This window comes from Podarcis liolepis (genome assembly GCF_965112155.1).
Source record: "Podarcis liolepis genome assembly, chromosome: 15".
Taxonomy (NCBI): Eukaryota; Metazoa; Chordata; class Lepidosauria; order Squamata; family Lacertidae; genus Podarcis; species Podarcis liolepis.
In genome coordinates this window covers 16,929,542-17,062,444 of record NC_139566.1, presented here as the reverse complement: position 1 = coordinate 17,062,444, position 132,903 = coordinate 16,929,542, and the positions used below count along the sequence as shown (strand labels likewise).

The window sequence follows — 132,903 nt, the reverse complement described above, 5'->3', positions numbered from 1 at the left end:
CCCCAGAGAAGGAAGCGTTTTAGAGGCTCAAACTGGCTGCATGCCCCTTGGGAAGGCGAGAGCATTCCTACTAGTTTTGATTTGTTAGTCAGCAGCATATACTGTAATTCTAGAGCTGTTTCCTCCTGTTTTTCTCTCTCCTGGTTGTCAGACTCAGCAATTTCATCTGGTGCCTCTGATCGTCATTTTACCCGGTTTGCTAATCAGATTGATAGCTGGATGTAATTGTTGTAAACAAAATCTGCTCTTTTCCCCCCTTATGCGGTATCCAAGAGCCTGTACAGAGTCCTAAAGTGGGTTCCCTATTGGTAGGAGAAAATAACAGAGGCCAACCAGAGAATATTGAGAAGCAAAGCAGCTAGTAAGCCTGATCTTTATTAAACTGTTGCAACAGGGTCCTCACTCAACACATGCAGGAGGGAGAAGGAACACAGAACAATGGTGTGCAAGCCCTTTTAGACTCTTTGAAATTGCCACCCTGTAAGCTTAAGGCCACCCCCCCAATGCATCATACATACATCACAGAAGGGGCAGTCTACAGCAGAATCCTAAGGCCAGAATACCTGATAATGGTCAATGATTGCTTGATTGCATTACCTGGGCAGTCTGACTACTCTTTTGTGATGGTTGATACTTTAGTTCCTGAATCCAGGTCACAGGCTCACTCTATTCACACACAGATACAGGATTTATGAGCAAAGAGACAATGGGGAGGCTTTCCCCATTTGCCTCCTTTACTGCAGAGGAATACTTGAAGTCATTGGGAAAGTCAAAACGGCTTCAGGACTGCTTTCCTGTACTGTTTCAGACATGTGGTATGTATGTGTTTGCCTTGTAAATTTATGAACATTTAATTTATATATTTGAGACTTTAAATTCTTACAACATAACCAGGTCAAAACATTGCCCTCCTGGACAGCTGCAGGACACAGCAAGGTAAACTCAGTGGGAGATGGAATATCTGCTGCTGTTTTCTCTACATTTTGCAAAATGATCAGCACAGTAGCCTCAGAAACCAGAGGCAGTAGGTGATCTAGGAGTAACTGAAGCTGCAACACTGATAAAGCTAAGGAGGATGCAGTATTAGGTTGTTAAATGCAGAGTTAAAAAAGAAAAAAGGAGGAGAGTGTTGAAGAGGACACTCTGTGCATGATCAGGGATACTGTACCCAAGATTTGGAAGAACCATTATGGATTTGCTGAGCAAAATGAAGCTGATGACAGGACTCCACATGGCACGTAGGCCAGAGACCTAAACCTATCTTGAGCTTCTAATCCATGCACGTTGCATTTTTTCTGGATTAACATGGATCAGGGAAGCCGTGCTGGAGACTAGGTCTGGAAGCTGTTATCTTGTTTAAATATACATAAGATATAGTTTGGTTTAAGCCTGCTTTGGTGGGTTTTCCTAAGTCAGGGGTGAATCGTAAGATGGCATGTAGCTCACATGCTCTTCCAAAGTCACTGTGGATTTCAGTCGGCTTTAAATGTCAAGCTTGCAGTCCTCATTGCAACAATTAAGCTGAAAAAGAGACACAGATCAGAAATAAGATGCTCCAGCCAAAACCCTGCACAACAGGGGATAAAAACCTGTGAGATGCAGTGGAATTTATGTCCAAGGAATCGAGCGTTAATGAAAGGAAACCTTGGAGACAGAACTGCATTTGAGCTCAGCTTTTTATAAGTCTGGACTCAGCCATGGAATGTATGAAGTAAGAAGAGTGGGTGGTCTCTAGCTAAGTTCTACTTAGAGTAGATCCCCTGAAATAAATGGACTGAAGTTAATCATAGGCATTAATTTAAATGGGTCTGCTCTAAATATGACTAACATTGGATACAACCCTGGCTTTCTTGGTGGCTGTAGAATACATTTTCCTCTTCTTCCAAGTAATCAGGTGAGAAGGACTTGTGGAAGACAACACTTACAGGCAAATGCCAACCCTGGAAACGCTTTTTAGGAACTTTCACAGGAAAGTTCCATTCATTGGGCCAGAACGGTTAGACCTTGTACTTTGACTGGCAGCTGCTCCCCAGGATTTTGGGCATATGTCCTGCTAGCTGAGCCTTTCACTAAAGATGCTGGGACCTTCTACATGCAAAGCATCTTATCTGCGACTGGTACATCAGTCTTCCTCATATTTCCGGGCTCCTTCTGTACTTTGTTGGAGGCAAGTAGATTCCAGCCTCTCCTGAACACAATCCCATTTTTATAGAAGCAGAACTGGAAAATGGCTGAGGTGTTAAACTTGGATGCCTAGCTTCAACGATTGTGGCATGTAGCTGCAACAGAGAAATTGACTTTTAATAGAAGTTGAGCCAAGGGGAAATGAGCTGGTGGACTTTCTAGCAACTTGGTATATGTCTGTGATGTATATGAAGGAAACTCAACCTGCTATAAAGATATCAGCTGTATTCCTTAAGCTCTGGGAGAGAACATAATATGGCCTTACCTATGAGAAGAGAGATGTGGAGAGGCGGAAGGCACAATGTTACATATGTGGTGGAAGTGTAGAAAAGTAAAGGAATTTTGGGAGATAATACATAATGAATTTAAAAAGATATTTAAGATCTCATTTGCAAAAAAAACCCCTGGAAGCCTTCCTATTGGGGATAATGGGCAGAGACATCCCAAAAAATGTGAGGAAAATATTTTTATATGCCACAGTTGCAGCAAGAATGCTAGTAGCCAGAAACTGGAAGGAAGACTCAATCCCAACCAAACTGGAGTGGCAAGCAAAACTGCTGAATATGCAGAGTTGGCACAAATGACAGGGAAACTTAGAGACCACACAGAACAAACATTTAGGAGAGAATGGGACACGTATAGAAAATATCTCAGTGAGCATTGTAAAAATATGAATTCATTGGCATGTCTGGAGTGACTTCTGCAGAAATGTAGAAAATCCTAGGAAAATAAGATAATGGAGGTTGATTTGGACTGATAAAGAAAAGTGTGACATGTTAAAAGTATTTAGGACTCAAGATGGGGTGACGGGAAGTCGTTATAGAAACTATTTATGACGAAAAGAAGCTAATTTTGTGGAAATGCGTATTATTATTTTCTTGACTACTTTTCTTTGGAATTCAATAAAGCATTAAAAAAAAGAAAAGATAGATGTACATGATCAGATCCCAGCTGGAGGACTGTATCCAGTTTTGGGCAGGTCACCACAGTTTAGAAAGTATATTGACCAAACTGGGAGATGGGCAGAAGTGGGCGACCAGGATGAAAAAGGGCCTGGAAACCAAACCGGATGAGGAACAGTTGAAGGAGCTGGGGGTGTTTACCCTGGGGAAGAGGAGAATGAGAGGGCATCCTCAGATTTCTTGCATTAGTGCCTAGCAGAGCAGCTGAGCTCTTGCAAAGTGCTCCACTTTTTGTTCAGCAGCTCAGCTCTTGCAAAGCTCATCTTGCTCCCCCTCCCTTGAAAACTCAATGGAAGGAATGGAAGACTCTTCTCTCTCCTGGAAAGGTAGAATCCGGAACAGTAACTGAAAATCATGTTCATGTTTTTGGACTGCCTGTTTTCATTGCTTATTATTTTTGCAAGTGCTTGAGTGTGTGTCTGTGTGTGAAACTCGGCAAGTGCTGGGAAACTTGGCTCAGCTTCTGTTTTCCTTCTGCCCGCCTGTGCCTCTGATTCCATCACAACCAGCCAGTCGCCTCTGTTTCTCCTGCCAGGAAGTTTGACTTCCTTCCACCAGCAGCTGTTGACTTGCCAGCTCTGCCCATTTCACTGCGGTTTGCTAAGAGGAGGGCCCTGCCTATGTATCTCTCGTTCGGGCATTTCCTCAAATCCTTCCACAAACATTATCCGAGGGAACAGGCCGTGGTTCTTAACTACTTGTTGCATGCTATCTTCATTTTCTCCTGCTAATGGCAAACTTGCATTGCACGGTCTCTTAGGCTTGCATCTTACAATTGCTACTTCTTTACGTGTGTGTGTGCGCGCGTGCGTGCGTGTCTGCTAGCACACACCAAGTGAGGATGGGGTGAGCTGTCGTCATGTGGCTCAATAAATCCTTATTGTAGTGCAAGATCCAACTTGTATTTGTAACCGTGAACCTGGTTAAGGCCAGCTCCAGGGGCTGGCATCGCTGGACCACTGCCAAGGTCCAGGCCTCGTCAAGGGGCCTACCACTGATCCTCAGAGACCCCCCTGGACCTGCTCCTCTTCCACCTGCTTTCGCTGTTGCTGTAAGCTCACCTGCTCTGCCCCTGTGGAGAGGACCAGCAAGGAACAAGGCTGTCAGAAGAAAAAAATATCTACAACTGTTTCCAGAAAGTGCAGATAGCAGGTGCCTAATAAAAGTGCACTGGTCCTCAGCTGGCTGAAATGCATTCTTTGGCATTCCATTACAGATGCAAACCAGCATGCAATGAAGTGTGAGCACTGAAATGGCCTCATTCTGACTTCCTTTGCACTGATCTGTAACAAGCAACAGTCAGACTTTGAAAGCCTCATTATCACCTCACTCCCTTGCCTGAACAAGGAAGATCAGTTAAATATACAGTACAATGGTACCTCAGGTTACATACGCTTCAGGTTACATACGCTTCAGGTTACAGACTCCAATAACCCAGAAATAGTACCTCGGGTTAAGAACTTTGCTTCAGGATGAGAACAGAAATCATGCAGCGGCGGCACAGCAGCTTCAGGTTAAGAACAGTTTCAGGTTAAGAACAGACCTCCAGAACGAATTAAGTTCTTAACCCGAGGTACCACTGTACTGGCACTAATTATGTCATCAGTGCAGCCTGAAAAAAGTAAAAGTCCCAGGGCTCTTGTTCCCCACCCTGATCTAATGCTCCACCCTTTGGCACCAGCTAAATAGCATTTTTTAAAGACTTAAGGGGGGGGAGGAGCAGACTTTAAAGCACTGCTGATGTTATCCTTTCGTTTCACACAAAGTTGCACACTCACTATTTCCCATAAGAAAATAGCTACATGCTTGTAACACCTCTCATACAACGCAAGCCACCAATTGCACTTTATTTGGTGGATTTTCAGCTGCATCCATTCACTTTGCAACAGCCAGTCCTCCAGTGATTGACAGCACAACCCAATGCATGTTTACCCTAGAAGTAAGTTTTGCTGCAGAGCTACAAAGCCTGTAAACTCTCACCATCCGTGACCATTGACCGTGCCAGCTGGGGCTGATGGGAATTGGAGTTTAACAACCCCCAGAGGCTCCCAGCTTTCCCACCCTTGCTATATAATGCATCTGGCTTTCCAGGGGTTGGCTAGGCTGGTCCCTGCCGAGAGAGCAGTTCCAAAGATGGGTGCAAAAAATGCACCTCTCCGCTCTGGCTCAGCTCCTCTGGCAAGGGGGCAAGGGACAGGGGGAAGCCAATACGTCTCCCTGCCAAGGGGACAAGGGAGCCTAGGTATGCCTCTGCTGGCCTCCCTTCAAAAAGCAGATTGCAAAGGTTCAGGAAAAGAGCAACCAAAATGACTCCAGCATAAGGGGCGTTTTAATCTAGAGGAAAGGCAAGTAAGAGAGGCAACATGATAGACACGCATGCAGCCTGAAGACAGTGGATAGAGAGATGTTGCTCTCCCTCTCTCCTAACACGAGAACTTGTGGACATGCTAGGAAGCTGAATATTAGAAGATTCAGGACGAAAGAAAGTCCTTCTTCATGCAGTGTATAGCTAAGCTGAATGCTGGAAGATTCAGGATGGGAGGGAGTCATTCCTGCTGCAGCACCTCGTTAAACTGTGGAACTCCCTCCCACGGGAGGTAGAGATGACCACAAACCCATCTGGCTTTAAAAGAGACATTAGAGAAATTCATTGAGAAGAGGCTACTAGCCACGGTGGCTGTGCTCTGCCTGCAGAGTTGAAGGCAGCAGAGCTTCTGAATACCAGTTGCCGGAAGCCACAAGAGGGGAGTGGGCTCTTGAGCTCAAATCCTGCTGGTGAGTTTCCCAAAGGGGGTGTCTGGTTACCCACTGTGAGAACAGGATTCTGGACTAGATGAGCCCTTCGCCTCATCCAGCAGGCTCGTATTATGTTGGAGAGGGCTCCAGAGACAGCCAACCAAATAAAACAGTCATCCTTGAGTGATCGTCTCCACCCATAAAAGAAAGATCATGTGCTCAGGCCGCAGGATAAGTGGTTTCCCCCCACACCTCTCTCTCTCTCTCTCTCTCTCATCTTGGCCTGGTATCATGCATTTCCGCTTCCTCGCCCTCTTCACGAGGTGCCCCCATCCCTCCCGCCTCCTGGTACGGTCTCTTATTCTGCTGCTACCTACACTGTGCAGAGAGTGTCGGGGATTTGACGGGGCCCTGCCCCACCTTCTAATCATAGTCTCCTAGAAAACCCTACATTGTTTCCCAAACGTCTGACAGATGGCACTATTTAAAAAGAATAAATTGGGAGGTTTTTCTCCACTCCTAGGGCAAAACCACACCACGTATAGAAGTGCATTCAACATACATTTAAAAAGAATGTAGTTTCCCCCTAACAGACCTACAATTCCCAGCACCAGTCGCAAACTACAATTGCCAGATTTCTTTGATGAAAATCATGTGCTTTAAATGAGCACTGGATGGGCTTCAAATGTACTACCCTTTGGCTGTGTATACATTACTGGCTGCAAATGCAGCTGGCTCATTTTCCCTCCATTTGAATCAAAGCTGATTTGAGGGAAAATGCATCAGACCGCTGTCTTCAATTAAAAACAAACAACAAGAAATATGTGGTTTGGGAATAATGTATTTGTAAAAACATTTGCAAGAACTTGATTTTTTAATTGATGGTTCTCCATCCCTCCTCACTTAATTCCCACAGTATCCCTGTGAGGTAGGTTAGGCTTAGAGGCAATGACTGAGCTCAAGGTTAGACCCAGGGAGCTTCATGGTCAAGTGGGGATTTGAACCCTTCTCTCCCAGGTGCTAGTCCAGCAACCTAACCACTACACTACATGGGCTTCTCAGTTTTACTGATGTGAAGTTTGACAAACACTGCTAGGAAGAAGAAGCAGTCCTGATATGATTGTACGCAACAATCTGTTGTGTGGTGTTTTACTGTTGTTGTGAAAGTGAGCCCTGGAGAAACACGCCGCAAGCAAGAGAGCCTTGATGCAATCTTAGGCACTATCTCCCTGTGGTTGCCTTTGGTTGGGGTGGGGGGGAGCTATAAATGTATACTGATCCAACAGTCACGCAGTGGTTGGAGAGATGACACAAAGGAACTGACGGTGATGGCAAACTGCTCACTTTGTACAGCACTCTGCATGAAGCTGGGATTTCTTTGTTTTTTTAAATTTATTATTAAACAGGAACAGTGTGTAATCCCAGTGCATCAGTCCCGTTTGGGAATACAAGATTCAGAACTCCCAAAATCCAGCAAGGACTTTGGAGCATCCATAGCTCAGGGCACGCATCATGATTTTTAAACAAGGGACAGGCTGTGACTCAGTGGTAGAACCAGTGGTGGCTGATGCCCATTGGGAGTTGGTAGGACAGGAGGCAGAAAAACCCACAATGGGCAGAGGCAGAGTCAATGACAGGTGGAGCCAACTCATTCTGAAGGAGGAGGAAGCTGATAGACCGCCTCCAGGTTTACCTGGCCATCTCCAGGTGTCAGGGGGAGGGCTTGAGTACCTTTAAAACTAAATATTAAGAAGGCTGTGTATGCAGCTTAAAAGCTTCAGCCCAGCAGGTTATGGGTGCAAATGATTTCATCGATTCTTCAGTGGGGCTGGGGGTCTAGCCCTCTCCCCCTTTCCCAATAACCCCCCCCCCCTCTGCAAATCATTGCATAGACTGTCTGGGGGTGGGGGATATCTGCCTGCCTCCCCTCCCTATCCCAATTAGCCTCCATCTCTGCAAATTATTGCATAGGCTCTTGGTGTGTGGGGGATGCCAGCCCTCCTTCTCTCCCTCTTTCCCTCTCCCAATTAACCCCTCTCTCAGCAAATTATTGTAAAACTCTCCAGGCCCACCCCCTACAACATCACCAAGGGCTACTCTTAGATCTCAGGTTTGGGCCCTGAAATCTAGAGTCTGGGATGCTCCTGGCCCAGCAACCCTAAAAAAAGGAGGCAGATTGGAAGGAGACATGCCCCAGGCTAGAGCAGAGCTATGACTCCTGCAGAGACGCAGTCAGGAGCCTTGTAACAAAGCCACGGTTTATTTCTTGAGCGCATTCCAACTCAGGGCTTGGAGATGGCCGATCTCCCTGTGCATACCAGACACTGCTAAGACCCCATGCTCTGCTCTCCAAATTCTGCACAGATTCAGAGGCAACACAGGCAGTCAGAAAGCCAGAATAGCACCCTCTCGGCCAGCTACTAGAGCAGGAGGGTGCTAAGCTGAGGAAGTGGCGGGGGGTGAGATTTGGTGTGGGTGGGTGCGCCTGCGCTCTTGATGTTGGCACAGAATTGCTAAAGCTTTCATAAGGCATGGTTCGAGTACCATGACTCACACCAGCATATGCTAATTTCAAAAAAAATGTGCATAATTCCATCACACCAACTAGTCCTCATTGTTTTAGACACCCACACCGTACTTCTTTTAGTCATTCATTTGCGGCTTGGAAAATACAGAACAGTGGAGCAGTTTTTAGATTTATCTCCAACCAAAACAGTTACACCCCTGTTCTAAAGGTGGCACAGCAGGCTGTGCTTCATTTTTTCTTACAGCTTGGAACCCGCACCCCCAAATCCCTCATGCTGGCTGGGGCTGATGGGAATTGTAGTCCAAAACATGAGGTTGGGAAAGGCTGCCCAGCAGCCCCCCCCCCCCTCTCTCCTCTGCTTGCTCTGGCATTTTTTGGCCTCAGTCATACTAAAGCCTGCTCTGAGCTGGCATATGAAACAAGTGGCCATTAAGAAATGGAACAATTTCATTTAAAACACCAAATACAATTTTTTAAAAAATGTCTGTCTGTGTGGATGGTACTGTTTTGGCTACAGTCAGATGGGCATTCAGAAAAAAATCCTCTTCATATACATGATGCTTGCAGTCTGTTCAGACATGTCTGTGCAGGATGAAAATGTGTGCATGATAGCAACCTGAGGTCAAGGAGAAGGAGTTGCGTTGTATCCCTTCACTTAGGAATAAGTTGCATGCTTACTCTGGAGTAAGCCCCACCAAGGATGGCGGCTGTCCTTCTCCAAATATGCAAATCTGGGGAAGACATACAGCAGTGACTGTCCCTAGTAAAATAGGAGCTGCTGGAGCGATGCAGAAGCTGATTCCCTTAACAAGAGGGGGGAAGAAATCCCTCTGCACATGTTCAGAGGCTTCCCAACCAGGATTTCTTAAAAGCAGGGCATTTTTCCCCCAGCAGGAACTCACTGGAACTCAATTCCGGCACCTCTCAGGTGGGTGCCATTATCAGAGAACAAGGGAGGTGTTCATGGTGAGTTTGTAGCACCTATTTTTCTAGAAAAAATAGCGCTGCTTAGTAGTACAGAACACGTTGATGCAACATTAATTCAAGCTGTGGAATCTGGAAGCTCTGGGTTGCTTTTAAAAAACAACCCTGTGCACACAGGGTGTGTGTGATCCGCTCAAATAATGGCTGGCCTTTGTGTGCGATGTTTTCTCTCTTTTTATTTCTTTCCTGTGAGATATTAACAGTGGCAGGGCAGAGGGGAAGGGCCTGGCCTCTCCTCCTGCTCTCCACCTCTTGATCAGACAAAAACCTGTTCTACAATCTTTTCCCCCTCCCCTGTCTACTCTGTGCAGGCTCCGTCTTGCCTTCTCCCTCCTCTCCCCTGAAGATCTACCTGGATTTGTTGGGTGTGGATGAGAGAATGGGGAGGAGAAGGAGGCTGATAGTTATAATTATAGGGCAACCAGGGGCAATGTATACACAGCCCCTGCTCTGAATTATGGGGCCTCCGAATGCCGGCAACTGGACTGGAAGAGGTGGGTGAGATTGAGGATGATAGCCACCCACTCTTGACCTCACTTTTAAATAAATACAAATAAATACTAAGCAATGATCACAGAGTAAGCTCCTGCGTTTTGGTACATTTCACCCTCTTTCCTAAACAAAGCCAAACAGATAAAAGAAAGGACTTTTTCATGCAGCACCTAGTTAATCTATGGAACTCACTTCCACAGGAGGCAGTGATGGGCACTGCTTGCAAGTTTAACCATCTGAGCATCTGGTTGTCCACTGTGAGGATGCTGACCATTGCTTAATCCAGCAGGGCATTTTGTATGTTCTTGTGCTATGTTCTAAAACCTTGGGACACAAACCTGTCATCACAAGATCAGATGGAATGACTGGACACAGAAATTAAAAATCAGCCAAGGACTGGTACAAAAAAGGTGTTTAAATTAATAAATGGTTATTCTCTGTCTCCTTAGGAACATAGGGGAATCTGCCTTACACCAGGGCCGGTCTGATATATTTTGATGGATGAGATGATGGCTTTGCAGACACACTCATCCAAGATATAGAATCTACTGGACCACAATTGACACTGATAATGGGACAGCAGCCTCCACAGTACCTGAGGGCACCAGGCTAGTTTAGGTAATGGTAGTAATGGGGGGGGGGCTGCTGCTGCCACCTTAGGCAGCTGATTCCCTCTGTCTAATGGTTCCCTGCCTTATCAGGCACTTTGGGTCTTCTTGGAGCTTTTGGGGTCTTTTGGGTATCTGCTTTTCCCTGAGTGTTGCTCTCTGCCCCCAAAACTAATCAGGAATCCTCTCATTATTACATTTATACCCCGTCTTTCTTCCAAGGAGCTCAGGGTGAAATACATAGTTCTTTTCCCTATACTGTACTGTAGTTCTTTACAGTATATCTTTTTCACATATGTAGGATAAGTTGAGAGAGAGAGAATGAGAGAGAAAGAGTTGCTCCAGTTGGCCAGTGAGATTTGTGGCTGAGTGGGATTTGAACCTGGATCTCCCCAGTTCTAGTCGAGTGCTCTAACCACTGCACCAGATGACCATTGCATGCCTAGGCCAGGGAAATCTGGCGGCGGCGGGGAGATACACACATCAAACATACCATTAACTCTGAAGTCTGCAAAGCAACCTGTATTAAGGAAACAAGGGCACCTGAAACTGATTTCCTGTGCCAGATAAAAATCTGCAGCATCAATACAGCAGGAGAGAGGAGTACCATGTGAATTTACAATGCCCTATTATTCAACAGGTTAAGTTGGAAGAGCGCTGTGAACCAGCCCTGAACCAAATGACCCCACCCTGCATGGCTGATTTTAACACAAACAATAAGGCATTTGGTGATCCAGGGGATCGCCTACTTCAAGTCTGAACCTGAGAGAAGGGGGGGCTGGATTTCTGAGGAAGACTTACGTTGCAGAGATTTTGAAAATCGATAGAATTGTGGAGTTGTTGGAAGAGACCCAGAGGATCATCAGCTCCAACGTCCTGCAACGCAGTCTTGTTCTCTACTACCACCACATTCTACCTTGTACATAATGAGATAATTATAGAAATACCTGAAGTTTTTCTTCCTGGTATGTCAGATATCCCTAGAAAGGCTGCCCAACCTTTTCCATCACACTTCATGAGAAAATAGAAACACTGTGTTTGACCTTCTGACTATCAAATTCTGCTATTTAAAGAGGTACAGTGGAAGCAGACCCTTAAGGACATTTTTTGGGACAGCGGGGATTCTATAGACGGCATTACCTTCTGCTCACAAGTTGTGGCAAGACTGCAGCTTTGGAAGGGGTGGGGCCCTTTTGATGAGCTTGCATTCATGCTCTTCAGATCACTTGATTCACATGTCTCTGACAAAGAGCCCTCTCCTGTCTTTTAAAAGGATGCATCATTCTTCTGTTCTCCTCTCCTTGCCCTTTAAATGTCACTGCATCCTCGAACCTGCTGAGGTTCTCCGAGTGAGTCTGCAGCTCCATCTGAAGACACAGGTGTTGAACAGAGGTTGACCTTTAGGCTCAATAATATCCAGCATGGAACCGTAGAATTGTCTACGATTGTCGGGAGGGATTCTGGGGGGTCATCTAGTCCAACCCCTTGCAATGCAGAAATATGCAGCTGTTCCATATGGGGATTGAACCCGCAACCTTGTTGTTATCAGCACCACGCTCTAACCAACTGAGTTATACCAGACTGAGTTAATATTCACCACTGTAAACTTTTTTTTAAAAAATGCCAATGGGACAAACTTTGCTTAATGCAGGGCTGCTCTTCACTACACAGAATGGTACCTCTTTCAAGGGGGTCCTGGGCAAGGTGTGCTGGGGGGCAGAATATACAGTGGACGCTTGGGTTGCGAACGTGATCTATGCACGACCACTGAAACCAGGAAGTAACCCGTTCCGGTACTTCCGGGTTTCAGCAGTCCATAACCCCCCCAAAAAACGCAACCTGAAGCATCTGTAACCTGAGGTATGACTGTAATATTTATCACATACCAACAGCATAGATATGGAACATAGAATGTCATGTATACTCAGCTTCAAGCACCAGTGATGGGAGCACACTGGGGCCAGAGAAAACAGAAATGTGTACATAACCCTAGCCATAGTTTGTTTAAGCTATGGTTTGTAGCAAACCATGAGTGAACTACAGGTTGTCCCACAGTCGAGGAAACCATGGCTTGTTTCTCCAAAAGTTTAGTTTGTTTTCTAGCTGTCCTTTCCTTTGTAGCTTGGCAAGCATCCGGGGTGGGGTGGTCAAAGCAGCCATGAAATTCCAAGCCTTAGTTAAAAACAAACCACAGTCCACAAGGCAAGAAGAAGACAGTGGCTACAACTTGTGGTTTCTTAGCAGTAGCTACACTACTGGGCTGCGTTCACACATAACACTAAGTCAGGGGTTGCTAACTGTTTTGTCCAGTGGGAAGCATCTGGAATTTTTAGGAAACACTGTGGGTAACAATCACAAGATGGCTGCTGTTGGGGGACATGGCATGGCACAAAATGGCTGTCACATCTAAAAGTGCAAAGAGGAAGGGCCACAGCTGCATAATTAGACAGGCCTATGCAGTTGTTTAAGATTTTCTTGAGCAATCAGTCCTTTTAATGTTTGTTCTGTACTGCTTTTAATGTTTTTATATTGCTGTTCACTGCCCTTATGTTTTATGAGAGAGTGGTATATAAACACGTTTATACTGTGGTTTTTTCCCTTTTAAAAAATGAGGTGCCAGTACTCAAACCATGATGAAAGTGCTGTAGGTGCAAGAACAAAATGGCTGCCATGGGCAAGAAACAAACAAACAAATAAAAACAATACTTCACACCAGCGATTGCCATAACTAAAAAGTACCACTTTTATAAATAAAGAAAATCCCATTAGCCATCTCATCTGTAAGGGGGAAAGAGCCCTACAGCAGCCACTGACATACTCAATGAGAGAAACTCTTTGCCCCTCTCCCTGTTCCAGGGCCAGCCCACAACATTTCAGCACCTGAGGTGAACCACAAAGGTGGCTCCCTCACCTTTCCTCATGAATGCAACAGTCCTGCCCTGTTCAGAACAGGAGGGCATCTAGTCTCGGCTCCCAATAAAATGTGGGTGTGTTTAAAGGCACATATTCAATAGAGGGGTGGTAAAAACAGAAGCAGTCTCTCCTGTTTTGTGAATTTTTGAGGGGGTATTTACTGAGACCTCTCACCTGTGCTTTAGCAGGTACCGACTGGCACACTGCCACCAATGGGTGTCATGTCACCTGAAATAAGCTGTAGTGCAATAAACCATAGCTTACCATTTTGTGTGAACCATGCTGAGTATTTCATGAGCGGTAAAGTTTAAATAGGCAAGATTCCATGCAACTTTTCATTTTAGCTGTATTTTAGTTGTCAATTAATTGCACTTCCTGATGATTGAGCTTAAGTTACGGGCTGCCCAGAGAACATGATGGGGTCGGATAGTATATAAATGCCCAAAATAAACAAATCAACCTCTCCCCACCGAGTACAAACATTGGTATCGGATGCAGAACTCAGCCTCTCATCTTATTTAAAAGAAAGAACGAGTTCCTAGTCCTTCGTGCTGCAAAGATAGCCTTCAAAATGTGTGAGATGTCTAGTGTGACTCTTCCCCTGTGACTAGCAGGTCGTTGCAAAAATAAAATAAAATGCAACTACTCTTAATTTATATTATGTTGTAGCATCCAGCTGTTCTGTGCATAGAAAAGAGAACAGGGCTGTGGAAATGGGGCTGAGTTGTGGTTTGTGGTTCCTTGCCGGGGAGCTGGGTTGGTTGAGTCAAAAGGGGAAGTCGGTGACTCGGTATAGCCGAGAATGAAGACTGGGGTGTGGGGGGCAGAAAATGCCTCATGCCAACTTAAGCCCACCCTCCTGATATAAACACATCCTTGGAGTGGTGGGTGGGCAAAGCGAAGCAAGAGAAGAGGAGGCTCAGCTGTGGCTTAGTGGTGCCTGAAATGAGTCCCCTCCCTGAGTGACTCAGCCTGCTTCTTATCAAACTCCTCCTCTCGCCTGCCACGAAATTGCGAGTGGGAATGTGGCGCGCCCTCTTTCAGTCCCAGATTCACCAAGGCGGTGGAGGAGACTTGCTGTAGGGGGGAGAGCCCCTGAGAAATGTTGGCCTGCAAGAAAGGAGGCCTGGGTCAGGGGACTCTCCCTGAGGGATAGAAACTGCATCTTTTTGGTTTTATTGCTCCAAGGCAAAAGGGGATCCCCTCCTCCTCCTCCTCCTCCTCCTCCTCTTCCTCCTCCTCCTGCCAGCAGCACACGGTTGCTGCGGCGACTGGTGTACAATAAAGGCAAATATTACAATGACTGGGCTGGGTTGCCAAGGGACTCAGCCAAATGACATCACAAGGCCCACAGCGGGCAGCAAGGGAATCCCCATCTCCATCATTGCCTTGTGGCAATGACTGTGGGCACGTTGGCCACGGAGACTGGCTATCACATGGCAGCCAGAAGCCATTATTGAGACAGTTTCAGCATGACTCGGCCCTGGGCAGCCACAGATGGTTGAAATGTCCTTCGGCAGTACTGTTACTTCAGAGGCTGTTACCTCAGTACTGTTCCTTCATAATAATAAGGAAGGCACAACCCGAGTAAAATTCTGTTGTCAGAAGTGGGATTCGAACCCACGCCATCCTGACAGCTGTTAACCCAAATAAAATTAAGAATAAAACATCAGCCACTAAGTGAAGGTCGCTTGGCAGTTGGTTAAAAGAAACCTGCTGGTTTTAACAGGCAGCAAAGGTCTCTTGAGTCTGGCCGTGACTCAATGGTAGAGCATCTGCTTTGCATGCAGAAGGTTCCAGGTTCGATCCCTGTTAAGCAGCACATAATTTTTTGGGATTTTTGTCTATTATACAATAAATACATACAAATTTCACTGTGTGAAATTTTGTTTTCCTTTTGGTCTTACCAAACCTAGTGTTAAGTCTCTCCCAGATATACTGCACTGCTTTTTTGTACTTCTATTATTTTTACTGTATTGATTTGTTTGATTTACTTCAATAAATTTTATTCTTTTACTCCCCAGTGGCATTGCCAGGTAGGATTGGGCAAAGATGCCTGGCTGAGACCCTGGAGAGCATCTGCTAGTCAGTGTAGGCAATAATGAACTGGGTTGACCAATGGTGTAAGACAGCTTCCAATGCCTTCTAGAGCAAATATGTTTTTAGGAAGCAAATTGCATTAATGTAGTATTAATTCAGAGGGGCGGTTGATTCCACAGAAAGGATACTACTACTGAAAAGGTCCTTCCTCTGCTTGCTGATTAGCAACATGGCTTGGAGGCCGCATCCAGCAGTCTTAATGACTGGTTAGGTTGATATAGGGGGAAAGCAGCACTTCGGGTTGGTGGGTTGCCCCAGCAACATATTGGCGGCCAGCACAGTTCTTTTTAAAAGTGGTGTCACCCTGTAGGGTTGCCATATTTCAAAAAGCAAAAATCCGGACACAAAACCTGAGCATGGTAGGATGCCCCACTCAACATCTTAACCACTGGGTTTTTCAGTTCCCAAGCCAGCCGTACACAGAGGACACTGAAATTGTTCAACCTTAAGCTTATCAATGAATGAGTCAGACTATTGAGGCTATCCCAGGAATGGTCATCACTGGGGTACCATCTGAAGCTGGCAAAAGTTACTCCTGACCCCTACAGCCACCAGGGCCTCCAGTAACAGAAGCTAGGGATGTCAATTTGGCTCATTCATGTTGGGGGGGAAAATAGCAAATTGCAAGTGTAATTTGCTTCCCAAGGTATTTACAAAGCAAATTTTGCAGTGCCCAAACATCCGTGATTTTTTTGGTGAGATCGTTCCACCAGCTGTGAAGGTGGAACAAAGAAACGGGCATAAGAATCATTGTTTACATTGTGCTCCAGCTAATGAATGCCTGTGGGCAAACCCACAAGGAGGACTCCAGCACAAGAGCACTCTCCCATTCTGCAGTTCCCAGCAACTGGTTTTCAGAGGTTTATCTGTGGTGCATGATCTGCAATGGCCTGTGGGTAGAAGTCATCCCCAGGTTTGTTTACTTATTTTAATAACTTATATCCCACTTTTACTTACCAAATAAACCCAAAGCGCCTTACACTTTACAACAGGCATCCCCAAACTTGGCCCTCCAGATGTTTTGGGACTACAACTCCCATCATCCCTAGCTAACAGGACCAGTGGTCAGGGATGATGGGAATTGTAGTTCCAAAACATCTGGGTTTGGGATTGCCTGCTTTACAGTCATGCAGGTTTCAGCCAGCCTTCAAGTGCATGCTATTTTTACATGCACTGGTATTTAGTGCAGGGAAGGAGGAGAGACTGTAGCTCACTGGTGATAGTGCAGGTGATAATAGTGCAGGTAATAATGCAGAAGAATGTGGGTTTAATCCCCATCGACTCAGGTGAAAAGGATAGTGGGAAAGACCTTGGAGAACTGCTGCCAGTCCGAGTAGGCATTACAGAGCTGGTTAGGCAAAGTGCCTGACCTGGTATAAGGTACAGCCAGCCCTACCACGAGGCAGCTGCTTCAAGTGGCAGATGTCAGGGGCAGAAGCAGCAGCAGCCTACCCACCCTGTCCCTCCTGTCTTAGACCCTGGAGAGCTTCTGCCAGTCAGAGCTGACAATGCAGGACTGGAGGAACAAAATAGTCCGACTTGGTATGGGACCGTTTCCTATGTTCCATGGGGGGGAAAATATAGCTCAGCTGGTAGGTATGAGCACCTGCCTTTCATACAGAAAGTCCCAGAATTTACTGTTATTTTGTTTAACCAGATTTATATACTGCTTGATTGTAAGAAAACCACTAATAAAGCATTAATATTCTCAGTTTAAAAAATAGTTAAACACGAGTATATTAAAATACTCAAGCGGCAATTGAAATCAACAGCAGCAGCTAAAAATGAATAAAACAAGTTGCTAATATTTCATGTCTTTAACAAAATTTAGTTAGAACGATCGGGCAGTAGGGAGGTGATGGAAAAACATTTCTGTGTCCAAGATCCCGCGAAGCCACTGCTAGTCAGAGCAGGAGTTTGGGCAAGCGGGACTAAAGGCCCAGCCTTTAAAATCAGTTTCCTGATCGTGGTTCCTCTGCCCCTGCCTGGAGTTCCCCTCGGTTGTGTGTGTAATACAGGCTGCAGCTGGGCCATTTGGCTTAGTTCCAAGATTATGGGTGGGGAACACCCATTTCAAAAAAGCAGCTTGATGGCTGATGCTCTTCCTTCCTTCATGCCTCCATGGAACTCTGGTTTTAAAGATTCCTCTCCTTTCTTTTACTCTGATCTTAAATTATTTATTCACACATGGAGCCTTCTCAGCCACCTCACAGACTTCAAGGGGCTGTGCCGGTGATGCTTGCTAATTAAGCCTACCTGTGAGCCAGGTAATAATTAAAAGAACAAGTTCCACTTTCTGGCGCCTCTCTTCTGGGATCCTGAAGTGTTTTGCAAACAGTAATTAATTGTGCTTCACAGTCACGTGCTGGCAGGACTATTTGCAAGGAAGCCTGGGCAAAGAGGCATTTATCTTATTGATTGCATTTAGCATATCTTGCCCTTTTTCTCCAAGGAGCTCATTGTGGGACATACATGGTTCTCCCCCCTCTTAATTTAACCCCCGCAACAACCCTGTGAAGTAAGTTGGGCTGGGAAGCAGCAGCTGGCTTCTAAGGTCACCTAGTGAGCTTCACGATGGCCGTATGGAGATTTGAACCCTGGTCTCTCTCCCAGGTCCTAGTAGTCTGACACTCTAACCCAGGCTTCCTCAACCTTGGCCCTCCAGATGTTTTTGGACTACAACTCCCATGATCCCTAGCTAGCAGGACCAGTGGTCAGGGATGATGGGAATTGTAGTCTCAAAAAACATCTGGAGGGCTGAGGTGGAGGAAGCCTGCTCTAACCCAGTGTTCCCCAACCTTGGGCCTCCAGCTGTTTTTGGACTACAATTCCCATCATCCTTGACCACTGGACTTGCTAGCGAGGGATGATGGGAGTTGTAGTCCAAAAACAGCTGGAGGACCAAGGTTGGGAAACACTGCTCTAACCACTGTACCATACTGGTAAAACCGGGGGGGGCATGTGGGGTCAGGGGAGCTGGCTGCTTGCATCCCCATGACGTTGAAAAAAAGGAGTGGAGCTGTGGAGAGCAAAACCCACCCCCCAAATTGGGAACGTTGGTTATACTGCAACTCCTCTGCAGCTGCAAGATTCAATAGAAGGGGGAAAGCAAGGGCATCATTTGTTCTGAATTATCATCAGCTCCATAGTATAGTCATGGCACTTGCTGGGGGGATCATAGCCAGGAGGGTGGCTGCTTCCACTCCCAACTCTCGTGGCTTGTGGGTCCATCAATCCTGAGGATGGATGCTGTTTCCACCAGTACAAGGGTGCCAACTTGAATAAAATACTGTGGGGCGAGGCAGGGGGGGAGCAGGTAAGCCCTGCCCTGCATAATCAATCACAAAACATGGTGCACATACACCATTTGAATGGCAATGCCCATAAACTTTGGGCAGGCCATTCCCCTCAAATATTTTATGTTGGCTGCAATGCATCAGTAGCTAACCAGATGTTTCTAGGAAGCTCACAAACGAGGCACAAAGGCCCTAGCACTCCTTCGATATTTGTCCCTCCAGCATCTCCTATTCAGAGGTAAATATACTCCCTTTGCACACAGGGCTGTCCAATCCTAGTAAATATTTCTAAATTTGCATATATTAGCACATGCAGACATTACGCATGTCTGGATTATTTTTTGACTTTGTGTATGTGTGTGATGTATATCTCACCTGTTGCTGAGGTACGCAAGGCCACACCCTACACAGAAGCTGCTTTAAGTTATCGTGGTGACTAATAATAGGCCTCTCCCCTCCTCCGCGAATTTGTCTGAGGCCCCACCCGCAGTATACATATCACAATTCTCAGCACCTTTAACAATCTACGGTTCCTAGCAGTCTCGGGGGTAAGCCATGGTTGTTTAAAGTGTACGATGCTGTGTTAAATGCATAGTGCAGATGGAGTTCGGTTCTTTTTTAGTTGGAGGCCATAAGCAGCACATCTTGTGGCAGGGAGTTCCACAAGTTAATTAAACACTTGGGGCGGTCCTTTCGGCCTCCAGCTACCTCCACTGCTCCTTGCAAATCAGTTTCTCTGAATTCTCAGCCCTGCATGTGGCTTCAGTTTGCCTCTTTGTAACTTAGGAGAAGGAATCCCTTCCGCAAACATAATGATTAACATTATCTCCTCGACAGCTATTTTCTTCCTCCTCAGGCCATAGTCTGCTTGCCTTAGCTATGTGTGAGGTGATGTCTGCCCGGCATTCCCACTCAGCATAAGCCTGGACTTTAATCCGCCTTTCTGTTATGACTACAGAGCAAGGTCCCGGCTGTAATTAGAGACTCTGTCAGTGATGCTTCCCAGGCAGCTTGGGAAGAGAAAAGTGATTACTGGGTGCATGGAGGGCAAGAGACAGAGAGATGTTTCTTCTCCTCCCATAATTCTAGGACCTCCCCCCCCCCCATTGATAAAATATGGGTCAGGTGGGCAGCACACCGGTGGTGGGCAGGGTTGGAAACAGCTGTGGATGAGAGCCAAGCCAGAAGTAGATGGGGCTAGAGTAAGGTTAGCAGATTTCTTTCAATGAATCCAGGGACACTTTTCAACTTCAATGGATTTTGTCAGGGGTCTGGTTTGAAATCTGGGGACTGTCCCCAGGAAATGGGGACGTCTGGTAACCTTAGGCTAGAGGCAACAGTTTTCTCTTTCCCTCTCCCCCCCACTCCTTTTTCCTCTTCCTCTCTCTATCCCTGCCACCCCTTCTCTCTCTTGTCTATTCCCACTACCCCCTTTTCTCTCTCTCTCTGCTACCTCTTCCTTCCCTCTCTTCAAACAGCTCAGTTGGTTAGAGCACGGTGCTGATAAAAACAAAGTCGCAGGTTTGATCCCTATAAGCTGCGTATTCCTGCATTTCAAGGGGGTCGGACTAGATGATCATCAGGGTCCTTTCCAGCTCTGATCTATATGGTACTTCTATTATTCCCTCTCCCCGTTTTCCCCAGGCTACCCAAATGAAATTAGGTTGAGGGCAGCATTTTGCCCACCCTGTCCTAGGGGTGTTAGTGTCTGTGTTGTCCAGTAAAGTCCTTTGTTGGAAGCATTGGTCAAAATATATTTTAACTTGCAGTGCAAAATAAACTTGTGGCACTCATTGCCACAAGGTGCAATCATGTGTGTTTGTGTTTAAAGTGTCGGACGGATTTGCAGATAAACTTTTCAATTAGTCTCCATCAGTCATGAAAGTTGAACTGGGTGGAAGGTTACTGTGCATAAGAAGCAGCTCTTCTGAACAAGGGTGGGTGGATGATGTGTCCCTGATTGACAGCTGTAAGGAGTCCAGTGTTCAATTGGAGACGTTTTCATGGTATCTATAACATATAAACAAGCTGCACTCTATATGGTGTATTTATAGCCTGTAAACAGAGCAGGTGTCGGGGGGAAGGAGGGCTTGTTGCTCTGGGCCACAGGAGGTGGTGAGTTTCCGTCATACATGGGCAACCAACAGGAAGTTTGTGGCCCAGCCACCACCCCCATCTCCCTCAAGATCTACACTTCTGACTATTTAGTTTTGCCCCTAATCTCCTCTCTACAGCAGTGGCAGTGCCTTCTCTCATCCAGGTGAGTAGTGGACCCTTTCCATAGGAGTTGGGGCAGATGTGGAGGGTCACTTCAACTCTTCAATAAGTTTCTTTTCATACTAACTTCCTGGCTTCATTCTGCCCCCCCCCCCAAATGTTTAAACTAGTAGTCATCACACATCTTCGGGCAGTGAGTTCCACCAGTTAATTTGGGCAATGTACAGTGGTACCTTGGGTTACAGATGCTTCAGGTTACAGATGCTTCAGATTACAGACTCCACTAACCCAGAAATAGTACTTCAGGTTAAGAACTTTGCTTCAGGATGAGAAAAGAAATCGTGCTCTGGCGCGCAGCAGCAGTTGTAGGCCCCATTAGCTAAAGTGGTACCTCAGGTTAAGAACAGTTTCAGGTTAAGAACAGACCTCCAGAACGAATTAAGTTCTTAACCCGAGGTACCACTGTATGAGGAATGTTTACAGCAGGGGTCAGCAAACTTTTTCAGCAGGGGGGCGGTCCACTGTTCCTCAGACCTTGTGGGGGGCTGGACTATATTTTGAAAGGGAAAAAATGAATGAATTCCTATGCCCCACAAATAACCCAGAGATGCATTTTAAATAAAAACACACATTCTACTCATGTAAAAACACGCTGATTCCCGGACCGTCTGTGGGCCGGATTTAGAAGGCGACTGGACCGGATCCGGCCCCCAGGCCTTAGTTTGCCTACCCATGGTTTACAGCTTTTCAAGCAGGAAAACTGCCCCAAAATGTTGAAGTGCTGAGTGCTCCTTTTTCCTGGTTCCAGTCAGTCAGTCAGTCAGGATGGCCCTCTCTTTCAGCACCCTCCATTCCATATCACACATACAGAGACTGTCTTCTCATTGGGCTGGTCTGGGGCATTTTTTAAAGTGTTGTTTTTGTGTGTGTTCCTGCAAACGTTGTGGTTTATTAGTCAGCCCCGTTTTGACCTTCTTTCCACTGTTGTTTAATATGTTTCAGTCTGTCTGAATGTCTCATTTGTATTTTACCTAGGTATTTGCCTAAATCGGAAATATAAAATGTTGTTATAGTAGTTTTGCTTGCTTGCCTAATGGTAGAATTCCAAAGTTGTTGCTTATGGGACCTGTGAGCTTCCAGTTATACTTGCTTGCCACAATGGCTATGCTCTTTGCATACCAGATGCTGGGAAACATTGCAGGTAGGGAGAGTGCTGTTGCTTGTGCTCTCCTCCCAAGAAGCATATGGTTAGTCATTTAGGAGCAGGGGGCTCCCAGACTGTGGTCCCTGGACCACCAGCGGTCTGTGAGCTTAATTCAGGTGGTCTGCGGCATGTCTGCAGATTTGTGGTGGAAGATGGGAGTTGGCGCATCCTTCGCATGAAATATACCCGTAATGATTTTCAATCACTTCTCTCTTACTTACTACAGTGGTACCTCGGGTTACATGCGCTTCAGGTTACATACGCTTCAGGTTACAGACTCCACTAACCCAGAAATAGTGCTTCAGGTTAAGAACTTTGCTTCATGATAAGAACAGAAATCGTGCTCTGGCAGCGCGGCGGCAGCAGGAGGCCCCATTAGCTAAAGTGGTGCTTCAGGTTAAGAACAGTTTCAGGTTAAGAACGGACCTCCGGAATGAATTAAGTACTTAACCCGAGGTACCACTGTACATTGTATTTTATTGCCTTACCATTTGAATTCCTTGGTATAAAATATATAAGAAATAGAAGAAGAGGCAAAAACACACAGCATCTAGCACAGCACATTGTAGTTGCTACAAAAGGCAGACCAAATAATCAAGTGGTACGGATTGGGTCCAAGTTATCTGAAAGACCGTATTCCCTAGTACAAACATGCCCTGCTTTTGAGATATTGGGGTGCCCCCCTGCTCTTGGTCTCGCCACCCTTGCAGACAAACTTGGTAGGGCTGTGTGTGGGAAGGGCCTTCTTGGGGGCTGCTCCCAGACTTCCCTAGAGAAGTTGGACTGGCTCCCTGCTTGTTGTCCTTCTACTGGCAGGTGAAAATTTTCTGGTTCCAACAGGCTTTTCGGAACTGACTACATTCAATGAAAGGGCTGGTGCTCTGATGTTTTTATTGTAATTATCTTTGTGTTTTTAATTGAATGATAGATACAGTTTTAACTCTATCAATGTTTAATTTTTTAATGATTTCACCCGTTTTAAGCTGTTATTTTTATCTGCAAGCTGCATTGAGTCGCTGTCAGGGGAAAAGGCAGTGTGTTAATTAATAATAAGCACCCATAGTAATATTCCAGAGGTCTATGGAGGGGTGTCTGGGAACTGCTGTCCTAGGGAACAGGATGCTGGACTAGATGGGTCTATGGCCTGATCTAGCAGGCTCTTGTGTTCTTATGGGGTGCTGAGGGTTTGCAATGCCCCCCCCCCCGCTGGGTTTGGGGCTTGGAGCGCAAAGCTGCTCACCATGTCTGGTGCCAGCCTGGTCTGGAATTTGCCCCCTACCCCAGTGTGAAAAGCATTGCTGTATGAACCCATTCTTTTGAAAAGCTCATCTGGATGGAGGGAAAGGTGGGGAGTTGGCTCCTTACAGTATTTTATATATCAATTATATTATATTATATTATATTATATTATAGGGATGCAGGTAGCTCTGTGATCTAAACCACTGAGCCTAGGGCTTGCTGATTGGAAGGTCGACAGTTTGAATCCCCGCGACAGGGTAAGCTCCCGCTGCTCGGTCCCAGCTCCTGCCAACCTAGCAGTTTGAAAGCACGAAGTGCAAGTAGATAAATAGGTACCGCTCTGGCGGGAAGGTAAACAGTGTTTCAGTGTGCTGCTCTGGTTTCGCCTGAAGCGGCTTAGTCATGCTGGCCACATGACCCGGAAGCTGTACACCGGCTCTCTCAGCCAATAAAGCGAGATGAGCACCGCAACCCAGAGTTGGCCATGACTGGACTTAACGGTCAGGGGTCCTTTACCTATATATTATAATAATAAATATTATATATAATAGTAATACACACACACACACACTTTACAGAATTTAGGAAGAGGCAACCTGAATATGGCAAGGTGGTCAGAGACAAATTTATGGAATAGGTGGAGGAGAAGAGCCACCAACGCTGGCTGCTAGTTGTCATATAGCTAAATGGAGCTTCCAGATTCAGAAGCAGTCTACCTTTGAACACCAGTTGCTGAGGGACATGAAGGGGGGATCTACTGCTTTGGGAGGTATCTGACTAACCTCTCTGGGAGGATGTGGGAGGCTGGCCTCGGTGCCTTTTTGTCCTCCTGATCCAGTAGGGCTCCCTTTTACAGAGGGGTTGGGGGTTGTTGCCTTTGCCACTCCCTTCATCCCTGACCATTTGGCATGCTGGTTGCTGGAAGTCCATCAAGACCTGGAGGCTGCCCCCACAGGTTGCCCCCACCTCCTGTCCTGGCACTGTCCTTTTGGAGAAGAATTGGACAGTGGCGTAGCGTGGGGGTGCAGGGGGGCCAGCCGCACCGGGCGCAACATCGGGGGGGGGGCGCACTCGCACTGCTAAAATCAGTGCTAAAATCCACGGGTTAGGGGGTGCAAATTACTTGCCTTGCCCCGGGTGCTGACAACCCATGCTACGCCACTGGAATTGGATACTGCATCATTGCAAAAGTTTGAGAAAAGGGCAACCGAAATGATCTAGGGGTGGAGTGTCCCCCCATGAAGAAAGGTTGCAGCGCTGGGGACTTTTTAGTAAAGAGGCGACATGATAGAAGTTTTCAAAATCTTGCATGGCAGGAAGAAAGCGGATAGAGGAGAAAAAAATTCTCCCTCTCTCTAACACCAAAATTTGTGGATATCCCATGAAAGATGAATGCTGGAAGAATCAGGACGGAGGGGGCAGGGGAAGTAATTCATGCAGCACATAGTTAAACTATGGAACTCACTGCCACAGGAAGGCCACCAACTGGGATTGCTTTAAAAGAAGACTGGACAAATTCATGGAGGTGAGGGCTATCCATGGCTGCTAGCTGGGAACAACTGGGGCTCTTGCGCTCGGATCCTGCTCGGTTTCCCCCAGGCAGAGCTGGCTGGCCACTGTGAGAACAGGATGCTGGACTAAATGGGCCACTGGTCTGATCCAGCAGGCTCCTCTTCTGAGAGTGAGTGGGGTGGGGGGCAGAGTTTGCTCCGCTGCCTCTCTCTCTCTCTCTCCTCTGAGCCTGGCTTGGTCCCTCCCTCCCCAGCTCCGGGAAGGGGAGCGAGCGAGCGGAGAGAGAGAGTCACACCCATCCCGGGCTGAGAGTTACAAGAGCCCAGCCCTAGACTGGGTGCTGCCCACTCGGTGCGCTCCTGCGGCAGGGATACAACACGAGAGAGCCTGCTCGCCGGGGCTCAGCTACCGCCTCCAGGAATCCAGGACAGGATCGGGGTCTGGGCAGAAGCAGCGACCGGGACGACGCCGGGCATGGCAGTGCCGGGCAGCTGAAGGCCACGGACCCGCAGGTACCATCCGGGCGGGCTGGCAGGCAGTGGGGGGAGGTGGTCAGCTTGGGCCGGGAAAGGGGGGGGAGGTCTGGTAGTCCCATCGCACGGTCACAGCCTCACCAGGGCTGACGGGACTCTATTTAATCCCCCCCCCCCAAATCCTCCTGCATACTTGAAAATAAACTTGGGCACATTTTTGCAGAGCACAAGTTAGTCTCCTTCAAGCGTCCCCTTCAAAAAGTTTGAATGTTTTAAAAGCTGTGCCTTGTCGAAAAGGGTTCCCCTCTCTGTTTGCTTAGCCCCCCCGTCCAGTCTTGGCACCTCTGGGCAACGCCCTTGGCACACGAGGCGGGAGGGTGGCGGAGCTTCCGCAGCCCTTTTTTTGCAGAGAAGTTGATGGGAAAGTTTGGAAGTTTTGGTGCGCGTGGAAACCGGATCGGTTTCGGGTGCGGAGAGGTGACCAAGCGAGGGGGAGATTCCGGGATCTGTGCCGATTCGTATTTATTGGAAACCGAAGTTATGGAAATGACTCTGAATTAGAGCCACCCACTCACTCCCTCTCACTTCGAGAAAGTCCAGGGCTTTCCGCTGGGTGTGACCCCGCCCTATCGTACTTTCAGGGGAGGGGTGCCCATTGAGAAGTGGGGGTAGCAAGACCTGGTGTAGGAGCGGGGCTGGATCCACAACTGGGAGGCTATCCGCGTGTGGATAGGCGGTGTGTGTGTGTGTGTGTGTGTGTGTGTGTGTGTGTGAAAACCATCGGCTTGTTTACACGACGTTAGTTGGGCTAGTTGGCTGGGGGGGGGGGCTTGAGGGGCGATGCGAGGGGGTGGTGCTTTTGGAAGTAGGGTTTTGTCCGGAGGCGAGTCTGATGGAGGGGAGCTCGGATGTCCCCCCAGGGTTGCTGCACAAGACGCTGGTGCGCATGCCCGTCAAGGCGTTGGCTTACTCCGGAGTGACTTCTTTTTGTGGCATCCAGTTTGCAGATCGGAAGGCGTGCAATCCTCAGGAGATCGGGCGGTTGCAAACAACGTGTGTGTGTGTGTGTGTTAGAGATCCCCTCCCAACCTCTTCGGACTTTTTGAATTTTGGGGGACTGACGCCTTTTTTGCGTTCTTTCGGATTACGGGGGAGTAAGGTCTGCACAGTCTTTTGCAAAACTCATCTCTGCCCCCCCCCCCCGTCCCAAGGGTGTGTTTGTTTCTAGGGGCTGGATGGGCTTCGAAATTCCACTTCCCTCCCCAGAGTATTTTTTCTCTTGGCTTAATTCGGAGTGGCTCCCTTTCGCATAGCTTGTCGAGAAAAGTCTGGCGTTCTGTAGAATGGGGAATGTGCTGCACTTACGAATCCGCGTGCAAAAAAAAATGGGGGGGGGGAGGCTTTGCGTCTTGCGCTGGATGTCACTTCGGATCCAGCCTGCAACAGGCGCGGCGACTCCTCCTGGGCTCAAACTTTTGCGCGTCTTTTCGCCGGAGAGGGAGCGGCCGTCCGTCGCCGCGGCCGCCTCGCCTGGCTCAGTCCGGGGCTGGCCCTCTAGTAGGTGGGGAAGCTCCTCCCTGCCGCTCCCCCCCCTCACTTGGCCCCCCTCCAGCTGCCTCTGGAATGCGGTGGTTGGAAAGACTGACTAATGCGAAGCAGGCTTTTTAGCTGGCAGAGGGAGGGAGGGGCTGAGCCCCACTCCAAAACTTGGGATTGGGGGGGGGGGCGGGTGAGTCCAGGAAGGGATCTCTCTCAAGCAGGAGAGAGGGGCAAAAGAGCCAACACGTTGCATGCAAAGTAGGGGGGGGGTCTCGTCTGAGGAGGCGCCTTGAAGGAGGGGTAGTGAAGTTCCACAGAAACTGGCTGTGTGCATGCTTTTCTGTGGGGTGAGGCTGGGGGAATCTGGAAGCTCTATGAGTCTGAGGGAAAGCATTTTGCACGTGGCTTGTCAGCTGGAGCTGTGTAGGTGTGGAGCAGGGCGAGATTTGGGGAGGTTTTCAATAAAGAAGACTATTTTCTGTCGGTGTATGGGGCATTCTGGGGGAGCAAGGGGCCTTTTGCACAGCAATTGGTAAGCTATTCCATGGGGCTTTGAAGAAGTGTCTACAAATCCATGGGACAAACTTGAAGACATGTGTTTCTTCTGTAGGGTAGAGTTACGAAAGTTTCTCTTCCCTCTGCAGCCAAACTCTCCTCTTTAGGAACACAGATATTTTAATGGGACCATGTGGGGTGTCTGATCTAGGGGGCTGCAAATAATTCTGTGGGAGTTTATGTAGCTGAGGGGAGTGCTTGTTCCATAACACTGGTGAGTTTAATTTTTAGGGGCCCACTGGGGAGATTTATAGAAATGTGCATTTCTGAGGCTGTGCCCCCTGGGCTATGCGGTTGAGCAGCTCTGTGCCCCACCCTATAGGAATCCACAGTGGCAATAAGTCCCCCACCTTTGTACTGTGTACCCCACATCCTTGTCCTGTAGCAGACATGGTTCCCCTAGCAGATTGTAGGGGCCAGTTTCGAGCTCCGTCTTATTATAGAGTCCACTCTTGTTGGGGAGTTCCTCCACTTCTTCTCATCCAGGATTGTTGTTTTCCTCCTGGCTGGCTCTCCAGAGCCACAGATGGGTCCACAATGACACCCAGCTTTGCTCTCAGTTCTGCTCTGTATCTCTGGGCAAGGCCGAGATTTGGTTAGGTGGAAAGGGTGTTGGCCTCTGCCCTGGCAGGTAGGGCAGGCCGGAGCATACTGGTTCTGTCGCTTCTTCCTCCTCCACCACCGTGGTTGCTGGATCATGGGTTTCCTTTGGGCGTGGCACCTCTGCAGCAAGCAACCTCTGGCCTGGTGCAGCACTAACCCCCCAGACACTTTCTGGAGCAGCTCCTGGCCCCATGGCAGCTCGCTTGGAGCTCCCACGACAACTACAAAAGTTTATTTGAATTTAGTTGACACTGAACATTAACTCTCACCCCCTTTTTTTGTCCTGCGTGGCAGGCGTCCCAAAAGCTTTCCTAGCACAAAAGTTGCTGGGTTTCCCCTATAAGTCTCCACTGGAATGGACAGCTCTGAAAAGGGGTTTTGATGGGTCGGGAGTGGAGACACTTTCTCCCCCAACCCCACTTTTCAAAGTGTCTTCGAGGAGAGGCCAAACGTCCCAAGTGAACCAAGTTGGGGGGGGAGTGACCCATACACAAAGCAAGGCCAAGGGGTGTCTTGGCCAGGCTAGCAGGCCGGACAAAGTTTTGTGTGTGTTGTCTCTTTTAAAGTGGTAAGATTCATGGTTGGCGCCAGAGGCACAGTTGGTCAGCTAGGGCTTTGGCCTGAGGACTTTGGGGGCTGTGGAGGGGGTGGCTCGCTTGGTTGGTAAGGGAGGGAGAGAACTTCAAGTTCAAAAACTCCCAACTCCTGACATGACGCTTTGTTGGCGTGGGCAGCCAGTGGGAGCCCTCCAGATATTGCTGGCATCTAACTCCCATCTGAACATTGGTCATCCTCGTTGGGAGTCCAGCTGCATCAGGAGTGCCCCATGTTCCCCACTCTTGCCCTATTCTGAGGCCTAGTAGTCCTCAAGTAGCCAACCCTGTGCCTTTATTACTAGACTGCAGGTGGGGACTCAGCTGACTGAATGCTCCCTGATCACTGGGTTTTATTTGTTGGCATGGGCGCATATTCAGTCACATAAATTGCAACCTGTAGCTGTATAGCCCTGACCTCAGGGCTCAGTTTACCACCTCAGTGAGAAGCAGGACCTTGAAGAGCCCATTGAAAGACAGCAGATTTAAGAGATGGCTAGGACAGGACAAGAAGGCTTACAAAGCAACCTGAAGACAGCCCTGGCTGAGTCCCCCGCAAACGTTTCCTTTCCCCCTCACTGGCATTTTCTTCCCCTCAGCTCTTGAAAGGGACTCTGTGTTTTCCAGCTTCCCTGCCTTGTCCACCTTGCACCTTCCTGGCTGGTAAGGCCTGTGTTGCATTCCTTCTTCCAGTTTGTTCATGAGGTGGTTCCTGGCCTGGTCTTCAAGGCACAGTGTGTTAATTTGCCTTTCACCATGTGTCCCTTTGCTGCAAGGGTTTGTTGAGGGCACAATTAAGCAATGGGAGGAGAGAGAGAGAGAGAGAGAAACCGCTTTGAAGGTTAACATTACTTTAGGGTCCGAAAGAAGGTCTTTCCCACTGGAGTCTTTCTTAAAAAAAAAAGGGGGGGTGATTGCAATTATTTCAGGTTGCTAGTGTACGTTTTGGGACGTGGTCTTCCCAATACCAAATTTCGCTGTTCAGGGACAAATCGACAACCAGAGGGAGGATGGTTTTCGACCACCTGAAGAGAAGCTTTGCATTTTGAGGATCGCATGCCTGCCAGCTGCTAGGTAATACAGTGATACCTCGGGTTACAAACACTTTGGGTTACAGACTCCGCTAACCCGGAAGTAGTACCTCGTGTTAAGAACTTTACCTCAGGATGAGAACAGAAATCGCGCAGCGGCATCAGCGGGAGGCCCCATTAGCTGAAGTGGTACCTCAGGTTAAGAATGGTTTCGGGTTAAGAAAGGACCTCCAGAAAGAATTAAGTTTGTAACCAGTGGTACCATTGTACTACATAACTTGGCTTTGGTCGACTCTTTTAGCTAGTGCACCACCCAAAATTAATCTCTGGCTTTCCTAATGTAAAGGCTATAATGTTGCTCTCTTTTTCTACTTCTGCCTAACCAGGAACTTGGGCATTTCGTATATGGTGTGAGGCAGATCTGGGTAATAGCCTGGCTTTGCCTTTTTGAAACAAAGAGAATCCTAGGTGTGTAACCTGATCCCTGCAAGCACCTAACAGAAGGCTAAATCAGTCTGCAATCTCCATCTTCAGGCTGAGTTCAAATGCAGATCTCAAAGTTTAACCCTCATCTGGACAAATAAAAAATGTGCACACTGTTTTGTAACAGTTTGGCTGATTTTAATAGAGATGTGTTGCCCAGCTGTGGATTTTGGAGTGGGGTGCCTTCTCAGTTCTGGGAGAGAGTTGTGGGTGACTTTAAAAAGCAAAGAAACGCAACCAAAAACCTTTTTTTTGGGGGGGGGGAGAGAATTGAGTTCCTTTGGACATCCCTGCTCTGCAAGGGCGGCGGCAGCGTTTGTGCTCACGAGGTTGGCGCACGTGAGACGTGGAGTTAATTCATATGTTCCTAAAGGAAACGTAGCTCAGAATGTGCTGCAAAGGCCTGGTCCTTCCAGGATTCCTGTCCAAGATTTTTTGCGGATGCTGCTTTGGAGAAAAACTGTTTCCTTGCCAGTTTGGTATTGTCTTTGAAAAGGGTGGAATAATCCTGTACGAGAAGGACACATGGAAAGCAAAAGGCGCCTGGGATTTCAGCTCCAGAAATGGAGGAGAACATTGCCTTGGTGGGGCTAAGATATGAGGTGTGGAAGAGAGAAAGAGAGAGAGAGGAAAGTGGGAGGTTGTATGTCGCTCTTGGGAAATCCAGAAAGCACAGGCTGGTCCCTGTTAGTAATTTCAGAAGCATGGTGGAGCCTTCAGCCGAGGCGGTGAGTAACCCATTAAAAATCATCTGAATTCAATCCATTTTCATAATTGCTTTGCATAACTTCAACTCTTGCATCATTCTGGTTTTGCTGGTACTAGGTGAGCGGGCAAGGGCACTGGCATTTCAGAAAAAGTTTCAGTTAGCAGCTCCTCCGGCTTCTTGAGATTTCATCAGCTCACACGCTTTCAAGCATACATTTCACAACTATAAGGACTAGAAACTCGATTTTTTAAAAAAGAAAAAGCCAGGACTGTCAGGTAGTTGAATCCTGTCCCCCATCCGTCGTGCCCCTGTCGTTCTCCAAAATCTCAGCATTCACACAAAGTCCTGCCTTTGAAAATAGCTCTGTACAATTTAGCCTCCCATACACCCATCCCTTCGTCCTCTTAATCAAAGGCAGTAACCTGTTTTTTGCAGTTCTGGGAGACTTCACATGTTTGTTGAGGGTGTGTAAGAGACCTGTGACCCTCATGTCCTTGCTCCTCTTTTGGTACATGAGAACGAAGGTGAAAAGGGGAGGGGAGGAAGCTTCCCTTGCCTAGTTAGAAAACCAACAGCTGCAAGACCAATTTGGCTTTTCGTTGACAGTGTGATAATTGACAAAGGGACGGGCAAACTTAAGCCTAGTTCTTACTGAGGCGGTCCGCTTCTTCCAATTGCAAGTTGCAGCTGTATGGGGACGGGGTTGAGTCCTATGGTTCAAGGTGATCTCTCTCCCCCCACCCCAAGTCTGGAGCGATAACTGCCCAGACACATGTCATCCACCTTAATGGGAATTAAATTTTGACCTATCCATGAGGGCTGTTGTGGCTTTGCTCCACACTTTTGAGAGCAGCAAAATTAAGCCAGAGTGTGTTCGGCCACAATTCCATGAAATATTAGAGGAGGAAATCCCCAAAAGTATTGGGTGCGGAATTAAGTTCCCAAAGAATCTTAGCTTTCCTTTTAAAAAAAGAAAAGAAAAAGAAACTCACCTATTCCTAGCTCTAATGGTTGTGCATATATATATGCTTGAAGATATCTGGGCTATGCCCACTGAAATATCAGAGGGGTTTTTGGGTAAAGATTTTGTGCGGTTAGGGCATCCACATTACATGCATCCATAAGTATTCATGGAAAAGGAAAGAGCATGCAAAATCCTGCATGTTGCAAAATCCTGCTTCTCTCAGTACAGAGTACAGAGCGCAGACGGCCCTGGGCGTAACTGGCTGGCAGAGCAAGAGCCTCCACCATGTTCTTTGAAGACTTGTGAGGTTCCAAGCTTCCTGACTGACAGCTGCCAACTCTCCTTTGTTCTAGCTCCAAGCGTCCCAGCTTCCCATAGAAAGATCTCCCCCCGCCGCCCCTGGCTCTTGTGCTTTTCTATGCTATCAATTAAAACTTCCCCTTTCCTGGTTATTGGTACCCATATCTTTTCTGCTACTGCTCTAATAGCTTGCGGGGCAGGGGGCAGAATGGAAATTAGAACTGGGAACTGGTGTAGGTGAAAGAATAAAACCGCCTCTCCCCATTGCTGCTCTGCTCCAGTAACTTTTGGAGTCCCTGCCTCATCCAGCTACTTTTAGGTAAATATGATACATGCGCATGCTGGTCTTCCAAGCTTCATCCGTTTAGGCCTTGAGTAGGCTCTTTTAAAATGCGAACCTTGTGGATGAGTCTCTGGTGTGTTGTGTGTGAGCATCATATACAGAAGAAATTGACGCACTGGACTCGCGCATTCAGCCTCCTTCAGTTTCATTAAAACAGTAGCAACCAACTTTGAAGCCCTTATGGTTACAAAGAGGAAAAGTGCAAGGAGAGTTTTCAGAGGGTCAAGTGCTGGACCCAGTTCCATGGCTTTCTGTGAGAACACAAATTCTGTCCAATATATGTGGTTTTAAATTCCAGCAGATTGTAATTTTGGATTTGTTCAGTATCCGCCTAAGCAGCCTCATGTTCAGAAGGGGATCATGCTCTTTATGCATTCTGGATTGGACCAGGGCGCTATTGGGACAAAAAAAGAGATAAACCAAAAGTGTGCCGTTGTTTCCCACAGCTGTGAGTCATGCAGAGATGCAACGGGAAGCCTTGGCTGGGGTTGGGTAATTCGGCTAAATCTCTGGGTTGGAAGTGATTGTGTGAGATTTAATTATCTGGTTGCGCCTGATGTGGAAATGCGTCTGCCGCTGGCAGAAGCCGATTGGATGGAGGCAAAGGCCCTGATCAGGGAGAGAAGCAGTGGGCAACCTCCTTTGTGGCTGGGTGGGTGTCATTTTTTATGTGAGCATGCTCACAGCCCTCTCCTGGCATACGGTGTGGGGGTTACTGATTCTGTCAGGGCTTCTTTAGCCGTGATTCCTGCACTGCAGGGGGTTAGACAAGATGACCCCTGGGAGTCCCTTCCAACTCTACCATTCTGTGATTCTGCTGCTCTGTGCAACTTCACCCCTTCTGCCTTCTGGAGTGGGAGAATGTCTTCTCATCTGCCTGAGGATGGGCAGACTTTGGGGCTGTTTCACTGGCGTCTCTATCGTCATCCTGTTCTTCTTTCCCTCCTCTGCACCCCATTTCTCCTGGGCTCCTTTGGAAGGAAGGGTGAGGTTTAAATCTAACATAAATAAATAAAAATCCATGGGCAGGAGATAGCATTTAAACAGGAAGGTAGACAGTAAAGATCCTCTTCCCTGAACGTAGGTGATTGAGGGGCAGTTTGACTTTGGCAGAGGAAAGGCAAACACCACCACCCTCCTCCTCCGCCTCTTGAGATAAAAGATCTGCGCTTGTTTGCCCTAACCGGTGACTCTGGAATGAGAGGCAGGACCAGCCCATGCAGTGTGGGAGCCTTGTGGGTGTGTTGCTCAGTCCTGCAAAGGCATCTTTCTCTTTGACATGTGGCAGGCTGGGTCGGAGGAACCTGCTGGAGTTTGATTGAACTTGGGAGGATAAAGGCAGCTAGCTGCTTGATTCCTGCTGCAAGTGCGTATTGTTGAGAGCCGGACTGAAGACTCTGACTTGGGCAGAAGATAATGGCATTGTTATCAGCCTACATGGTCCTGAACAGAAGGATACTGGCAATCTGTAAGAAGAGCCTTGCTAAATGTGGCCAAAGGGCCATATATCCCAGCGATCTGTTTCAGGCAGTGGGAAGCTTTCAAAGGGGGTGGGGGTCCAGAGGCACCCACCCACCTACTCCGCTTTGAGCAGTTGTTGACTCCCAGCAACTGGCATTCAGCAGCTTTGCTGGAGCTTACAATAAAATAATGCAAAGTCGAAACAACAAATTGTTTTTGAAAGCAAAATCACAATAAAACAAGGCACCGAAGTGATCTATAATAAGATAAATTGGAGGAACGAAAACGTTTTTGTGTGGACCTTTCGGGGAAGGGACTTCTCCCTCCAAGATGGAGTGCCACAAGCTAAAAGCCCCCATCTCTCTTTACCCATCTCTCCTGATCGAAGCAACTAGGTTAGGCAGGAACAGTTAAGCACTGCAAAGCAGTTCTTCCTCTTATCTGTCCTGAATCTTAAGCCCGTCAGTTTTGTTGGATGACCTGGAATTTAGCTTTGCACGTGGGAAACACCCCCCCACACACACACAATACTTTCTCTGCACTGTACAAAAAGAAGAAAACTATGGAACTCGCTTCCACAGGAGGCAGCGATAACCACCGGTCTAGATGGCTTTAAAAGAGGATTAGACAAATTCACGGAGGAGGAAAGAGTTTATTGATGGCTACTAGCCATGGTGGCTATGCCATGCAGCCAGAGGTGGTAATGCAGGAGGAGAGAGGGCTGTTGTGCTTAGGTCCTGCTTGGGGTGTCCCCCCCCCCCCGGCATCTGGTTGGCCACTGTGAAAACAGGATGCTGGACTAGATGGGCCATGGGCCTGATCCTGCGGAGCTCTTCTTAGGTTCATAAAGAGATGTCCCTGCTTTACAATTAAATTTCAACACAGGACACAGGAGTCATTTGCTGTTCTTTGGGAAGCTTCCTTTGCCCAAATGAGCTTAGGGAGGGTCTGGAGTCTGGAGGCCAGTCTGACCCAATTTCACAAAGACTGGAGCACACAGCGCCATGTTTGCTTCATGTGAAGGTGATGCAAGGAGGAGACACAGCCACAGGAATTCTAGGATTGGAGTGTCACAGGGTTGGGGCACAGGCAGAATGCCAGATCCCAGCCTGCTGCAGCCCCCGGGGGCAACAGGAGTGGCAAAAGCTGCTCACTTCCCTTGCTCTGGCCTCCCCCCCCTCTCTTGTTTTTTAAATATCATTATCAGCCTGATCTCCCTTGCTTCTTTGGGGCTTGCCCCAACACAGTAGGTGTGAAGAGCTGGGTGGCGAGGAAGGTGCCAGCGGTTGGGCTTGTTCCCCCAGTACCTGAAAACAAGACAAAGGGGAACCAGCAAAAGGGCCTGTTCATGCCCTGGAGATCGCTCATCAGCTTCAATAGACAAGCCAGGGCAAGTCGGTGGAACCAAGGAGCCTGGGATGTGTCTGGCCAGGTTATTGTACAGTCAGCTATCACAGAGGAGCATGTGCGCACAGAAGGGCTGGGTATGTGTTCTTGGTCTCCACGATACCAATGGGATGTGTGGGTGTGTGAATTGATTGCGGGGCGTGTGTCTGTGTACTCTAGGCCTGCCAAGGTGGAACCCATGAGTGCAGCAGAGGATTCCGGGGGACACCTCTTTAAGGCGCACACTCAAATCTCAAACAGGTTGTTGGCCAGGGTCTTCATAGCTTGCTGTTCTTGTGCCCCCCCCCCCAGGTAATCCCACTTTGCTGCTTCCCACACAATCCACATGTAGGCAGGGTTTTGTTTCTCATTTCTTAAAGCCTGGCTAAATAGGTCTTGCAGGGCTGGTTTTTTCTGCATTGCGTCCAAAACCTACTGAACCTGTTTGACTGCAGCGACTGAAGGAGGTGTACCTGCACCAGGAGAAGTGAAAGCCTTTCTCAGACCCCTTTCAGTTTCCCTGAAAAATAATCCCCTGCCCACATAGGTCTTGCAGTTGTAAGGTAGTTTAGGTTTTCAGGACTTGTTGTTTAGTCGTTTAGTCGTGTCCGACTCTTCATGACCCCTTGGACCAGAGCACGCCAGGCACTCCTGTCTTCCACTGCCTCCCGCAGTTTGGTCAAACGCATGCTGATACCTTCGAGAACACTATCCAACCATCTCGTCCTCTGTCGTCCCCTTCTCCTTGTGCCCTCCATCTTTCCCAACATCAGGGTCTTTTCCAGGAGGTCTTCTCTTCTCATGAGGTAGCCAGAGTATTGGAGCCTCAGCTTCAGGATCTGTCCTTCCAGTGAGCACTCAGGGCTGATTTCCTTCAGAATGGAGAGGTTTGATCTTCTTGCAGCCCATGGGACTCTCAAGAGTCTCCTCCAGCATCATAATTCAAAAGCATCAATTCTTCGGCGATCACTAGTCGTTTGCTAGTGACATGCATTTTATGTTTGGGAAGCTGCTACACCCAAGTGCAAAAATGGCAGCACAAGCAAGAGCCCCAAGAGTATGGCAGGAAACATGGGCTTCTGAACACACTGTGCCTCCACCTCCCCGCTTTGAACAATATTTCTGCTTTCCTTTCCCGTCCATGCCCGTGTCCCAGCTTTGTGCAACTAGGACGGTCAGTGAGCCTTTCCTTTGTGCTGCAAATGCTTTCTCTCTCCCATGCATGCACACCCACTCCCTTTTGTCTCCTTTCTGGGTGCTCGTGCCCCCAAGCCAATGTATCTGGCAAGTTCTTTGCCTTCCTAATTGAATTTTCAATGCCGCTCATATGACTTTATGGTTTGGTGTTGCTCTGGATCACCAGTGGAACAAAGACAGGATTTTCTTCCTCTTCTGCACAATCCAACCCTTTCAATCCCTGCGCTGATTGGAGCAGAAGGGGCATGAAATTGAAAGGGGAAGAGAACAGGATCCTGCTTGTTCCGGGGAAGGTGCCCCCCCCCCCAGTACAAGAGATTGTCCTTGCTTCAGAAGCAGCCCCCCCCCCCGCCTGGCATTCTTGGAGCACTCCTAATACACCAGTGCAGATGCATGGAAAGCTTAAGTCTATGTGACCTTTGTTTGCAGTGCTGGAGAACAGAGAAACTCTGATCTTGTGCAGTTTTCTGGAATCTAGAGAATCTAATCAGAACAGCCCTTGCATGAGACCAAAGATCCATCTAGTCTTGATGGTGTGTGTCCCTTCCTTCCTTCCTTCCTTCCTTCCTTCCTTCCTTCCTTCCTTCCTTCTTTCCAGAATGACTGACCCCCAGCAAAACTATCCACTGAGCTTCATAGGTGAGTGAAATCTGAAAATAGATGAGGGATGGGGAGTCCATGGTCCTTCACATGGTGTTGGGATTCTCAGTTTACCAACAAGGCCTGTGGTCAGGGACAACGGGAGTTCTAGATTAGCAACAACTTGAGAGCCAAAGGTTCTCCATCCCTGCTCAGGTAGAAGCAGATGATGTACCTAAGCAACTCAATATACATTCATTAACTGAATTGTGCCTAATTTCGCTGGCAGAACTGGCCAGGTGTGCAGGTTCTCTCCCTCTCATCACTGCGTACAAAACTCTACCTGTGGAGTTCATACTTTACCTCAGCCCAGCAAAGACCAATGTCCTGGGTCAGGTTGTCACCAGCCCTCCACACATCAAGCATTGATGACCACATGTTTTGGGTGGTAGATGGTTTTGCCTACCTGGGCTCCATTGTAACCAGCAATCTCTCCATTGATGCTGAGCTGGACAAGCATATTGGCAAGACAGCTACAGCAATGGCTTTCCTCTCTGAAAGGGTATGGAAGAATGTGATGCTAATGACCAACGCAAAGATGAAAAACCAGCTCTGTGTTACAAAGATGTCTGCAATTGCAACATGAAGGCTGGCGAGGATAACTCAGCTTGTGTGGGAATCCCTTGCAAATAAACCACAGTGCCTGGAGGCAGTCATTTGGGTCATACATCCACAGCAGTGACCAGAGGAGGAATGACTGCTGGGAGGACCACATGGTCCACCTGCATGAGCAGAACTGGATGCCTTCATCTGCCCCAGCTGCAAAACATGTCTCTACAGTGACAGCAGGTGCTGTAACTCTCCAGTGGTTGACTTCACCCCCGAAGGCACACTCCTCCATTGTCTCCCGAGACAGACAGATGCCAATCAGCCTCTGATTACAGTGTTTGACCTTTTGGTCCTAGGTCAGAAGAGTCCGTCCTTGCTGACTGATTCTTCCCCCCCTCCCACTCATCTGTTTTATATGTCAAATAGCCATCACAAGATATACATAAAACTCGTAAAACAGGCGTTATGCAACTTATTAAATCTCAGCAGCGAATAATAGTGAGACAAGAAGATTGCAGAGAAAACATGCCAGGGCATAGTCACACCCTCTTAATGTCTGACATGTGAAAATTGGGACATGCCTATGTAAGCCTCCTGTTCTCAGTCCCGTGACCAGCACCTGACTCTTTCTCGTCCTCCGCTTGTTACTCAGGGCTGATGTGCCTTCTCTGCCTCTTCTGTTCTTCTTGCAGTAGTTTAAAAGCAAAAGGGGCTTTATTGTCATGTTCCAGTATACACTGGAAATACATGATTGCCCTATAATATTGTTAGTGGCAGCTGGTTTTATTAGGCAGTTTGCTAGTGAATCATGCATGCTTTCACCAGTGAGAGCTAAGGGTTAGGAAATGGTCTCTTGACAGCTAGGAATCTCCCTGTGCTTTGGAATATGACACCGATCAGAGCTTGGAGATGGCCACATCCCTCCTGCTAAGGGTTTGTGTGGGTGTGTATCTGGAATTAGCAGCTGGGAAGACTGGTTGGAGGGAAAGACAGGACGTAAATCCTCAGTGAAAGCCAAGCAGTTCAGAAGAAGAGGGGTGGGGAGAAGACTTAAGCCTTCCAGAAGTTGTTGGACTACAACTCCCATCATCCCTGACCACTGGCCATGCTGGCTTCTGGAACCAATGGGATTTGGAGTCCAACAACATATGGAGGGTCTCAGGCTTCTCACCACTGCACTGGAGGCAAGGTGAACGCACCCATCCTTCCCTCCCTCAGGGGTGGAATTTGTGTGGAGCCAGGGGGATGGGGGCTGATGTTTCTCAGAGGTATCCTCCAGAGGTGAACTGGAGACAACTGTGATGTATCAGAAAATAAAGAGCTGTCCCTGATACACAGGGATCATTGGGCTGCAGGCATATCGGTCCCAGCCACCAACCCTTCTGCCCCAGATAGGCAGCTAGAAGCCAACGGTTTCTCTTTGCTCCTAGTAGGTTTCAGATCAGGAGGTCAGTTTAGCGAGGGGCCAGCATGACCACCAAAGGATGTAGCCCATTTGATGGTTTCCTTTGGGGGACACTAAGGGCCAAGGCAGGAATTTCTGAATAATGCACCTCAAGTTAAGTTGCATATGGATTTTAAGCTGCACTCGCTTAGTCCTATTCCTAACCCCAAGTGCTTCTGAAAAGGGATGTTGATTACGTTTGGGGGGAGCGTTTAACAACCAGACAGGATGGAGGCGGGTGTGTGTGTGTGTGTGGTGGCTTCCTGCAGACTCTGCTTTATGTCTGCAACCCAGAGAAGGGTACCTCTCTCTCCCCTCCAGCAATAGTAACATTTGGTCTTTGTTGCTGCCACTTACAATTAGTCCAACACAAAACAGCAGGGGTTGACATACCATACAGACCGGCACCCACTGCACCCAGAAGGTCAGGTCAGATTGTGCCCTGGAGAAAATGCTTTGAAAGGAACACTGTGTGTGTTGGGGATGCAAAATCTTGTTTACATGCAGATGAAAGGAGGATAGTCACCCTAACCATTGAGAAACCACACCCAAGCATTGTCTGATTTGGGGGCAGGTGGGAGGGAAACGGGCAGAACTTATTGACTGTAAAGATACCATGCCTGCCTTTCATCCACAGACATAAGGGACTAGATGCTTGTTTGTGTTTCAGCTAAGGATTCTCTGCGCATTCTCTTCAACCTCCTGATTTTGCAAATCTGTACAGATAAGTGCGGCGGCAGTTCCGAGTTCAGAATTCAGTTCCTGCTGCAAATCTGGCTTGGTGGTTTGTCCTAGACGTTGTTGTAGGAATTTTAAGGTGTTGCTCTCAGCCTCCGTTATGCAATATCGATATTGATACTGATCTCCTTCGCAGGATTGGTGCAAAGGTTGCAACAAGGAGAAATATGTGCGAACCTCTTTGAACACTTGGCTTTATAAATATGTTAATATTAGGCTGGGAGATTTCCTGCAGTGACTGGAGCTGGGATTGTTGTTACGTTTCTAGCATGAGAGTGACCCTGGAGTAGAAGACATGTGAATGTAAGAAGGGTCTGCTGGATGAGACCAGTGGCCCATCTTGTCCACCATCCTGTTCTCACAGTGGCCAAACAGATGCCCATTATGGGAAATCCCAAACACAAGAGCAGTTTCCAGCAAACTGATCCTCAGAAACATATCTGTCTCCAACTTTGGAGCTAGAGAACAGCTATCCTGGCTAGTAGCCACCAATAGTCTTCTCCTGTTCCCTGAATTTGTCCAGTCCTCTAAAGCCATTGCTGCCTCTCCTGATGAAAGGTAGGGTCTGCAACGCAGTGGTAGCTTCCAGGTTCAGTCCCTGGCATTTCCAGCTAAAGGATATCAGGCAGCAGTGGGCGGGAAAAGCACCTCGCTTTCTGCCAGAGACCTGCCTCCAGCCAGACTTAACAATACTCTGATACGCCCCGAATAAGTTAACTTCACATGAACCAGGCCTGTGAAACCTCACTCTCAGCACCCTCTTATCTCTTCCATCTCCCGGTCCCGAGGAGTTGCAAGGGCTGGGACTGAGGAGAAGGAATCTGCCTCTGCAAGTTTTGCAGCCTCAATTTGGAAGGCAGAAAGGGGCAGGCAGAACTTCGCCCATGCCCAGAAGTCTGTGTGGAGTGGATCCAGAGTGTTGAGACGCAGCATAAAGGACTCCTTGTACAATGCCAAGGCGAGCTGTGGGGTGGCAGGACTGAGGGTTGAATGCAAGCGTATCTCAGCCCGAGGCTTTTTGCGACATGAATTGGGTCAAAGGGAAGAATTTGGGGCAATCAGGAGGAGGCCGTGAGATAGCGAAGCTTTGAAGAATTTGATGCAATTAGGGGGAGGCTGTGAGATAGCAAAGCTTTTGTGCCTGGAATTAAGCAGATAACCAGAGGGTCACCATTCTCCTTCAAAAGGGAAGGTGTGCATTAGAGAAGGCACCTCCAACTCCCAAGAGATTGTGATCTACCAGTGGCGTAGCGTGGGGGGTGCAGGGGGGGCTGGCCGCACCGGGCGCAACATCTGGGGGTTAGGGGGCGCAAATCCACGGGTTAGGGGGCGCAAATTACTTGCCTTGCCCCGGGTGCTGACAACCCACGCTACGCCACTGCGATCTACTCACAGTATAAAACAACTGGCAGTGATCTACCCAGAGTTGTTGAGCTCTTTTTAGGGAGCCAGAGTTCTTGAGCATTTAACAGGGGGTCCAGGATCAGCCAGGACCATCACTCGTTCCATGTCTCTGATACACAAAATAGGAGTATGCTTGGCTGACGAAGCCTGGCAGGGTGAAACAACGTATTATTCCAGGAATCCTTGTCACATTTAAGTTCTTTCGCCTGACACTGGCATGCAACAACTATATTTTGCAAAGACACACGTTAAGATCTTTCGTATCCTTCATCTGATACCTGCACACAGCAGCTGCATACAACAACCATGCTTTGCAAAGGCAGGTGTGGAACATTACAAAGAAAAGTTCATCTTTTTGCAAGTACTGCTCCTTAAAGTTGTTACGTTTGGCACTTATATTTGCTAAGACATACGTGGAACACAAAAAGCTTTTATTTGGACATTACGTTTAAAAAACCTGATTCATCTGTACATATGTGGAACACAAAAGCTTCTATTTGGACATTACGTATATAAGAACTGATCTATTTGTATTCCCTGTTCTAAATGTTGGTCCTTAATTGCTTCTACTCAATTAGATAATGTGAAAAGAGTTACCTGTTTATATGATGTATAAAGAATTTATATAGTTAAACACAGCCAGGTACGTTGTGGGTATATTTGCATTAGAGCAACAGCTGGAAAGTTTTGCCTGGGTTTGCTAGAGCAGCGATGAGGCACCTTTTCCTCCCAAGTCTGGGCTGTGAATCGGGTGGACTCACCAAGGCAAAGGAGGCCCTACGATAAGACCCAGACTTGTCGTAGGGTCCCATTTTCTGAGGTCTGCCCCGATTCTGGGCAGGCCACCTCCCGTAAATTTCGGTCATTACTTGGCTTGGATTCCTGGTTTTCCATGTTTTGTTTCTTTTCAAAAGCACCAAGCTGGCCACTAGTCCTTATAGAGCCAGAGATGCAAAAGCAGATGTGCAGGTATTCCTCCTCCTAGCCATTTGGCCTTCCTAGATTTTAACCGCATTCTAAAACCTAATGGCTTTGGAGAAAAAGTTAATTGGGGTGTAGAAGCCACGCTTGCAGAAATGCCCTCTTTCGCCCAGAGCAGCCATTGTTTTTCATCTGGGCACCCTCTGTTTAACTTCCCCACCCACTTCATTTGCATAATTAGCAAATAATTTGCAGGTCCGCCTTGCTGAGCTCCCAGGCTGCACTGTGGAGGGAGAGGCCATGGTGAGCAGAAGCTGTCCCTCTTCCTCTCCTTTCTCTCTTTCATCTCCTCACTAGTTTAGAGGCAGGAATGGCAAGGAGGGCTAGCAGAGGCCAGAGGCTGGGATGTGACTCTAGGCAGGTGCCCTGTGATGCTGGCACCAGGCAGAGCTGGGTGTCCCATGACAAGTTACGTACCCTTCCTCCCTCACCCGCCCTTGCCGAAAATGTGGACGTTTCCTTAAGCTCCCGGTGCTGCAATTAAAATAAACACAGCCCTGTTGATACCTTCCTTGCATCCTTCTCCAGGCAGAAATTGGATAGAAATATAACATAACACCTTAGCTGTTATTGAAATGCATAGCCAGTTGCATTTTAGCAGATGAGGTTCTCTTTTGTTTTGAAAGGAAGGGAGTTAAGAGCTGGGGGGTGGGGTGTCATCAGAAAGGCCTTGTTAGACCAGGTGAAAAGGCCCTTATTTTCCAGAGTGGCTTGTGAGATGTCTCTGGGGGAAGCCCTTAGCTAGGACATGGAGAGGGAAGCTGTCTCCCCACTGTTACCCTCTCAGCCTCATTGGGAACACTCTGTCCCAGGAATGGGGAACCTCTGGGGGCCCTCCAGATGTTCCCATCAGCCCCAGTAGCCAGCCTGGCCAGTGGTTAAGGACAGTTAAGAGCCAGCAGCATCTGGAAGGTGTCAGGTTCTCCACCCCCAGTTTGGGACGAGATGGGCGCATTCTTGAGGAGCGCCATCTTGGTGACTCCCAACCCAATCCTCTCAGGCTAACCTGCAGGGGCAGAGAAGCAATATTTGAAGCCTAGGGAGTCACAAGGACAGAGAGGCCTATCCCCGGGGCACGATCTGGGGACTGCGTCCGCCAGTTGCCCTCCCTCTGCTCTTGTGTGGCCCCTGAAAGCAGGAGATTTTCCCACTGCTTTTTCACCACCGTTAATTATTTTTGCTGCCTTCACTCTCAGAAACAACCCTGCGTCTCTCCATGGGACTCTTTGAGCACATGGCAACCACGGAAGAAGCAGGGGGAACCCAAATTGTCTTGTAAAGGGACTCTTGCCTAACTGGGAAGGAGAAATCCCCTCCAAATGAACAGACACTATGAAGGGTATCCCCCCCCCCCCGTCCAGGAGAAGCAAAAAGCGTATGTACGACCTGCAGTGCTAGTGGTATCTCCCCCCCCCCTCCATGTGGTTCACTTGCTGACCCATAGTATGATCTTTGCTGCTGGTGCTTTTGAGTGTGTTGCTTCGCCTGGTGGTGGCGGCAGTAGTGTGGGGATTAGCTGGAGGGGGACGGGACACAGCAGCCTTCATTTTGCTCATCTCATCTCCCCTTTTCATGTTCTGGAGCGTCAAGTCAGCCATTGCATCAGTCTGCCATCCCGGCAAACACAACAGCAACAATTTAAAAAATGCCCAGCCAGGATAAAGGGATTAGTGCTTCTGCCTAGAATGGTACCCACAGAGTGCAGCATGGACAATGTGCACACACACAAATACACACTTTGACATCCCAAATGGGAGGCTTTTTTACTCCTCCCAGGGAGTTTTGTAGGATCATGCACTAAATCGCCTTTTAAGCTTAATAGAATTATATTTAGGGGTTTTTTTCTATTGCACTGACCTGCACAAGACTTCATCTTATATTACATTGACTTTTGTTCCATTGCATCTCCCCACCCCCACTCCATAACATCTCAGTCTCCACCCACGTAGCATTCCAGAGTCTGGGTGTGTTTATCAGTCCGGCCTCTCTCTTTTTGGAATAATCCTGTTGTGTGATATTGAGGGACACTTATGACCAAAAGGCAACAAAAGATTGATTGGGGGCCGGAAGCAGCATGCAGATGTGGTGGAGTGGGGCAGGCAAAGAAAGTGGGGACCCCATTTGGGATCCTCCTGTGCCACCCGAAAGAGAATCAGGAAACTCTTGAAAGGGCATCTGTGTTGACCAGTTGCAACAAAAGCAGCATAGAGACAGAAGCACATTTGGAATCTGGAGTTAATGGTCTTGTTAGGGGAGGGGGAGCTTTTCAGATTGCAGTTATATGTATTATTATTTCACTTAATTACCACAGCTCATTCTGCTGTGTTGGGGGCCCTAGACTTAACCACGACGGACAGTCTTGTAGCAGCTGCCTGGTATGCTGTTGCATGTTGATTTCTTGGACCTAGAGTCCATGACAGCTTGTGCCATTGTAAATAAGGTGGTCTTTTAAGGTAGCAGGAGCAGGTTATCGTTTTGCACACCAGGGCGTTCGCCTGAGTGCAGAATCTTGGGGCGGAATCTGAAATCTGAGAGTGCTCCACGTGCTTCTGCTGGGCAGATAGCTGCTTTCTTGGCTCTGCTTCTTCCCCCGTGTTGAGAGGCACACCCTTCCCCTCTCCTTTCATCCGTCTCAGAAAAGAATGAAAGCTGAAAATTCAGGGACCTGAAATGCCACTGAGGGATGTGTGAGTGTCCCCCACCAACTGCTCTGCAGCTATCACCTTATTAAAGGGTTAGGGTTATCTCCATAGACTGATGAACAGTGAGCTGCTAGCCTGAGTGGAAAAGCCGCCTCCCTGGGGTCCGAAGACATGCCTTTGTAAAGAATTGTTGAACTATGCGATATTGCAAAACACCCAGATCCTGCCAAGCTGTGGCCTTGGGAATCATTTTCATGGCCAAGGCTCAGCTTCTGCTGCGCGTGAAGTGAGGATAAAGAATCAAGGGCTGCCGAGCATGTGCAGAGTGCTTTTTGTAAAAGCTTGGTCTTTTAGTGTGGCAGCACCTGCACTTCAGAACTCCCTGCCTAATCTGTTCTTAGTCTATTGTTCTTTTTTGTTTCTCAAAAGTCTTAAATTATTGCTGATTCTTCTTATTGATAATTTTACTCTTTTATCTTTTTTCTAATCCCCCTTTTGATAGTACCCCCACCCCCCAGCCAAGCAATGTTTAAATAAGCCTGGCAAATCTGGAACTATACTTGATAATCTGATCACGTTGATAGACTTTACTTGGATGTTGTTATTTTAAGCCATGTGTGCAGTTGCACTTCTTCTGCGTGACTGTTTTATAATTTTGTTTTTCATCTTTTAATTTTCATCTGTTTTAATTGCTCTCTCTGTTTTATATACATTATAAAACGGGGGGGGTAAGGGGGAGTGTATACATTTTAATACATAAACCATTTCAATGAGGTTTCTCGTACCGGTCAGATCCATTCATCTCCTCCCTTGCCACCCTTAAAATCTAAGGCATTGGGTATTTGGGGCGAGCAGATGCATTTATTTCGTACATCTTCAGCCCCACCTTTCTTTGAAGTTGCTCAGGGGGCGGCAGCATGCGATATTTCTCGCCTTGCCTTATCCTCACACAACAACCCTGTGAGGTAGGTCAGGCTGAGTGTCATATGGTGAGTTTTGTAGGATTTGAACCCAGTCCTGGCCCGACATTCTAACCACTGCCCATACCTCAGAGGTGCTAGGGGCTCTGGGGTGCTTCCTTTGTACTGAAACGGAGCCCCTGGGTACGAGGGCACGGCTGACTTCTTGAAGACCACCACTCTCGGATTACCAAAGTGTCTCCCTTGCCTCCTGGGAGGGCTGCCTCTGGGCTTTCCCCACAGAAACGCGGCCCCTGTTTTGACGACTTCCTATCTCGAGCCCAGTGAGATATTCTGCCGCAGAATACCCTCTCCCGTGACATTGTGGGAATGTCGTGCTGTGTTTTGCAACCTCCCCTTTTCCAGTAATAACCCCGGCGATCCCAAGAAAGCCTGACCGGCTCATAGCTCTTGAGGCCAAGCAGTTGGTTCTAAAAATACGGAGAATTCAAGCACATGGCCCCCCTCCGAATAGAAGCAACTGGCGGGGCCCTCGTGGTTGGCATAGCTCCCTCGCGATGGTTGGTTTCTTCTTTCAAAGCTGGGGACAGGCAGGCATGATGAGCCAGGATCCTGCCTCACTCAATGGTCCTCCCTGCTGCCAAGGGAGCAGCCACGGAGCAGCTGGCACTGAACTCTGAGGGGGGGGGCAATAGAAGAGGGGAGGGCGGGGGCATTCCTTGGGGCGTTATGGGGGTAGGACCCCTTGGCTTGCATAGCCAGTAGTTGTGTTTGGTGAGAGTTTCAGACGTAAAATGTACGAGCCCATCTAGAAGGGCCATTTATTGTACTCCTGAAAAGGTGCGCAGTACATTTTCGTCTGAAAACGTGTGCGGTACTATTTAAATCTGAAAATGTGTGCCTTAATATTTCTATCTGAAAACGTGTCTGTTGCATTTTTATCTTGTTCTCCACTCAAGTGCAACATGTAGCCCTCTTAGGGATGTGTGGGTTTGTTTTGTTTTGTTTTTTTTACAGTCAAGCAGTTATATAAATTTTATTACATGAAAGTAAGTGTTTCATCTCAATTCGGTCACTCAAGTGATCTCCCCCCTGCCTCCCGGCCTGATTTTATCTGCAGAACAACCCTGTGAGGTCGGCTAGGCTGAGAGAGTGATTTTGCCCAGCGTCACCCAATGAGCTTCATGGCCCAGATCTCTGTGATCCGAATCTTTTTTAACATCCTACACCATACTGATTATTAACAGTGTGCATTATCTAGATGCACGTACAAAGGAGCTGGGCCTGGATGCAGCCAGCCAGCAGGTGTGTGAAGCTAGGAGTGGTTCACAGTGATGTGGCAGTTTCAAGACTGGGGTCTGGTGGACGAGGTGTCTGTGGGCGCGCCCTGGATCAGTAGACACAGGAACCCCGCCCCCCCAATGCCAGATGAAACTCTTTGTGCTTCCAGCCCATTTTTTTCTGCTCTGGGCTTGCTCATGAGGGTGGTCTGGAAGCTGTTGCAAAATGTGGCGACTCAACTGCTCACCGGTGCAGGATATCACCGAAACGTTACCCCACTGTTGGAAGAATGGCACTGGCTCTCAATTAGCATCTAGGATAAGTTCAAGGTGCTGGTTTTGGTTTTGGGACTACAACACCTACAAGATCATCTTACCCCTTATATATCCAGTTGATCACTGCTTTCTGCAGCTGATGGCCTCCTGCTGTCTTATCAGGAGATCCGTTCCATACTGTGTAGGAATTGGGCCTTTCGTTTGGTGGCACCCTTGCCCTCGGGAATCCCTTCCCCTGGAATATTAGACATGTGCTGTCTCTGCTTCTTTCCGATGCCGACCAAAGACTTTCCACTTCCGACAAGCCTTTTCACTGGAGAGCTTCAAACCAGTCTTGCACCTGCATTCAGATTTGTTTTTGAGATGCTGAGGAATACTTTGTCTGGGACTTCTCAGCAGAAAAAAAGGCTTCTTTATCGTTGCTGCATACCTGAACGTTCGACCGCACACATCAACAGCAGCGATGGAACTTTTGCACACAGCGCGTGCTGTCCCACAAAGCTAGGGTCCTCAGAGCCAAAAAACCCCACGCAAGTATAAAGTCACCCACACCCTGAGATTTGCTCAGTTTTTCATGAGCATGCTGTACGTTTGCTAGCATCTTGTTCTAATGTCTCTGGTTCTTGCATTAGTTTGGCTGCTTTGTTCTAATGATTATAAATTATTGCAGTTTATTGGTGTGTGTTTCCATATTACAAACCACGAAGCTAGTCGGTGTATAAATACCATGCAGCTCGGATTGCATTAGATATGTGGAAAACCCAGACTGCTAGAAGGAAATGAATAGTGGCTTAGCTTCTGAGAGTCTTGTAATTATTTCTGATAATATCGGATGTGAAACATTCCACGAGCCACCTTCTGAGCCGCAAGAAATATCTCCCAGTGTCGGACACAGATGGTTTATTTTAAAAAAGAAGGTGTTTGTTATGCCTGTTAGCTGAAACTAACACTCTAGGCATTGCTATATTACAAGTGTGTTTGTTTATTGATAAAAAAATACTTGCATACCGCTGTATTATAAAATATATCGAGTGGTTTACAGCACTAAAAAACAAGAAACCATACAGCAGAATCATTAAAAAGTTTTTTTAATTGGAAAATCACACGTTAATTCATCACTAGGAATCTTGGCCACGGTGGGTTGGCTGAAGGATGCTGTGACTCCTCTACTGAAATCCCTTACCCACTTTACAGAATTACAGTTCCCAGGATTCTGTTGGGAAAAGGAATAGCTCTTAGAGCAGGCAGTTGTGGGCATTGTACCCAAAGACGCCACCTGAACTTTTGCAGGGTAAATTTGTGAAGCCGTTTTGCTGACGTTCCTTGGGCAGTGAAAACCACTACCGTGTTTGGGGGAAGGCAATATACCGTATTTTTCGCCCCATAGGACACACTTTTTCCCCTCCAAAAATGAAGGGGAAATGTGTGTGCGTCCTATGGGGCGAATGCAGGCTTTCGCTGAAGCCTGGAGAGCGAGAGGCATCGGTGCGCACCGACCCCTCTCGCTCTCCAGGCTTCAGGAAGCTATCCGCAAGCCTTGCAAGCCCGGTGGGAGTTCCCGCGGGCCTACAAGGCTTGCGGGCAGCAGCCTGCAGCCCCGGCGAGTGTCCGCAAGCCTTTCGCGCCCGGCTTGGGGCGGCAGCCTGCAGCCCGAAGCACGCGGAGCCCTCCGGAGGGTGCCCCGTGCTTCGGGCAGGTGTGTGCAAGGCTTGGGGCGGCAGCCGCGGCGGGGGGGGGGAATAAATTTTTTTTATTCATTCCCCCCCCCCCAAAAAAACGAGGTGCGTCCTATGGGCCGGTGCGCCCTATAGGACGAAAAATACGGTACTTTGACCAGGACTGATGGCTCATCTTCTTCTTACTTTATTTTGCTGCTGTCTGTGGTAATGACTTCTGGCCATTGTTTTCATGACCTCAAAATGCCGCACGCATAGCATTTTTTCTGAAAAGTGGTAGGTGCAAAAAACATGGTGCCTTCTGCCCAGATTTTATCCTCCACTCATTTCGGAGCAAGATTTCATTCCCCCACCCCCACCCCACCCTGTGAAAAACAGCAACATTTCAAATTTTGACTATCCTCATCCCTGCCTAGTAGAGGCCGTGTGCCAGACTTGCAGAATGCCTGTTTCTGTTGAAATTTTATGTGTGAATTCTTCTTCTCAGAAATCTATCCGGACGGATACTTTCCCCAAGCACTGTTGGGTGTAATCTAAACACATATAACAAAACGCTGTGAAAATGCTTTTTAAAAAAACGTTTTGAAAGAATACATTGAATTGCCATAGCTCACTATCGCCATCTAGTGTTGCATTTGCATATCAAACTTTACAACACACTTAAAATGTTTTATTTGCAGCTGTATAGCTGAGTCCCTGGTCTCAGGAACATAAACTATGAGACCAAAAACAACACCAGATGCGTGAAATATACTATTATTTATTTATTGTGACTGTAGGTTGATACGGAACTGTCTCGTTTTCCGTGTGATACCAAAGTTTGTTGGCAGCCCTTGTTTTCCTTAATGCAATTCAATGATTGCTGCTTGTTTAAAATTTTCTATGTGTGCTTTGCAGGAAAATACAGATTTTTTAAAAAAATTAAAAGAAAAGAATTCTATGTGTGAGAGAAAAGATATTGGCAGCAAGAAGCCCACAGCCTTGTGTGGGTGAGTTAAAACTGCAACAGACTCCGGACATCCTTCACCTGTTCATTAGTCACTTACCGACTGACATGGCTAAGGGTTGTGTCACTTGGCTTCGCAAGGTGTGGTTTGTTGACCATGGGCCGTGCAATTGGCAGGTGGGAGGCAAAACTTGAGTTTCTGCTCTTTAGATTTTTAACAGATATAAAACTGGAAACGCAGTAACTTTTGTTCGCCCAAAGATCTGTTGCCACCCAGGAGGCAGGTAATTTTGCTCCTACACCAATATAAATTACCTGCTCTTAAAGGAGGGTGCCCTGTTGCATCTCTGGACGAGTCCAGTCAGGAAGCACACCCAGAAAGAGTGACTTATGCAGCAACAAGGTTCGAGGTGCAAGTTGGGGGTGCAAGTTGTGCTATCGGAAATCCAGAAAGGGCTTCTTTTACCGTATGGGTCAAAAGGCAGCGAGTTGTAATGGTTCAGAATGCTGGACCAGGACTTGGAGAGACCCTGGTCTGAATCTTCATTCAGCCAGAAAGCTAACTTGGTGCAGATTTTTGTGAGGATAACGCTGAGGGCTTGGTACTCCTTGCACTTCACAAAGTGGAATATGCATGTAAGGTAAAGGGGCCCCTGGCCATTAGGTCCAGTCGTGCCCGACTCTGGGGTTGCGGCGCTCATCTCGCTTTATTGGCCGAGGGAGCCGGCGTACAGCTTCTGGGTCATGTGGCCAGCATGACTAAGCCGCTTCTGGCGAACCAGAGCAGCACACAGAAACGCCGTTTACCTTCCCGCCGGAGCGGTACCTATTTATCTACTTGCACTTTGACGTGCTTTCGAACTGCTAGGTTGGGAGGAGCTGGGACTGAGCAGTGGGAGCTCACCCTGTCACGGGGATTCGAACCGCCGACCTTCTGATCGGCAAGTCCTAGGCTCTGTGGTTTAACCCACAGCGCCACCTGCGTCCCTAGAATATGCATGTAGAAGCTTTAAAAAAAACGAGTTCCATTTTCAGTCGTTGGTTCTCTTAACTCCAGGCCTGCGCGTCGCTAAAATGTCTGGGCTGGCTGGCTTGGCTGCAAGACTCCGCAAAGGTTGCCGAAGCCTCTCCCTTTGCTCTGATCCAGCCTGTTTGTGTGCATGAGTGTGCTGTGAGTCATCTCTGTGAGGCAATCACACCCAGCCTGCAGGCTTATGTCCAGAGGAACAAAGCTGGGTGTGGTCCTTTTGTCTCTGCTTTCCCCAAGAGATCAGTAACTGAACAATCTTGGTTCAGGGGGTTCTGCGTCTACACCCCCCAAAAAAACCCAGGGTTGTCGGTCAGTTGCAGGGCGATGTGTGCCACTGGGTGAAAAGTGGCGGGGCGAAACCACTTTCTCAGCTGTGCCGCAAAGTCCTTGCCTGTGGAAAAGCAGACGTACCTGCTTGCCTGCATTTGTTAGGAGCGTAGAAAGCTGTCGGGCTCTCCAGCTCAGCATTTTCTTCTCTGGTGGCTGCAGGTCTCCAGGGTTTCTGGGTCTGGAAATGTGCTCTTTCTGCATCCAAAGCAGATCCTCTCCCATGAGTTGTTTCCTGTCCCTGAGAAAAGGATGCTGTGTCTGATGCTGTAAAGGACTAACGGGAAAAGATATTGGCAGCTGTAACGTGAGGATGGGGCAGGGAAAGTTGTCAGAAGGTCTGTGCCAGAGGGTGCCCTTGCCAGGGCATTTCTGGTGTCTTGTGCCGTAGAAGGCAGTGCAAAATAGCAGAGAAAGCTGAATTATAACTTGTGTTTTTGGAGGCCCCACTGCTGAGTAGCAGAGCAGAAGGTTGCAGCATCTACCCCCGTTTGGGAAAGGGATAGGGCTCACATCTGCCTTGCATGCAGAAGGTCCCGGGTTCAGTCCCTGACAACTCCAGATAGGGCTTGGAGAGACTTGTGCCTGAAACTCTGGAGAGCCACTGCTTCCAATTGGCGTACTGAGGCTAGATAGTCCAATGGACTGATTCAGTGAAAAAAGACAGCTTGCTGCTCCTCTGCTCCACATCCATCTCTTATTACTGTTGTTTCCTCTTCCCCTCCCTCTGGCGTCTTCTTCATTCTCTTTCTCTCTCTTTACTGAAAAGCAACAAAGAGTCCTGCCACACCTTTAAAGTCCAGCAGATTTTATTGCGACAGAAGCCTCTGTAGATTAAAGCCACGATCATCAGAGCCATAGATGGATAGCTTTGCACTTCATATTGGAAAAAGCTGGGCTCGGTTTATTGTAGCTTCTTGCCCATGAAAGTTTGTGCCGCAATAAATCTTAGATGCACACACACACTTTTTTTTTTTTTAAGAAGGAAGCAGAAAGAGTCTGGGACAGAGGCTTTTCAGGAATGTAGGGAGAGCTGAGATTCCCACACAGGGAAACAGGATCCCAAGCTCGCTGGTACTAAACGAGTGTTAAGCAGATTCCAGCGTCCCAGCGGGGTTGCACATGCATAATAAAAGTTGAGATAAATTTTACTCCATAATAGGGAAGTAGCACTGTTTCAAGTTCTGTACCTCCCTGAAAAGGAAGTTTGCTCCCCCCCCCCAGTTAAATGTGCTTAAAAAGTTTTTCCTGCACCCAAAGGTGAAAGGCTTCCTTTTTTTCCATTTACCCTTCCTAATTCGCAACAACATAATTAAAAATAATAGTTTAAGAGCACCCTAGTTTTGCCAGAAATATCTAAATGCTTACTGATGCCACGTGTCACTTTGCAAACTTCCCTGTAGGTGGTCCTTTTGGTTGTGCATCCAGCGTTGCCTGGCATGCATGGAGTAAATTCCCCGAGAATCTGCTTTCATTGCAAAGGAAGTTTCTAGACCTCATGATTGTGGGGATATGTTTGAAAGCATGCAGATAGAAGCAGTGTCTGCTGCAGAGAGATTGTGATTCATGGAGGAGGTGCTAGTTACAAACCATGAGATTTAAATGGCACTTCACTATTCAGAGGAAGTCTGCTTCTGAATACTAGATGTTGGGAGACCTATAAATAGAGAGCTCTGTTGCCTTCATACCCAATCCAGCAGAGGTATCTAGCCAACCACTGCTGGCAGCAGGAGGCCAGACCTAGCAGTTTCCTTTTTATGGAATGTAAATTTCAATATATTTTAAATAAATTGGGAATTTTCAATAAAAGAATTTGCTAGCCGGCTCAATTTCAAAAAACTCAACCACCCCTGGATTCAACACAGCCTCTGGGTTCACTAACCCTTCTGTAGGGAACATCTTCCTGCCTGCCTGCCTCACAAAGCTATCTCTGCCCCTAAGGCTAATGTGATCCTTTGCTCCCAGCCAGATTGCCAGTTCCCCTACCCTCCACAAAAGCAGAATTGCAGGCATTCCAACACCTATGTTCTCTAAGCAGTTGGAATGTCAGTGAACATTCTGTGCCATCTCAGTAGCCCAGTAGCGTCACTGCCACAAAAGGTGAGCACAGATAGCCTTAGCTGAGTCACAGAAATGCAGGAATGGTTGATTGCAAAATATTTCTGCAACCTTTGCCCTGGGGTCATCTTGGGGATAGATTAGCCAGCTGCTATTTTCCAGGGTGGGAATTAGCTGGAAATGATGAATCGGTTAAATCTGGGAGAAGCGAGAGGCGAGCGAGCAAGAGATACATTTCAAAAAGGAAACGCTTTCTATTAAAACCAGTGAGCTTTTCTTGTCTAAACAAGCCTCTTAAATTAATTGTGTTTGCAAGTGGGAACCACAAGGAACTGGCAGTAGGGGAATACAAATGCTTTCTCGACTGCCAGCATTACCTTTTGTGGTTTGCTGAGTGAGGCAGTGTGTGTGTGTGTGTGTGTGTGTGTGTGTGTGTGTGTATAAGATAGCTGATTATGAGAGGCGAGAATTCATTGCAGGTGATGGGAAAACCGAACAACCAGTGTGTTCTCTCCTTGGGATTTTAGGTTCTAGCTTTTGCAAAGAAGGTACCGTTTCGTGTGCATCTGGCTCCTCACCCTAGGAAGCCCCAAGGACAGCTGCTACAGCAGCTGTTTCCCCTGTGAGGGAAGCATGCTGGAAGCATGGTATTTTCCCTCTATAGTATTGTGATATCTGCACCAGAGCAGCCAAAACACCTGAACAAAGCTTCAACAGCCCCCCCCCCGTCCCCCAAGCTAAGAGTAAACAGCACTTGAAACTCCTCCAGGCACCTCGAAAGAGTCTGGAATCTTTGATAAAAGCATTGGCACTTCACCTATCTGTTAGGTGGGATTGTTTTAAATAATCCCACCTAAAAATTGTCGAGGTCTAAGATGGCACCCTGAGAACTCATTTCATAAGTTAGCGAACACAGATATAAATAAAAGAAGGAACAAGATGTTGTGGAATCACTATTGATACAGAGAATTGGATGCCCAGATGTAGCAGAGGAACCGAGACTAACAGCCCACTCACCTCACTGAAATTGAAAGGATTTACACTGTAGCAAGAGTGCCCGCAAACATGCATTAATTTGAGCAGGTGAGCCTCTCTAGAAATGTGCTCACTTCACTGTGGACAGGGTTAAATTGCAAGATTACGGATCCTGACACTGGGGTGGGGAAGCATTTGTTAAATAATCTCTGCCCTGCCTTTCAGGGAAAGTGTGAAGGCAGTCTTAGAAACATATACAGCCAACAGTTTAAAATCTGCCTCATGTCCTTTTAAAAACAAGCAGCAAAACAGGGTTAAAACACAGCAGTTAATTAAAAAAGCAGAGGGAAATCTGTCTCAAGAGCTCTTTTAAAACTCTCCAGTGAAGGTGCGCTATGAACCTCATGAGGAAGTGTATTCCAGAAATATGAGGCAGTCACTGACAGGGCCCAGTCAGCCTGACCTCTCTTATCTTTGGGGCCTCCAAAGACGGTCTTAGACTTTGGGCAGGGTCATATCACGTGTGCAGGCTGTCCTTTGGATAACCTGCTCCCAAAACTGTTTAGGGCTTGAAAAACCAAAGGCAGAAGCGTGCTTGTGGGATGATATTTCCATCCCTGACATGTGGGGTGGGGATTTTTGGCAAGTTTGCTTTCCTTGGTCTGCAGCTGGAACGTTTTCTAGAAAAACAGCACTTCTGGGGTCATCGTAATTATTTGGGAATTTCCGGATCTGAAAGGCGCACCAGCGAAGTGCATTCCTGAAAACATGACCATCCCCTAGTGCCTTTAGAGATGGAGGTGAAATATCTTAAGTAGCAGCTCTGCCCCACCTCTGGCCGGCTTCTGTAGTCTGGAATCCTGCGGCGTTTCCTCCTCCATCTTGCCTGACTTCAGAGGTTGCACTCGCTGAAGCTCAGCCTTCAACAACCTGATGCCCTTCAGATTTTTTGGGCCATGCTGGCTGGGACTATGGGGAGCTGCAGTCCCAAAAATCTGGAGGGCAACATTGACTGCTGGAGATCATCACTGCATCGAATGGATAAATACATAAAGACATCCTATCTTATCTATCAGTGGTGTTGCAAAAGCATGGCAAAGAAGACCTAAATGGCTACGAAATAGCATTGATTCTGGGATGGCCTAAATTGTGATGCAGGTTACCGTGACCCATTGTCCATAATTTGATACCCCACCCCCCCGGTTGATTGCCTTAAAAAAAATAATCTTATAATGGGATATGGATTTTAAATTTTTTTTTACTTTGCCTTATGAAGGAACCCAACCCATAAAAGGCAAAGAGGAAAGAGCCCTCTGTACTTAGGAAACCAAGCAAGCTTGGTGTTTGACCAACCACGGACAGCCCATTTCCACAACTTGATTGCAGTGTCTGTGCTTTTACAGAATTCCCTATGTTTTGTGGGAGGAAGGGATGGTGTACAATAAAGACCAAACATAGGCTGGTGGTGGTGGGGAACATTAATGGCAGAGCATAGACAGTGTCTACTGGGAGTCTGTTGAGTTCTTCTAACCTTCTGGCTTCAGAGACATTTCCAGACATTGCAAACAGATTCCCTCTTTTAGTTATTGACTGATTGCATTCATATCCTAGCTTTTCCTCCAAGGAGCTCATGGGGGCATAGATGTTTCTGTCCCTCCCCAATTTATCTCCATAACAACCCTGTGATCTTAATGGATGGAGGGTGGGGTGGGGATTTGAACCCTGGTCTCCCAATAGACCACACTTGTTCCAGCAGCTTTCTTCAGCCTGTGTGTGGGCACACGTGGCCAGTGATGGTTGTTGTGAGAAGTTGTTTTCCTCTCTGTAACTGGGGGCTGGTGGAGTCCACAAGACCACAGAGATTAAGGAAACAAGCCTGGATATGTCGTTTGCCGTCTTGTGAGGGGTGGGTGAGTTCTGGTGTCTTGTTCCCAGTTCAAATGCTGGCTTGTGAACGCTCTCCAATTGGGGCCAGGAGCTGATGTCAGTGGGAGCCTCTTCTGCAGCCTCCCCTCCTCCTGTCTGGGCTGATCAGGTTTCATGCATGACCTGAGCATGCATGTCTGTAGCTGTTTGGAAGTGGAAAACTTTCCCCTCTTGTTGCTTCGCTGAAAGTTGGCACGGTCTCCGCGTGGAAGGTGGGGCGTTTGAGCTGGGATTGGGTATGGGAGCCAGAGCATTGCAAAAGCATCGATCGTGAAGGCATGGCCGCCCCCTGGCTGCACCCTTTAAAAACACTTACGCAACATGTCCAGTTGTGCTCTGTCCTTTCTTCTCCTTCTCCTTCATAACAAGTCCTTTCCACTCCGCTGATAAATGGTATTGCATCTTTTAAATGAAGGCCCAATTCCACCAAGGGGAAGTCTTCCTGCGCAAGGAGGGACTGTAGCTCATGCTTTTCATGGACAAAGTCCCAAGTTCAAATCCCTGGTGGTGCGAAGGACTCGTCTCTGCCTGAGATCTCTCTTTCAGAGTGGCTGCCAGTCAGAGCTGGGCCAGATGGACAAAGAAACAGACTTGGAATAAGGCAGCCTCCTATGCTTCAAGGGAGAGTCTGCAGCTTGAGAGCTCAGCATGCAGAAGGCCCCAGTGTCAGCACCCCCACCAAAAGGATTTCAGGTAGCTGGTGAGGGGCAAGACTTTTCCCTTCCTGAAGCCCTACAGGCTCATTCTATAAGGCAGCAGCTTCTATTAATGAACCATTAAGAAAAGAGATTGTACTAGAGTAAGCAAATTGCAACAAATGAAGGACAAAAACAAAATACGTTTTAGGATTTTGACAGCGTGCAGAAATCAGGGCTACGAAAAAACCTCAACAAACCATTTATCTGATCTGGGAGCTTCTGGCACTCAGAGCTAGACTGTTCCTGAATGTGGAAGCCCCACTTTGATTTACTGCCCTCTAAGGCAGAGGAGAATGTTTCCACCATCTGCCACCTGGTCCTTTTGAGGAAGGATTGAACCCGGGACCTTCTGCAGGCAAGCCATGTTCTCTGCTGCTGAGCTACACCTGCCTGCCTATTAACTCCTTGGCTTCTACAGGTTTCGATGTTTCCCGCTGCTTCCTTTCGTTGCAATACCGCTTGTGCCCTGGGAGGTTCCTCCTTTTAGAGTCCAGGGGTAGGGAGAACACAGGCTTCGCATTCCTGCCAGCATATGTACCATGCCTTGCATGCTCAGGCTGTGGGAGGGGCTGTGGCTGGCATGTAGCATGCTCAGCTGGGGCAGAAGTGTGCACAGGCTCACGAGGAAGAAGAGCTGCCCGAGGAGAAGAGGAAGGGAAGCGGGTAAGGGAAGGGAGCAGTTGCCTTTTATGCGTGCTTAAGCGATGTGGTATTTCTGGCTCTGAAACAGGTCAGTGTTCTTGTGCCCCATCTCAGAGCATGGCGACTGTGCTCTGCCTCCACCAATGCTTCTGAATGCCACCTGCTGGAAACTGCAGGAGGAAAGAGTGCCATTGGCTCTTCTTACGTTCTTATAGTCAGCACCAGCCCTGCCATGCCCCAGGGTGAATCAAGGTGCCTCAGGCGGCAACACAAAGGGAGGCTGGGAAATAGATGAAAAGCAGGAATTAGTGTCTAAGGGTTGCAGCAAGACTTCTAAAACGGGGTGAGGGTGTGGGACGCCATTTGTAAACTACTTGAGACAGTGAAATGTCTTGGTTCTGGTTATAATTTTGGAAAGGAATGAGTTAAGGGCAGCAAATGGATCAAGGAGCTGGATTTTTAGTTCGGGGGGGGGAATGACTTGTGTGTTTGTGGGAAAATATAGAGATAACATCGAATGATGCAGAGGGAGTACATAAAAATACCCCCCCTCCGCCGATTATATAATCCTCTTAATAATTATTTTGTGTTGCTTTTATGGCACTTTATGTTTTAGCGTACTCACATATTCTGTTGTAAGCCGCCTTTATAATTTTATGCATGCTCTTATTGAGCTGGTTTTGAGGTTTCGTCCTGCTTGGGGGTTTCCATCCCTAAAGAATTCTTTTTTTATATATATATAAATTTTTATTGGTTTTACAGCATTTTTAAAACAATACAAACAATACAAACAAATAAAAAGACAAACAAACATGTATAATTTCATAACCTTTTTTCCATAACCTTCGTTTCTCAGACTCCCCCGTACCTCCCCTTTCTGCATCCCTGTTTGCAAAATTATTTCAGCAGCTTCTGAGCAATTTTATCAAATATATGTCCTCTTAGTCCTTTCTCTAACTTAATCTTATGTCACTGTTTCCCTTTTTCTCTCAGCACCTCGGCATTTTAGCATTCATCAATTTTATAGTAGCTCTTAAGTCCATCCCTAAAGAATTCTGCAGGTTTCCCCCGAGCCTGCTGGGGTGATGCTCTTTTGCCTACATACGCCTGAACATCACAGACAGAGGGAGTGATACATAAATGGATCCTCCATCTTTAGAGGCAGTAATTCTGAATGCCAGGTGGCGGGGACTCCTAGACACCTTCCCCACAGGCACCCAGATGGCCACTTTCTGGACAGATTACTGAACCAGCCAGATTTAGCAAGGCAGTTCTTAAGTGGGTATAAACATCAGCTGCGCCAAATACTCTCCGTATACCCTTCCTAGTATGTTTTATTTGGCAATTAAAGGGACATCTTTTGTGATGGGCGGCAGTTGGTGTAGAAATATGTACGCCACAGAGAACAATTTTGCCAAGTGGAACGCGAAAGCAGCATTCCTCGTTAGCTTTTGAAAATAGTTCTGATTCTTCCTCTCAACAAACCTACTTTCACCATCCTATAAACTTCGAAAGGCATTGCTGACATTCTTTGGAACCTGCTTTTGCAAACAGAGCAGGGGTGAGGGAACCTGCGGCTTTGCAGATGCCTCGTGACTCCAGTTTGCACCAGCCACGAGGGATGGCAGTGATACTGGGAAGTGTGGTCTCATAATGTCTAGGAGGGTCACAGGTTCCCCATCCCTGAAATGGGGACTTCCTTAAACGTGTGTCGTGGGGTAGCTCATATTTCCAGGGACCCCAGTTCTTCTCCCAACAGAATTCAGATTCCCCATCCCCTGCGCTCGATGAGGATTCATCAGATGCAAACATGACGCCTGGACGTGGCAAGTTCTCTTTCACCAACAAGGCTTTGTTTTGTTTTCTCTTCTAGGTTGGGAAGTTGGAAGAAACATTACCAAAGGATTGGCAAGTGACGAGAAGGGAATTCCTGGGGCGGTTCCGGCCTGGACCAAAGTCCTAGAAAGGTGATTCAGTCTGTTCTTTATTAGTAAAGCAGTGGTACTACTGTGCCGTATTTATCCAGATCTCCTAGTCCTGGAGTGAAGCTATGTGCAGCACAGGGTAGAGCACTGGATTTGGAACACAGCAATTCAGCCCAGCAACTTGGTGGGTCACCTTGGGGCAAACGGCCATTGACATAACCAACCTCACCAGGCTATTGTGTGGATAATGGCATCTCAACTAAACACTTGGTGGCACCAGTGCTTCTGAATACCAGTTGCTGGAAACCATAGGAGGGGAGAGGACTCTTGTGCTCAAATCCTGCTGACAGGTTTCCCACAAGCCTCTGGCTGGTCACTGTGAGAACAGGATTGTGGGCTTGATGCTGGACCTTTGGCCTGATCCTGCAGGATCATCTTATGCCCTTATATAACTGCCCTGAGATTGTTGGAGCAAGATTGGGATGAAAATATAATAGAGCAAAATGCATTTTCTGAAATAGACTAAGCCTGTAGCATACTTTTGAGGTGCAGAATGTGAGAAGGAGTTTTCCTTTTTACGCGCAGCCTCTTGAGTTCCTATTTACACACTTCCTTCCTTCCTTCCTTAAGATGGAGAAGGAGGAAGAAGAGACCCGGGAGATTCTGCTCCCCGACTGGGAAGGCATTGGCTCTCGCGGACTTACCATCGACCAGACGAACGAAGGCGTTTTCGTGAAACAGGTTCAACAGGACTCACCCGCTGCCAAAGCAGGCATTGTGAAAGAAGGTCAGTGAGGTGGTTTGTGGGGGGTGGTCTGGGTGGGGGCAGAGTGGCTGGACATCATCAACTTTTAAAGCCACCAGAGGGCATCCTCTTTATGGTCACAAAGAGCCCCCCATGACATCTTGAAGAGTCACGTGCTCAATATCCACACCATACTTTTAAAGCACTGCAATACTACTTTAAACAGTCACGGCTTCCTGCAGAGAATCCTGGGGGCTGCAGTCTGTTAATGGTGCTGAAGGGTGTTTAGAGACCCCACCCCAGAGCTACATTTCCCAGAGTGGTTTAGCAGTCTATCCCTCTTCTCAGAAACCTTTGGGAGTTGTAGCTCTGTGAAGGGAATGGGATCTCCCAACAACTCTTGGCACCCTTAACATATTGAAGTTCCCAAGATTCCTTGACTGTTCTAAAGCGGTATGATGCTGCTTTAAAAGTGTCGTGCAGATGGGACCTGTGACAAAGGACTGGCCTAATGTGCTATTTTTGGAGAGTGTGATAGAAATGGGAAAAAAATAAATTAAAAACAGAAGGGTAAGGATTGCAGAACTTTGCTCAGCCCACGTCGGCAAGCTATCCCTTCAGGACATTTTGCACTCAGCTGGGCTCTCTTAATACCAGATGTGTTAGGTTTAGGAGAGACAAAAATAATAATTAAAAAAAAAAACGAAGTAGCTCTACACACAGCACATCATGGACTAGTTCAATGGTCTTCTTAAAATGGGCTGGCTTTTCGATAAATTCATGGAGGACAATAGGTTTATCAACTGCTGCTAGCCATGACAGCTAACTGGAGCCTCCAAGTTTAGTGGCAGTCTGTATCTGAATACCAGCTGCTGGGGAGCAAACAAGAGCTCCTGCCCTATGGTGCAGGTTTCTCAGAGGCCTCTGGTTGGCCAGTGTGGATGCAGGGCTTTTTCTTAATGTTCTTAATCCCACCCCCACCCCTCTCAGGGGATCAGATCGTGAGTGCCACAATCTACTTCGACAACCTGCAGTCCGGGGAAGTCACAGAGCTCCTGAAGAACGTGGGCCACCACACTGTTGGCCTTCGGCTGCAGAGGAAAGGCGACCGGTCTCCATTGCCAGGACAGTCTTGGTCCCATGACGTCTTTGCTTCAAGGAGTCCAGAGGTTGTTTTGGTGAGTGAGCATCATCATGGAGAGGACCGCCTTCTGTAGATGATGGAGGAAGGATCTAAGGGTGGGCCTGGGGTAACTTGGGACCTGGCTCTTTCCATTCACCTGTGGCGCCTTGGATATTCCAGGACACCAGAGGAAGACTTTTATCAAATTTACAAATGCAATCAGTTAAGGAGTTGAGGGCAGGTACCAAAAGGTGAGTTCAGGGACAGGTAACTTGTTGGACCCTCAACAGTTCCAGCCAGTATAATCATGGATGATGGGAGTTGTAGTTCAACTGCACCCGGAGGGCCACTGGTTGTTTATTTTAAAGTTATGTTTTTTATTATGACTTTTTTTGGTATTGGATCAGATTGTTACTAGGTGTGTGTTTTTTGCTGTCTATTTTGTTGTTTCTTTAGCTTATAAACCGCCTTGTGTATGGTAATATAAAAAAGCGGTATAAAAATTAAAAGTGAAATGAATATCCTCGCATTAGTTATTTGAAGCAGAACAAATTATTTCAGAGTCTGGGCTGTATCACTTCAAGTTTTGTGGGTGAGGCCTTATGTTACTGGTTGGCACTACAAAATTATCTGCATGTGGAAAACAAATTATCAAGGAGAAAGGCAAGGCTACAATGTTGTTGATTTTGCTGATATCTTGCTTTCTATGTGCAGGAATTTTAATTTTTTATTTGGAAAAAAAGCCCTGCAGAGAAGTAAGGCCTCTTCAACTGTCCACAAGCGACAGCCACTTTCTGTATGTGCTTCAATCCATATTGCACTTGTGGATTTAGATGTGATAGACTGATAGGTGTAGATTTCAGTATTTTATGTTTAGACTACCGTTGACAGTAAACTCATTCCTCTCTGTTCCAGAGCGGAGATGACGAAGAGTACAAACGGATTTATACCACAAAAATCAAGCCTCGCCTTAAATCGGAAGATGGCATGGAAGTTGAGCACACAGGAACCCAAAGCAGAACCATCACAGTCACCAAGAGAGTTACTGCTTACACTGTCGACGTCACAGGTCATGAGGGAGCCAAAGAGATTGACATCAGCAGCCCGGAGTTTAAAATCAAGATTCCGAAACATGAACTCACCCACATTTCCAAAGCTGAGATTGAAACAGAACCTGGGAAAACTGTCATCAAGATCCCACACGTTGACTTGTCAGGGAGAACAACTACCCAGATAACAGACTCCCACGCTGGGGTGAGAGGAAGACCTGACGTTACGTATACCGGACCAACTATTGAGTCACCCTCTCAGAGGTTGGAGTTTGGTGTTCCTGGCATCCACATGGAACAGCCTAAGGTTGGGAAAACTGATATTCGAATATTTGGGCCTCATGTCACAGGTGTAGATCTGAGAACCCAGACTGACTTTATACCAGGAGGCCAGGAAGCTGGTTTTCATGTTACAACACCGGAAGTGAATGGGAAAGGAGGTCGGGGTAAAATCCAAGGTGATGTGGGAGGGCTGCAAGCTGATTTATCATTGCCCCACCTCAAGGGGCCTTCAGTTGGTATTTCAGGACCCCAAATTCAAGGTGATCTGAAAGGTCCAAAAGTGGACATCTCCAGTACCAGCGTCGAAGGCAACATCAAATCTCCAGATATCAACACTGGAAGCACAGGAAAGGTGGCGTTTCCTGCAATGAAAATGCCCAAATTTGGTATATCAGTTTCTGATGTTGAGGTTCCTCAGCTTGATGCAGTGGCTCCATCGGCTTCAATAAAAGGCCCAGAAGTGTCCTTGAAAGGCTCCAAATGGGCCATGGGAGAACCTGGAATCCCACAACCACAGATGGACGTGGGCCTGAAAGGTGTGGACTTGAAGGGTGGCCTGAAGACCACCTCTCCAACAATGGAAGGCCCCAAGGTGGATATCAAAGGGCCTGCGGTAGATCTTGGGGCTCCAGATGTTGGTCTTGAAGGGGGTGAAGGAAAACTTAAAATACCCCACATGAAACTTCCTAAATTTTCTGCACCAGACCCTGCAGTGACTGTGACTGTTCCAAAAGGGGGACTTAACATCTCAGGACCTAAAGTGGATTTGCAAGCTCCTGACGTGACCCTTGAAACACACTTGAAAGGACCCAGATATGGCAAGCCTGAAATAGCTGGTCAGACACCCCAAATTTCTATGTCAGATGTTGACTTGAATCTCAGGGGCCCTAAAGGGAAAGGCGCCATGGACATTTCAGGGCCAAGGGTGGAAGGCCACTTAAAAGGGCCTGGAATGAATATTAAGGGTCCCAAACTAGATATTGAAACTGCCAACGTTGACCTGAAAGGTCCAAAAGTCTCAATGCCGTCCATGCAAACATCACCAGTAAAAGTCACTGTGCCAGATGTGGACTTGAATGTCCAAGGGCCAAACCTAAAGGGTGATGTGGCTGTTTCTGTGCCAAAGATAGAAGGCGGCCTCAAGGGGCCCCAGATGGATCTAAAAGGCCCCAAAGTGGACATAGCTGCACCTGACATTGGTATCAAAGGCCCTGGAGGACAACTGAAGGGTCCTCATGTCAAGATGCCTGAAATGCATGTTAAGACCCCGCATATATCCATGCCAGACATTGACCTGAATCTGAAAGGCCCCAAAGTCAAGGGGACCCCCCAAATATCTGTGCCAGACATTGACCTGAATGTGAAAGGCCCCAAAGTCAAGGGGGGTGTCGACGTTTCCATCCCAAAAGTAGAAGGAGAATTAAAGGGCCCAGCTGTGGACATCAAGGGCCCCAAATTAGACATTGGAACACCAGATGTCGAACTTCATGGACCTGAACTCAAAATGCCAAAGATGAAATTGCCCAAGTTTGGTGTGAAAGGTGAAGTGCCTGATGTAGACGTCAGTCTTCCGAAGGGAAGCATCGATGTTTCAGCTCCAGGTGTAGACATTGAAGCTCCCACCTTCAATATCAAAGGTCCTGGAGGACAACTGAAAGGTCCTCATGTCAAGATGCCAGAAATGCATGTTAAGACCCCGCAAATATCCATGCCAGACATTGACCTGAATCTGAAAGGCCCCAAAGTCAAGGGGACCCCCCAAATATCTGTGCCAGACATTGGCCTGAATGTGAAAGGCCCCAAAGTCAAGGGGGGTGTCGACGTTTCCATCCCAAAAGTGGAAGGAGAATTAAAGGGCCCAGCTGTGGACATCAAGGGCCCCAAATTGGACATTGGAACACCAGATGTCGAACTTCATGGACCTGAACTCAAAATGCCAAAGATGAAATTGCCCAAGTTTGGCGTGAAAGGTGAAATGCCTGATGTGGATGTCAGTCTTCCAAAGGGAAGCATCGATGTTTCAGCTCCAAATGTAGACATTGAAGCTCCCACCTTCAACATCAAAGGTCCTGGAGGACAACTGAAGGGCCCCCATGTCAAGATGCCAGAAATGCATGTTAAGACCCCGCAAATATCCGTGCCAGACATTGATCTGAACTTGAAAGGCCCCAAAGTCAAGGGAGGTGTTGATGTTTCAATCCCAAAAGTAGAAGGAGAATTAAAGGGCCCAGCAGTGGAAATCAAAGGCCCCAAATTGGACATTGGAACACCAGATGTTGAACTTCACGGACCTGAACTCCAAATGCCAAAGATGAAATTGCCCAAGTTTGGTGTGAAAGGTGAAATGCCTGATGTGGATGTCAGTCTTCCGAAGGGAAGCATCGATGTTTCAGCTCCAGGTGTAGACATTGAAGCTCCCACCTTCAACATCAAAGGCCCTGGAGGACAACTGAAGGGCCCCCATGTCAAGATGCCAGAAATGCATGTTAAGACCCCGCAAATATCCATGCCAGACATTGATCTGAACTTGAAAGGCCCCAAAGTCAAGGGGACCCCCCAAATATCCGTGCCAGACATTGACCTGAATGTGAAAGGCCCCAAAGTCAAGGGGGGTGTCGACGTTTCCATCCCAAAAGTGGAAGGAGAATTAAAGGGCCCAGCTGTGGACATCAAGGGCCCCAAATTGGACATTGGAACACCAGATGTCGAACTTCATGGACCTGAACTCAAAATGCCAAAGATGAAATTGCCCAAGTTTGGTGTGAAAGGGGAAATGCCTGATGTGGATGTCAGTCTTCCAAAGGGAAGCATCGATGTTTCAGCTCCAAAGGTGGACATTGAAGCTCCTGGATTAGATATTGAAGGACCAGAAGGCAGAATAAAAGGTCCTAAATTCAAGATGCCTGAAATGCATATTAAAACTCCTCAGATCTCCATGCCGGACATTGATTTGAACTTGAAAGGGCCTAAAGTGAAAGGGGACTTTGATGTTTCTGTGCCGAAATTAGAAGGTGGCTTAAAAGGTCCTGCAATTGATATCAAGGGGCCCCAAGTAGACATTGATGTGCCCGATGTTGACCTTCATGGTCCTGAAGGAAAATTGAAGATGCCCAAAATGAAAATGCCCAAATTTGGAATGCCAGGTTTCAAAGGGGAAAGCCCTGGTGTGGATGTCAGTCTTCCAAAGGGTGACATTAGTATATCAGGTCCCAAAGTAGACGTTGAAGCTCCTGGACTGGACATTGAAGGACCCGAAGGCAAAATTAAAGGCCCCAAATTTAAGATGCCAGAGATGAACATCAAAGCACCCAAAATCTCCATGCCTGATGTGGATTTCAACCTCAAAGGCCCCAAACTGAAAGGAGATGTGGACGTTTCCCTACCAAAGGTTGAAGGTGATTTCAAGGGTCCAGAAATTGACATCAAAGGTCCCAAGCTGGATATTGATGCTCCAGACGTTGACCTCCATGGCCCAGAAGGGAAACTGAAAATGCCCAAATTCAAAATGCCCAAATTTGGAATGCCAAGCTTCAAAGCAGAAGGTCCAGAGGTGGATGTAAATCTTCCAAAAGCAGACCTTGACCTTTCTGCTCCCAAAGTAGACATTGAAGCACCAGCCTTGGACATTGAAGGCCCAGAAGGAAAAGTGAAAGGGCCCAAGTTTAAGATGCCTGAACTGAATATCCATGCACCCAAGATATCAATGCCAGATGTGGATTTCAATCTGAAAGGGCCAAAACTGAAGGGAGATGTGGATATCTCTGGGCCAAAGATAGAAGGTGACCTGAAAGGACCACAGGTCAACATTGAGGGCCCTAACTTGGATGTTGATGTCCCAGATGTGGAACTGGAGGGTCCTGAAGGAAAAATCAAAGGTTCCAGATTCAAGATGCCAAAACTCAATATTAAGTCTCCTAAAATTTCCATGCCAGATGTCGACTTGAATCTCAAGGCCCCCAAAATGAAGGGTGAAATGGATGTGTCTGTCCCAAAGATTGAGGGTGATATGAAAGGACCCAGCATTGACATAAAGGGCCCCAAACTTGATGTGGATCTCCCAGATGTTGACCTTGAAGGCCCAGATGCTAAATTTAAGATGCCCAAGATGAAGCTGCCCAAGTTTGGGGTGCCTGGCTTCAAAGGGGAAGGCCCTGATGTTGACGTGAGCCTTCCTAAAGCAGACATTGATGTTTCGGGACCAAAACTGAATGCTGATATGCCGAGCATAGACATCGAAGGTCCAGAGGGAAAACTGAAAGGTCCCAAGTTCAAAATGCCTGAAATGCACTTCAAGACACCCAAAATCTCCATGCCAGATATTGACTTAAACTTGAAAGGTCCCAGAGCGAGAGGGGAGATGGATGTAACTGTCCCAAATATTGAAGGCAATTTGAAAGGACCCCAAATGGATATCAAGGGCCCCAAAGTGGATATCGAAGCTCCAGATATTGACATTGAAGGCCCCGAAGGAAAATGGAAGAGTCCGAAGTTTAAGATGCCCGAAATGCACATCAAGGCTCCAAAAATCTCCATGCCAGATGTTGATTTGAATCTGAAAGGTCCCAAAATCAAGGGCGATGTGGATGTTTCAGTCCCCAAACTTGAAGGAGACTTGAAAGGCCCAGAATTTGATATCAAAGGGCCCAAATTGGATATTGACATGCCAGATGTTGATCTCCATGGGCCAGAGGGAAAACTGAAGATGCCCAAATTCAAAATGCCCAAATTTGGAATGCCAGGCTTCAAAGGAGAAGGCCCAGATGTTGACGTGAGCCTCCCCAAAGCAGACATTGATGTTTCTGTTCCAAATGTTGATGTTGATGCACCAAGCCTGGACATTGAAGGCCCAGAAGGAAAAGTGAAAGGGCCCAGATTTAAGATGCCTGACATGCACTTCAAAGCACCCAAGATATCCATGCCAGATGTTGATTTCAATTTGAAAGGCCCTAAAGTGAAGGGAGAGTATGATGTTACAGTTCCAAAGCTGGAAGGTGACTTGAAAGGACCAGACTTCAACATTAAGGGTCCTAAGCTAGACATAGATGCTCCTGATGTTGACATTGAAGGCCCTGAAGGAAAATGGAAGAGTCCGAAGTTTAAGATGCCTGAAATGCACATCAAGGCTCCAAAAATCTCCATGCCAGATGTTGATTTGAATCTGAAAAGTCCCAAAATCAAGGGTGATGTGGATGTTTCGGTCCCCAAACTTGAAGGAGACTTGAAAGGCCCAGAATTTGATATCAAAGGACCCAAATTGGACATTGACATGCCTGATGTTGATCTCCATGGACCTGAAGGCAAATTGAAGATGCCCAAATTCAAAATGCCCAAATTTGGAATGCCTGGCTTCAAAGGAGAAGGCCCAGATGTTGACGTGAGCCTCCCCAAAGCAGACCTTGATGTTTCTGTTCCAAAAGTTGATGTTGATGCACCAAGCCTAGACATCGAAGGCCCAGAAGGAAAAGTGAAAGGGCCCAGATTTAAGATGCCTGACATGCACTTCAAAGCTCCAAAGATATCCATGCCAGATGTTGATTTCAATTTGAAAGGCCCTAAACTGAAGGGAGATGTTGACGTTTCAGTTCCAAAGCTGGAAGGTGACCTGAAAGACCCAGATGTGGATATCAAGGGTCCCAAACTAGATGTTGACCTTCCTGATGTTGAGCTTGAAGGTCCTGAAGGAAAACTCAAAGGTCCCAAGTTTAAGATGCCTGACATGCATTTTAAGACCCCCAAAATCTCCATGCCAGATTTTGACTTGAATTTGAAAGGTCCGAAAGTGAAGGGTGATGTGGATGTTTCGGTGCCAAAATTGGAAGGTGATCTGAAGGGCCCCAATATTGACATTAAAGGGCCAGGATTGGACATTGATGCTCCTGATGTTAACATTGAAGGTCCAGAAGGAAAGTGGAAGAGCCCCAAATTTAAGATGCCAGAAGTGCACATTAAGGCACCTAAGATCTCTATGCCTGACATTGATTTGAACCTAAGGGGTCCCAAAGTAAAAGGCGATCTGGATGTGTCTGTGCCAAAGTTGGAAGGTGACTTGAAAGGCCCGGAGGTGGATCTCAAAGGGCCCAAATTGGACATTGACGTTCCTGATGTTGACCTGGAAGGACCTGAAGGGAAGCTAAAGGGCCCCAAATTCAAAATGCCTGAAATGCATATCAAAGCTCCCAAAATCTCCATGCCAGATTTAGACCTGGGTTTGAAAGGACCCAAAGTGAAGGGGGATGTGGATGTTTCAGTGCCGAAGTTGGAAGGTGATCTGAAAGGCCCTGATGTCAACATCAAAGGTCCTAAAGTTGGCGTAGATATTCCTGATGTTGAGATTGAAGGACCTGAAGGAAAACTCAAAGGGCCCAAATTTAAGATGCCAGAAATGCATTTTAATGTCCCTAAGATCTCCATGCCGGACATTGATTTGAACTGGAGGGGTCCCAAAATAAAAGGAGATGCTGATGTTTCTGTTCCTAAATTGGAGGGTGACTTGAAGGGCCCAAATGTTGACATCAAGGGTCCCAAACTAGATGTTGACATCCCTGATGTTGAGCTTGAAGGCCCTGAAGGAAAACTCAAAGGGCCCAAATTTAAGATGCCTGAAATGAACATCAAAGCACCCAAAATCTCCATGCCAGATTTTGACCTGAACCTGAAGGGTCCCAAACTGAAGGGGGATGTAGATGTTTCTTTGCCAAAGGTAGAGGGGGATCTGAAAGGACCAGATGTTGATATCAAAGGTCCCAAATTAGATATTGATGCTCCTGACTTCAGTATAGATGGTCCAGAGGGAAAAGTGAAAGGTCCCAAGTTTAAGATGCCTGACATGCACTTCAAAGCACCCAAAATCTCCATGCCAGATGTTGATTTCAATTTGAAAGGCCCTAAACTGAAGGGAGATGTTGACGTTTCGGTTCCAAAGCTGGAAGGTGACCTGAAAGGCCCAGATGTGGATATCAAGGGTCCCAAACTAGATGTTGACCTTCCTGATGTTGAGCTTGAAGGTCCTGAAGGAAAACTCAAAGGTCCCAAGTTTAAGATGCCTGACATGCATTTTAAGACCCCCAAAATCTCCATGCCAGATTTTGACTTGAACTTGAAAGGTCCCAAAGTGAAGGGGGATGTGGATGTGTCGGTGCCAAAGTTGGAAGGTGATCTGAAGGGCCCTGAAATTGATATCAAAGGACCCAAACTTGACGTAGATGTTCCTGATGTTGAACTTGAAGGCCCAGATGGAAAGTGGAAAAGCCCTAAATTCAAAATGCCTGAAATGAACATCAAAGCACCCAAAATCTCCATGCCTGATGTGGATTTCAACCTCAAAGGCCCCAAACTGAAAGGAGATGTGGACGTTTCCCTACCAAAGGTTGAAGGTGATTTCAAAGGTCCAGAAATTGACATCAAAGGTCCCAAGCTGGATATTGATGCCCCAGATGTCGACCTCCATGGCCCAGAAGGAAAACTGAAAATGCCAAAATTCAAAATGCCCAAATTTGGAATGCCTGGCTTCAAGGGAGAAGGCCCTGAACTGGATGTAAATCTCCCAAAGGGAGACATTGATATATCTGCTCCCAAGGTGGACATTGAAGGCCCTGAGTTAGACATTGAAGGTCCAGATGGTAAAATTAAAGGCCCCAAGTTTAAGATGCCAGAAATGCACATCAAAGCGCCAAAGCTTTCCATGCCAGATGTGGATCTTAATTTGAAGGGTCCAAAACTGAAAGGAGATGTGGATGTTTCTCTGCCAAAGGTCGAAGGTGGATTGAAAGGGCCTGACATTGACATCAAAGGCCCCAAATTGGACATTGACGCACCAGATGTTGACTTGCACGGTCCGGAGGGCAAACTCAAAATGCCCAAGTTTAAAATGCCCAAATTTGGAATGCCTGGTTTCAAGGGAGAAGGCCCTTCCGTGGATGTGAGCTTACCTAAGGGTGAAGTGGATATATCTGGCCCCAGCCTAGACATTGAAACACCCGATTTGGAAATCGAAGGCCCTGAAGGAAAATTAAGGGGTCCCAAGTTTAAGAAGCCTGAAATTAATTTTAATGTTCCAAAGATCTCAATGCCAGACATTGACTTGAATTTGAAAGGTCCTAAATTAAAGGGAGACTTGGAAGGCGACATCAAAGGTCCTAATGTTGAACTGAAAGGACCTGAAGTTGACTTAGAAGCACCAAAAATAGATATTGAAGCGAAAACAAAGAAATCAAGATTTAAGCTTCCAAAGTTCAGTTTTTCTGGTCCAAAGGTTCACACTCCAGAGGTTGACATGAAGCTTAAGAAACCAGATGTTAATATCTCAGGGCCCAAAGTTGATGTCCAAGGCCCAGATGTTGATGTTCATGGAAAAGTGAAAGGCCCTAAATTTAAAATGCCTTCCCTGAATATTTCATCACCTAAAGTTTCAAAGCCTGATGTGGAATTGAATTTGAAAGGTCCTAAATTAAAAGGTGACCTTGATGTTTCTGCACCAAGCCTGGAAGGGGATTTGAAAGGTCCTGACATAGATATCAAAGGCCCCAAGTTGGACATTGATGTTCCAGATGTTGATCTCCATGGACCAGAAGGCAAACTCAAAATGCCCAAATTCAAAATGCCCAAATTTGGAATGCCAGGCTTCAAGGCAGAGGGTCCTGAGGTAGATATAAACCTCCCCAAAGCAGAAATTGATGTATCAGGACCCAAAGTGGACATTGAAACTCCAGACTTGGATATAGAGGGTCCAGAGGGCAAGATCAAAGGTCCCAAATTAAAGATGCCTGAAATGCATTTTAATGTGCCCAAGATTTCAATGCCGGACATAAATATGAAAGGCCCTAAACTGAAGGGAGATGTTGATGTTTCGGTTCCAAAGCTGGAAGGTGACCTGAAAGGCCCAGATGTGGATATCAAGGGTCCCAAACTAGATGTTGACCTTCCTGATGTTGAGCTTGAAGGTCCTGAAGGAAATCTCAAAGGTCCCAAGTTTAAGATGCCTGATATGCATTTTAAGACCCCCAAAATCTCCATGCCAGATTTTGACTTGAACTTGAAAGGTCCGAAAGTGAAGGGGGACGTGGATGTTTCGGTGCCAAAGTTGGAAGGTGATCTGAAAGGCCCTGAAATTGATATCAAAGGACCCAAACTTGACGTAGATGTTCCTGATGTTGAACTCGAAGGCCCAGATGGAAAGTGGAAAGGCCCTAAATTCAAGATGCCTGAAATGAACATCAAAGCACCCAAAATCTCCATGCCTGATGTGGATTTCAACCTCAAAGGCCCCAAACTGAAAGGAGATGTGGACGTTTCCCTACCAAAGGTTGAAGGTGATTTCAAAGGTCCAGAAATTGACATCAAAGGTCCCAAGCTGGATATTGATGCTCCAGATGTTGACCTCCATGGCCCAGAAGGAAAACTGAAAATGCCAAAATTCAAAATGCCCAAATTTGGAATGCCTGGCTTCAAGGCAGAGGGCCCAGATGTGGATGTGAGCCTCCCAAAAGCAGACCTTGATGTTTCTCTTCCAAAAGTGGACATTGACGCACCAAGCCTGGACATTGAAGGCCCAGAAGGAAAACTGAAAGGTCCCAAGTTTAAGATGCCTGACATGCACTTCAAAGCACCCAAAATCTCCATGCCAGATGTTGATTTCAATTTGAAAGGCCCTAAACTGAAAGGAGATGTTGACGTTTCGGTTCCAAAGCTGGAAGGTGACCTGAAAGGCCCAGATGTGGATATCAAGGGTCCCAAACTAGATGTTGACCTTCCTGATGTTGAACTTGAAGGTCCTGAAGGAAAACTCAGAGGTCCCAAGTTTAAGATGCCTGACATGCATTTTAAGACCCCCAAAATCTCCATGCCAGATTTCGATCTAAATCTCAAAGGGCCGAAAGTGAAGGGTGACGTGGATGTGTCTGTACCGAAGTTTGAAGGTGATCTGAAGGGGCCCGACGTGGATATCAAAGGGCCGAAATTAGACGTAGATGTTCCTGATGTTGAACTTGAAGGCCCAGAAGGAAAATGGAAAAGCCCTAAATTCAAGATGCCTGAAATGAACATCAAAGCACCCAAAATCTCCATGCCTGATGTGGATTTCAACCTCAAAGGCCCCAAACTGAAAGGAGATGTGGACGTTTCCCTACCAAAGGTTGAAGGTGATTTCAAAGGTCCAGAAATAGACATCAAAGGTCCCAAGCTGGATATTGATGCTCCAGATGTCGATCTCCATGGCCCAGAAGGAAAACTGAAAATGCCAAAATTCAAAATGCCCAAATTTGGAATGCCTGGCTTCAAGGCAGAGGGCCCAGAAGTAGACGTGAGCCTCCCAAAAGCAGACCTAGATGTTTCTCTTCCAAAAGTGGACATTGACGCACCAGGCCTGGACATTGAAGGCCCAGAAGGAAAAGTGAAAGGTCCCAAGTTTAAGATGCCTGACATGCACTTCAAAGCGCCCAAAATCTCCATGCCAGATGTTGATTTCAATTTGAAAGGCCCTAAACTGAAGGGAGATGTCGATGTTTCGGTTCCAAAGCTGGAAGGTGACCTGAAAGGCCCAGATGTGGATATCAAGGGTCCCAAACTAGATGTTGACCTTCCTGATGTTGAGCTTGAAGGTCCTGAAGGAAAACTCAGAGGTCCCAAGTTTAAGATGCCTGATATGCATTTTAAGACCCCCAAAATCTCCATGCCAGATTTTGACTTGAACTTGAAAGGTCCGAAAATGAAGGGGGATGTGGATGTTTCGGTGCCGAAGTTGGAAGGTGATCTGAAGGGCCCCGAAATTGATATCAAAGGACCCAAACTTGACGTAGATGTTCCTGATGTTGAACTCGAAGGCCCAGATGGAAAGTGGAAAAGCCCTAAATTCAAGATGCCTGAAATGAACATCAAAGCACCCAAAATCTCCATGCCTGATGTGGATTTCAACCTCAAAGGCCCCAAACTGAAAGGAGATGTGGACGTTTCCCTACCAAAGGTTGAAGGTGATTTCAAAGGTCCAGAAATTGACATCAAAGGTCCCAAGCTGGATATTGATGCCCCAGATGTCGACCTCCATGGCCCAGAAGGAAAACTGAAAATGCCAAAATTCAAAATGCCCAAATTTGGAATGCCTAGCTTCAAGGCTGAGGGCCCAGATGTAGACGTGAGCCTCCCAAAAGCAGACCTTGATGTTTCTCTTCCAAAAGTGGACATTGACGCACCAGGCCTGGACATTGAAGGCCCAGAAGGAAAAGTGAAAGGTCCCAAGTTTAAGATGCCTGACATGCACTTCAAAGCGCCCAAAATCTCCATGCCAGATGTTGATTTCAATTTGAAAGGCCCTAAACTGAAGGGAGATGTTGATGTTTCGGTTCCAAAGCTGGAAGGTGACCTGAAAGGCCCAGATGTGGATATCAAGGGTCCCAAACTAGATGTTGACCTTCCTGATGTTGAGCTTGAAGGTCCTGAAGGAAAACTCAGAGGTCCCAAGTTTAAGATGCCTGACATGCACTTTAAGACCCCCAAAATCTCCATGCCAGATTTCGATCTAAATCTCAAAGGGCCGAAAGTGAAGGGTGACGTGGATGTGTCTGTACCGAAGTTTGAAGGTGATCTGAAGGGGCCCGACGTGGATATCAAAGGGCCGAAATTAGACGTAGATGTTCCTGATGTCGAACTTGAAGGCCCAGAAGGAAAATGGAAAAGCCCTAAATTCAAGATGCCAGACATGCATTTCAAGGCACCTAAAATCTCCATGCCAGACATGAATCTAAACTTGAAAGGGCCTAAACTTAAAGGTGATGTGGATGTTTCCGTCCCAGAATTTGAAGGGGATCTAAGAGGGCCTGAAATAGATATCAAAGGTCCTAAGATAGATGCTCCTGACATTGACATTGAGGGACCTGATGGAAAACTGAAAGGACCTAAATTTAAGATGCCTGAAATGAACATCAAAGCGCCAAAATTATCCATGCCAGATGTTGACCTCAACTTGAAGGGCCCAAAACTGAAGGGAGATGTGGATGTATCTCTTCCCAAGATTGGAGGTGATTTGAAAGCACCAGATGTGGATATACATGGCCCTAAGCTGGATGTTTCTGTTCCTGATGTTGAGCTTGAATGCCCTGAAGGAAAACTCAAAGGTCCCAAGTTTAAGATGCCTGATATGCATTTTAAAACCCCCAAAATCTCCATGCCAGATTTTGACTTGAACTTGAAAGGTCCCAAAGTGAAGGGGGATGTGGATGTTTCAGTGCCAAAGTTGGAAGGTGACCTGAAGGGCCCCGAAATTGATATCAAAGGACCCAAACTTGATGTAGATGTTCCTGATGTTGAACTTGAAGGCCCAGAAGGAAAATGGAAAAGCCCTAAATTCAAGATGCCTGAAATGAACATCAAAGGACCTAAAATCTCCATGCCTGATGTGGATTTCAACCTCAAAGGCCCCAAACTGAAAGGAGATGTGGACGTTTCCCTACCAAAGGTTGAAGGTGATTTCAAGGGTCCAGAAATTGACATCAAAGGCCCTCAATTGGACATTGATGCTCCCAATGTTGATATTCATGGTCCAGACGGAAAGGTGAAATTCCCCAAGATGAAGCTGCCCAAATTTGGCATGCCTGAGTTCAAAGGGGAAGGACCTCATATCGATGTAAATGTACCCAAGGGAGAATTGGAATTATCAGGGCCCAGCTTGAACATAGAAGGACCAGAAGGAAAACTGAAGGGTCCCAAAATCAAGACACCTCAAATATCCATGCCAGAGATTGACTTAAATCTGAAGGGACCTAAAGTGAAGGGTGATGTTGATGTCGCTCTTCCCAAGGTTGAAGGCAGCTTAAAAGGTCCAGGAATTGATATTCAAGGGCCAGGAATTGAAGCTAAGGGCCCTGAGATTGACTTGGAGTGTCCAGATGTAAACCTTGAAGGGCCAGAGGGAAACGTTAAACTCCCTAAATTTAAAATGCCAAAGTTTGGATTTGGAGCAAAAAGCCCCAAGGCAGACGTCTCCCTCCCAGAAGGTGAGCTGAATGTTGAATCGCCTGACATCTCCATTTCTGGAAAAGGGAAGAAAAGCAAATTCAAAATGCCTAAAATCCACATGAGCGGGCCTAAAGTCAAAGGCAAGAAGGCTGGCTTTGCTGTGAGTGGAGATATGGATGCAAGTATGAAATCCCCAGATTTGGAAGGAAGCATTTCTGTCCCTGAAGCATCCCTGAAAGGAGACATGAATATCAAGTCACCCAAAGGAAAGAAGTCTATGTTTGGGAAACTCTCTTTTCCTGACGTCGAGTTTGATATCAAATCACCTATGTTCAAGGCTGATGCTTCTTTGCCAAAGGTGGAAGGGGAAATCAAGTCACCAGGAATAGATGTCTCATCACCATCTCTGAAATCTCCAGATCTTGACATCACAGTTCCCAGCGGAAGTGCCAGCCTCCCCGATGTCAATATCGGAGGTCCTGACATCCATCTCAAGAAGCCAAAGTTCAAATTCTCAGGTGGAAATGTCGATCTGGCTGGTCCCAAACTGGAAGGAGACCTTCGAGGCCCTAGTGTTGATGCCAACCTCAGCGCGCCTGACATCAGCCTGAAAGGTCCATCAGTGAACCTGCCATCCATGGGTGTTTCTGCTCCTTCCATGTCAGCCCCTGACATTAACTTGAAAGGACCAAAGCTGAAAGGTGACATTGACCTTCCCCAGATGGAAGGACAAGGCCTAGAAGGGAAATTGAAAATGCCAAAATTTGGCTTGCCAAAGATCGGGAAGCCAGGTGTGAAAGTGGAGGGGCCCGAGGTGGACCTTCAAGGAAAACTGCCCTCAGCAAGTGTTGATGTTTCGGCCCCAAGCATCGGAGGAAGTGTGAGCGCTCCTGCAGTGGATGTAAGCTTGAAAGGACCAAAATTTGGAGGAGACGTGGGCCTTTCTGGTGACATTAAAGGTCCAAAGATCGGATTTGGCACACCAGATGTTGACGTCAGTGGTTTTGAAGGAAAGCTTAAAATGCCAAAGGCCCCAGGCCTAGATGTCAATGTGAGTGCTCCAGACCTGGACGTGAAAGCGCCAACAGTAAAAATGGCCTCTGGAGGAGGCATTTCAGCGCCTGACTTTGATGTGAATCTGAAAGGACCAAAGATCAAAGGAGACTTCGGCATTTCTGGTGGCATTACATCTCCCAAGGTGGCTGTCGAGGCACCTGACGTTAACGTGGAAGGCTCTGGAGTTGGAATTAAGATTCCCTGCATGAAGCTGCCCCAGTTTGGCATCGCCAGTGAAGGAGGAAGTATTTCAGGACCACAGATCAAAGGGCCTGAAGTAGATCTCAAAGGACATGACATTTCTGCCCCAGGCTTTGACTTGAATGTGAAAGGACCAAGTTTGAAAGGTGACGTTAATGTATCTGGTGGCATGAAAGGTCAACAGATCGGCGTGGGGGCACCAGGTGTGAAGATTTCTGGCATGGGCTTGGACGCTGGCGCTCCTGATGTCAGCTTGAGAGGACCTTCGCTCAATGTGTCAGCTCCCAAAGTTTCTGGGCCAGAGCTAAACATGGGCATGCAGGGGTCTGGAGGCCTTCAGTTTTCTGGACCAAAGGCAGGGGTTGATCTCAAAGGTCCCAAATTAGAGGTCAAAGGTCCTTCTGTTGGGGTGAATGTTCCACACGGCCATTTAGAAAGCCCATCTGGACAAGTGTCGTTCCCCAAAATGAAAATGCCAAAATTTGTGGTTGCGGGGCAAGAGCTAACAGGAAGGGAGGTTGGAGTTGATGTTGAGTTCCCTCAGGCGCCAGAGGCAAGTTTCCATGCCGGGGCGGTCAATGTCGAACTGGAAGAGCCTGACATTAAGCTTAAGAAATCTAAAATCAAAATGCCAAAGTTCCCTTTCTCAAAATCTAAGGTCAAAGGCAGCGTTGGCTCCCCAGAGATCTCAGTGTCTGCCTCAGGGTGCGAAGGGGAGTTACAGGCCAGCCTGGGTTCCTTGGAGGGGGATGTGGAAGTGGAAGGGTCTGCTTCTCCGAAAGGGAAGTTCTCCTTCTTTAAGGGCAAAAAGTCCCGGCACCGGTCATCGTCTTTCAGCGACGAGCATTCCTCACATTCGACGCCAACAGGCACACTAGAGCATGACAAAGGCAAACAGGCCAAGCTGAAATTTGGTACGTTTGGGGGGATAGGGGCAAAAACTAAAGGTTCTTATGAGGTATCGGGAAGTGATGACGAAATGAAATGAGTGGAATGGGGGGGTTCTCGTGTACATATTGTCTCTGTGTGTATATATCTTATCTATCTCCCTTATATGTGTGTATATACAAATTTCCTAGCTTGAAATGCTCAGCAATAAAAACAGGGTGCCCAGTGAAATGGTAGGCCTTAACTGAAAAATAACCATGTTTTTACTGTGGTCAGGGAGTTGTCCCAACATGATTATCTTTCCCATAGATTATATGTATAAATATCTCACAGAAACTGATACAGCGGCTTTTTTGTTTTGCAAAGTTCTTAAAGCAGTGATATGGCAGGTAAACTTGCATCCCAGAATGCATTGCCGTACTTCCCACAATGCACTGTGGCTGTAATAACGGTTAAGTAGTGCCAATTTTTTTTTAAAAAAGCGGCAACACACACGTAACACAGAATGCTGCTTGGTGAATCAGCTGTATCAGTTTGAATAAAACAGTATCATTTGTGCCATGGGTAATAATGCCGATTGTGTGATGGGCACTTCTTCCGGCTACCAATTTGAAAAGAGGTAGAACCTGGATTTATGTGATATTTAAAGCTGTGCCATTAGGAAGGTGGGGTGTACAGTTCCTCAGATGTATTTTGGAAGTTCTCTCTTGTGTTTTAGGGTTGGGGGTTTGCGCTTCGTATGCTGAGAGCTTTACGTTTACTTAAGCAAGCTTTTAAAAACATATAAATATATATACTTTTCGACTTGCTAAATATCTTCAGTGTTGATCTATGGCAATTGTTTTCCATTTCAATGACTCCCCTCCCCCTCCTGCTTTTATCTGTGGAAGGGGGCAGCTAAAAAATTTCTGTTGTTTAAAAATTGGATGTGTTAAAAGAAAAAGAAAAAAAACTCTGTAAAAATATATAGATGCAACTGAGATGTGTCAAATTTGGGGCCTCACAAACAGTCTTACATTGCTGCATAAAGGTCAGGTTTTTTTGTATTCATTTGATACAGGACAGATGTAATAAAACACCCATGGTATAATTTTCCATTATTGTCTGGTTAAAAAAGTCATGATAAAATAAATTAACCAAAGATTTTGTGTACATTCTGACACCATCTTAGTCATCTCTATATATTTGTTATTTTTGTATAATGAAATGAAAGTTTTCTGAGATGTGGAGCAAAATTCTTCAAGGCCTTCTATATTCCCTCCCAACCTTACAGATGCTATTTGTTATCTACTTCATCTTTTTGTTTAACAAATGTATCTCAATTTTAAAACAAAACAGTAAAAGGAAAATCTTTTCAGCACTTTAAAAGCAAATTAATTGAGAATAACTGATATTGTAAAATGGAAATAAAGTGTTTATTAACCTTTTGACCTCCTGAACCTTTTATTCCCCAGCATCCCAGCTGCTGCACTCTTCTTTTTCAGGAGAAGCTAATAACCCCTTTCAGCTCGCCACATTTCCAAGCAACACATAGGTGTGAACCCAGACTAAAAGCCACCCCAACCTTCCATCGTTGTGTGGGGAGGTCTGAAGGGGGCTTTGAAGATTACTTGCCCGACTTTCATCCTAAGGCGCCAGGGCGGGTTGCAACAATTAAAAAATACTATATTAAAACCAATGAAAAGAAACCTCAATCAAGAGAACAGGGTAGATCCTTAAATATATTTATCGAAGCTGTCAAAGTCCAGGGGTAAAGTCCACTCCATACCAGCAGTCATAATTTGCAGCAAGAGACAATAGGAGGCAGGCTGTACATTTCAGATACAACTGAGCCCTAGCAAACCTTTAGGGTTTTATATTTTTAAGGCTGGGGATTAAATAATTATGCAGAATGGGTCACAGTGATTAAAGAATGCCATATACCTGCCTCACAATGTAGGCCCATCCCAGAATCCATGCTATGTCACAGTCTATTATTATGTCTTTGCATCTTATGTTTTGCAACACCACCACTGATAGATGGAATGTGCTTATGTTATGCATTCACTGGTTTCAATGCAGTCTGATCTACTGCAACCAGAGTTGGGCCTCAGTAGCCTTGCCATAGCCGCATAGCTGATTGTGAGGGGACTTGGAAAAGCATTCAGCCTAATGCAGTGAGAAGCCCCCTTAGGATCTTCCCACTCTGAGCAGGAGAAGTCGGGCGTGCAGCAGCTTGTGCCTTCACAATTTGAGGCTGAACACCTGGAACAGGTGAACCTGGAGGAAGAGCCAAAACTCAGCAAAGTGAAAATTACCAGAGAGAAGTGTGTGTTGATTTAGGAGAGGAGCAAAATTGGAACACTCCATGCTCATAGTATAAAAGAACCTCATGCACATTATATACCTTCGAGTATATAAAGCTGCCTTGTCCCCTTTGCCCAATAGTCTACTGACTGACCAGCAGTGGTACTCCAGGGTTTAAGGAAAGAGGAGATTGAACATGCCAAGCAGATGACCTACTGCCAAGTTATGGCTCCTTCCAAAACTGACCCTGGTCTCTTTCTACCATGCACTGCAATCCTGTGCATGTTTATTCAGATGTACAGTGGTACCTCGGGTAACATACACTTCAGGTTACATACGCTTCAGGTTACACACTCCGCTAACCCAGAAATAGTGCTTCAGGTTAAGAACTTTGCTTCAGGATGAGAACAGAAATTGTGCTCCGGCGGCAGCAGGAGGCCCCATTAGCTAAAGTGGTGCTTCAGGTTAAGAACAGTTTCAGGTTTAGAATGGACCTCCGGAACGAATTAAGTACTTAACCTGAGGTACCACTGTATGTCTCAGTAGGGCTTGCTCCCAGGTAGGCATGCATAGAACTGCAGCAGACTTACATACTGCACTGCAGCCACAATTTCCTGAGCCAATCTCACCAGGGCTTCTCTTACACTCTAGTCAGTTAGCGCATAATGTAAAAGGGTGGTCTGAGGGGTCAAGGCAGACACAAAGCAGTATCTCTCCCACTTAACATCTCCAGATAAACTTATACAGGAGCCTCCTAAAACAGCATACATCTCACACACTACATAAACATTAGGAAAACCAACCACAGACTTAGGACAGACATAATTGTTGGGTTTTCCTGCATTTGCCTGGGCAGGAATAGGTGATCTACTGAGCATTCTTCAGGTCTACAATCCGGTGTTATACATGGGGCCTACAAAGTCTTTTCTGATGAATGCCTGGATCAACAAGATTCTCTTTATAAAGCGACAGCATCTAAAGGGGCCACATGTTTGTGTGTTAGAGTGCAAGGTGTTGCAGGCCCAAGAGGAAAAAGGCCTGCATAAGAAGGGTGTATCATTCGCACATACAACTAGTGAGCTGTTCTGCAAGCACATATGATGTGAGAAGAGGTTCTGCATTACTCCCACAGGCACCCACGTTTTCCCTAGGAAGTCCGGGGTGGGGGTGGGGTGTAAGGATTTAATTTTTAGGGAAGCTCCCTCAATTAAGGCAATGTGAGGTCAAGATGAGTGGCACTCTAGAGTGGAAGTGGGGGGTGGGAAATGCCATATCTCAAATGCTGACCGTTTGGGGGGAAATGAAACATTTTAATACCATAAATAAAATCAAAGCTCCTTTTACAGCCTTCTGGGTTTCTTGCTTCAATTGTGCACAATTCTCTTACAAGAGCTTCTCAAGTGCAGCAAGTTCAATTTCTCCTGAGCATCCCCCCAAGTTCTGGCCCCTCAGGTTCATATATTTATCAGTACCTTCCCAGGAGATGGCAATTTTGGCTCGGACTTTTTACAGTGGTTCTCTGCGACGAAAAGCATTTTCTTGTCATCCGTTCCCCAGCACTGGCAGGTGGGGCTACATTTTAAAGTTGTCCAAGCGTTTAATGTTTGCAGGCCCGGGTTTTTTTTTAGAAAACAAGGTTATAGTTCACTCACAGCTTCTCAGATGCAGTATCACTTCGGCATGCAAGCTGTATACAAAACAACTACCACCACCGCAATCTCTTCTGACAGCTGACATCACTGTAGTAACATTCCAGTAACATTCAGTTCAGTTTTCCAAACAATAACTAAATGCTCCACACATGAGACTAGCATTCACGGGGGTGTCCAGAGAACTGTGGGGAAAGGGATGGTGGAAAGGACTGGTTTGATCCAGCAGGGCTCTTACATTCTTAATTCAGGGAGCCTTGGATAAAGTCCTCCAAACCTGCAGGGGGCAGCGCATGACAATATGTGGACTCTGTGCAAGCAGCAAAATGTGGTGGTAGAATGGACTCTACGACGTCAAGGCCACTAGGGGTGGGAGCAATAATTAAATTTTTAATGCTCTCGTACATTAAGGGAGCCAGCACAGTGGAGGAAAGGGCCTTGCTGGAACCTCTAGCCCAGATGTGCTAACTTTCGAATGGCAGAGGAATGGAACCTTAAGCTGCCGTAAAACTTTTTTCTTTCTTTTTTTGCAACATGGCTTATCCTTCTTGAAACAGATGTTCTCCAGATGTTCTGGACTCTCAGCTCCCATCACCTTGAGCCAGCATGGTCAATGAAATGGGCTGACAGAAGCTGAAGTCCAATTCAGGGCCACAGCTTCCCTGCCCTTGATCTACAGGGAACATTTTTCTTTTTCCTGGAAGGATGCATTTAAAGGTCAGACCTGTATGGAAACTGTGCTGTCCCTTTTCCCCATCTTCTGCTGCCCCCAAGGAGAGTCAGAGCCCACACTTCCCTCAACTGCCTTCAGGAGCAATAATATTGCTATTATTTAATATTTTCTACCCCACCTTCCTCCCAAGGTGAGACTCAAGGCACATTTAAAAACAGCATTGACTTATTTATTGCATTCATATCCCAACCTTTTTCCTCCAAGGAGCTCAAGGTAGTTACGGGAAATGAAGACATGTATCGGGAGGTTTTTAAACATAGGATGTCTCACTGTGTTTTTATATTATGGAAGCTGCCCAGAGTGCCTGGGGCAACAAAGTCGGATGGGTGGACGACAACAACAATGCTTCATGGAGGAAAAGCGGGGTGTAAATGAAATAAAAATACAGCAGAACGCTCTTAGAACCAGCAATTAAAACACAGTGGTACCTCGGGTTACATACACTTCAGGTTACATACGCTTCAGGTTACAGACTCCGCTAACCCATAAATAGTGCTTCAGGTTAAGAACTTTGCTTCAGAATGAGAACAGAAATTGTGCTCCGGCGGCGCGGCAGCAGCAAGAGGCCCCATTAGTTAAAGTGGTGCTTCAGGTTAAGAACAGTTTCAGGTTAAGTACGGACCTCCGGAACGAATTAAGAATTTCACCCAAGGTACCACTGTACACTGTCTGCACCTGAAGCCTACTGCCAGGCAGATGACAATGAGGGAGCCTGTCTAACTTCTCTAGGGGTAAAACCCTGAGCTGCAAACCCCTTTCCAGTCTCAGCTCACGCACATAGAGTCATTGCAAGGGGGTCAGCTGCAGAGCCTCTCCGAGAGCTCCAGCAGAGTAGACTCCCCCCATTTGCCATCCACAAGCAGGCGGGAAGGCTTATGCACCAAAGGAACACCGTCCTTGAAGGAGCCCTTCTGAAAGACCACGTCCCCCTCCAACACGGTCAAGCCATGGGCCTGGCATAAGTCCGCCGCCTCTTCCACGCTGTCCATGGCCAGCAGCCGTGCCAGCCGTGCCAGAGGGTAGCGGGAGTTCCTGGCACTGAAGCCGTGGCTGAAGGTCATCAAGGCCAGGCGGTGGGCCCCAGCCAGGTGGGGGTGAAGGGCGCAGCTGGGCAGGTAAGGCAGCTCCCGGGCCAGGCGGAAGAAGCGGGCGAAATTCCGCTCCAGGAAGGCCCAATTGATGGTCAGCGCCGTGGAGACATCTGGGGAGGTTCGGATGGCATCAGGGAGCTGCAGGGTCTCCCAGAGAGCTACTGGAGAGCCTGTTTGGGGTGGGAGGAGAAAGGAGCAAAAGGTCAGGATGACCGGGCTTTATAGAAGGACCAGGGAAGAAAATTCATTTATTGCTCTATTTATATCCCAACCTTTTAGGCATAGGAGCCAACTCCGAGGGGACGAGGGGGCTTCAGCCCCTCCATAAAATATTTGAGGGGGCTGCCCCCCCCAAGTTGATGGGCATTGCCATTCAAATGGTGTGCATGCACGTCATGTGATTGATTATGTGAACCCCCCCAGTGGGCACCCCTGTTTTCAGGAATGGAATTTATTTCTTACGGCATTGATATCTCACCTTTTCATGGAAGCATATTTATTTCTTACTGCTTTTATATCCCAGCTCCCCCCCCCCAAGATACTCAAGGTGGCTTGTATAGTCCTCCCCCTCCTTATTTAATCCCCACAACCATAGCTGTCAACCTTCCCTTTTTTGTGGGAAATTCCCTTATACCAGTGCCCGTTTCCCACTGCTATCATGGATTGTTAGATATCCCGTAGACTGTCCCCAGGACAGGTGAGGCTGCTGATCCCTTATTTTCAAATCTGAAAGTTGACAGCTATGCCCACAACAAACCTGCGAGGTAGGTTAGGCTGAGAGGCACTGACTATCCCGATGCCACACAGTGAGCTATATGGCTGAGCAGGGTGAGGATTGTAAGCCCATGTCTCTTCCAGTTCCTAGTACTGTATTCATCTGATCGCCACAACAACCCTGCCAGGTATGCAAGGCTGAGCTAAAGCATCCGACCAAATTCCCGGGATGAATAAAGCTTTGACCACCACCCCTCTTCCAGCCCGTCCCTGGATCCCTTACCCAGGTTGTAGAGAAGGAAGAGGGCTTGGAAGCGGGCCTGGGCGGCGGGCCGGGCTCCGTCCTCGTGCTCCCGGTAGGCGCGCCGGAGGGCGGCGAAGGTCTCCTGCAGGTGGGCGCGGTGCAGATGGGCGTCGAAGCGGGCGGGCGGCTGGGCGCAAAGGCGCGTCCCGGCGCGGAGCAGCCAGATCAGGGCGCGCTCGTGGAGGGCGGCGCAGGGCGCGCCGGGGAGCCGCTGCAGTGCCGCGTCCAGGCGCACCGCGCGCAGCCGGTCGGTTATGAAGGCGCCGCGCTCCGCAGCCTCGGCGGAGTCCTCGGCGTCCGATCCCCGGTCCTCCCGCTCCAGCAGGTGCCGGACGGTGGCCAGCAGCACGTCGGGCGGGCGCAGCTCCTCGGGCCGCGGGGGCGCCTTGCCGGCGGCCGGGCGCGAGTACTCCTTGACGGCCAGCGCCGGGTCCGCCTCGCGCCCCGCGCCCAGCTCCAGCCGGTGCAGGCGGCCTTCCCGGCGCCGCCGCGCGAACTCCTCGGCCGGGCACATCCCCGGGCACGTGCCCCGGAGAGGGGCGGCCTCCGAGCTCGGCATCGACGGCAGAAGCAGCAGCTGGAGGAGGAGAGGCTGACCTGGGCGGGGAGGAGGCGCCAAAGGACCCGGCCCGGGACAAAGAGGAAGAGCTGGGGCGGGAGACCTTCGGTTCATAGACTTGTACAGTTGAAAGGCACTCCGAGGGACATCTAGCCCAATCCGCTGAAATGCAAGAATCTTGCTGCCGCTGCCGCTGCCGCTGCCACTCCCTTCCGGAACTCGGCTCCTCTTTCCTGTGTTATTTGCATTGGGGATGATACTGAGTTTGGGAGTGAGGGGTAGGCTGTACACATGTCGTTGTTTAGTCGTGTCCGATTCTTTGTGACCCCCTGGACCAGAGCACGCCAGGTACTCCTGTCTTCCACTGCCTCCCGCAGTTTGGTCAAACTCATGTTATTAGCTTTGAGAACACTGTCCAACCATCTCGTCCTTTGTCGTCCCCTTCTCCTTGTGCCCTCCATCCTTCCCAACATCAGGGTCTTTTCCAGGGAGTCTTCTCCTTCATGGATGGCGAAGGGGCTTGCCATGGCGAAGGGGCTTGAATAACTTAGAGAAGCCATGAGCTATGCCATGCAGGGCCACCCAAGATGGACAGGTCATAGTGAAGAGTTTTGGCCAAACGTGATCCACCCGGAGCAGGAACCGGCAAGCCACTCCAGTATCCCTGCCAAGAAAACTCCATGGACAAAGACAACAGGCTGTACACATGAGCCCCCTTCAAATTCCTGGATCCAGCACGGATTCAGTTCCTGGAATAGGCAGGCTAGCTTCCGTGCTGGATCCAGGAATTCGAAGGGGGCCCAAGCATACAAGCTACCCCTCATTGGGTTTAGGATTGCAGCATAATAAACTTTTTTAAAATGACATCTTTCACACGAAGTAATACATGAGTTAGAGACAGAAGGCCCCTTTCTCTTTGCTGCTTCGTTTTGTTTGATGGTGAGGCCCAATTATATCTGGTCTAAAATATCGCATTTCATTTAAGCTCCAGGGGGGAGATTTTTAAAATGGCTTTGCACTCGAACTCTCGAAAATCCGGAGATTGATTATACAAACTAATGAGGTGCAGCTCTATATGTTCTTATTTCCGTGGAATGGAGCTTCCCCGGAAGTGCTCCTGGCCTTGCGGCTGTTTATTGGCTAGAGGAAAGATCGGTCAAGAAGGCCACATGACATCAAGAACGGCACTTGAAAACTATGCCTTCCTTAGACTTATACCAGTAGACTCATACACTGCGACCAGCTTCCGGATCAACTTTTTTGCCTCAAGGGCGGAGAGTTCTCCCCAACATTGTTTTCAACATTGAAAGAAAATGAAAAAAACCTCTACCAATTCCAACACGGATGCAGTCTCATCTTCTCCCCTTAGTGTAGGTTCAGGCGAGGAGATAGAGGTCAGCCTGAAAGTGAGGGACTCGGTTACAACAACCATGCAATGTAGTCCTCTGCGATGCTTCATAGATGACCGGTAGAGTTACAGCAGCCCTGCAGTGCAGTCCAGGTCAGAAGTGGGGTTGAGGCTGGTGTGGATTTCCAGCCAACCCCTCAACAGAAAATACCTCTCAGGTTGCAGTAAAAATTAATAAACATTTTGCCATTTCGACTCCCTCGGCCCCGATCCAGCGCTCAGCCGATGATTTGCCACGTTGCTCTTCTAAAATAGCCAGAAGCGTTTTTTAAAAATACATGCCATTATTCATTCATTCCATTCATTCATTCATTCATTCGTTCATAAAATGGTGCTTATATGCCTCTTTCTGTCATCCCGTCTTTCCTTCAGAAGGACCTTTCAGTTTAGGACCTGAATTTAGGGGGTGGAGTGGGGGAAACCATGACTTTTTTCTTTCCATGGCCAGCTTTCCAAAGGGGGGGGGGGAGAGAGAGAAATTATATTGAATCCGTTTTCCGGCCCTGTATGTCAGTCTTCAATTTACGAGTCTGTTTTTTCGCCATCGACCAGGCAGCTGGTCTTCCTTTCCATTGGGCAGGATAGGGAAGGGGCGTGTCCTGGCGAATAATAAGCAATGGAGAAGGAAGTGGCGCAGCGCAGTCGGAGAATCTTCCACTATCTAGACTTCGGGTTCCCGTTTGCACGAGAAGATCAACGAATAGGGACTTCTCGTGGAATCTTAACACATAGTCTGCTCAGAAGTAACTCCTAGGCCAGCAAAGTGTCCGAAGGCTGCAATGCACTGATGCTAATATACGCACTTACCTGGGAGGACGCCCCATTGAACTCTATTGGGCTTTTCTGAGCAGACATTCATAGGTTTGCATTGTCAGAAGTTTAAAGTTCTTTCATAATCCCCACCCAAAAGACAAATGGAGAAGCGGACAAGTTCAGTGAACAAAAGTATTTTTTTCTTCTTTTTAGGATTATTTCAAAGCGCTGTATCGAAGCGCATTGCGCGGCGGGGTGGGGGGGTTGGATTAGATGACTCCTTGGGTTCCTGCCGACTTTACAGTTCAAACCTCTAGCAGCTGTGCTTCCTTATTGCATTTATTCCAATAGATTAAAAAAGAAAGGAAGGAGATGGTTGGGAGAAGACCCCTCTAAGCTGCCCCGCATATGGAGATTTTGATAAAGCGGCGGTCGGGAAGCCGGAATTGCACAAAAGCCTCTTTTCTGTTTGTACCTCTTTGGTCCAAAAAGCCCCAAGCATTCCTGCGTGGGCGGGGCGGCTCCTTCCGCCGGCGCGAGAGGGAGATGGGGCTGCTCAGCATCCTGAAGAAGATGAAGCAGAAGGAGCGGGAGCTGCGGCTGCTGATGCTGTATCCTTCCGCGCGGGGCAGAGGGGCGAAGGGAGAGGGGAAGGGGTGGCGGGGCCGGGCGAGGGTCCACGCGGGGCTTCGCATTCCTCCGCCACCTCCTTTTGCTCCGAGGCGTTGAGCAGGGCCAGGGCTGGGGACCAGGCAGTATTTCTAAGCTGCATCCTCAGGGTCTTCTGAACCTAAGTGGCAAAGGGCGCCTCTGTGCGTGTGCAGAGTGCCTTTGCCTCTCAGAGCCCGTGCAAACCGAATCCGCGCGTCCACGCATCCCGCAGGGTATATGGCGAGAGCCAGCAGTTTCTTAGCAGACTGCACGGGAAGCTGCCTTATACCGAGTCAGACCATTGGCACATCTATCTCAGTATTGCCTACACTGGCTGGCAGCAGCGGCTCTCTAGGGTTCCAGGCCCTACCTGGAGGTGCCAGCAAGGACTGAACCTGGGATGTTTTGCATGCAAAGCACACTTTCTCTGCCACTGAGCAGCAGGCTTTGCCCTTGCTTTGAGGTTCCCTGAAGAAACCTGAAGGGAATTGAGGGAGTGTGTGCAGCAGGCCTCTGCCTCCTCCTTCTCTCTTGCAATTGTGTCCCTTTAACTCACCTTCCTATGTCAGGGGCCTGGACAATGCCGGAAAGACTACGATCCTGAAGAAGTTCAATGGGGATGAGATCGACACCATCTCTCCCACCCTGGGCTTCAACATCAAGACCTTGGAGCACCGCGGGTGAGAGGCTCCGTCCCGTCCCCTTTCCCCATAGCTGCCAGGGGGCTGCTGCGACAGGAGGAAGGGGCTCTGCATTCCTCCCTCCCTTCCTCCTTCATTGCCGGCCTAGACCCCCCCCCCCATTTCCTCCACCCCTTTGTCACCTGCTTGTGGGTCTCCTCTTTGCAGGTTCAAGCTGAACATCTGGGACGTTGGGGGGCAGAAATCCCTGCGCTCCTACTGGCGGAACTACTTTGAGAGCACCGATGGCCTCATCTGGGTGGTGGACAGCGCTGACCGCCAGCGCCTAGATGACTGCAAGAGGGAACTCCAGAGCCTTCTGGTGGAGGAGGTAGGAGCCCGGGGGGGGGGGCTGGGAGTGCCTACCTGCTCTGCAGGAGAGGACAGAGTGGACCTTGCGCTCTGCCTGGCCTTGGCACTGCAAGGGTTAGCCGTGGAGGGGGATTTGACGCTGGGTGGTAGGACAGTTGCTTAGCATGCAAGACCTCTCCACTTCAGTCTCCAGGTGGAGACCCCTGCTTAAAATGCCTGTTTGTTACCAGGTCCGATTCAAGGTGCCCAAGTTATTATTAGGCCCCAAATATCTGAAAGCTTGCCTCCTTCCCCACAGACCCTCTCAGGTGCTGGTATCAGCAGAGTGGGGTCCCATTGGTAGCTCCTCAACCCCCAGAGACTCAGTTGGGGGTAGCAGCCTGGGAGAGGGCCTTCTTTGTGGCAACCCCTAAGCTGTGGAACTCCCTCCCTACAGAGGTGTGACTGCCACCTTCATTATACAGCTTTGGAGAATGCCGAAGACATATTTCTTTACTCTGGCCTTTGACACCTGAGGTGTATATTTTTAGGATACACCTTTTTCTTACGTTTGCAATCTGCTTTAAATTGTATTTAAGGTTGTGTTTTAATGTTGCGACCTGCTCAGGAATCTTAAGGTGAAGGGTAGGGTTGGGCGATACCTGGCTTTCAACATCGCAATATATCACCAGCTAAACATCGTGATACTACCGATATATTACAATTCCTGAAATAAGGATGGAGCTATGGAGAAGCATTGGCTGGCTTCACGGTTTTCCCCACATTGTGTTTTTTGCAGAACACACACACGTATCATGATTTGTGATATATTTTCAGGTCAAAAATTATGAAACCCGATATGACAATATGGACTTCAAACCGGTTTTGGACTGTATTTCACCCAGCCCTAATGAAAGGTGGTTAATGAAATAATAACAGTAAAACTCTGGAGACCCACTTCCAGTGCTTTTTTTCCCTTGAAAAATGTTTAGGGGTACTCTCATTTTCCTACTCATATTGAAATACTGCCCCTCAATGAGACCAAACTTAGATTCACAAAATGTTTAGGAGGATGCGTACCCCTGCATCCCTCCAGAAAAAAAGCACTGCCCACTTCCTGTCATGGTGAGCCAATCTTCCCCAAGCCCTCCCATCAGCCCCAGTGATCACTGGGAGTTGTAGTCAAAAATGGCTGGCATAGATGATACTGGCTGGCTGGCCCACTGGCCTGACTTGGAGTAAGGCCCCTTCCTGTGTCCCTCTTTAAATCAGCCCTTTATTTAGAATCACGAGGACCATAGCTCATGGTAGGCAATGCACTCTCTGCTTGCAGAAAGTCCCTGTACCACGAGGACTGGAATCTTAGTTTGCTTTTAGGATCATAGGTCAGTGGCAGAACACTTGCTTTGTACGCAGAAGGCCCCGGGTTTGTTTCCCACTGGCATCTCCAAGAAGGACCCTGGAGAGCCTCTGCCAGGCAGTGTGGACCATACTGAGCTTGGTGGACCAATCGGATGACCTGGGATAAGCCTCCCTCCTTCCTAGGTCACATCTTTGTTTCTGTCTCAACAGCGCCTGGCGGGGGCCACCTTGCTCATCTTTGCCAACAAGCAAGACCTGCCAGGGGCCCTGAGCTCCAGCGCCATCCAGGAGGTGAGGATCACTAGCAGGCCTGGTGAGAGCAGATGGGGCGGCTTTGGGTACCGGGCAAACCAAGGGCGGGAGGGTGTCTCTCATGGCTTTGAGAAAGTTGATTTCAGCTCAGTTTATTTGGCCAGCAGACCATAAACATCAGATATGGCCTAGCATTAGACCAGGCATCCCCAACCTGCGGCCCTCCAGATGTTTTGGACTACAATTCCCATCATCCCTGACCACTGGTCCTGTTAGCTAAGGATCATGGGAGTTGTAGGCCAAAACATCTGGAGGGCCGCAGGTTGGCGATGCCTGATCTAGACGACCACAGCACGGACACAACACAATTTTCATCCACACAAATTGTGCCTTTTAAAATAAGAGAGTAAAAGACGCCATGATGAGTCAAGAATGCTTAAAATTACGGACGACTGCATTTTTTGGAGTTAGAGGAGTCGGGAAGCACATCAGCCCTAGCCAGCGCAGGGCTGATGGGAGTTGTAGTCCCAAACATCTATGTCAGGAGTGCTCTGATGGTGTTTCCTGCTTGGCAGGGGGTTGGACTCGATGGCCCTTGTGGTCTCTTCCAACTCTATGATTCTATGATTCATCTGGAAGAAGCCTGCTTTACGAAGGCTGTTCTGCGTGGTGTCCGGCCTGTAGCCTTTCTGGGTGCTACCCACCACCTCTTCAGGCGAGCCTGCTTTCAAGGCCCACTTGCAGGCTTTCCCTTTGAGCTCGCCAGATGCGTGGCCCTCACCGCCCCCAATCTTTCTGCCTCTTTCCAGGCTCTCGACCTCGACAGCATCCACAGCCACCACTGGTGCATTCAAGGCTGCAGCGCCTACACTGGGGAGAACCTTCTTGTGGGTATCGATTGGCTGCTGGACGATATATCCAGCCGGATATTCACCGCGGACTGAGAGGAAGAAGGGGGAAACAGGCGCAAACACCTCCAGCTCACCTGCTTTGCGAGGCTTAATAACTTGGAACTGTTTTCCCCTGCTGGGCGTTTTAAGGGCCTCTCATCGAGAAAGCTGCTCAGCTATGTTGGGCAAGAGTGGGGCGCCCCTCTTGTTTCTGTCCTAGGCCATGAGCCAGGCCCCGCCTGCGGAAGGACAATGAAGGTGTATGTTCGGGGTCTCCCCAACACCCCAGTTCTCTGTACGGGATCGTGTCATATTAAGAACATGCCAATAAAGCTGTTGTTGTCGCTCTCAGGACTGGCACACTGGATGGGTTCCTAGGCCATGGAGCAGCCTGGTTGGTTGTCTTCGTCCCAGCATGGATGGCCGGGCATTCCTCTGCTCTGTGTGGGCAAGGAGATCTCCTTGGGCTTGTGCTGGAGGAAATCTAACTGCCAAGGTTGTCTTCTCACGGGTCGCCAGTGTGGTGCCCTCCAGACGTTCATTATTATTAATTTATTATCCAAAAAGTTCAAGGTGGCAAATGCACGGTTCTCCCCAAACTCATTTAAACTGTGCAACAACCCTGTGAGGAACCTTAAATATTTTCCCCCAAATACTAAAAAAAATGCATAATTTTACCTCCACAAATGGCAAAGATGTCAGGCAGAGCAAGAGTAGATTGGTACAGTGGTACCTCAGGTTACATATGCTTCAGGATACATACGCTTCAGGTTACAGACTCTGCTAACCCAGAAATAGTGCTTCAGGTTAAGAACTTTGCTTCAGGATGAGAACAGAAATCGTGCTCCGGCGCTGTGGCGGCAGCAGGAGGCCCCAAGTGGTGCTTGGGTTAGGAACAGTTTCAGGTTAAGAACAGACCTCCGGAACGAATTAAGTACTTAACCAGAGGTACCACTGTACTCGTAACAGTAAGCTGGCTTTTCACCCTATGGTTGCCAAAGACTGTTGTGAGCTTTCCCCCCTCAACCTGAAACCACTGCTGCACCCTGGAACATTTTCTAACAACAGCAACAACAAAAACAATTGCAAACTATCAGACTTAGTGCAACAGCTTACATTTTCCTGCCTATGGACATCAGGCAAGCAAGCCTCTTCACTGTCCTCTTTTTGGGTGCAGGCTGAAAACTTTAGGCAAGCCTCTCTCAGGTTCTCCCAACTTGTGCCCACCCCCTACTGCCTATTTTGGGGCCCATCCAGATATCTAGATGCTGACATGCTTTTGATTATTTTTAAGTGTATTAGACTACTATTATTGATAATTTTAATATTTATTGTATACCGTTTAGAGAGGTTTACTATGAGTGGTATATGACATTTTGTTAAATAGCAAGTAAATAAAAATAAGAGAGTAAATGACAGGGCAGGAACAAGGGAGATGAATGTGAGAAGAGAGGGAGAGATGGTCTGGAAATCCAGGGGAATGACAAAAAATGCAAAGGAAAGAATGGGGACACACACACACACACACACACCTCTGCTAGCCCATATGTCATTGGTGATACTATTTGTCTAAGAGGAAAAAAAGTAATTTTAATATTCAAATTTTTGCAGGAAAAAAATCCCCGCTCCTCTATTTCTCATTAAAGAAGCAACTTAAGCTGGTCCTCCTTAAACCTCAGGCGCCTCAGCCGCCTGCAAACGTGGTCCCCTTGGAAAGACAGATGGAGCTTCCTTCTCGCAGGATTGACTGCCCACTCCAGGCTTACTATGCAAAACGTGTCCAGCATAAACTCTGCAGGCCCAGTGAGCCCCACCCTATTCTGCTCCCTTAGTCTTGTAGCAGGACGCAATGCGCGTCGGGCACTTTGCAGAGGAGCCCTGACGCGTGCTGTCCGGGCTTGCACATGGAAGACGCTCCCTCGTCCCTGGAGCATTAGGCGATGGGAGCGGCCAACGGACCGCGCATGCGCACTACAGGGGGAGTCCGGGCGCCAGAAGGAAAGGAGGGTAGGAGCCGCCCAGCCCGGCGGTCCTGGATTTAAAGGGGCCGCAGCGCCCGGAGGGGCGGCAGGATGTCCCGCCGGGTGAAGGAGGAGTACCAGCGGCACTACACGGTGACCGAGCACCGCAGCCACCCCAAGGGCTACACCGAGTACAAAGTGACTGCCAAGGTGAGGAAGGGGCTGCTGCAGGGAGTGGGAGACGCCGTACCTGGGGAGCCGCCTAGATGCTCACCGCCTAGATGAATCCGCTGCACCTGTTCGCTGGACGTCGAGCCTCTGTGCATGTGCAGAGTGCAAGCTCAGCGCGGGCAAAGGGGCGGTGGCTTCCAGCTTAGGGTGGGCTTGCTCTCCTTGCAGAGGGCTTCTGGTTCTCCCTTCTTGCTTTTACCTGGAAGTAAACCCAACTGAGCTCAGTGGGGCTTACGTCTGAGTAGACACACAGGAAGGGCCGTAGCGCGGTGAAAAAGCGGCCGCCTTGCAAGCAGAGCATCCCAGGTTCGATCTCCAGGTAGGTCTGGGAGAGAGCCCTGCCTGCTGGCCTGAAATCCCAAAGAGCTGCTGCTGCTGCTGCTGCCAGTCAGCGTCGGCAGTACTGAGTTGGTCTGACTTGGTATAAGGTAGCACTATTGCAGGCTACATGGCTGCAGTCCTGCATGCATCCCTGTAAGTTTCATTGAACTCTTGAATACATCCCGGTAGAAGAACAGCTCCCATCCTCTCTCCTTAACCTGGAAATAATAAGGACCGCCTTCTGGCCCAGAGTGGGCCTCAGCTCTGGCATTTGTGCCCACACCCTGCTCTCTGCTCCGCCCTTGGGGGTTCAGCTGTGTCTCAGGAATGGCAGAGAGCTTTGGATACTGGAGACCCCTAAAACAGGGAGTAGGGGGAGTCTGTTGGGAGAACCTGAGAAGAGCTTTCTGGATCAGGTCATGGCGGGCCCATCTAGTCCAGCATCCTGTTCTCACAGTGGCCAACCAGTTGCCCCAGAGAGAAACCTGCAAGGAGGATTCAAGCCTCTTATTCCTTGACTGCTAAGCTTACTCAGGAGTCTTTGGTGAGGTACCTTATCAGAAGCTTTTCGAAAGTTCCAAATACACTATGTCAAAAACAGATGAATCGAGATGCTGCTTGTCTCTCTCAAAGAACTCCCAATAGGTGCGTGAAACAGGTCTTACTCTGGCGAAAGCCATGCTGGCTCTGCTTCAGCGAGGCTTTTTCTTCCCTATATGCCTGGTTGGTTTATCTTTTAAAAATATTTTCTGCCAGTTTTTTGGAGACCATAGAGATCGCAGTTCACACTCCACCCCAAGGAAGATGCCCCAAGGAAACTTCACCTTCCTTGGTGCAGGAGGAAAAGAACGTGCCCCCTCCAACACACACACACACACACACACACACACCCCTTGCTGGCTGCAAATCCCTTGCTCATGCTCAAAATCTCACTTTTTGTCCCCTTTCCAGTTTGTCTCAAAGGTGAACCCAGAAGATGTCAAGGAGGTAAGTCCTTGCTGGGTGACCCAGGCGGGGTGGGAGGGTGGGCCTTGTCAGCTGCTTCAGAAATGTCAACCATTTTGTTTCTGCCCTGTCATGCCTCCAAGGAGCTCAAGACAAAGTTTCACAAAGCAGGTGGTACCCGGGGGCAATGGGATTACCTAGGGTGATTCTAGGACGCCAGAGTGCTGGTGGTGCACATATCTCCCAGACTTGGGTCAGGTTCCTCGGTTCTGTTGAGTTAATTAAATGAAAGTGATGTTTAACTGGATTTCGAACAAATGTGAATTAACGGTTGCTGTTTGGGATTTTGTCCTCAGTGGTTCATGCAAAGTGCTATTCTGAGCAGTGCTTTCTGAAGGATAGGGTAGCAAGCGCCAGGGAGGAATTTGTGGGACCCATAATATTTGGGAACTACTGGTGTAGGCAGTATTAAGCTGCAGTAAGTGGGCCACTGGTCGGACTCAGAGACAGCTTTGTAGATCTTCCACAGGAGAGAGGGCACTCCAAGCACGGTCCTCATGCCTCTTCCTTCCTACAGATCGTGGTCTGGAAACGGTATAGTGACTTCAAGAAGCTGCACGGGGACCTGGCATACACGCATCGCAACCTCTTCCGTCGACTGGAGGATTTCCCCCCCTTCCCCAAGGCTCACGTCTTTGGTGAGGGTCTCCAGTTGGGTGGGAGATGGGCAGCTGCTGGGTCGAGCCAAAAGGGGGGCACATCTGATCTGACATCCCATCCCCATGGGGGTCAGCCAGACACCCCTTCTGGGAAGCCCCTGAGCAGGAGCCAAGCAAAATATGGAATTGGAAACATGGAATTGGAAGGCACCCCCCCCCCGTGTCATCTTGTCCAACTCTCTGCAATGCAGGAATCCCAGCTAAAGAATCTCTGACAAATGGCTGCTCAACCTCACTTTATAAACCTCCATTGAAGGAGAACTTACCACCTTCTGAGGGAGTCCCTTCCACTGTCAAAACAGCTCCTACCCTCGGAAAGTTCTTCCTAATGTTTAATTTAGCCGGGGTATCTTTTTTCTTGCCATTTTAATCTATTGGTTCTGGTCCTCCGCTCTGGAGAAGCAGAAAACAATCTTCCATGTGTCAGCCCTTCAGATATTTGAAGGTATCCTGCTGCTCCAGAGGCTAATATAATAATGATGAGGATAATAATAAATTACTTGTACCTTACCCTTCTGGGTTGCCCCAGTCTAGGACCTGAACTTGTGATTCCCAGTAATCTGTTTTAAAAACCATTTAAATTGGGCGGGGGGGGGGAATCACAATATCTTGTGGTAGGAAATTCCACAGCTAAACTATGGAAAGGTGTGCCTCATTTTGTCTGCCCCAAATCTCTCATCGTTAAGCCCCACCAGATTCCATTTTTGAGGGTCTGCAGCTGAAAGTTTTGGGTTCTGGTGATTTTTTGCTAGGCCAGAAAAACAGAGGCCTCTTGTGCATTGCTTCAGGGTCGTTGTCGCTGGTACACAAGAGCAGAGCGGGGTGTGTGTGTGTGTTCTCTTATCCCCTCACACACACACACACACATGATTTGAATCTGTTCCTCTTCTTTGCAGGCCGATTTGAGCCTGAGGTGATTGAGGAGCGGCGGAAAGCAGCTGAGGTCATGCTACGCTTCACTGTGGACATCCCAGCCTTGAACAACAGCCCTCAGCTGAAGGAGTTCTTTCGGGTATTTTTGTCCGGGCAGGTTTTATTTATTTATTGCATCTATTTATTTATATCCCCCCACCCCCCAAGGTGCTTCAGGTTGGTGGCCATCTCTGCCTCCTGTGGGAGGGAGTTCCGTAGTTTAACTCTGTGCTGTGTGAATAAGGAAACACATAGTTAATGGGCCCACCAAGACACCCCACCCCACCCCCCACAGCAATTTCCAAGTGGTCTCCCTGCCCACTGCCACTACCATTCCAAAAATGCTAAAGCCATATTTGGAGTTGTGTTCCTGGGTCCCTCCTTGGTTGCAAAAGTGGCACTGGGTCCTTGCCTGAAGTTTTGCCCTGGTCCTCAAATAAAGGAACCCCCCGCCCAGCCGACATTTGGACCCACTCTCTGCTGCTTCTGTCTTGCAGAGTGGGGAGGGGAGGAGACCTCTGGAGACCCGCGACCTGCCCTCTCTGCCTCCCCCTCTGATCCCAGTGCCGCCATCCTCGGAAGGAGTGGAGCCAGCGGAGGATGCTCTGGGATCTGTGGATGAGCAGGTGCTCCTGGACTCCAAACAGGGGGGCCTGGATTTGGAGCAGCAGAACCCTGATATTGCTCCGGAGGCAGCGAGCGAGGAGTGTGGTGCCCTGCAGCCCCAAACGGAGGAGGAAGGTACAGCCTTCTAGAGCTTCAGGCATAAAACGAGACAAGTTGTGGATCTGGTTTGCGTTTTGTTTTCCTCGTGGAGAGAAAGGCACTCTGCACATGCTCAGGCGTGGTATTTAATTTTTTCCTTACTTGAGCAGAGAACATGATAAGGGTGTGTATTTTTGGAGAGGAGATGGGTAGGGCAACTAGGAGACATTTCTTCTTCTTTTCCCGTCCCTTCTCCCTCTCCTCACCCCCAGAGTCATTGTAACGACTCACCTTCATGAGTCCTTACAAGCTAAGCCTTAACGGAGGCCTCCTTTGGGAGGTGAACACCATAAAAGGTACAGCCTGCGGCGGCTCACATCCAGTCTGGAAACTGCTGAGATAAATCCCATATAGGCTGCATTACAGCAGTCCAGGCAGGAGGTCACTAGAGTGTGGACAACTGGGACCAGGATGTTCTGATCTAGGACTGGCCACAAATCTGGCTCAGCTGGGTATCGTCAGGGATTGTACTCAAGAGGGTGAGATGGATCATTCCCCCCCCACCCCCTTTATGATGCTGCAGGAGAAGAGGGATGTAGCATCGATTTATAGAAGGGGTTTGTGGAAAGTCACAGGGACGCGGGTGGTGCCGTGGGTTAAACCACAGAGCCTAGGGCTTGCCGATCAGAAGGTCGGCAGTTCGAATCCCCGCGACGGGGTGAGCTCCCATTGCTCGGTCCCTGCTCCTGCCAACCTAGCAGTTCGAAAGCACGTCAACGTGCAAGTAGATAAATGGGTATCACACCGGCGGGAAGGTAAACGGCGTTTCCGTACACTGCTCTGGTTTGCCCCTTTACCTTTACTGTGGAAAGTCACAGCTTGTGCCTCTTGGAACTGGATAGGAGGAGGGAAATCTGACCTCTGACTGGCGCACTTTCTCTGTGCACCTGTGGAAGATCCTAAAGGCCCTGTGCACGTCCAGAGTGCGCCATTCCTTCCCCCAGTCTGGCCAGGACCTCCTCTGTAGCCCATTTGACTCAGAGTGCTGAGTGGGCCATTGCAAAGCCTTGGCACTCTAGGCCATGGGTAGGCAAACTAAGGCCCGGGGCCTGGATCCGGCCCAATTACCTTCTAAATCGGGAATCAGTGTGTTTTTACAAGAGTAGAATGTGTCCTTTTATTTAAAATGCATCTCTGGGTTATTTGTGGGGCATAGGAATTGGTTCTTTTTAAATATATATAGTCCGCCCCCCCCCCAAGGTCTGAGGGACAGGGGACCAGCCCCCTGCTGAAAACGTTTGCTGACTCCTGCTCTAGGCGTTTTCTGGGTTGGGGGTTATCAATGCCTTGCACTGATCAGTGTCCCCTCCACAGGGAGGCCCTCCTCGCCCGAGAAGTGTGATGACGAGGCCTTGGATGCTCTCTTTGCCTTTGGTGGCGACGAAGAGGAGGAGGAAGGCGAGAAGGGTCTGGGGTCGCCCTCCCGCGGCCCCTTGTCGCTCCAGGAGTTAGCCCTGTTTGATCCCTTCTCAAAGGAAGGTAGGTGGGCTCAAACGTCAAGCGGGGGGGGGGAGCCCCTGGAACATGTAGGATATAGGTAGCCAAGTTGCAGGGTCTCTCCCCATTTCTGAGCACTGACCCGGTTCCAGGAAGATGAACAGCGAGCAGAATTGCATTGTTGGGATTTTAGTTCTTCTGTACTGTTGCCACGATGCTTGGCAGTGGAAAATATTATGGATGGAGCAAGCACATGGCTTGCAGGGTACTCCTGGTTACATCTTAGGGGCCAGATCATCCTCCTTGGTTTGCCAGCTACGGCCGTTCCTGGTCAAGGATAGCCTGACCACTGTATGTGAAGCTGGACTACTGCAATGTGCTTTGTGTGGGGCTGCCCTTGGGCCTGGTTCAAACACTCCAGCTGGTGCAGAATGCAGCAACTGAACTGCTGATGGGAGCATCGGACCAAGAACATGTGACAGCCTTGTTAAAACAGCTGAGCCTGTAGACTATATGGGACTGGCTGAAATGACCGGCAGAATCCGCGACCAGGGGAAAGAGATGGCGGACGAAGATTGGAAGAAATTTAAAATTTATCTTAAGAAATATTATAAAATTAATGAATGCTAAAATGTTGAGGTTTTAGAAAAAAAGGGGATTACAGCTGCAAAAGATTAAGTAAAAGAAAAGAATAAATAAGGGACAAATTTGATAAAAACAAGTGTTAGGATTTGCTGAAATAATTTTGGAAATTGGGATGTAGAAAGGGGAGGTTTGGGGGAGTCGAAGAAGTGAGATTTATGAAAAAAAGGATATGAAATTATACATGTTTGTTTGTTTCTTTATTTGTTTGTATTGTCTATAAAAATTTTTTGTAAAACCAATAAAAATTTCATAAAAAAAAAATAAAACAGCTGAGCCTGGTTCAAGGCCCTTTTATTAATTTACAAAACAACTTTCATCCACGGTACTTCAGGGACCACTTGGACCCTTATATCCCAGTTTGACCACTGAGGTCATCCACAGGAATGTCGCTGGTCACTCCCAGAGCTGCCAAGGCTCATTTGACAACAAGAAGAACCTGAGCCTTCAGTGTTGTTGGCCCGGTCCTGTGGAACTCCCTGCCACTACAGATTCAGCAGGTGCCTTTTGTGCCAACTTTTAAATGTCTGCTGGAGACTTTTCTATTCCACTGTATCTGTGTAGGCAATTAAAAGTGCATCGTTCTGCAATGGTTCATTGAGATCTGTTTTTAACTTTTTAATAGTTTCATTGTATGGTTTTGTTTTTATTGCTGTAAGCCAGGCATGTCCAAAGTCCATTTTGGGGTCCTAATCAGGCCCGCTGGCTGGTTTAATCCGGCCCCAGGGGTAAAATCCTAAAAAACAACAACTCAACAACTTCAATCCTAAAAAAAGCTCAACTTTGGTTGGCCCTTATGGCCCTTCACTTCATCACACACTCTTTGAAAAGTTTGGACACCACTGCCGCAAGCCGTTGTGATTTTCTTTTTTTTTTCAAAAGCTGCAGTGGTGTGCAAATGTTTTTTATAAGTTAATAGATAAATAACATTTTTCTTTGTTCTGTCCAGACCCTGGTGCAGCCAGCCTCTCCCACGAGGAAGAGCTGGCTGCTCTCGCTGCCTCAGGACATGGACCAGCGCCTTCTGCCCCCAGCGCAGGAGCGGGCCAGGTAGCCCAGGAAGGAGCTGCTGCATCGGACCCAGGCAGTTACCTGCCGTTGGCCACAGAGCGCATCAGGCAGGCCTTGGAGAGTGAAGCTGCCAAAGACTACAAGGAGGCTTTCTGTGGCTACCGGAGCGGCGTTGACCTCTTGCTGCAGGGACTGCAAGGTAATGGGCAATGCCTGGTCCCCAAACTATATTCCAGCTCCCCTCCCCCATGGCATCTCCCCATGTGGAGGGCCTGGGAATTGGTCCCCAAGAGTCAGAGAAACAAGTCCATGTGGCTTCTAGGAAGTCAGCCCATTTCAACTCGCTGAGGCTTGCTTCCAAGTAAACGTGGCTGTAAACTTTGCCTTTTCAAGGTCTTTGAGGGGATCCTGCCCCCCCACCTCACTTTAATCTCCTTTATTTATTTCAAAAGATTTATATACTGGTTGATTGCAAGAAGAAACCTCCCAAAAAAATTTTTGGGGGGAATGGTTTCATAATTTTTGACCTGCCAATTTATCACGAATCGTGTGGGCGCGCGCTGCAAATATCACAATGCAGTAAAAACACATGGAGCCCACCCAATGCCTCTACATAGCTCCAACCTTATTTCAGACATCGTGATATATCAGTATATTGCCATGCTTATATATCGCGATGATGAAAACCAGATGTCGCCCAGCCCTAGTCATCACTGCCTGCTAAAGGCGTGAGTTCCAGAGGTTTGACTTCGTACTTAATTTCATCTGTCCTGTTATTCGTCTTTGGGCCTTCTGCATGCAAGGCAGATTGCTCTAACTGCTAAGCCACTGCCCTCCCACCCTTCTGTTGCCGGGAGGGTTGTAGCCATCAGCCAAGACCTGCTCCTCCCTTCTTTCAGGGGACCCTGACGCAGCTCGCAGGGAGGCCGTGAAGAAGAAGACTGCAGAGTACCTCCAGAGGGCCGAGGAAATCTTCCAGCTGCACCTGAAGCATCTACAGCTGTGAGTGGGGCTTCCAAACCCCGCACTCCACCCGCAGTGGCCGTGCGTCAGCTTGGGAGCAGAATGGCCGTTTGCTTCCTCGCTGACCCACAGCCTCACTCTGGCATAAGCTGCCCGGAACAGATCCAGCCCCTTGACTTCACCTGAACCCTGCCTCACTTTTATTGGGAACTCAGGCCGCACTGTAAAAACAATACATGTTTGTAAATCTCCTTTCCACCTGTGTGTCTTGGTTTATTCCCACTGTGCCTGGTCAAACGTAGAACATGCTGGATCAGACTGAGGGCCTCCCTTGTCCATCCTTCTTTTCAAACAGTGGCCAACCTGGTGCATCTTCTAGGAAACCTCCATCAAACTCAGGAACTGCATGTGTCAGTTTTGGGGGGAAAGAGAAAACAGCCCATGCAGGCAGCAGCTTATAAATTACAGCAATAAGATTTGTTCCAACAAAATTTGATCCCCCCAGGAGCTTTCCACGTTTTAAAACTTGCTTCACAATGAATAAAACTTTTCCTTGTCATTTTCACAGGCTTATACAAGAGTATACATACACATGTTCCACGGGGCCTCTTTTAAAAGACTCACCCTGTGCAAAACTCCCTTCTCCAATAAATTATAGAGATTTATTTATCTGTTTCACTTCGTTCATTTTTTTTCAGTTATGCATTCTTTTCCTGTCGGCAACTGACCAAGCCTCCCCACTGACGCCCAATGGGTTTTTTATCGCAACCAATGTCATTGGAACAAATCTTATTGCAGTGATTTATGAGTTATTGCCTGCACGGGTGGTTTTCTTTGAGGAAACCTGCAAGCAGGACTTGAGCACCAGAGCCCTCTCTCCTCCCGGAGGCAGAGCAGAGCCATCCTGGCTAGTAGCCATCAAGAGCCTTTTCCTCCATGAATCTGCCTCATCTTCTTTTAAAGCCATCCAAGCTGGTGGCCATCACTGCCTCCTATACGTGCTGCATGAGCAAGTTCTTTTTTTAAATCTGTCCTGAAGCCTGAATCTGCCCAGGAACTCGGTCAGCTTTTGGTTCTCTTCCCACCTAGGGAACTTTAATGCAAGAGAGGAGAAAGTGCATTTTAACTATTCTGCAATTTAGCTGAAATTGGGGGAAGGGACCCTTGTGTTCCAGGGCCCAGCCTGTTCCTGCGATTGCTGTTTTAACTGTTTTTAATTCAGAATCTTCGCTTGTAACCTGCCCTGGGACTTGCTAGTGAAGAGTGGGCCATACATGTTAAAGTTAATCATAATAATTAACAACAGTAACAACCTGTAGGTAAGAGGAGCAATGGAGACCGATAGGATCCGTGTTTACTTAGAAACAAGGTCCACAGAGTTCATCAGTAGACTCCAAAGTTAAAATGTGCAGAGGGTCACATCCTCAAAATGTCTTTACGGTAAGCTATTTCTTACAAATGTTCAAGAAGAGAGCAGCAATCAGCCTATCGAAAGGACGGATCTGCTTAATCCAAGCCAAGAGGTGGTTCTTCCAGTAATTCTCCCTGGCATCACATTATAATATTCACTCTTCCAAATTTCAGAGATATCAAGTGAAAAATGCTCTATAAATTATAGCTCTATAAATATATTAGGAGGCAGTTTCCCCCCACCTCTTCACATACCGAAGAAGGGTTATTTCGGGGGTGGGGGGAGAAGTGTTACGAGGCTTTGGGACTCCCCCTGCCCACCCAAACACACCATGCTGGGCTCTTGCCCCGAGGTAGGGGACCTGGAATTTGGGGTTGTAGTTCCTGCATTTGACAGCGGGGAGGCTAGATGGGGGGGGGCTGATCTTTCTGGCCTGAGGTCTGCATTCATATTTGGGTCCAACCCTGCAGGAGCTGGGGGGGGGGCACGAAAACACAGGCCAAACTTGACATTTCTTTCTTCTCAGTTTCAAGGGAGAAGGCTTGATAGGCCTTCTGCGTCACCAGAGTGATGCTCCAGCGATTTAACTCATTCCAGACTGTACTTAGGGTGCTTCCTTTCTGGCACACCTTAAATCTGGCACTCATATGATGCCGGGGGGTGCGGGGCATGTTCTAGGGCAGCCTGTTACCTCCCCCCAGATGTCCTCAGACTACAACTCCCATCAACCCCAGCCAACAGGTACTGCCAGCCCCTGAAAACATACACACAGCTATTCCCCCCCCCCACAAGAGCCAGTGGTGGTGGTGGTGTTGTGGTTAAAGAGTGTCAGACCAGGACCTGGGAGACTAGGGTTCGAATCCCCCACCCAGCCACGAAGCTCACTGCCTCTCAGCCGAACCTCCCTCACAGGGTTGTTGTGGGGAATTAAATGAGGAAGGGGAGAACCATGAACGCCACCTTGATGAGCTGCTTGGAGGAAAAGGTGGAGTATAAACACAATACAGTGGTACCTCGGGTTAAGTACTTAATTTGTTCCGGAGGTCTGTTCTTAACCTGAAACTGTTCTTAACCTGAAGCACCACGTTAGCGAATGGGGCCTCCTGCTGCCACTGTGCCGCCAGAGCCCCATTTCTGTTCTCATCCTGAAGCAAAGTTCTTAACCTGAAGCACTATTTCTGGGTTAGCGGAGTCTGTAACCTGAAGCGTATGTAACCCGGGGTACCACTGTAATAATAAAGAACATGATTTAGGGAAGGGTGCAGATAATTCTCAGCCACCGGGCTACAAAAACAGGAGAGTTGTTTCAGGCCAAAGAAGCATGGGGCACGGCGGGTGCAGGGCAGGGGTGTCCCCCCTCACCGCCGGCAGTCAACGGAAGCAGGGGGTGGGGGACAGGGAAGCAAAACACACAGTCACAGGCACCATTTTTAAAAGCTGTTTTAATTTCTCAGGCACTCGTGGTGTTCCTTGGTGCTCCATGAGGTCTCAGGCCCCACTCCCCAGGGCCTACAGATAGCTTAGGAGTCGGCCCTCCAGGCCCCAATCTAACCCTCAAGGTTATCCCCAAGCCCTGCTCCAAAGTTTCATTTCTCGGCTGGGATGCATCCCTGAACTCTGGTGATGTCTGGAGGATGGAGAAGACCGGCTGTGGAAGCGTCTCACTTTTCACATAGCCAGCAGGGATCTCCCTTGCTCCACCCAATCCCTGCTCACCTGCCTCCTCCGCTCTGCCCCTCCCCCTGGCAGGCTGGGTTTGTACGCTGCAGCAGCTTCCTTTCAGCAATCACTGGGAGTTACGCATTAAAAGCATTTTCTCCTAAGGAATGGAGTAAGAGCCTGCTGGATCAGGCCGAAGAGGGCCCATCTGGTCCAGCATCCTGTTCTCACAGTGGCCAGCCATTCCCCATTGGGAAACCCACAAACAGGACATGAGTTCAAGAGCAATTCTCCCCTCCTGTGGTTTCCAGCAACTGGTATTCAGAAGCATTGCTGCCTCCCAGGAGGCAGAGTAATGGCCATCATGGCTTATTGCAGCCTCCTCCTCCTCTATGAATCTGTCCAATTCCCTTTTAAAGCCATCCAAGTTGGTGGTCATCACTGCCTCCTGTGGAAGGGAGTTCCACAGTTTAACTGTGCTGCGTGAAGGACCTTGCCCTCAATCTTCCAACATCCAGCTTCTGTGGATGCCCATCCCTCCAAGGGAGGGATAAAAACTTTTCTCTATCCGCTTTATTACCCTACGCTGCTGCTACGTGTGGGAAGACCGTGCGGCAGCAGAGACAGCAACCACTAGGGAAAACTCCTGCTTCTTTCCCTCTCAGGTCAAACCCCCTCTGTCCTGCTTCCTCTTCCCTCAAAGCACCTGTGGGAGCTCTCCGTACCTGGCCAACTCCAGGGATCTCTGACCATTAGGCCGTGCTGCCGGCTGGAGTCCCAACTCCAGGACGATCCTGTGCCAAGTGGCCAGAGCTGGGGAGCGAGGGCCACATGGATGAACAGCCGTCTCTTTGGGGGTCCTTGTGCCAACCTGCTTTCATTGTCGCCCAGAAAGGAGTTCATGCCAGGAAGTAAAACCCACACAATCATGGGGGGTTGTGATTCTGCACCCTACAAGCCACAGCCAAGCCAGGGAGGTGCAAACTCACCTCTTGCCGTACCACAGCTCAAAGGGTGAAGCTCATGGGCCCACTTGGAGGATAAGGGAGAACCCAGGGAGGAGGGAAAGCAGGGGTCGGGGGCACAAGTACAGTCATATCTTGGTTGTTGAATGCCCTGGAACTTGGACGTTTTGGCTCCCGAATGCCACAAACCCGGAAAGTGGTTGTTCCGGTTTGCATACATTCTTTGGGAACCCGAATGTCCGGCGGGGCTTCCGATTGGCTGCAAGAGCTTCCTGCAGCCAATCAGAAGCCGCGATTTGGTTTCTGAATGTTTTGGAAGTTGAACGGATCTCCCGGAATGGATTCTGTTCAACTTCTGAGGGACGACTGTATCACTTTGTGAGGAGGAGATGGGGATGGAGGTGTCCCCCAAGGGCTCCACAGACATCTGCCTCTTGCCTCAGCTTCTGATGATTGAGGGTCCCCAGAAGCCACACCCAGAGGACACCGAAGAAAGGTCGCGTTCAAGCTAGTGGAGTGGGGTGTTTGGAGCTGAAGGCTTCTCCTGCAAGAGCTTCTCCCCCCCCCCCTCTTGGCTCTGCAAAGGACCACCCCTCCCTCAGCCCCAGCCAGGGGGTGGGGTGGAGAAAGAGCTTGCTTACCTCACAGGCTTCCCCACATCATGAGGTCCCGAGTTCAGATCTGGCTCTGCTGTTGGGGGATCCGTCAGCTGACAGCAGGACAAAGAGGGGTCTAAAACAAACGAGTGGGACCAGGCAGCAAGGGGACTATTTTCTTTACACCTCAGAGGCTCCGTCCTTCTGCTTACCTTTCAGAGAGACAAAACCAACCCTTTTGGGCAGAGCAAATGGGGACCCAAGGACAGGAAGGTTCTGTCTCCTAACCCAGACAATCCCAGCTGTCTCTCCGCAAAAAGAACCAGACTGGGCACCCCAGCCCAAGGGCCGATCACGCCCGCACCCTCCTCTTGAGTGGTCTTTCTCTCTGGGGGGAGGAAGGCGAGGGGAAAGCATCTTACGGTAGATCCCTAACCCAGACAACCCCCCCTCTTTCCAGGCCCCTCGCTCACCCCTGCCCAAACACCCCATTCCTTCCCAGTGCCTACGCTACGAGTGCAAGAGGCCGAAGGTTCGTTTGCAGGAGTTTCGCCTTCTTCTCGGCTGGCTGGTGGCGCTGAGTCGCTTCGGGTCAGCTCTGCCTGCCCGAGGTCGCCTTCCAGAAGCAGCTGTCCACAGAAAGAGAAAGTCAATGGAGGGAGAAAAAACAGGGTTAAAAAACCGCAAGACGCCCAGCCCAGGCTGCGTTAGTCAGCCCCACAGACGGGAGCCAGAATTTGCTGCGGATTTGACAATGGTTCCCTAACTCTCCGGGCGAGACGGACGGACGGATGGAGTTAGTGGCGGCAAAGAGAGAGGCAGAGCCCCAAAGAGAGGATCACTCTTGAGGGAAAGCAGAGGGAAGGAAGGCAGGAAGTAAACTTGGGGACGGGGCGATGCGGTAGAGATCAGCAAGAATGAGCAATTCCCTCCCACCCCATGCAGAAAGTCGGGAGGAGGAAATCGAAGGCAGAGGCGAAGTCGGGCGGCGGCGGGGATTGGGGTGGGTGTAATTTCACGACGAGACGCGAAAGGTTCTGTAAAAGCCATTTAATGATCGACATTTAAAAAAATAAGGGGAAAAAGCAAACGAGTTGCCACGACAGGAACAAGCTCCATTAACCGATTGTACAAAGGCAACAAACAGAACAGAACAGAACGGTACCCAGGAATACAGCAGAAGCAAAAGGAGGCCTCTCTCCCCGGCTCAGGAGCCCGGCAGAGATCTGGGCGACACGGGGGTCAGAGGTTCGGCAGGCAGCAACACCACGGGGCAAGCAAAGAATTAGCCGGCAGAGAGTTCGGAGGTTGGCAAACGCCCGCTGCTCCGGGCACGAGGAGAGTTCAAAAAAGCGGGCACGTTTCTACGAGCAAAACTGTCTTCGGCTCACGGCGGGTTCGAAAGGCGGGGGTTGACGAGGCAGGCGGCGGGTCTTCGAAGCAGGGTTTTTTTTAACAAAAAGGTAACGACCGGATCAAAAAAAAAAAAAAAAAAAGAGGAAAGAGGGTGAAGGAAGAAAAAGGCGAGAGGGCAGGAAGGACGGAGGGTAGGGGGTAAAAAAAATGCAGCCTCACCAACCTTGGAAGGAAGCTGGAGTAAAAAGTCAGCGTGTGATCAGCAAAGGGCCTCACAGACACTGCAGTGGCGATGCCTGCAAAGAGATCTACACAATTCAGGTGCATGCATGTGTGTGTCTGTATATACACAGACGTAATAAGTGTGAATCATATATACACAGAGGTTTGCATCCTACGTACTGTATTTTGCACAGGCAAACAAAGAGACATGGGGGGGTGGGCACAATCTCGGACCCCTTACACACACACCAGCCGGCCAACCAGCCGGCCAGCTAGCCGAGAGCCCACCTTGCTGGGCTGATCCCACAACCTCCCAAGCTTTCCCTTCCCTCTAACATCTGGAGGGCAACAGCTTGGCGAAGCCTGCCTTAAACAGCAGCTTCCGGCCAGGACAGACAATACTGGGCTCGTGTCAACTGTGCCCCCCCCAGGGCTTGATCTGGCCCTCAATATCTTCCCCAGGCCCTGCCCCTCAATGAACCCTCCGCAAATTCTTTCATCCCTGGCTAGAAGGTGTCCCTGCATACCCTCGATTGCCGGGAGAAGGCAGGGTGCGGAAATCAAATGCCCACATGCAGGGGAACGCACTGTAATAATAATATAAACTTATTATTTATACCCCGCCCATCTGGCTGGGTTTCCCCAGCACTGTAGAGCTGAAGCTCCGGAGGTGGGGTGTTTCTGAGGCAACCCCTTCTCCTGCCCACGACCCCCTGCTCCCTCCCACCCCGCCGCCACCCCCCATCCCAAGCAACCAAGGACCTCCAGAAACTTACTGCCGGAAAAGGCACACCGTGCTCAGAAGGTCTGCGCATACTGGGCGGCGTATGCGCTGGCGTACCTCTCGTAGTACTCCGCCACGTTGTAGGCGGTTCCTATGCTGTACTGGGAGTATGTGGCGGCGGCAGCAGCAGCGGCTGCGTACCCCGGCTGGCTGTAGGCCGGGTTGTAGGTCTGGTTGGCGGCGGCGGTGGCGGCAGCAGCGGCCGCCGCAGCAGCAGCGGCTGCGTAGGGGTCGGCGTACTGGGCCACGACAGCGGTGGAGGCAGCTGTCCGCCTGCCCACGGGGCTCCTTTCCCTATAGGCGGCAGGGGGAGGGGGCAAGGCCCGGTCGTAGGCGGCCCGAGCCCGGTCGTAGAGCTCGTACGAGTAGCGGTCGCAGTACTCCCTATCATACCATGCCCGGGGGCAGTAGGGGGTGTAGGCCGGGGGCGGGGGTGGCAGCCGCCCCCTGGAGAAGTAGTAGCTTGGGGACGGGGGAGGCGGGGTGGGCACCGCCGCTGCCGCCGCCGCCCCCTTGGCAGCCCGCAGGGAGCTGTTGCTCTTGGAAAGGGTGACGAAGATTTTCTGGTCCTCCAGAGGGGTGTCATTGAGGTTCAAGATGGCGTCCATGGCCTCCCTCTCCTTGGCCATGTGGACGAAGGCGTAGTTCTTGACGATGTCGCACTCCACCACTTTGCCGAACCTCTCAAAGAGCTGGCGGATCTGGGAGGTGGTGGCCTTAGCGGAGACGTTCCCCACGTAGATCTTGGTGGCGTTTCGGATCTTGGAGGTGGCGTATTCCACCGTCAGGTGGGCCCCATAGAACTCGCTCTTGTGCAGGGCGCTGATGGCCTGGTGGGCCTCGTCCTCCTTCTCCATGTGCACGAAGGCAAAGTTCTTGAGGATGTCGCACTCGTTCACCTGCCCGTACTGCTCAAAGAGCTTCCTCAGCTCCTCGGCCGTCACCACGGGAGACAGGCCCCCCACAAAGATCTTCACCATGACGGGTGAATTGTGCTGAGGGCAAGAAGGAGGGAAAGGGATCAGAGCAGAAGGGGAAGGCGCTCCCTTGTCCCTCTCTCATACAGAGGCATCCATTTCCCACCCCTCCCAACAGACGTCCAACAGATAAACAACTATTTGACACCTGAAGGCAGCCCTGTTCGGGGAAAATTTTAATGGCTGATGTTTTACTGTGTTTTTAATATTTTGTTGGAAACTGCCCTGAGTTGCTGGGGCAAACCAGTCAGATGGGTGGCATATAAATACTATCATCATCATCTCCACATCTGCAGATATCTGGTTTTTCCTCCAAGCCTTGCCCAACCTGGTGCCCCCTCCAGATGTTTTAGACTACAACTCCCCTCCAGATGTTCAGCCCAACTGAGCACATCTAGATGGCACCATGCTGGAAGACGCTGGTCAACATTGGCAGCCAGCGGCTCATCAGGGCTTCAGACATTTCTAACCCTACCTGGAGATGCTGGTGGGGATTCAACCTGATGCCTTCTACATGCCAAGCAGGGGCACTGCCCACTGACTTACAGACCCGTTCCAACTTACTGGCTGGGTTATTGAGATCAGTCATTGTTTCTTACCACATTTGGGATTGTTTAGAGAGTTGTTACATCTTGTTTTTCGTCTATTGTTATTTTAACTCTTTGAATTCCTTACATTACTTTTTTTTCCTTACTGCTAATTTTATTGTTTTATCTTTTTGTAAATTGCTTTGAAGTGCCTTTTTAAAAAAAAAATCAAGTGGTGTATACATTTTATGAAATAAATAAATTGTTCTAGTTGTTCAAAAGATTTATTCAACAGATCTTGGATAAGGATATTGAATGTTGGTAGTTGTAGAGGTTAGATTGTACAGGGGTCAGCAAACTTTTTTAGCAGGGGGCCGGTCCACTGTCCCTCAGACCTCTTGGGCGGCCGGACTATATTGGGGGGGAATGAACAAATTCCTATGCCCCACAAATAACCCAGAGATGCATTTTAAATAAAAGCACACATTCTACTCATGTAAAAACATGCTGATTTCTGGACCGTCCGCAGGCCAAATTTAGAAGGCGATTGGGCCGGATCCAGCCCCCAGGCCTTAGGTTGCCTACTCATGGCACTAGGACCTGGGAGTCCAGGATCTCTGCTCAGCCATCAAACTCACTGGGTGACCCTGGGACCAGTCACTGCCTCTCTCATCCCAACCTACCTCTCAGGGTTGTTGTGAGGATAGGATAGGGAGGAGGAGAATCATTAGCTTCTTTGAGCAAATGCAGTACAATAGTAGCAATAATAATAAAAATTTGCATTGTTCTGCTTATCTTTGCTTAACAGATATATTCAACAGCGATTTACTATTTTGATCTTGGTCACCGGTACATGAGATGTTTTGCAATGTTCTATATGTGGTTTTTCCAAGAGATCTACCCTAAACTGCTAGGACCACAATCTGGTGGAGAAATGCATGGGGTGAGTTCAGTGAGCGTCTCCCCAAGGTGCCCCAATTTCCTCCCCTCGCTCCTGAGAAGCCCACTCTCCCCCACCCGCCCAGCACCCCACAAGGTTTGCAGAGCCAGTGGAACCCAGGCAGACCCCTCCCCACCTTCTGAACAGCAGAGCAGGGATGATGGGGAAAGACCCCGCCCCCAAATGTCACCCTCCAGATGTGCTGCTGGCCTCCAATGCCCTCCAGCCCCAACCGGGGTGCAAAGATGTTGGTGATGGGAGCCGCATCTGGATGGACCACAACGTCCTCCATCCTCGCCTTGCCGCCTGGATGCAAGGCTCCTGCTTCTCCTCGACGGGGTGGGGTAGGTTGTCGCCGTCTCTCGGGTCCTCCTCTGGCGGGGGAGGGCACAAGAAGGCGACCCCCACCCACCCCCACCCGGCACGTGGCTCCATCCCAGCCGCGGACCTGGGGGGTAGGGGCGGGAAAGGCAGTTTGGGGAACCGTGCATGGCATGGGTTTTTGCACTGGGGGGGGAGGGACTCTGGTGCGCCCCCTCCACCTCCACCCCCACCCCCGCCTCACTTACCTGCCGGTCTCCGGGATGCTCTGCAAGGCCAGATGGCCTCCCCGCCGGGCTGGGATGCAGCGGCCTAGGAGGACTGCGCCATGTTGGGCTGCTGCTCCATCACGTGGCTGGTGTGGGTGGGGGGGGACACACACAGACACAGAACGAGCGATCCGCTCCCGAAGCTATTCGTTGGGGAGGGGGCGCGGCTGCTCCTCCCTAAGGCAGGCTTTGCACGTGGGAACGCGCCCAGGCTTTGCACGAAGGTCGCACCAAGGTCCTGCAAACGATAAGGCGAGGCTGCTCTCTGCTGAGCGGGGGGCGAGGCAGTGATGTATAGTGGTTAGAGCGCTGACCTACTAGGACCTGGCAGACGCGGGTTCAAATCCCCACTCAGCCCTGGGTGCGACTTTGGGGGCCGGTCACTGCTTCTCCGCTTAACCTACCTCACAGGGTTGTTGTGGGGTAAATTAAATGAGGAGGGGAAGAACCCTGCGCACCACACCCGGAGCTCCTTGGAGGAAAAAGGGTGGTGCTAGAAATGAGATGAATAAGGTGCCTTTCCTCCCTGAATATGGCATTCCTCACCCTGCTTCTCCCACTGTTGTTGTGACCTAGACTCCTTAAGTGCATTCAGACGTTTAATGCCACCTTTGATTTGATGGCTAGCTTTTGCTCTGAAGGCCGCTCAGGCAAATACCACCACACAGGACCCTTTTGTGCAAGCGAGGGGTGTGAGCAGGAGTCAGGCCCTGGGGTAGACTACTGTGGTGCATTGTTTGCAGGACTCCCCTTGAAGGTGGCCCCAAAATCGCAGCTTGGACGGGCTACAGCTTCCAGGGTACTAACTGGGTCCAGTCGCTTGGCGTATGTCTCAATGCCTGCTCCTCAGAACCTAAGAAGAGCCTTGCTGGATCAGGCCCATTGGCCACCTAGGGCAGCATCCTGTTCTCACAGCGGCCAACTAGGTGCCCATTTTGTGAAACTTTCTCTCCCCTACAACTGGTATTTATCGGAATTCCAAGTAAGGAAAAATAATAGTAGAACATTTACATATTCTTTATTTATTTAAAAAACCCTTCTCCCCCTTTTCACCCTGAAGGCCTCAGGGCAGCTTACAGCAATAAAATATGCAATATTAAAACATTAAATTAAAACATAAATCGAGCCTCCAATATCTATAACCTTGAGCATTTAATATAAATAATAATTGTTTTTTTTAATAAATAAATATTTATATATAAAATAAGAGAAAGAGAAAGGAAAGAAAGCAAGCAACATTCAGGGTGCAAAGGCTTCCTGAAACAGAACAGCTTTGACCAGGTGCCAGAAACTCTGAAGGGACAGTGCCTGTCTAACTTCTTGCGGAAGGGAGTTCCTCACAGTTGGGCCCACGGCATTTATTTGTTTATTTGTGACACGGGTGGCGCTGTGGGTTAAACCACAAGGCCTAGGACTTGCCGATCAGAAGGTCGGCAGTTCGAATCCCCGCTATGGGGTGAGCTCCTGTTGCTCGGTCCCTGCTCCTGCCAACCTAGCAGTTTGAAAGCACGGCAAAGTGCAAGTAGATAAATAGGTACCACTCTGGCGGGAAGGTAAACGGTGTTTCCGTGTGCTGCTCTGGTTCGCCAGAAGCGGCTTAGTCATGGTAGCCACATGAACCAGAAGCTGTACACCGGCTCCCTCGGCCAGTAAAGCAAGATGAGCGCCACAACCCCAGAGTCGGTCACAACTGGACCTAACGGTCAGAGGTCCCTTTACCTTTCTTATATGTGTGCCACATGTGAGAGGAAAGCAGGGGGGATTAAAAGGTAGCAAATAAATAAGCAATTGGCCAGCTGACGGAACCCTCTCCCGATGTCACCCACGCGACTGGCCAATGGGGCTGGCGCATCTGTGACATCACAGACCAGGGCCCGCTTGGCCCCAGGGACTCCGCCATCATTTGTATTCACCATGCACAGCCTGCTGTGGGTGTTGTGGCTCTGCCAGGGAAGCTCTGCCGTACGCCGTGCTGCGGTGGAAGAGCAGAAGGAAGCCGTCTCCCCCCAACCCGCTTGGGACAGCTTGGCATTCGGCTCCATCGTGGTTCTGGTGCTGGCCCTGGGAGCAAAATGGCTGCACACGAAGCCCAAGGCAGAAGATGCAGGGGTAAGAAAGGGAAGGGAGTTGGGGATGGGGGGTTCCAGTGGACAAACAGAAGGAGATTAGAAGAGCCAAAGGGGGCCCATCCTGCCCTCACAGTGACCAGCCAGGGAAATCCGCAAGCAGGATCTGAGCACAAAAGCAACTCTCCAGTCATCGCTCCCCATCAGCTGGTATTCAGAGGTAGACTGTCCCTGAGCGTGGAGGCTCTGTTATCACAATAGATTTCCACAAGGAGAGGCCTGTAGCTGGGTCAGGTCATAAGGGGGCCCATCTAATCCAGTGTCCTGGGATGCCGCCAGCAAGCAGGACCTGGGTGCATCAGCAATCCTCTCTTCCCCACTTGGGATTCTGAGCAACTGTTATTCAGAGGCGTACTGGAAGAGATTGTCCACTTGGGAAGCTATCTCATCTAGGAGAAGGAAAACTCAGGTCCTAAACCTCTGCTAGGAGAAGGAACAGGCTAACGCCTCGGCCCAGTATACCTGAAGGAGCGTCTCCACTCCCATCATTCAGCCTGAGGTCCAGCTCCGAGGGCCTTTACTGCGAGAAGCAAAGTTACAGGGAAACAGGCAGAGGGCCTTCTCGGTAGTGGCACCCGCCCTGTGGAACGCCCTCCCATCAGATGTGAAGGAAATAAACAACTTTCTGACGTTTCGAAGACATCTGAAGGCAGCCCTGTTTAGGGAAGTTTTTAATGTTGTAATGTATTTTTAATCTTTTGTTGGAAGCTGCCCAGAGTGGCTGAGGATACCCAACCAGATGGGTGGGGTATAAATAACAATATTATTACAGTGGTGCCTCGTAAGACGAAATTAATTCGTTCCACACGTTTTTTCTTCTTGCGAGTTTTTCGTCTTGCGAAGCACGGTTTCCCATAGGAATGCATTGAAAATCAATCAATGCATTCCTATGGAAACCGCCTTCAGACCAGGTCCGGGGACAGTCTGTCCCCCGACCTCTTCTGAAGGCTGGGGGGGGGCGGACAAGGGCTTTTCTTCCCACCACCAGCCTTCAGAAGGCTGTTCTGAAGGCTGGCGGTGGGAAGAAAAGCCCTTCTCCCCACCTCCCGCCCCGCAAGCTCCGGGGACAGGAGGGCTTTGCTGCCGACCGCCAGCATTTTAAGATCGCCCGGGACAGCGGAGAAGTCTCCGCTGTCCCGGGAAGGCAGGTGGGGGGGGAAGCAAAGACTTTTGCCCCCCGCCGGCCTTCAGAAGAGGTCCAGGACCTCTTCTGAAGGCCGGTGGTGGGCGAAAGTCTTTGCTCCCGACCGCCAGCATTTTAAAAGAGGTCCCCGGAGATTTCCCTATGGGCTTTCTTCTTGCGAAGCAAGCCCATAGGGAAATTCGTCTTGCGGAACGACTCAAAAACAGAAAACTCTTTCGTCTTGCGAGTTTTTCGTTTTGCGAGGCGTTCGTCTTGCGAGGCACCACTGTAGTAGTATTATTATTATTATTATTATTATTATTATTATTATTATTATCAAACCCTATACAAATCTGGAGTGGAGTCCCTAAGACAGTTGGATGGTGCCTTGGACTCCTCCTTCGACAACTCCTACAGCCTAGTTGGTGCTAAAAGTATTGGTCTGGTTTCCTTTTGACCTCATCAGCACTTTGGCAAACCATTGCTCTGGCTGCTAGGGGGGGGCACCCTTGGCCTGTTTTATCTCAAGCATCTTCCTATAATGTTCACAGCCCCTCGCTCTGCCTGACCAACATCCTCCTCCTCCTCCTTCTCTCTCCTCTGCAGGAAGAAGCCCAGCTGGCCCACGAACAGGATCTGGAGCGGCACCTCTTACACGCCTTCTTCCAGATGGAGATGGAGCTCGTGAAGCTGGTGACGCTCGTGCGGAACCACAAGGCCGCCCTCACCCTGCGCCACCGCGGCTGCCGGGCACCCGAGTGCCAGCTGGCCAGGGAAAGCGCCAAGGCCTTCAACTTGGTGGTGTTTGACATCGAAGAGGAGGACTGAGCCTGGGGACTGGGGAGGGTTTGGAAAGCAATACTCAAAATACTAATAATAAATCTATGGCAGAGGAGGCCGCAGGGCACCTTCATGGGGGCAGAAATTGCGCCGGTTCTGCAGCCAAAGGAATTGGGAAATGCAGGCAGAAGTGCCACAGGGAAGGCACAGGGAAGAGGGAGAAGTCGGGATGGGGGAATAATGCTGGAGAGCAGGGCTGGGCGATATATATCAATATATTATCCCAAACTGATTTGAAGTCCATATCATAATTTTTGACCTGGCAATATATTGCGAATCATGGTGCGGACACACACACGCACACACACACACACACACACGCTAGGCACGCTAGGCAAAAATCACAATGTGGGAGGAAACATTAAGCCAGCCTATGCTTCTCTTGATTCCTGCAGCGAATCAGAAAAGCAGGCACCAGCAAAAATCTCCATGCAGGGAAAACCGTGAAGCCAAGCAGTGCATCTCTATAGCTCCATCCCAATTTCAGACATTGTGATATATCACTATATCTCAATGTTTAGTTGGTGAGCCATCGCGATCTTGAAAACCAGATATCGCCCAGCTCTACAGGAGAGGGGCATTTTAAGCAGTATGGTTGCATTTTAAGCAGTGGTTCAGTTCTAAGGGTTCTGCATGTGTGTGTACCCAGACCATTGCACCTTCGTGTGTACCCTCCCCCTGTGGCTAGCTGCCAAGTGGACTTTGCCCGTCCCACCCAAGCCAAATTACCTGTTGGAGAAGGAGACAGCTTGTGAATTTTGGTTGGAGAGTAGACCTTAATCTTTGCAATTCTACACAGAGAGATGCTTGCAGAGTAAGCGGATAATAAAGTAGTTTATTATATGTACATAACTTGGATAGGTTTCTCGTTGTAAGCTAACTTAACTGATCTAGAGAAGGCAAAGGCAACCATACTTGCTCCTTTGTTGTCAGAGGATAGATCCAATGTTACCTCTCATCACTGCGTGTGTTGTGTGTGTGTGTGTGTGTGTGTGTGTGTGTGTGTGTGTGTGTGTTTGCTTTAACTCTTTGATTTCCTTGCCTGAATTCAATCCTTTGAAGCTGCTATTTGCATGGGGAGGAAAGATCACATTCAACACCAACGAGGGCTGTCCCCATCATGCCAAATAGCACTTTCAGAAGCTTATTGCAATTCTGATAATTATCAGCTTCCCCCCCCCCACTACACAGCTGATGCTATTTGCATTTTTTAAAAAGAATGAAACCAATCCTGCATATTCAAATAATTGGGGCCCCAAGATGGTGCAAACCACCACCTGGTTGTTATCCCCAAGCCCCAGAAGTGGCCACTTAGTACATTGCTCCCCTCCCCGCCTCCAAAATAGAGAGCAAGATATCATTTATTTATTTCTTCCATTCATATCCTTCCCTTCCTCTTGAAGGAGCCTGGTGGGGTAGCAATTTGCGTATCATTTCCATATGCTAATTATCCAGTTCAGAAACCATTGGCTATGTTTTAAATAAGAGATAAAATGCATCTCACCATTGTGGGTGTGCCTGCTCAGTCTGCTGCTTCTGCCCTTGCTCTGCTCCCCTTGGATGACCCCCCCCCCACAACCCCTCCAGATAGAGAGGACTGTCCTCTGACAGCCTCTCAAGGAGACAAGGCCACCCATCAAAGAGGACATCTGTCCCTGCTGGGCCTCCTGGCTCAGCTCTCCCTGCCAGGAGAGGCCAAGAGGCCACCTCACCTGCCCAGGGGTTTGTGATGTCACTGCTGCTGGTGGCTCAGTGCCATGGTAAGGCTCAGAGGAAGGCAGGAAATGGCCATGGATGTTGTCCTGGGTGGGTGGATCTGCTGCTTGCTAGGGTGGCTGGCCCCCGTCGGGGCCCTAAGCAACCAGGACAACAGCCTCTCGGAGGACCAGGAGAACTACCAGGTCCACGGTCAGATTCTGCTGTGGCTCCTCAGCCTGGCATGTTTCTACAGCCTGGTCTGGCTCCTGGGAGGTTTCTCCATGGAGCAGTGCCCAGTGGCTCAGCGGGACACGGAGGTGAGTGCCTGGGGGCGGCAGAGAACTGGTGCCAAACCCACCCTCTGGCATGTGGGGCAAAGGGCAGAAGCCTGCATAGGGTGGCCAGACCTCCAGGGCTCTCCAGGTTTTCCTGGCCCCTCCAAGTAGCAGGAGGAGGGCTTGAATTTCCAGGTGGGTGTGAGTGTCGTCTTCGTCTTCTTCTTCTTCTTCTTCTTCTTCTTCTTCTTCTTCTTCTTCTTCTTCTTCTTCCTGTACATGCAGCTTGCAAATTATTGCGCAGACATTTTGACTTCTCCTCTCCCAATTAACCTCCATCTCCAGGGCTTAGTGGTGGGAAACAGAAGGGAGAGGAAGAACCACCAAGGCTGAGAAGGGTCATTAGGGAATTCAGTGTTTCAGGTCTTTGGGGCCTGTGTTTGTCAGGGTTTTAAACACTATTGCAAGCACCTTTGGTTAAGCCCGGAAATGAACCGGCAGCAAATGCCAGAGGTGGGTGGGAGAAAACACACAAGGAAAGGGCAGCCTACCTGGTTGTGGCTCCCCAGACCCCTCCAAGGGAATGTGGCCTTCCCCAGCCCCTGTCTTAACAGCTGCCTTTTTCTGATCAGGTCACGAACTGCCGCATGCCCCCACCGCACACGCCTTGTGGGCCCCGGCGCGGCTGCTCTGTCCGGTCTGGCCTGAAGTCGCTGGGGTACATGGAGCAAGAGCTGGTGAGCTTGATGTACAGGCTGCGCAAGCTCAAGATGGCCCTGGCCACGGGCTGGCTCACCGCGAACAGGCAGGGGAGGAGCACCCAGGCCGACCTTCCCGACGACTTTGTGATCTACGCAGTCCAGGACGAGACATAGGCAGTGCCCCAGACGGAGCAGAGGAACCCGGGAGGATGCGGCGGGATGAGAAATAAACAGTGAATTCTGCACGATGATCTTCTTGGCGCTTTGCCATGTACTTAAGCCAGCAAAACAAGTTTGCCTTCCAGGTAGAAAAACTGGAGTCCTCCCTCTTGGCTGTAACAGACTCCAGGCTTCTTTTCAGTGGAAGAAAAATCAAGCCTTTGCACTGAGATTGGGGTAGAGGTTTGCTCATCCACTTATGTTCGTCCTGTGCTTTTCTGCAGAAAACCTGATTGACATTTGTTACAATTCAGCGGACGCGGGTGGCTCTGTGGGTTAAACCACAGAGCCTAGGGCTTGCCGATCAGAAGGTCGGTGGTTTGAATCCCTGCGAGCTCTTGTTGCTCGGTCTCTGCTCTTGCCAGCCTAGCAGTTCAAAAGCACGAAGTGCAAGTAGATAAATAGGTACCGCTCCGATGAGAAGGTAAACGGCGTTTCCGTGCACTGCTCTGGTTCTCCAGAAGCGGCTTAGTCATGCTGGCCACATGACCCGGAAGCTGTACGCCGGCTCCCTCGGCCAATAAAGCGAGATGAGCGCCGCAACCCCAGAGTCGTCCACAACTGGACCTAATGGTCAGGGGTCCCTTTACCTTTACCTTTACAATTACAATTCAGAGCCAAATCATGGGTTTTTCTGGGGAAAGCAGCAGGGCAAATGAAAAACCTCTTGGACCTGTGTTTATAAAGCACAGGAAATGGATGAGCCCTAAGACAAGACAACTGTGTTGGAGAAAACCCCGCTCCTTGAGTTGATCAATAGGGTGTTCTCTGCTTTTGTAGGGATGACAAAGCTGTTGCAAGCTTCATACTCTCCAACATTCTTGGGACCAAATTCGGGATGCTCCTTTTTTGGTCCTGAGCAAAAGACAAACGAGAGCAAAAGATGAGCTGCTTTTGTTCCGGCTGATTCGTGCCAGAGAGCCAGACTGAAAATGAAGCATCTTCTGGTCTGGCACTCTGGTGTGACCCAGCAGAGCATCTTTTGGTTTCGAGGCATTCCTGGATCCAATGCAAAAAAAGCATGTGAGTTGTAAGCTGAGCTCTGTTGCAATTATCCTAAACATAAAACTGGGAATGCAAAAGACTAGCCAAGCCAGCACCCTCCAGATGTTTTGAACCATTTCTTTATGCCGCAGAGTGGCAACCTGCAGTGTCAGGTGAAATCCTTTATCTGATTGCTCTGGGAAAGCAAGATTATATACCTCCTCATATCTTAAAATCTTTCCCAGAACAGTGGGATATCTTTACTCTCATTCCTTTGTATTTTATTAACAGAACTGGAAAGACTCCCAGTACATGCAGTAAAGCCAGTGCTTTTTTCAGGGGGTACTCAAGGGAAAGCGTACCGGCACCTCTTTTTTTGTTGTTAAAAAGTGTGGGACTTAACTAACAGCCATGGGGAGTACTGGCACCTATTTTTTTTTGAGGGGGGGAGCACTGAGTAAAACTTTCCTAGCTCATCACATTAAGAAAAGGTGATGGGACCAATCCAGATCATTATTGCCCCATTAGCCTTCTTGGAAGGCAGTTATTGGAAAACTTTATGCCATGTTTTTAAAACATAAGCTTTAACTTTGTATGAAGGAGGATAATAGTATTATTTGGAAGGCAGAGATTAGATTTAAAGCCGGTCGCTCAACCATCGCTGTGTATTAGCTCACCTGGCAGAGAGATGTATACTTCAGTTCCTGGCACTAAGCCTTCAACGCCCTCCCGCCTTTATTGATCTTAAGTCTGCTTTTGACTTGGTTCCAGGAGAATTGCTATGGTCTAAATCTGGGATGGGGAACCAGCGGCCCTGCAGATGTTGCTGGACTCCAGGCTCCCATCAGCACCAGCCAGGATGGTCTGTGGTCAGGGATGTTGGGGTTTGTGGTCCAGCAAGATCAGCGTTGCCACAGGTTCCCCCATCCCTGGCTTGAATTGCAAAGAACCTTCCTGGGTCTCTCCAAGCTGGGTGTTAAAATGGCAAAAAAAACCACATTTCAGTGTGATCCGGTGTAAGGTGATACATAGCAGGACAGAAACGTCCTAACTCCACACATAAGCTCATGGGGGGTTGATCTGGAGGTGACTGGCCAGAAACAAGGCCTTAGGGCTGAAATGGACCGCTCAGCAAAGATGCTGTGCAAAAAAGGTGAATTCACAGAACTGTAGAGTTGGAAGGGACACCAAGGGTTATCTAGTCCAACCCCCTGCAAGACAGATGTTAGAGATTGCCAGAAAAGGGATCGAAAATAAAACTACTAAAATGGTATTATATAAATCCACAGTGCAACCAGTGGCAGGAGCACACAGAAAACTGGCAGGAGTACAGCTAAAGAAGAGCAGATTCCCTTTGGGGATTTTCCAAGGATAGGGAAACACTGGATTTGGCAGGGATAACGTTCGGGACAGCTGCTATTTCTGGTCAACACTGTACAGACGAGAGGAAATTAAAGAACACACAAGGGGTACATACTCCGCTTTATTCTGTGGTGTGGATGGGCCCTCACATGCATTTTCAAATTGGATGAGAGTTGGTTTGAGGGAAAACTCATCCAACAGCAGTATTTTGTCTATAAACTACAGGATACCTATGGACTGTGGCTAACAGAGGGAGCACATTGGAGCCAGAGCATAGAGTCATGTGCACAAAGCCTGAGCCTCAGCCCCAAACAATGCAAGGGCCACGGGCTCCACAGACTTGATGTGTGATGAGGCCCAATTGTCAGGCGAGAGCCCCAAACGGTGCTGAACTCGTAACCTGGACTGAAGTCTCCATTATTATGTTTCATTATTACTCAAGGCCTTACACAAATTAAAACCACACAGATAAAATACAAAAAAAAACCACACCCTAAGAACATGAATGTTCATCGTTCAAAGGTAATTCAATTCTAACAGAATTAAAACAATGCAAAAAACCAATCTATGAAAATACAGAGAATTAAAAACAGCAAAGCCTTTCCTTTAAAAAACAGTCAGTTCAGAAAGGCCTGTCAAAATAAAAGAGTTTTCCCCTGCCAGCTGAAGGACAACAAGGAGGGAGCCTGCCTGACTTCTCCAGGGAGGGAGTTCCAGAGTCTGGGAGCAGCCACAGAGAAGGCCCTCTCCTGTGTCTCCTCCAAGCATACCTGTGGAGGTAGCAGGACTAAGAGATGGGCCTTTCCTGAAGATCTCAGAGCCCAGGCAGGTCCATATGGGAGAATGCGGTCCTTCAGATAGGCTGGTCCTAAGCCATATAGGGCTTTATATTTCATCCATGAAATTCACAGGGTAGCCCTGGAGAAAGTCTCTGCTTTCTCCTTTGGGAATGCTTCCATCTCACTATCCTGGTGGTCTCCCTCCCTCCTCAGTCTCTATGGCTACGGGCAGAAGAAAACACAGGATGAAAGCCACCCCACCTCTGAACAAGCCCTCCTTTCTTCTCTTTCTTTTGAATCGTACCTCATCTTTGTTTCCAAGTTAGATCATTTCTCTGAAAAGCACACAGGCAAGCTATTAGCCGGGGCAAGATCAGGCAGGAAGATTCCGCTGTCAGCAGAGAGTGCCAGGGCACTTCAGACTTCATTCAAACAGTGTCATCCACAGGGGTCTGTCTAGACCCCCTATTCCTGCCTCCCACCCCTCTGCACGCTCTCTTGAGTTTTGGCATTCACATCCCAATTTTCCTTCTGTTTTATTTGGCAGGCTGCAAAGGAATTTGTGGGGGGATTCCCAAGCTGAGCACAGTGATGGGCAGCTGCTTTTTGCAGAGCATATCTCACAATTCCTAGGGACATTGGGGGCCCAAAACAACTTGGGACTATGAGATCGCCTCACTCCTACCTGGCCACTTCAATTGGCAGAAATGGCCCTGTTACAAGTGCCACATAATACCCATTCTACATTTGTAAGAACTCACTATTTTTGCGTGTGGCAGGACCTACTCCCTGCCTATTGACATCAGGCAGGCGCCTTCACTGTACTTACTTCGTTCCTGCGAAAAAACATTTTTGTTTAGGCAAGGCGACCCAGTTGTTTGGAAAGTTGGTGCGAGCCTTGATCTGCTTTTAGTCTCTTGTTACCGTATATCAACTTCTTTAAAATCCGAAGTTACTGTTAATTTTTCTTATTAAGAATTGTATTGTTTCATCTTTTTTGTAATGAGTCTTGATGGGGTTTTTTTAGCACCAAGCGGTATATAAATGTTATGAAACAAATAATAAACTCAGAGAATTATATTATTGCAGCAAGTTGTGGGGTGGGGGATTTTTCCTATGTGAAACTACCAGTGCTTTCCCCCCCCCCCGGGGGGGGTGCTGAATGGTAGGCAGTCCTGGCACCTTTCCCTCAAGATGTTAAAAATGTGGCACTTACTGTAACAGCTTCATGGTGAATATCAGCACCTTTTTTCTTTTCTTAAAAAGGGTACTGCAAACTACACATTATGTGAAATGCATTTCCTTAAAAGTCTGCTCAGGACCACCCAGCTTTCTTTCTTATGAGGAAAAAGCAGCTGTGCTGGGCCTCCAATCCAGATCAGGACTAGGGTGGAAGGAGGTGGTTTTTAAAACCTGTTCGTTCCCCACAAACGCACACTGCATTCCCTTCAACATTTCTCCGATGAAAATAGGGACGTCCCATTCCATAATGATAAGTTCATTATTTATACCCCACACATCTTATTGGGTTGCCCCAGCCCAGTGCTTTTTTTTCTTAAAAAATGTTTAGGGGTACTCTTATTTTGACTGAATAAAATCACCATTTTATCGTTAAAATTGGGAAAAATAAATACAGTAAATGGACAAAAGTACAAAGATTCACAAAATGTTTAGGGGTATGCGTACCCCCAGAAAAAAAGCACTGCCCCTGCGACTCTGGGCGGCTTCCAACATATATAAAAGCATAATAAAACGTTAAACTTTTTTTTAAAACTTCCCTATATAGGATTGCCTTCAGACAGCTCGGGCTGGATAACTCCATACCCTCCAACGTTTCTCCAATGAAAATAGGGACTTCTTAAGGGAAATGGGACATTCTGGGATCAAATCAGAAACTGGGACGGCTTCTCTAAATCAGGGACGTGCCTGGAAAATACGGACACTTGGAGGGTCTGACACTGTCCTCCCTGCCCCTCCCCACAATATTTTAGTCCAAAACGTCTGGTTGACTAAGGCTGAACTTGCAGGAGGGGGGGGGTTCCCTCTTTCGATGGAAACAGGATTTATCCCACCTGCCATTATATGCCAAGCAAACATCCTCTGCTGCTGTACTGGGAAGCCCTTCTGTCCATTCCCTGGACGTCTGCCCCAAAGTCCTGCCCTGGCAGTACCACAGATTGCTTGCAGCCCGTCTTCCCCAAGGACTGCATCCAACCCCCCCCCCCCAGCTCGCCATGAAATATTGATGGCAAGAGCTTTATCCTGCGTTATTGCTTCCAGTAACTTCTCCTGGCCCCTGCCCCTGGGCACAAGGCAGATGTACAACCCAAAGGCTAATGGGCCATTTCCTATTTTAAGCTCTGCCAGGCCAGCTCTGCCAAGGGGGAGGGGAGGGGTGCACACAGCAGAGTGGGAGAGATGAGTCTGGGTGGGAATTAAGAGCACCCAGAAGCTCATTGAGGCTTCACTGGACAGCATTTGTCCCTGGCGTGGCAGAATCAGAGAACTGGAGAGTTGGATGGGATCCCAATGGTCTTTTAGTTCAACCCACTGCAATGCAGGAGTCGCAGCTGGTGGCGGTCTGCTAAGCAGCTGGCATTCTCAGCATAGAAACATCTGCTCAGGAAAGAGGGATGGGTGAATCTAGCCATTTCAGTTTCACTGCGTTTCTCGTTTTTCAAAGCCTTAAGTTCAGCCCCACAGATTTCCACATCAGTGCATCGTCATCATCATCATTTATTAATTAAATAAATTTTCTGTTTTACAATTTAGAATACTCATTTAAACATCCTTAAAATACCAATGACTTCCCTTCTTCTCTTTCCATGGTTCATTTTGCGTTTCATAAATTCCTGCATTTTTTACAAAAACTAAGCCATTCAGTATTCCATAATTAGATCCATCAAAACTTATTTACACTGTTGAATTTATCTTTATGCTGCCAACATTTTAAATAAACATTTTTCAATCTTCTCTAAACATATATTCTTCTTATTCTGACTTTCGGGGTTGGTGTGTTGTGCGATAAGCACAGAGAGTACAATGAGATTGAGTGTTTGGCGGGGAGGCTCGGTTAATTTCACTGTACACAGGTTGTACATTAACAATAAAGGTATTATTATTATTATTATTATTAGTAGTAGTAGTAGTAGTATTAGTATTAGTATTAGTATTAGTATTAGTATTAGTATTAGTATTTTCTTATTCTATATGTCAAGTCTGCAAACTGCATATTCTGTCAGCTTAAGTTGCCATTCTTCTTTAGTTGGGACCTCACTCATTTTCCATTTCTGGGCTAACAAAACACGGGTCACAATAGTGGCATATTATTATTATTATTATTATTATTACAGTATTATTATTATTATGCCGATGAAAATTCATTGGCATTTTTAGTCTCCATTTCTCATATTTCCCATTTTGGCATGCAATTTTACCACACATTTGGTGCAGAACTCTCCCCTCAATATACACCCCTAATATACATAAGATATGGTTTTATTAACACACACACACATATATATGCCACCTGAGGCTAGGATAGAGGTGCTCACAGAATCAACAACCCAACAGATTTTGCATCCTCCTTAGGGTTCCAGGAGAGCCTCAAAGTCTAGCACAGAGCAGAGATGCCTCTGTGTCTCCAACTTCCAGCATCAGCCCAACACTTGCGTACAACCCTTCCCTACACAGAATCATAGCTTGGCCTATTGTTCACCACCCTAGGAGGATGTTGGCATCCAGCCAGATGAGGTGGGAAAAGGCCCACCCATTTGTCTCTATGGCAACAAGGCAACCTCATTTAGATGCTGTGAGAAGCACTTAACTGGCCGGCAGCTATGGCCATTATCTTACAAAGAAACATTTCTAATCATTGCCTCTCCTACAACAGACCCTCCAAGTGTCCCTATTTTCCAGGGGCAGTCCCGGATTTACAGAAGCTATCCCGGTTTCTTATTTGATCCTGAAACGTCCCGCATTTCCTTAGGACGTCCCTATTTTAATTGGAGAAACGTTGGAGGGTATGGAGTTATGCGACCCCTGAGCCAAGAAGATAAGTAACTATACAACCTTTAGAAGACGTCTGAAGGCAACCCTGTACAATGGTACCTCGGTTTAAGAACAGTCCGGTTTAAGAAAAATTTGGTTTACAAACTCCTCAAAACTGGAAATAGTGTCTTGGTTTGAGAACTTTACCTCAGTCTAAGAACGGAATCCGAACTGTGGAAAGGCACTGTCGGCGGGAGGCCTCAATAGGGAAAGTGCACCTTGGTTTAAGAACGGTTTCGATTTAAGAATGGACTTCCGGAACGGATTAAGTATGTAAACTGAGGTACTACTGTATAGTTCTTTTAATGTTTGTGTGTGTGTGTGTGTGTGTGTTGAAAGCTGCCCAGAGTGGCTGGGGCAACCCAGTCAGATTGATAGGGTAATAATAATAATAATAATAATAATAATAATAATAATAATAATGGAATAGGACATCGCCATTTTCATCTGAGAAATGTTGGAGGGTATGCTACTGGATCCAATGAAGTGGAATGTCAGAAGAATCAGGACAGTTTTTCAAAGTCTGATAGTTATATATACTTCCAGACCCCTCCTGCCACCCCCTTGCGCCCCCAGGTAACCCCCCATGGGACAGTAGCACCCACTTTTAAAGTGCCGTGGTTGAGCACCTGCCTGGCCTTTGGAAGAAAAAGAGGGGGGGAGGGGGAGGGATGCATGCATGTATTTGAGATGTTCTTGCTGCACTCTGCCCTTTCTTCCCTTCAGGCAGTTTTGGAACCAGCGGATTTGTGGATTTGACAGCCTTCAGCTTTTCTGACTGAGCAATTCCATCAGAAGCGCTCAAGGAACCAAACAATGGGTGGCTTATCTTTTGCTCTGGAGGCACTGTGGAAAAAGCGGGGCAAGCCTCTCTGGCACACAAAGGCCCTTCAGTCTCCTGTTCTTCAGCTGGATAGAGCAAGTCTTCTCTCGCCCAGGGCAGGTGAGTGGAAACTCCCAAGAGGAGAAGGAGGAGGAACTGCCTTGTCTGGCTGAAGAGCCCAGCCTCCACCAAGGCCGAAAAGGCAAGCCACTGGACCTAGATGGGTGGTGCACAGCACTGATTTTCTGCCCCACCAAGGGAAGCCAGTTACTGGGCAAAGCAGATTTGGACTTGAAACCTGGGTGCATGAATGCAATTCACCGCTGCAGTGCTTGTTAAAGCATGTATAAAAAGGTAAAGGGACCCCTGACCATTCGGTCCAGTCGTGGCCGACTCTGGGATTGCAGCACTCATCTCGCTTTATTGGCCAAGGGAGCCGGCGTACAGCTTCCGGGTCATGTGGCCAGCATGACTAAGCTGCTTCTGGCGAACCAGAGCAGCGCACGGAAACGCCGTTTACCTTCCCACCAGAGCGGTACCTATTTATCTACTTGCACTTTGATGTGCTTTCGAACTGCTAGGTTGGCAGGAGCAGGGACCAAGCAACGGGAGCTCACCCCGTCGTGGGGATTCGAACTGCCAACCTTCTGATCGGCAAGTCCTAGGCTCTGTGGTTTAACCCACAGCACCACCCACAACCCTATACATGTATACTTAGCATGTATACTTAGCAGTAAAGTCTCATGCCAATGACAGAGCACACTCTCTGCATACAGACTTTTTCCCTGCCCAGAGATTAGATAAATGCTGCCAGTCAGAGCAGGCAAGCAGGCAGTACAGAGGTAGGAGGACCAACATGCTCCATGAAGGCAGCTTCTCTTGGCAGTTAAAGGATTCCAGTTTGACTCCAATTATGCTTGCGATACCCTTAACATGTCCCTGAAATGCCCCAGCAAGATACAAAGAGGATTGAATGGGCTACAAAATTTATTTATTTATTTATTAAATTTATAAATGAACAAAGAGACAATTCATTTAGGGAAGGTCATAGCTCAATGGCAAAAGAACCCAAGCTCTGCATGCACAAGATCACTGGTTCAATCCCAGTACCTCCAGTTCGAAAGATCCGGTAGGAATTGATGGGAATGGCCTCTGCCTGAGCTGCTGCCTGTCAGAGCAGACAATATTGGGGTTGACTAGACCAAGAGTCTGACCTGGTAGAAGGTGACTTCCTAGAGCAATGGTTCCCAAACTTTTTCCAGCCGCTGCCCCTTCGGTTTCATAAGACCCATCCCCAGTGGCCCCTTACCCTACCCTGTAAAAAGCACGATGCGGAATAGTATCTTGCATGAACCGTCTAGGAAGACAATAACTCAATAGCGTTCAAATCAGGAACAATTTAATTGCACATTTGTACAAAATCCAGGTAAATTCCACCAAACAGATTAACTTGATGCAATGATAATACCAGCTTTTCAAAGCCTTATAGTCATTCATACTTCTAGGCAGGAGCTGGAAAGATTGACACCCCCTCCCAAGGGCGCAAGCCCGGAATTGGGGGCGGGGGGCACAAAATTGTGCCTCTCCACTCTGGCTGGGAGTAGCCAGGAGCCCACCTACTTTGCCATGTGCTCCTTCGCTCCTCCAAATGACCAACATCTCCTTGCCAAGGGTGCAAGGGAGCCTACATATGTTCCTGCTTCTAGCACCTTCTAGCACCCTTGCTGCCCCCTTGCTTCTTAGAGACCCCCCCCCCCCGAATTCCACTGCCACCCAGGGGGTGGTACCCTCACTTTGGGAGCTATTCACTGTCTTAGGCGCCATCTCTGTCATTTTTTTCCAGCACCTACTGAAGACCTTCCTCTCCCAACGAGCCCTTTAAGTGTGGATCTTGACTCTTGTCTGCACCTGTCCTGGGATTGTTTTTATTAGTATTATTTCATCGCTTGTTGTTCGATGCCCTCTTCTCCTTTGGGGAGAAGGAGGGCATATAAATTCAATAAATAAATGTTGCTGCAGACCTGATAGTCACAATCCAGCAGCATCTCTGCGAGGGTCCTCCTGGGTGGAGCAAGAGCCTTGTGTCCTGGAATAACCTCAACATCAAAATGGATAAAGCACCGCTCGAGAGGGCGATTGCATCTTTGCCGAAGCAACAGAATTACCCACTTAGTGCACATAAGAGCCAGAAGACTGTCAGACCCCTTGGCAAGGAAACAGGCTGCCTTGGCGCCTGCCCGCTAGCTCAGCTCACAGAGCTTGGCCCCCAGGGGTTTCCCTTTCTGGTCCCTTGAACACCTTCAGCCTGGAGCTTCTCCTTCCTGATTCCCAGCACAGGAACAGGAGGAAGCTGCCATGTCAAACCATTGGTCCATCTAGTTCTGTGTTTCTTGCTCTGACTGGCAGCAGCTCTTCTGGGTTTCAGAGAGAGCTCTCTCCCAGCCCTCTCTGGAGATGCCAGTGAGGATTGTAGCTGGTGCCTTCAAAACACTTCCACTAAGCTATGAGCCTTCGCCTGCTGTTCCCATTGGGCAGTTTCCCCAGGAGGAGGTGGACTGGATGGGCAACAGCCACTGATGCCCCTTGTCCAAATCTGTCCACCTGTCTCCTTATGCTCACATATCCTAGAATCGTAGAGTTGGAAGGGACCCTGAGGATCATCTAGTCCAACCCCCTGCAATGCAGAAATATGCAGCTGTCCCAGATGGGGACTGAACTTGCAACCTTGGCGTTATCAGCACCATGCTCTAACCAAGTGAGCTATCCAGGTAGAGCAACAAAAACAGTTTTAAAAACCCACAGTAGACAGCAGATTTGTTTGGGGCAGCTTTTTTTTATCAGGAGGACTATAACTCAGCAGCTGAGTATTAAATTTGGGTGCAAAGGGTTCAGACCCCAATGGCAACTCCAGGCAGGGCTGGGAGTGACTCCCTGTCTGAAGCCCTGGAGAGCTGCTGCTGGTCAGAGCATGATGAACAAATATCCTGAGCTGGTATAAGGGAAGATTTGCTTCTATACAAGGCTGAGATAATTCCAGCTTTCCAGCCCTGATCCCTTGCCTTAGAGTCCTCTACCTTCTTGGGTTCCGGGGGTTCTTGTGGTGGGCATGGCAAAATGCTTATTCTGCAGCAGAAAAAAACCTGGCTGTGCTCAGAACCTCTCTGCAAGACACCTAAGCACACCCCAACATAAATGAAAGGAAGGACGGAATAGACAACACCCTCCCCGGGAAAGCCACCCCCCCCATAAAAACTTGATTTCAATTCAAACGGGCGGGCAGGGGGAGAACAAGGCCTTGATGAGTGCCAAGGGGGCTGTCAGAGAATGTCATGGTGCCAGGAGGAGATAATACTGGGGTTAGTGGACCTCCAATGAAACTCACTCATTACATTGCTAAACTATGGAACTCACTGCCACAGGAGGCAGTGAATGGCCACCACTGTCATGGTCAGAGGCAGGAAATGTTTCTGAATACAAGTTGCTGGAAACTGCAGGAGAGCGGAGGGCTCTTGTGCTCAAATCCTGCTGGTGGTATGTTTCCCTTGTGGGTGGGCCACTGTGAGTATAGGATGCTGGACTAAATGGGCCACACCTCAGCCAAGGCTCCCCCCACATTCTGTGCTTTTTCTTGCGCAGATATTCTATGTTGGGGGCGGATTGCAGGTGTTTGAGGAAGTCTAGCTAGCCAGCTGCGGGCTCGGTTACTGCAAGGCAGCAGGGCCCAGAACAGCAAAATCATTCCAGGAACTTTGAAAGGCAGACAAGTTGTGGCGCTTGGGTTTTAGTGGGGCTTCGGGCGGGCTGCTACGTGAGTGGCACCGCTTTACTTCTCCCAGTCAAGATGAAGTGGGTGGGGAGACAAGGGAGGTGGGAGCTTAAAAAGGGAAGAGCCCAGGTGAAGAGGAGAGGCAGCCACCTGAGATACAGACACCTCTCAGGACTGGAGACAAGTCAAAGTCTGCTTTGTTAGTGGACTGGAATAATTCCATCAAGGTCTGCAGGTAAGTGCATGAGCACATGGGGGCTGCTTAGGACTCAGAGCACAGTTTGCAAGGATAATCTGGGTGATGCAAACTGACCCGCAGGCAGAAACTGGGATTTTGGGCAAGCCACAGTCAGCCTTGGAGTGATGCTGCAAGGGAAAAAGGTTGCAAAATAAAGCTTAACTTTATCCACTACAGTGGTACCTCGGGTTACATACGCTTCAGGTTACAGACGCTTCAGGTTACAGACTCCACTAACCCAGAAATAGTACCTTGGGTTAAGAACTTTGCTTCAGGATGAGAACAGAAATAGTGCGGCAGCAGCAGCGGGAGGCCACATTAGCTAAAGTGGTACCTCAGGTTAAGAACAGTTTCAGGTTAAGAACAGACCTCCAGAACAAATTAAGTTCTTAACCCGAGGTACCACTGTACTTTCAATGCAGTTTATCTATGGAACTCACTGCCACACGAGTCAGTGAAGGCCAGCAACCTAGACAGCTTTAGAAGAGGATTAGACAGATTCATGGGGGTATCGATTGCTACTAGCTACATTGGCTATGCTCTGCCTCCACAGTTGGAGCAAAAAATGCTTCTGAATACCAGTTGAGAGTTGCTGGTTTCCACAAGCATCTGGTTGGCCACTGTAAGAACAGGATACTGGACTGGGTGGGCCACTGGCCTGATCCAGCAAACAAGTTCTTTTGTTCAAAACCACTTTGCACACTCAACAAGATGTGCAAACGGCACGTCCCGATTGATTGGTGCGCAAATAGACCTGGAGAGGGTGGGGCAGGGGACTTGATGCTGCAATAGGTTGCTGAGACATCACAAGCAGGTCATTGCCAGCAGCTGTTGCAGTTTTTAAAAACTTTAGTCCAAAACATCTGGGAGAAATCTACAACTCCCATTAGCCTCGGCCAAGATGACTGGGAGTTGTAGTTCAAAATGGCCATGTTGGCTGGGGGTGGTGGGAGTTTGCAGTCCAAATCATTTGGAGGGAACCAGGTGGCTTTGACGCCACAACCAGAGAAGACGGAGGGGGATAGGATAGACGTCTTCAAATATCTGAAGGGCTGTTCCATGGAGGATGGAGCAAGCTTGTTTTCTGCTGCTCCAGAGGGGAGGACCGGAACCAACAGATTCAAATGGCAAGGAAGGAAATTCCATCTAAACATTGGGAAGAACCTTCCGACGGTAAGAGCTGTTTGACAGTGGAATGGGCTTCCTCGGAAGGTAGTGGACTCTCCTTCCTTGCAGTTTTAAAAAAGAGATTAGATGGCCATCTGCCAGGGATTCTTTAGCTGTGATTTCTGCATTTCAGGGGGACAAACTAGATGACTTTTGCTTGGTCCTGTCTCACCCAACAGTCCTATGTGTGTTGTTTTGTGCACTCTCTCCCTCTCTCTCTCACACACACTGATGTTGCCTTGTGTATTTACTAATGCCAAGCCTCTCGCTTTCAGAGACCCCAGAGGCCATGCCAACTCTCCTCTCTGCCGCCGTCCTCTCGGTGCTGCTGGCCACAGGCTGCTGGACTTATGAAGCCACCCCTGGAGTCGGTTGCCACCTCCATCGTGAGCTGCAGGGCTTGGGGGTTAGGGGGGAAAGCAGCCAGTCCTCAGCAGGGGACTGTCTGCCTCCGCAAAGAAGCTGCAGGGAGGGAAGGTGTCTGGGCCCTTGCTGAGACACCCAGCCTTGTTTACTTCTCACACCTGTAGGGCCTGGCGTCCAGCGTTCCCAGGAGTCTTGCTCAATTCGCTGCGAATCCTGCCTTGCAGGGGGGGGGGTTCGACTAGATGATCCTAAGGGGGTCCCTCCCAACCCTACAATTCTGGGATTCTATAATAAAAGTTCTGGGCTGGCTCCGGCAAAGCTATGCAATTACATAGCTCAATGCAACAGCGATACCGATCCAAAGCCTCTCAGAAGCAGTGGGTTCAGTGTCATAAAGACCCACAAAAGGGTCCTTCCAGGGATTTGAGCCCTGCTGGAGATGCAAGGATCTCAGCCTGGGAAGGCAGGAGACAACAAAACAAAACAAAACAAAACTGGAAACTCTTGCTTTTTTCTTAATTGTCAAAGCAGGTTTTTGGAATCATCCTGGATTATCACCAATTATTTAGAATCCATCCTTGGTGGATAGGTTCACTATAAAATTCCCCCTGCCCCCAAAGAAAATAAAAATAAGAAAATATATCTTAAGAATTTGAGCAGATTTTGGGTTTTTTTAAAAAAAAACTCAAACAACAGCAGGAATGTTATGACCATAGGCCAATAAAAGCCCCTTCCCCCCCTTCTTTTTAAAACAGGGGTTGGGAATACTATTTGTATTGCGCCTAACTGCTGTGTGGGGTGGAGTGGGTGGTAGGGAGACTGGGGGCCAGAGGGGGCCACATCTGGCCCTGAA

General features: G+C 48.4%; 7 protein-coding genes across 20 annotated transcripts in view; 5 read left to right on the top strand and 2 right to left on the bottom strand.

Moving 5' to 3' along the window:
- The first annotated feature begins 25,225 nt into the window (after positions 1-25,225).
- On the top strand, positions 25,226-79,406 carry AHNAK (AHNAK nucleoprotein). 4 transcript variants are annotated; one of them, XM_083477867.1, is made up of 7 exons: positions 25,226-25,486; positions 59,636-59,729; positions 60,318-60,474; positions 61,423-61,610; positions 62,471-71,846; positions 72,453-72,674; positions 73,281-79,406. In XM_083477867.1, the coding sequence occupies exons 3-7, from the start codon at positions 60,318-60,320 to the stop codon at positions 78,074-78,076; spliced, it is 14,739 nt and encodes a 4,912-aa protein (XP_083333993.1). In that variant the 5' UTR covers positions 25,226-25,486; positions 59,636-59,729; the 3' UTR covers positions 78,077-79,406. The 4 variants fall into 4 exon arrangements, with proteins under 4 accessions (XP_083333993.1, XP_083333994.1, XP_083333992.1 ...); XM_083477868.1 differs by having other exon boundaries at positions 72,453-73,502; positions 74,109-79,406; XM_083477866.1 differs by having other exon boundaries at positions 62,471-71,630; positions 72,453-79,406.
- SAC3D1 (SAC3 domain containing 1) lies at positions 62,470-85,713 on the bottom strand. Its single transcript, XM_083477993.1, has 3 exons — positions 84,733-85,713; positions 64,241-83,905; positions 62,470-64,180 (listed from the first exon to the last, which is right to left on the bottom strand). Exons 1-2 carry the CDS (start codon positions 85,424-85,426, stop codon positions 83,442-83,444), a joined length of 1,158 nt encoding a protein of 385 aa, XP_083334119.1. The 5' UTR covers positions 85,427-85,713; the 3' UTR covers positions 62,470-64,180; positions 64,241-83,441.
- Positions 85,714-86,107: 394 nt separating this feature from the next.
- On the top strand, positions 86,108-91,950 carry ARL2 (ARF like GTPase 2). Its single transcript, XM_083478030.1, has 5 exons — positions 86,108-88,084; positions 88,694-88,804; positions 88,973-89,135; positions 90,668-90,748; positions 91,519-91,950. The coding sequence occupies exons 1-5, from the start codon at positions 87,882-87,884 to the stop codon at positions 91,651-91,653; spliced, it is 693 nt and encodes a 230-aa protein (XP_083334156.1). The 5' UTR covers positions 86,108-87,881; the 3' UTR covers positions 91,654-91,950.
- Positions 91,951-93,564: 1,614 nt separating this feature from the next.
- SNX15 (sorting nexin 15) lies at positions 93,565-101,764 on the top strand. The gene is made up of 8 exons (XM_083477994.1): positions 93,565-93,770; positions 95,064-95,099; positions 95,635-95,755; positions 96,673-96,788; positions 97,186-97,429; positions 98,768-98,932; positions 100,482-100,742; positions 101,443-101,764. Exons 1-8 carry the CDS (start codon positions 93,672-93,674, stop codon positions 101,547-101,549), a joined length of 1,149 nt encoding a protein of 382 aa, XP_083334120.1. The 5' UTR covers positions 93,565-93,671; the 3' UTR covers positions 101,550-101,764.
- Positions 101,765-103,944: 2,180 nt separating this feature from the next.
- On the bottom strand, positions 103,945-112,461 carry LOC310694666 (uncharacterized protein). Of its 8 annotated transcripts, none has more exons than XM_083477997.1 (4): positions 111,513-112,461; positions 108,557-109,494; positions 107,717-107,801; positions 103,945-106,766 (listed from the first exon to the last, which is right to left on the bottom strand). In XM_083477997.1, the coding sequence occupies exons 2-3, from the start codon at positions 109,477-109,479 to the stop codon at positions 107,753-107,755; spliced, it is 972 nt and encodes a 323-aa protein (XP_083334123.1). In that variant the 5' UTR covers positions 109,480-109,494; positions 111,513-112,461; the 3' UTR covers positions 103,945-106,766; positions 107,717-107,752. The 8 variants fall into 8 exon arrangements, 6 of the variants coding, with proteins under 6 accessions (XP_083334123.1, XP_083334127.1, XP_083334122.1 ...); XM_083478001.1 differs by having other exon boundaries at positions 107,717-107,789; positions 111,513-112,459; XR_014519780.1 differs by having other exon boundaries at positions 103,946-106,766; positions 107,717-107,789; positions 108,492-109,494; positions 111,513-112,452.
- LOC310694682 (uncharacterized protein) lies at positions 111,079-118,544 on the top strand. Of its 2 annotated transcripts, XM_083478039.1 has the most exons (3): positions 113,188-113,642; positions 115,389-117,637; positions 118,228-118,544. In XM_083478039.1, exons 1-2 carry the CDS (start codon positions 113,349-113,351, stop codon positions 115,608-115,610), a joined length of 516 nt encoding a protein of 171 aa, XP_083334165.1. In that variant the 5' UTR covers positions 113,188-113,348; the 3' UTR covers positions 115,611-117,637; positions 118,228-118,544. The 2 variants fall into 2 exon arrangements, with proteins under 2 accessions (XP_083334166.1, XP_083334165.1); XM_083478040.1 differs by lacking the exons at positions 113,188-113,642; positions 118,228-118,544 and adding an exon at positions 111,079-111,287 and having other exon boundaries at positions 115,389-115,677.
- Positions 118,545-126,012: 7,468 nt separating this feature from the next.
- The window catches only part of GPHA2 (glycoprotein hormone subunit alpha 2), a gene marked incomplete at its 5' end in the record, with an annotated part of 10,018 nt that continues 3,127 nt past the window's right edge, over positions 126,013-132,903 (top strand). Inside the window, 2 exons of one of the 3 annotated variants that reach the window (XM_083478036.1) lie at positions 126,013-126,633; positions 131,960-132,070. In XM_083478036.1, the coding sequence (XP_083334162.1) occupies positions 126,507-126,633; positions 131,960-132,070 (238 nt within the window). Of the gene's footprint in view, positions 126,634-130,327; positions 130,515-131,937; positions 132,071-132,903 lie in introns of those variants that run through there. The other 2 variants (XM_083478038.1, XM_083478037.1) reach the window with 2 other exon arrangements.

Coding starts and splice junctions, on each gene's coding strand:
- AHNAK (XM_083477865.1), top strand. CDS start 60,318: ATGGAGAAGGAGGAAGAAGAGACCCGGGAGATTCTGCTCCCCGACTGG. Junction 61,611..62,470: donor GGAGTCCAGAGGTTGTTTTG/GTGAGTGAGCAT, acceptor TCTCTGTTCCAG/AGCGGAGATGACGAAGAGTA. Junction 71,847..72,452: donor TCCTGAAGGAAATCTCAAAG/GTCCCAAGTTTA, acceptor GAAAACTGAAAG/GTCCCAAGTTTAAGATGCCT.
- SAC3D1 (XM_083477993.1), bottom strand. CDS start 85,426: ATGAACCGAAGGTCTCCCGCCCCAGCTCTTCCTCTTTGTCCCGGGCCG. Junction 83,906..84,732: donor CTTCCTTCTCTACAACCTGG/GTAAGGGATCCA, acceptor CACCCCAAACAG/GCTCTCCAGTAGCTCTCTGG.
- ARL2 (XM_083478030.1), top strand. CDS start 87,882: ATGGAGATTTTGATAAAGCGGCGGTCGGGAAGCCGGAATTGCACAAAA. Junction 88,805..88,972: donor AAGACCTTGGAGCACCGCGG/GTGAGAGGCTCC, acceptor TCCTCTTTGCAG/GTTCAAGCTGAACATCTGGG. Junction 89,136..90,667: donor AGAGCCTTCTGGTGGAGGAG/GTAGGAGCCCGG, acceptor CTGTCTCAACAG/CGCCTGGCGGGGGCCACCTT.
- SNX15 (XM_083477994.1), top strand. CDS start 93,672: ATGTCCCGCCGGGTGAAGGAGGAGTACCAGCGGCACTACACGGTGACC. Junction 96,789..97,185: donor AGCTGAAGGAGTTCTTTCGG/GTATTTTTGTCC, acceptor TCTGTCTTGCAG/AGTGGGGAGGGGAGGAGACC. Junction 97,430..98,767: donor GCCCCAAACGGAGGAGGAAG/GTACAGCCTTCT, acceptor TCCCCTCCACAG/GGAGGCCCTCCTCGCCCGAG.
- LOC310694666 (XM_083477997.1), bottom strand. CDS start 109,479: ATGGTGAAGATCTTTGTGGGGGGCCTGTCTCCCGTGGTGACGGCCGAG. Junction 107,802..108,556: donor GTGGCGGAGTACTACGAGAG/GTACGCCAGCGC, acceptor TGAATTGTGTAG/ATCTCTTTGCAGGCATCGCC.
- LOC310694682 (XM_083478039.1), top strand. CDS start 113,349: ATGTCACCCACGCGACTGGCCAATGGGGCTGGCGCATCTGTGACATCA. Junction 113,643..115,388: donor CCAAGGCAGAAGATGCAGGG/GTAAGAAAGGGA, acceptor TCTCCTCTGCAG/GAAGAAGCCCAGCTGGCCCA.